At 43.0% G+C, this 127,152-nt stretch overlaps 1 protein-coding gene across 1 annotated transcript; it reads left to right on the top strand.

The window, feature by feature from the left end:
* The first annotated feature begins 34,443 nt into the window (after positions 1-34,443).
* On the top strand, positions 34,444-115,892 carry BMP5 (bone morphogenetic protein 5). Its single transcript, XM_053284491.1, has 7 exons — positions 34,444-35,608; positions 69,131-69,323; positions 80,157-80,305; positions 97,298-97,495; positions 101,920-101,996; positions 107,942-108,052; positions 113,489-115,892. The coding sequence occupies exons 1-7, from the start codon at positions 35,125-35,127 to the stop codon at positions 113,636-113,638; spliced, it is 1,362 nt and encodes a 453-aa protein (XP_053140466.1). The 5' UTR covers positions 34,444-35,124; the 3' UTR covers positions 113,639-115,892.
* Positions 115,893-127,152: the final 11,260 nt, after the last annotated feature.

Raw genomic sequence — 127,152 nt, 5'->3', positions numbered from 1 at the left:
TATAGATGTTACTGTTGAATATCTGTGTTCTGCATAGATTCATGCAAATTTGGTAAGAATCTTGCAGGAAGATATTCATTTCATTTTTAGCCTGTGTCAGTGCTAGTTAGACATTTTTGTGTCTCGATATATTATATTTTCAATTCTGATAGAAAAAGCAAATTTAAATTTTCTTATCTATGGGGAGAGGGGGAGAGGGAGAGAGAGAATGTTGGCAAAGCAATCAATTTGCGGTGACCCCTCTGTTTCTATTTTCTGCTATCAGCTAAGGCTCAGATCTGTTGCCTTACTCCACTGGTTGCCTGATAATGCATTTTTATTTAATCCCTGAATCAGAAAAGCTGCTCCCTAAAGTTGAGGAGCTCTCCAAAGCAGCCCCCAACACAGCATGAGAGGCTATGGTCAGAAGAGGAAAGCAGATAGGTTGGATGCACAAGGTTCTCTGGATCCCAATAGGTAAGACCTTTGTAGCCTGTATCTAAAAGTTCCATTGGCCTGAAACTAGCTGTTGTGTCCATTAGAAATGCAGTTAATTCCTACAGTGAATCTCAGCAGCATGCCACCGCCCCCCCCCTCCACCTGCTTTCAAGGCATCTAGGAATCTAGGAGTTAGTGAGAGGCTAGTCTGGCTACTGAAAAAAGGCCTTTACTCATTTGGCTGTGTCACTGCCTGCCTGGCTTGACTCTTCTGCTTTCTGAGAAGAGCTCTAGCTGTGCTCCAGCTGCTTTGGATTGCTTGCTTGCTTGCTTGCTGCTGCTAGTCTCAGTCTCTGTGCCTAGCGGCTGTGGGGTATAGTCTCTCTGCAGGTGGAATCTTCCTGAGCCTGCCTTCTAGAACAACCTCATCCTGCCAGTACTCCTCAAGTACCCTGGTCGCTCAAGTAAATTCTATACCTTGCTGCTCCTCTCAGAGGACGACCCCACCATCACACACAATACTGCCAAGTTCTGTGCCAAAGTGTGAAGAATCTGCAGGGCCATGACAGCTCCCACCAAGAGGGACTATGGGCTGAGCCTACAAAATCCAGTCTTAGCCTCAGCATTCATTTAAGCTATTGTAACCGAAATAAAGACCGAAATAAAGGTGATTGATTGAGGGGGCTGCTCCTCCTGGGCAGTGGAGATGGGGAGCGTGAGGAGGAGGGCTGGGGGGCCAAACCCCACTTCTGTGGAAAAAAACCTTTCTATTGAATCTGAATACATTACACTGTAAACAAACCACAATCAAACCATCAATATCTTTGATTGCTAAACCATAACAATTGATCCGTTGCTCATTATCCCATGATAATTATATTACACTCTTCCTGGCTCTTTCAGTATCCACATTGATATATAACTCCTCTGCATCAAAACTTTCCATATACAAATACGAATACAACAAATATTTATATACCACTTTTCAACAGAAGTTCTCAAAGCAGTTTACACAGATATATACAATCAAACAAATAAATAGCATCCTCCTTATTATCAATATTTTGTAAAGCCTCCAACACTGTTTAGTATTTTGTAAATGTGTTGGGACGTAATTTAATAAAAGAGACAATATTTTAGTTAACTAATTAAATATCTGAGGTATTAATTTTATGTACAGACATGGAATGCCTATCAGTTCTGAATTTTGTTAACCCTTCAGTGTCCTGGAAAGTAAGGAGAAGTAGAGAGGTTTAGCACATGAGTGACCAAGCCACAAGCACATCCTTGGGAATTATGTTTCCCAATATCAGAAGAAATTTTAGCAGAATTATTTCAGATGGCCTTGGACCTGATTATCAGGTCAATGCAATGCACAGTCCTAACAAAAAGTGGCATTTAAGTCAGACTAAATATGTCATATTGTTTTACAAACGGTTCAGTAAATTTTTCAGAACAGTCCATTGTTGGGCCTGGATTGTCTGAGGACAGGGGAGGATATAATAATCCATGTACCATCCTGAGAAAGACAGTCTCTCAGGTTACCCGCACCTAATCCATTTAGGGCTTTAAATGTAATAACCAACATTTTGTTCTTTGCCGGGAAACATATTGGCAACCTGTGCAATTGTTTAAGGACAGGGATACCCCAGAAACTAATCTGGCTGCCACATTTTGAACTAACTGAAGTTTCCGAACTATGTACAAAGGCAGCCTGACATAGAGCGCATTGCAGTAGTCCAAACTGGAAGTTACCAGCTGGTGCACCAGTGTTTTCAGGTCGTTCTCCTCAAGGAACAGGCAAAGTTGTTGAATCAATCGCAGCTGGTAAAAAATGCTCCTGGCCATAGCCAGGGTGAGACCCTGATTCAAGAGCAGTCCCAAGCTACAAATCTGTTCTTTCTGGGGGAGTATAATCATGTCCAGAACAGGAAATTCTAACCCATCTTGCAGATTATGATCCCCAACAATGAGCACCTCCATCTTGCTTCAGTTTATTATCATATCTGTGAATATTTGTGAATTCAGCTTCAGTTTATTATCCCTCATCCAGCCTATTACTTCCGGTAGGCAGGCATTTAAGGGGCTAATGCCATTTCCTGATATCAATGACAAGGAGAAATAGATTTGAGTGTTATCAGGATATTGATAACACCCAGCACCAAATCACCTGATTTGATGAAACCCAGCTGTTTCATGTAGATATGACAGAATGAAGCCCCGAGGGACTCCATATAGCAACTCCCATTCTGAAGAGCAACTGTTACCAAGCACCATCATCTGAAATCTATCTGAGATATAGGAGCTAAACCACTGTAATACTGTGCCTCTTTATACCAAAATTCCTCAGGTGATCCAGAAGGATATCATGGTCAATGGTATCAAAAGCTAATGAGAGATCCAAAGGAACCAGCTGAGTCACTCTCTCTCAATTATCTGGCAAAGGTCATCTAGCAGGTCGGCCAAGGCTGTCTCAACCCCATAGCCTGCACTAAGGCCCGTTTGAAATGGGTCTAGATAATCAGTTTCCTCTGAGACTAATTGGAGCTGGTCAGCCACCATCCTCTCAACCATCTTATTCAACCAGGGGAGGTTGGAGGCTGGTCTATAATCACCCATTATCAGGGGATCAAGAGTGGGCTTTTAAATAAGAGGTCTAACCACTGCCTCTTTCAAACAAGGTGGCATCCTGCCCTCCCTCAGTGAGGTATTATTGATAACAACTAGGCCAGCACTAACAACCTCCCTGCAAGATGAAATCAGCCATGTTGGGCAAGGATCCAAAGACCAGGTGGTAGGCCATACTGCTCCAAGCAGCTTGCCCACATCCTCAGGAGTCACAAACTGAAACTGATCCAATCGAATCTTGTAAGAGGGATTGTTGGACACCTCCCTAACTGGCCCTGCAGAAACATTGGAATCCAGATCAGCCCAAATGTGAGATATTTTATCTGCAAAGAACTCCTTAAAGGTGTCACAGTGAGACATTGTTTCCGGAAACAAATTTGAAACAAAGGGCTTGATTTAAACCCGTAATAATCCGGAAAAGCTCTGCTGGATGAGAACTTGCAGATGCAAAATGCACAGAATAAAATCGCTGCCATGATTGCTTGACTATTTGGATTTAAAGCACAACAGATGGCTACAATTACATACCTCCAGCATTGTTGGGTCTAGAATAAACAACAAAGAGCACAGTAAAAAGAACTTATTCCAGCTAAATTGCTCCTAGTTTTCCGAGTTTTAGAAGAAATATACAGAGACATATAAGGTGGATATTTCAAGTAAGTTTTGAATGAAGCACAAGTAAAATACCAATTTTTGAAACATGCTATAGATAACCAGCAAACTGACTGTTCATCCAGTTTGGCCATTAACAATGTTAGAACTTGTTGCAAGAGCTAAGTCTCATTAGTAGAGTGGACCACAAGATGTGTTGCAATACACCTCCATAATGCTGCACCCTGGGGTACCCTGACAGTGCTCTGAAGAAACGGTTGTATAAGCAGCACTGCCCATTGTTGCAACTGGGGGAATCGTGGCAGCACTCATGATCCAGCCACACAGATGTGCACGGCAGCCTCCAAAATGGCCACCGCCAGCACAGAGCGGACCAAAAAAGGTCAGTAACAGGCAGAAATGGGCCATTTGAGACTGGGCAGAGGCTGGCAGGGGGAGGGGGAACCACTGGAGACCCCCTGTGGCTGCAGCAGCACCCCCAAGGCTCTGCAATGGTGGTAAGTCCACCATTTTTATTTTAATTTTAATAAATATAACCCAGAACCGACCCTGGCCCGGCCTGGGGATTTGGCTTGAGGGCAAGCCCTTGAGTCGGCCTGGTTCAAGTGTAAGCTCAACCTTGAGCTGGCTTGCACATCCCTACCCTGGGGTGCCCTGGCAGTGTGCTGAACAAGTGGTTGCATAAGCAGCCAGGGGCATAGCTAGGGGAGAGGGGGGCCTATGTTCACCCCTTGGAGGTAGGGAGATAATGAAGAAAATAGGGAGGGATGGAGCTGAGGGTCCCTCAGGAGCTGGAGGGCCCGGGTTCTTTGAACCCATAGCTACACCCCTGTAAGCAGCACTACCTATTGTTGCAACTAGGGAAACAGTGGCAGTGCTCCTTGTACAACTGCTTGTTCGCAGCACTGTCAACTCCGCATAGAAAGCAACAGCATTACATGGTCGCAACAATGTGCATCATGAGGGCCAGTTTCTTCTGTTCTCTAAAGGAACGATTTAATCCATAAATCGTTTTCAAATTTGGATCAGTCTAGGGTATGTAAAAGTCATTCTCTTGATTGGGAAAAAGATGGAGCAAAATACCCTTTACAAGGGAACATTTCTCATGCCCGCGTGATTTACTTCAAAGCACAGACAGCATCCGACAACAAACAGGCCACCATATTTCATGGCAACAGAGACTGAGCCTAGGCAGACCACACTAGAGTATGAAACCTCTTCCCTGAGTCCTAATGAATTTACCTCAGCTTGTTCAAGCACTTTGGGGAAAGGGGATTAGTTTGGTTTTAATTCAGCCAGCTACATTGAGCGTTATTACTGGAAACAACTCTAAGCTTTTCAGTTTTCCTAATAAAGTCTCACCGTCTATGGATGCTATCACCTGAGATGACTGTAATGTTTTGTTTGGATTAAACCTTCTAGCTTGGCAGTGTTGTGGTGTCTCTACAGACACCATTCATTTTAGTTTTATATTCTCCCAGGTGGTTGATTACTTATTAGCAAGAGGAGACCCTTTCTTATTAAAGAAGGTTCTGAACTTGTTCCCAGCATTATCATGAGATGTTAGCAGACAAGGGCTATTGTTTCAGCTCCCTTCCTTCTGCTATCAGCTCAAATCCAATAAGTACACCTGATTTATTGGATAAGCTTTTCTCAAAACACACTAATTTGCTAAACTTCTTTAGTTCCAGCTAAAGCAGAGAAATAATCTCTTTTGCTAACACAGAGGAGAAAATGAGAAGCCAATACATAGAGCATCAAGTAACATGTTTGAAAGGCATGTTGTCACGGCATGTTATGAAAAGGAGGAGATTTTGGCGCTGAAATGTCTCAAGTTGCTTTCAAGATCAGGTAATGTTTAGGAAGGTTCAAGGAAGTGGTTTCCCTCTATTCCAAACCTCACCATCACTTGTACTTCTAACCAGCTCATTGGTTTTACATACATTATGAATAATACCTATAAAGAATTGCATGGGCCTCTGGTGACTTACAAAACAGATAGTTACAGTTTGACTTTTGTCGATTACATTGCTATCATGTTGATTATCCAGAATCCCCATTCCCATACGCAGGTACCAGCACCTTCTGTGAAAACTAAATGCATGGCCATTGGAAGGCCAATAGGTACATCAGGGGATAGAGGGCCTAGGTCTTTCTCAGAGGATTTTCTGGGGGGAAAGGCTTCTGTTTTGCATTGTGGTGGTCTGTGAAGGTGGCAGCGGCAGCACAATAGGGCATAAGGAAACCAGAGCAATGGCAGTGACAGCACTTGGCTCTGGCTAAGAATAATCCATCATCTGAATGTTCCAAGTGAATTTGGTTTCAGCTCAGTTCAGGCTTATATGCACAGTCCTGGCCTCAGATGGTCTTGATCTTTCTGATATTAAGACTTCAGTACTAAAGACTTTATGTATGTGCTATTTTTTTCACTAGCATGTGTAATTTTATTCTGCTTAAGCTCCAACTGATGTCAGTGGAAAAATTAAGTTCAGCACTTGCTCAAACTTCTTTCATACCCATACTTTTATTATTACAACTATTTCAGTATTGCTAAGTATAGATTTCAGTCCAGGTGCTCTGGTTGGGAATGAAGAGGATTATAATAAATGTAATAATCAATGATTATTAGGAAATCTGCTGGTGTCCCCCCCCCCTTTCTCTTCTGCTCTGGTCCACATGTTGGTCATTCATCTCCTCCAGTTTCTCTCTCTCTATAGTTTGGGTATAGCAGTGACCAAAAATAGGTACATCATCCCAAGTCTGTTAGCATCATTGCCATACAGAAGGGAAATAGCACCGCCAGGTCTGTGACATGATGTCTCAGACATCCATACTGGAATTTTGCCTCCTCATTACATGGTAGAAAAATAACTGCCTGGCGTTTAATTTTCCCATCAGGCTCTTCTAAGGTGCTAGTACCACTTCAAAGGTGCTACCTTTCTCTGCATTTCTAATCATTTGCTCGTAAGTGTGTTCTTCTCTTCTCACAAAGGTGGTGTTATATCCTGCTCAACTCTCCTATCTTCTAATGATTCATAAACTAAATGGACTGTTTCAGAAAGCAACATCAACAGAGTGAGATATGTTTGGACAAACCAAGTGAATGGGGAAATAAAATGGAGATGGACTGGTCTGTTTTTCTGGCTCTGTTTTCTTTTTATGTATTTCAAAACATTTACAATTCAGTAAATGATGATTGCCCACTTAGTATGCTGAAAATTGCAGTTGCATTATGAAACATCCTCATGCTTACCTTCTCCTTGGCATTCTTTATAACCATAACCATTCATTTTTTCAATGCACCTCCTATATATACAGCATCAATTTGATACAAAGCCACAGTATTGTATTGTATTGGTATCAGGGTGAGGTGAGACTTAAAGAAGATCTGTGGTGTAATCGGCCATCAGCAGTGGAGGCATTTAGAATTGTTGCCTTTTATTTCCTGGTCTCACCCTAGGATGCACCAGGAAAGCAAACAACCTCATAACATTGCTTTTCTTTGTTTGTTGCAAGGGGGAAACATGATCACACACTGTAACTATATGGTGGGGCCATTTCCTTCCCAGTAATGCACCAGGAAAAGGTTGCAACTTCATGCTTCCTTTCTTGGTAAATTATAGGTCTAGATCAGGAAGGAAAGGCAAATTTTAAATGTTATTGCTGCAGACTGTCAATTTTATCACAGAAGCTGGACTTTTGATAAACGTGGGGTTTTGATAAACTTTTTGGTAAGTCCCCCCACCCCCATCCTGATGCATCAAGCTGAAACTGATTACTGGCTTCATATACTCCAGGCCACCTTCTGCATTGTTAGCATGATGTGACAATGGTCTGGACTGGGATCGGCCCAATAATCCAGGCTGTAAACAACCCTACTATTTATGCAAAGCTAACAGAGATATCTGAGGGATCTGATTCTTAAATATTTTGAAATCAGTTTTAACAATTGGGTCCTGATGACATGGACAAAATCTTAGAGGACTGTGTCTGACCACTTGCTTGCTAGAGCTCAGCCCTGCTGAACTTCTTAGTCACATCTGCGGTGGCCCAGGGAGAGATGCTGGTAGCACTGAAGGAAGCTATTATTCATCCCATTTTGAAAAAGCCCTCAATGGATGCAGCTGATTTGGTGAATTGTAGGCCTCCTTCAGGGAAAAAAAATCCATTTGCCAGAAGCAGTTATACCACTCAAGGACCCGGTTTGATGAAAGGAAGGTCCATTTTAATGAAAGAAAGGTGGGGGACTTTAATGTTCATTTTGGGACCAGGTTGTCAGGGGCAGCTCAAGAGTTCATAGCAACCATGACAACTGTGGTCCAATTTGTCTCTGATCCGACACATGATGCTGGTCATACACTCAATTTGGTCTTTTGCTCTGATCGGGATGGTGTTCCATGGGTGGGGACTCCTTTCATCTCCCCAATGCTATGGATGGATCACCATCTGATTAAGGTAGAACTTACAGCCACAACCCACCTCTGCAGAGGTGAAGGGACTATTAGATTGGTCTGCCCAAGGAGGTTATTGGATGCAATAGGATTCCAAGAAGCTTTGGAAGGGTTAAGGGTTGGCTCTGCTAATTATTCTATTGATGCTCTGATACAAAGATAGAATAATGAACTCAGTAGAGCAGTAGACACAATAGCTCCTAAGCATCCTCTCTGACTTGCTTAAAGACAGCCCCATAGTACTCAGATGAGTTACGGAAGCTGAAGCGGTGAGGTAGATTATTAGAGTGCAAGTGGAGGAAGAATCAGTGTGAGTCTGATTGGGCACATTTGAAGACCTATGCTCTGGCAGTGCAGGTGGCAAAGAAGCAGTTTTTTTTCTGCTCGCATTGCTTCAGCAAATTCATGTCCAGCTGTCCAGCTTCTGCAAATTCATGTCTTAGGTTGTGAGGGGGCTGGTATGTAGCCCCTCCCCCTTGAATTTAACTTGGAACCATCGGTCACTCGCTGTGACATTTTAAATGACTTTTTTGTGGATAAAATATCTTATATTCGTGTCAAGCTGGATTCCACAGTTACTACAGAGTCTATTATGGAGGTGCCCAGCAACTCCTCTTATGGAATTAGATTGGATCATTTTTAGTTTGTGACTCCTGAGGAAGGGGACAAACTGCTTCGAGCTGTGTGTCCTACAAGCTGTTCTCTTGACCCTTGCCCAACTTGGTTTATCGCATCTGATAGTCATATTATCAGAGAGCGTCTGGTAAATATTATCAATGCTTCTCTGAGGGAGGGCAGGATGCCCCCTTGTCTTAAGGAGACTATTATTGGACCACTTTTGAAGAAAGCTACACTGGATTAGTCAGCTAATTACAGACCATGGTTGCGCAATTAGTCAGCTAATTACAGACCATGGTTGGGCAAGGTGGTTGAGTGGGTGGTGGCCTCTCAGCTCCAGGCAATTTTAGATGATGCAGGTTATCTAGACCCATTTCAAACTGGCTTTTGTGTGAGCTATGGGGTCGAGACTGCCTTGGTCGGCCTGATGGATGATCTCCAACTGGCTAGCGACAAAGGGAGTGTGACTCTGCTGAACTTTTTGAATTTCTTGGAGGCTTTCAGTACCATCGACCATGGTATCCTTCTGGACCGCCTGAGGGAGGTGGGGTTGGGTGGCACTGTTTTACAGTGGTTCTGCTCCTACCTCTCTGGAAGATTCCAGATGGTGTTGCTTGGAGACTGTTGTTCTGCTAAGTGAGAACTGAAGAGTGGAGTTGCACAAGGCTCCATACTATCTCCAATACATTTTAACCTCTACATGAAACCACTGGAAGAGATCATCAGGAGGTTTGATGCTGATGGCACCCAGATTTACTTCTCTATGCTGACCTCATCAGGAGATTGCATATCTTCCCTAAATGCCTGCCTGCAGGCAGTAATGGGATGGATGAGGGATAACAAACTGAAGTTGAATCCAGATAAGATGGAGGTACTGACCCGAGATCTGCCTGTTCTGGATGGGGTTACACTCCCCCTGAAAGATCAGGTACATAGCTTGGGAGTGCTCCTGAACTCAAATCTCTCCCTGGTTTCTCAGGTTGAGGCGATGGCCAGGAGTGCTTTTTATCAGTTTTGACTGATATGTCAGCTATGTCCATTTCTAGAGGCAAATGACCTTAAACCATGGTATACATGCTCGTAACCCTCAGGCTTGACTACTGTACTGTATTCTGTATTGGTACAGAATGCAACATGAAGGGACCACATAAGATTGGTTTTGAAAAACTGAACTGGCTGCCAATATGTTTCTGGGTAAAATAAAAACTGGTTCTTACCTATAAGAACCGCCCAGAGACACAAGTTTGGGGCGGTATAAAAGTGGAATAAATAAATAAAATATAAAGCCCTTAATGGCTTAGGTCCAGACTATCTAAGAAAGTGCCTCCTTTGTCATAAACCCTGCCACCTGTTATGATCTTCTGGAGAGGTCTGGTTACGAATGCCACCGGCTTGTTTGGTAGCGAGCTGCTCCCTACTGAAATAAGAGCATCTCCTTCTCTGTTTGTTTTCAGGAAGAATTCAAGACTCTCCTGTTTTTTCAGGCTTTTAATTATAATTAATTTTTAATAATTTTAAATTTTTGTTTTTAATAACTGTTTTATTGTATTGTTTTTATTGTCATGTATTTTAATCTGTGACTTTTAATTTTTGTACACCACCTAGAGATATACATATCAGGTGGCATAGAAATATGATAAACAAACAAACAAACAATTTTAAACTCAAGCCGTAGAAAGCACATGTGTGTTCTGTCCAGAACAAAGCTAAATCAGCATTCAACTTGGAACTGCCCTGCCCCTATCCAGGGAAAGGTGAGGAGGAGGAGGATATGATGGCTGTGGGGAGGGAGAGGTATAGACATGTTGGATCTCTGACAGAGTTCTACAAGAACAGCAGGCAGCTTCTCAACAATTGTGATGGTTGGAGGCTGCCTGCAGTCTTTGTAGAACTCACTCTGGCAATTCTCAGCAAAGGGCATGCCAGACCTCGTGTGTCAGACCGAGATGATGCACAGCCCTAGCATGAGCAGATAGGCCATGCAGTGGCCCACAGGCAACTCACTTCTGCACATATGTGTTTCTGGATGAGGACCTTTAATGTCACAACTCAAAAAACTTATTCAGAACTTGATGGCTGTTCTGTGACAGAAATACACTAGCATAAATCTCGAGTTATTTTCATTTGGATTCCCTAGAGCTCGTCTTGATGTTGATTCTCTAGAGCTGCATTTAAATGACACCCTGCTACCACTGAGACAGTCATCACAACTACCAATTGATCAATGACAGTAGATTGCCTGTGGAATCACATGAGTGCTACCTTGCTACTTTACCACAGTATTTGGCAGAGATGCAACAGCTTACTGAAGGACTAACAAAGCTCTGCTTTCTACAAGAGGATGTTCATGAAGGCCATCCTTTGTGAGAGTGTAATTCTTCAAATGTATTCCATCCCCTGTCTAATGGCTTAGTGATGAAACATTACTTGAGGAACAGTTTTTGTGGATAGCCTGCAATAAGTCTTTATTAAACTGAGCCCACAGTCCTTGTTGTGTCATTATAGATCTTCATTGCCAGTCTCCAAAACAGCTGCCTCATTGTAGTCCTGGCTCACAAAAATCTCCATGGGTTTACTCCACCCTCTCTTTCTGACTTTAAATTTTACTTCCTTATTAACTAGCTTGCTCTGTTCTTCCAATCTTGATTTCTCTTCCCCAATTCCTCCCCTTGGTTGGTTGTGCTCTTTCACTTACATTGCATCATCCACCAGGAACTGTCTTGAGTGAGTCACTTCCACATTTGATAGCTCACCTCAAAATGCCTTTCCTCTTGGGTAAAGCATCTGAGAAGGGGTTTCAATGTGTTTTTCGGAAGGCCTCTCCTAAGCATATTAACTTGGAATTAAGACTACTGAGTTGAATAGAGCTTCCTTCCCAGCATGGCTCCAAAACTGTAATTAGTTTATGACTGCCATTTTTTTAATTCAGCAAGAACAGTAATATTAGTATATGGCAGCTTCCTATGTTCCTAGGGTTAAGCTGGTCGTGAGAAGTGGCAGGATCCCGTGCATGCTGCATATCGCACTGAGGGATGCCCGGAGGCTAGAACAACAAGTTCCGGCCCTGGATCCTTCCTCTCTGCTCCCTGCTTCATGTAGCTTCACGGAGCAGAGCTGTCTCTGTGGGCACATGGGAGACACACTGAAGAAGGAAAGTTTGGTCATTTGGGGGGAAGGTAGGTTAAATGTAGCATTCCGCTCGCCGTGTCCTCCCAGCTCGCCCGGTAAGATCGTGTGAATCGCCCCAGGATGTTATTTGGTCATCCACATTTTTATCTTCCGTTTTGACTGCAAGTACTTATGTTTCTAATAAATTGATCTATGGCCAAGTTACTCAGTGTGAACATTTGGACTCCTTCATGCATTACTTTTTTAGATGTACCCAACAAGCTTATTTTTTCTATATAAATTCATGGTGAATGTGACCAATACAACTAAGAACATGCATCAAAGAATTATGCTTATCAGCTAGGATTGGCTAAGAAGTATGGCTCTCTGCCAAGTTTATTCTGCTACTGCTATGCATATTTTATATACTGCTTTTCAACCAAAGTTTTCAAAGTGGTTTACACAGTTTTCAAAGTGGTTTACACAGAAAAATAAACATATAAATTGGCTCCCTGTCCCCAAAGGCCTCAAAATCTTAAAAACAAAAACATAAGGTAGACACCAGCAACATCCACAGGAGGGGTGCTGTGCTGAAGCTGGATAGGATCAGTTGATCTCCCCTTGCTAAATATAAGAGAATCACCACTTGGAAATGATGCCTCTTTGCTCGGTTAGCATGGTAGTTAGCTTGGTAGCAAATGTGAGTTTGCAGCTGCATAACACATGAAGTCCTGTGCAAGTCAATAGACCTGTAGAAGCAAGAAGTTGCCTTAAGGCCACACTGCACAGCTGCCAACTTAGATATGACATCAAGTATACTCTCAGCAGGGAGTTACAGAGCTCCTGAGATGCACACCAAGCTATTCAAGAAATAAGCAGTGACATTCACCAGCATAGCATAGTGGTTAGAGTGTTGGACTAGGACCAGGAAGACCTGAGTTCAAATCCCCATTTGACCATGAAACGCACTGGGTGACTCTGGGCCAGTCATGTATCTCTCTCAGCCTAACCTACCTCACAGGTTGTTGTGAGGATAAAAATAAGCATGTACACTGCTCCTAGTTCCTCGGAGGAAGAGTGGGATATAAATGCAAATAAATAAATTCAAAATAAAAAATATGGATGCCGATATATAATACTGAGCTAGGTCTATCTAGCTCAGTATTGTCTTCACAGACCGGCAGTGGCTTCTCCAAGGTTGCAGGCAGGAATCTCTCAGCCCTATCTTGGAGAAGCCAGGGAGGGAACTTGAAACGTTCTGCTCTTCCCAGAGCAGCTTCATCCCCTGAGGGGAATATCTTGCAGTGCTCACACATCAAGTCTCCCATTCAGATGCAACCAGGGCAGACCCTGCTTAGCTATGGGGACAAGTCATCCTTGCTACCACAAGACCAGCTCTCCTGCTTGAGGCAGCCCAGGCAGGGTTAGGCTAGTTGTGAGAACAGCCTCCTTATGTACTTGCTACGTGGAAATCAGGGTTGAAATTTCTCTAAAGTGAAAATCAAGTAAGAATGTCAGATTTCTTCCCAAAGAGAAACTGAAACTGAGAGAATTTCAGGCTTTCTCCCAAGGAGAAACCTTGGAGAATTTTCTCAGATGGTTTCTCAACATCTGTAGAAACCAATAAACTGTACCTGCTACATTTAAGAGAAAGACTTGGGCCACAATCTAATGCAGAGTTGGGTGCATTTAAACTATACTGAAAGAGCCTCTTATTCTGTGCAGGATAATGACCAAGATTTTCTGTGAATATATTGTGATGGAAAGAAATGCTGTTCTTGAAATTAGTCAGTGAAGGAATCACAATATAGTGTAAATTCCATGCAAATAATCTGTGAAACCAAAAGATGGCAGCATTCCATGCAGTATTGCCAAATGATCCCACGTTTCTCTAAACTCATTCTTTTAAACGTAAGGAATTTTCATTAAATGTGAATGTGAGGCATAATTGTTTTTGAATTCTGCAGTACTGAATATGCATTCAATCATAACGAAAAGAAGAAATAATTTTGGATGGATATAATAAAGTGTATATATTTCCAAAAAACTACATATAAGAACTCCATGAATAACACTGAACTAGCGAGCAACATTTCTGCATATACCTATAATAAAGGTTAGTTTACTTTTTGACACATCATAAATTTTTATGCAAATTCATATTTGCATGGAATTAATTTCATGTTATTGTACTTAAAGATGGTTGGCCCAATATTTCATAGATATTGCCATCTGGCACTCCTGCTGACCGATCCAAGCAATATTCTCAGGTTATATATTTCTAAAGCAGGGTGTCCATGTGAGGATGTGATGGCAGAATGGCAGGATAAAAGATGATCTCTTCTAAGTATTACTACCACCTGTCCAGAAAGATAGCTGTGATCCCCCACCATCTCCCCAACCCCTTGAACAGCTCGGCCTTGGCCCAAACAACTTCCTTTTGCTGCTGGGGAAATTACCCAGCAGCAGGCGGCAGCTTGCAAGCACTAGGCCTGAGCAAGGGTGATCGTGTGAATTGTGTTGTGTGAGGGAGCATAGCTCACTTTCCCTCAGTTGCCACAACTCTGCCAGTCCTCCAGCAGTTCTTTTGGAGACCACCCTTCCCCTCTGAAGTGAGCATAGCGTGTATGTGCATGTGCTCAATTTGCCTCAGAGACAGCAAGCCACAGAGTGCACTATTTTGGAGCGCTAATCCCTCCCACCACAACTCCTTTGGGGATAGAGGGCTGGATGAAAGGGGTCTGGGGACTGCCATGGAAAGGAAAGAGGCAAAGGATTCTTACGCTCCCCCCCCCCCCCGTCCTGCAAGGGAACTGTCATTGCAAAGAGAGTGGAAATGGAGCAAAATAATAAATAGTGCTCTTTGCCACCTTCCTACCTTCCATGTATCATCCCCTTGTGAATTTTGGAGGCTCTCCACTTCTCTGTTTGGAATCCTTATCCCAGAGCAACAAAATGTTTGGTTGTAAGATGTTATCAGACAGCCTCTCCTCCATCTTGGAATGTAGCTTTCACATTGAGTGAGACTGTACACAGGCAAGTGTTTGTTGCCAAAAGGGAAGCTTGCCTCCATTTGGACCAAAATTCAAGCCCATGCAAACCTCAGCTGTTGTAAACAGCCTGGAGAGGGAACACACTTACTCTAAATCTTTGCATACCTAATTAAGTTACGGTTTTGGATGGAGTAAGAGTCTAAGTTTTAGTTTTGTCTAAGGGTCTTAGACAAAAGACAAACCATGAGCAACTGGGCAACAACACACCCTAAAATGCTATTAAGACAAGCTCCAAGACAGTTAATTAGATCTGGTATAGTAGTACCCTTTTGTCTGACAACCCATCTGAATAGCACTTTCTCTACCCATGCATTTTCCCCTCCCTCAACAATAGACATTCCTAATTATTATCTTCTCTACTTCTACAACTTTCATGCCTTTGGAACCTCTGCTAGGAGACCCCAGAAGGAAAACCTTATACAGTAGTTTTAGCTTTTATACATGTCTGTGTGTGCGCGCACGTGCACATGGCTTCCTTTGGTGGAACCATAGTGGAACCATAATGGCATGATCTGTCCTGTCCTATTCCTGGTCTACTGCCCATTTGCGCACTTGGTCAGTGGCCTCCTTCTCTCCTTGAGGCTCCTTCTCTGAAGCCCAAGAACATGTCTCACCTGGTTCTATGGGAACTACACCACTGTTCTCTCTAATAGGGATTCCCAGACGTTGTTCACTACAACTCCCAGCATCCCCAGCTGCAATGGCCTTTGGCTGGGGATTATGGGAGTTGTAGTCAACAACATCTGGGAGAATCCCTGTTAGAAGGAACACTGAACTACGCCCCTAATTAGGAGCTGTTTGACCTCTCCACAGGATTTAGGATGGGCTTCAATGGATTATCTTTGCCCTGCTCCCCTTTCTGCTCCTTGAAATAACACCTTGCATGTGATCCTGTGCCACGTAAGTGACAGCTACCATGGCTTTTGCAGCGGAGGGGCTGCAGCTCTGGGGCAGAGCACATTCTTTGAACCAGATTCAGTTCTGGAAAATACCTCTTCCCAAAAGAGGTCTTCCAGCTGGAGCAGCCAACATATTGGATCAGACAGATTGTATGTTCTCATAGGGGTAGGGGCAGAGACACAGCAAGGGGACCCTTCTGCCACGGCTTGAAGTTCTGAGCCCGATCTCATACTCTCTGCAACCCCTTAATCTTCTAATGCCAAATGAGTAGAATGTTAAACTTCACTGAGAAAAATATTGATCTGGTTGCATACCTGGAAAGACAGCTGATAATGAGCTCCCACAATGCATTCAAAATGCTTCATTTGCTTACAATTTTTAAACAGGAGTGATTGACCACTTAAGGCAAGATTTGCTTTTACAAGAGTGTCCTGGCAAAAAGGGGCAGCATAATAGTCAATTATGACAAACAAAATCCAGGTTTCTGAATTAAAATACCAAGTAACCCAGTTCTGCTGTGGAGCCTGTAGTAAGTTACATCCTGAAAAGACTGTAATTATACTGGCGCCTGCTGGTGCTGCCATAGTAAAGTCTGTCACCATTTCCATTATAAAGCCAATTTTTAAGCCATTTATAACATAGCCATTCTTTTTAAAAAAATTATACTGGATTGAAATTTATCAGCAAAGGTCTTAAACCAAGAAGACAAATTGTTTATTTAAATTGCTCTCCCATCCTGTTCCTAGGGCAGAGAGCATATTAAAGAAACTGGTGTAGCTTAGTGACTAAATGACTAGTCAGGATGCCCTCCGTTTGAAATTCACTTCTGTCACCTCTGTCAACATACTTAAGAATACGAAAGAGAGAGCCAAATGATTGTTCTCCTCTGCCACAAATTCACCAAGTATTGTTAGGCAAACCACTCTGCCCCAGTCTCCCCATTTGCAATATTTGGGAGTAATAATACTCAACAGAGAGTTGTTGTATAGTCCTTATCCCACTTTTAGTAGTATGCCATTAGGATGTCAGCCTTTATCTTGGATACCTCATAGACAATTTAATAACAAGCAATAACAGAAATGCCCAAAGGGAAAATCTTGCATGAGGCATTCTAGTTCTAACCATGCACAAAAGCAGAGTCGGGATCCACTCCCCATCTGACATACACTCCGGGTTACACTATGACCCTTTAGCAAATGCCAGAGCTGTTGCACTCACATAATAGCAAATTAGGAATCAATCCATGGTTATTTACTTACATATATGAATAGCTTTTATATATATATATATATATATATATATATATATATATTTACATATACAAATCACTTTTCCATAATGAACAATGAACCTACCCTATTGTCTGGTATACAAAGATAAAACCCAGATAGACCTAGGAAACCCGAGTGTGACTCCTTGAGAGAGAAATAAGGACAGGGCTGGAGCAAAACAGATGTGCCTGAGGAAATGGTATAGCCAAAGAACAATGACTTTAACAGGTACTCGTTTGCAGCTGGAGCTCAAGAAGTGGTTAGGCCAAATATCAACATTTTTTGCTGCTACTTACAAATGCTTCCTCCAGCCAAATGCCTTACATTTTGCCACTGTGCAATTCCTGTGCTAATCGAAGCCTTAGAATAAACCAAAGAGGATTACTGGAGTCTCTTCAGTTAGCAAAGCTTGCAAATCACAGCAGCATGATGATGTTGTTGATTGAGTGAATCATTAATTGTGAGCAATTGAAGGTCAACATAAGAACACGAAAGAGAGAGCCTAATGATTTTCCCCATGAATCATCCTATTTCAGGAAACCATTGTAAACAAATTAGAGGTCCCCCTCCCGCCCGTCTAGTTTTCCATATTTAAAGCAATCCTGCTTTATTGCATCATAGGGGTGAGTGAGTGAGTACCGGATGTGCTAGTGATAGTTCTATGACCTTTACGATGCTGCTAGTTGCAAATGACTGGGCAGCTCACCCAGAAAAGAGCCTTTGCAGTTCTTTCAGCAGAAAGAGCAGTTGACTTTGCTGCAGCTGCAGTTAAAGCTGTGTCCAGCAGGCCAACTGACTCTGCTTTCCCCTCTGCTATGGAAAACCAAACCTGAGCACTTATGCTGCTCAGAGGAGAGTTTTTTAATATAGTTGAAGGTGATATAATAGGGGCTCTTTGTTCATGTCCATAGCAGTTTCTTTCACCCCATTCTCATCTCTCCTTTTCATACTGAGCCTCTTGGTCTCTCACCCCCACACCCGCCACACACCTTTTTTCTTATCTCCCCACCCCAGATTTCTCTTCCCCCTGTCCCCTTTTAGTAATGTTTCCAGAGTTGCACATATCAAACATCCTTGCTTAGGTCTCTGACTTATGCATGCTATTTTGAAATATTATAGTGATTTGGGGTATGTGGCTGCTTATGAATCATATGGTTTTTGTGAATTCTGCAGCTAATTAATTAATTAATTAATTAAATGATTGATTGATTGATTGATTGATTAGTACTTTCAATCAAGAAGTACCTCAGGATATTTGACAAAACACACACATACACACGTTATATGTTGATTTTTGTGGGAAACATCTAATAGCATGTTAATAAGAAAACTCCCAGATTTTGATGGGTTTGGGCGTACTACCAAAAACCTGTGATGACAGTGGGTTGAATGTGCTTGATACCTCTCTATCATCACAAGCAGTGATGCATCCATCATACCAGTTTCAGCCCTGTGGGGGCGGGTGGTGGTGGTGGAAATTGCCATCTGCCTCTGGCCCTACAGTTAACGAAATTCACATGCTGTGTTGTTTCACCTTTTCTGATATATTAAAAGGTCAGAGTCAACATCAGGGTTTGGCATTGTTGCACAGCTGCTGAGGCCCCTCAGAAGGGCTCACACCTGATCCCAGGGACCACCTCTGTGTTTTTAGCCTTTGGGTAGTGGTGGGCTCTTGGGGCCCACACAGGTAAGAGGAAGCCCATGGTGGGTGGTTTGCCAGGGATGCCTGAAACCTGGAGTCAGCCCTGCTAAAGTTTGAAACAATATGAGGTGCCATGTGATGCACCTGTGAGGATCCCTGCTTTCTTGCTGCAACCCTCCACCCCAAGCACCACAACGTAAATACTTTTATGTGACTATGTTCAAGACCCAGATGCTGTGTCACTGCTAGGACTCTAAGCTACATCCTTGGTGCTGCAATGAAACAGATAAACCATGTCTCTGGTCAGCAGAGAAACAGTTAAAACAAACAGGTTGCCATTTTTGACTGATGGTCTGAAAGTAAAAGCAGCAGTGAAGTAACCTTGAACATGTTTTCCAGGAAATGTTATGATCTTGTCAGGTCTCTCAGGATTTGGATATTACGCCATGATGGAACTACAGTGTCATCTAGGACAGTGATTACAGGTTTTTTTAACTGTAGGTTGTGTTTTGCTATGGCCACCTTTGGACATATTGTGAAACCGTGAGTTGACTACCGAAACCGAGAATTGCACCACAGATGATTGTCCAACTGCGGTCCAGGAACCTCTGGTTTCTGGGCAGAAGAGCCCATCCCTCTTCCTGGTCTGCCAAGGATGAATCCCAGCAAACCACAGGCCACTCCCGTCACCATACTGCTGGCAGGGCATCAGGACATCATTACAGTGGCTGCCATTGGCCCAGATCTCTGAAGGGGCATGCCCAGCATGATTGTGCCTTTTCAGCCTTGATAGCCACCTTCAGCAGGGCGAAGTCATCTTCACCCTTTCCTCTCTGGACTGGCAGCAATGCCCTTGCATTAACTTCAAGGCCACACAGTCATGCAGAAGCACAATCAATTATACCCAAGAATGGAAAGGGGCACTTCCAGATGGCAGTTAGGTCTGTGGGGATAAACACAGAATGGCAGCAGATAATTTTGGAGTGGCGAACTGTTTACTGGCGTGGGGGTGGGTGGGTGGATGGGTGGTGGGGTGCAAGTTTGGGAGCAACAGTGAAAGTTATCCCATGACAACTGCACAGCTGCTCCTTCAGCCCAGGGAGGATCTAATGAAAATTAACTTGTGATGGTCTTTCTGGGAGATGTTAGCTGCCTGTAGAAGAGGGACCAACAATGGCATGTGGCCCCTGCCTTTGCTCGGGAGGATAGGCTGCTGTTCAATGCATCCGGAGCTTAGTGAGGGTCCCACCAGTTCTGAACCAGTTGAGCGGTTTTAGGGGGGCATGTTTGTAAAGGGGAATCCAATAAGGATTCTTTTAAGCAAAGGGAGGAGCCCTGCCTACCTTTAAAAAAGCCCTAATAGGGGAGGTGAGAAGGCACCTGTACTGGAGCTGGCAGCAGCACGACTCCTCCAAATTCTCTGGGCCGGGTCCGGGGTGGCCTGGTTCCATCCTCTGTGCATGCATAGAGGACATTTGTGAGACTTCTGTGCATGTATGGAGACCATGTGCATGACGATGGATAAATGACTGATTCAAATATAAATTATGGCCTCAGTGAATTATATTTTGAAAATGTAGTTAAAATACATTTCTTTTGATTAAATGTCACACATACCCAATTTAATCCCTAAATGAAGATATCTTTATACTTGTTTATAACACAGCAAGATAAGTTCAGGTGAAAGAATGCATTAAAACCCATTGTTTAAATCCACTTTTTAAAGCAATCAAGTGAAGTATCCTATTCGATCCATCCAAGGGTGTTGCTAGGTCCTTAAAAGATCTGGACGCCTGGTCCATGCCCCGCTTTTGATAATTAAATTCAATCATAACCCCCCACCCCAATAATTACATATGTCTCTTTTAAAAAAAGTTTATAATATTATAATACCTGGACAGGTGCCTCCACTACTAGACTTCCTTTCTGCAAGAGGAGATGTAGGAGGGAGGGGGCTGATGAGATTTGGGGCTCTGTGCACTGGGGCTCTGTGCTCTGTTAGTGTTTCACTGAAATCAGTAATCAGTGTGTTTGTTTTTTCAAAAGCCACTGGGGCTTATCTACCTGAAAGGCACCCTGCACAGTCTCAGATTCCAGAAGAGGACCCATGTCTAAACACAACAAAGTCTTGTGGCACCTTAAAGGCTAACAGATTTAACGTAGCAGAAGCTTCCATGGGTGAAAGTCCTCTTTATTTGATGAATCTGACAAAACAGGATCTAGTCTACAAAGGCTTATATTTGCCTTTGAGGTGCCACAGGGCTTTGCTACTTTTGTTGCAAATTCTCAGAGGCACTCTTCTTTATTTGCCTGCTTTTGGAGCTGCTTCCTGAACTAAATGTTGTTGATCCCTCACTTAGATTAACCCTTCTCCATGCTGCTTCTAGTGCTGGAAATATTTACTGGCGCTATTCACATGACCTACTGGGCAGGAGGGTAGGGGGGAGGCGATGCAGACCTGACCTTCCCCCGAGAAGAACAGTAAAAGTGCGCTGGGAGCATGGAACACAGTCCCAGATGATTGAGCTCTGGAGGGCTAGGATGACACATCCCAGTCTCCAGGAATCCCACCATGCTGAGTGTGCTGCATTGGGGGATTCTCCCAGGAGATGGGTGTTCTAGGTAATGTTCTCCCCATCACAAACAGGAGAGTCAGTGACATAGAGCTAAGGGTGTACCCATTGAAATTATTGATAGGGTTACTGGAGAGCCCATCCATGCACTTTTGTGTACCTGCATACTCTGATTTTCATCACAATCAGCCTTGTACACAAAAGGCGATCCCCACATTGTTACACCCAGGAAGAATGATCAGACACATTGCATTCCGCCCAGGCCCACCCTGGACCCGCTAATCAGCAAAGCACGACAGTAGGAATGTGTTGTCAAGGCACGTTTTGGGATACAAGTACCCCCAGTTCCATGACCCAGTGTGTTCCCTCATTCCTTTTACTTTGGACTCCATCTTGCCACCTTGGACTCCAACAAGCAATGTTCTTGCTCCCTCGTAGGCTATACTTGGGATTCCATTGGGCACTGCTTTTGCTCTCCTACAACCTACAAAGAGCTTGAAATCACTATCTGGATTGGTCCTTGTGCCAATCCATCCAGCTTGCCTCACACCCATAGGAAGCTGGACCCACGGAGAAACCTTTCTCGTGGGCACCTCTCCCTCTATTAATAATTTCTATACCCCTCCTGCTTTCTATCATGCTGAGGAGCAAGACTCTGCATTCCTCCCAGGAGCCCCCGAGCCTCATTGCCCAGATCAGGTGAATATGAGCCTTCACCCCTCCTTGGACCCCAAAACTATCTCTGCTCCCCTTTCTTAAAATTCAACCCCCTTTGCATTCATCTCTCAAGCCTCTTTTCTCTTGCTTGTCTGGGATCTCATACAAACCAGACTTTATGCTAAAACAGCTCATTCCAGTTGGTTTACCTGGAAACGTATTTTTATTAGACTTTAAGCTAAAACGCCTCATAGTGGTAGACTTACCTAAAAATGTATTTTTAATTGCTTTAACCACACAATTCTCCTTTATCAAATAAATTATTCTTTTGATTCTGGAACCATATTCTTCTGCCTCAATCCAGTTGTTTCTTGAGTCCAAATGCAAGATTCAATGACACAAATTAAAACTGGTGGAAATGACCACCTTAAGAGCTAATTCCCCACAAAGCTATTGGGGTAGTGACCAAACAGCCCAGGGCCAGTTCCATTAACAGGGATAACAGATTCAGTAATAAAAAACTGAACTTTCTGCTTTCACATGACATAGTTGCTCTTACAGGCATTCATTATTTGGTAGTTGTTTGCTCTGATAGGACAGAAATTACAGAAATTACAGAACCGCTGACTTGTCTTCTTGATATTGTCTACTTTAGGGCAGAAACACCATCAATTCCTCTGCTTCATACAGGGATGACTCAAGAATAACTAGCCTGAGGGAGTAAAGAGGTTGCAAAGAACATTTTTATAGAAGTGGGACTTTTGCTATAAATTAAATACTTAGAGGTAAGAAAATTAATGTTGTTAATTACCTTATTACCTTTCATTTACTTTATTAACAAAGCTTCCTTGCTGTTTTCAAACTTATTCAGAAAATTAACCAAACTCCTTTTAGAAAATATTGTCTTTTTGGATGAGGCCAAACTTTCCAGTTTGGTTTTCAGTTTCGTTTTCTCTTCCTGTTTGTGGCAGGCAAGACTTGGGTGTGAAGTGAGGTTAGTAGCAGCCCAGCTGAAATCTGCAGATGAGGTGACCCTGCACCTCTCCACACATATGCTCTCACCTAGCCCAGATCCGGGGCAGGAAGGCAGCTAAGCAGTTGACTTGGCTTCTGGAAGGCTGGAAGTGTCTCCTACCTACCTGACTGCCCTGGCTTCTGCTGCTGAAACAATGGAAGCCTTTTAAAATAATTAATTCAAGCTATAGAAACATAATATACTACAGCTGTATTAACTGACACTTGGCTATAAAGTTCCAGTCAAGTGGATAGGGGAGTGAAAGGGGGGGGAGTACCCGCTACCCCTTGCTACCCCTAGTAGTCATCCCTGGCCTTGTACAGTGGAATGCTACAAATACATCCGATAATTGATACACCTGAGTCCTGACCAAGAGCACCTCCATTGTAAGGCAAGTCGAAGTGATTGCCCCAGGCAGTGAATGTGCCATGAAGTGGAAAGTGCAAGTGCCCAACCCTGGCCCCTGCTGTGGTTGTCACCTCATCGAACTGCTGTCGATCCACTGCCCCTCCTTCTCTCTGCTGCCACTGCCTTGGCTCCCCGCCCCCTCAGAACCCAGGGCACGTTCTGTTTGCCTTACCAGCCCTGCCCTATAGGCCAGAGCTTGCAGATTCTGCTCTGCTTCCATCCTCTTTCCCCAACCCCCTGGGCCACAGATGCGGCCCATCTCCTCCCATCTTCCCCCTCAACTCCCACTCTTGCGGCATATTCTGCCAATCTCCCTACCCACCACCTCTGCTCTTACTGTACCAGAGTGCATCGGCCCCTTTGGAGTCTGCCTCTTGTCACCACTGCTCCAGCAGCACTGGCTAACTAGCTCACTGACTTGCTTGCCCATCCCTCCATTGCTTGCTGCACTGGCTTCCCAGAACCACACTTGCCCACTGTCTCCTTCATGCCAACATCCCATAGAAGAGTTGGAGTTTGCTAAGCTTGCTTTAAGGAAAGGGACCTTTGGTGGATGCTTGAAAGGAAGATGCAAAGTGGACATGTGTGGTCCTGAGGAGACAGTGTATGAGCCGTTTGGGAGGGATGAGCAAGTGAATCAGTGAGCTGGTCAGTGCTGCTGCAGCAGCAGTGATAACAGACAGACCCACTTCAAGTGGATGAAGCACTCAGATGCTAGAATAAGAGCAGTGGCAGTGAGTGGGGGACAGGCAAAGTGTGCCCAGGGAAGCAGAGGCTGATGAGGGGAAAGAGGAAAGAAGAGGGGTGGCAAGGGGAAAAGATGAGGAAGGGATCATGCAGCATGAGAGAGGGGTGTGAGGCAGCACGTCGTGATTTGTTTCAAGCAGCTAAAGGCCTTGAGCTGATACTAGCCTCGAGCATGTTTGGTCCTAAGCATGTTTAAGTCATGCTAAATGACTGTGCCTTAGAACACAGATGTGTTGGACTTCAGAACTTGAGGAAAATTCTAAAAAAAATAAATGAGAGGACTGCTGAAAAGGAAGCTGAAAGGGAACATCAGGAGGGTCAAATCACTCCAGAAAGCATGGAACCTATTAAAAGTTACAATAATAGAAGCTCAGTTGGGATGTAGCGGTGTGCCCGAACCGGTCCGGCGGCCATTCCAAAGAATGGCCGAACTGCCGGACCGGTCCGGCCCTGCCTGGTCCGGGTCCGGGTGGGGGGTATGCCTTTAAGGGCGGGAGGGCTTGCTTAGCCCTCCCGCCTCCTTGCCCCCGCCAGCACCCGTATTTAACAGTATAGGGGCGCTGGAAACCAGCCGCCCCCCCCCGCCGCCGCCGTGGCGAAATAACCCCCAAAGCCAGCCAGCCAGCCCTCCCTCCCTCCCAGCTAGCTGCCCGCCCGCACACCCACCCACCCGCTCGCTCACCCGCTCACTGGATAAGAAACGAGAGGAGCTCCGGCACAGAGCTCCTCTCGTTCGGAAGGCCTCCTGCAGAATGGCGGCTTGCGCGTGCGCGCATGCGCGCGCCGCAAAGCACGCCGTTCTCCGGAGGCCCGGTCTACCCGCCGGGAAAGGGCCGGGTAGACCGGGCCTCCGATCGCTGAGTAGACCGGGCCTCCGATCGCCGGAGGCCCGGTCTACTCAGCGATCGGAGGCCCGGTCTACCCGGCCCTTTCCCAGCGGGTAGACCGGGCCTCCGGAGAACGGCGTGCTTTGCGGCGCGCGCATGCGCGCGCGCGCAAGCCGCCATTCTGCAGGAGGCCTTCCGAACGAGAGGAGCTCTGTGCCGGAGCTCCTCTCATTTCTTATCCAGTGAGCGGGTGAGCGAGCGGGTGGGTGGGTGGGTGGGCGGGCAGCTAGCTGGGAGGGAGGGAGGGCTGGCTGGCTGGCTTTGGGGGTTATTTCGCCGCGGCGGGGGGGGCGGCTGGTTTCCAGAGCCCCTATACTGTTAAATACGGGTGTTGGCGGGGGCAAGGAGGCGGGAGGGCTAAGCAAGCCCTCCCCGCCCTAAAAACAAGGCCCCCCTTCGGTGCCGGTCCGGACTTCTCCGGACCGTGCACATCACTATTGGGATGTATACCAAGAAGGAGGAAAGGTACCACCAAGTTCAGGAGGCTGCCAGCATGGCTAACAAGTAGAGTCAGGGGAGCTATAAAAGAGAAGAAGACTTCCTTCAGAAAATGCAAGTCCTGCCCAAATGAAGATAACAGAAAGGAATGTAAACTCTAGCAAAAGAAATGCAAGGCGTCAATAGGATGCAAAAAGAGAGGTTGAGAAGCATATAGCTAGAAGTGTCAAGGGGAATAACAACAACTTCTTTATCAAAAGCAGAAACCCTGCAGTTGGACCCTTGGAGTGTGAGGGCGTGAAAGGGATTATTAAGGATGGAGTGGGGCGGAGCCACCATTGTGTGAACAGGTTCAAAGAACCCAGGCTGCCGCCTCTCAGGGGCCACGCCTCATGCTCCAGCCACACCCCCAGTGTCCGATGTGGGCTGTGGTTTAACTCGCAAACAGGGCTGCGTGGTCCCATTTGTGAAAGTGCCGTGCTTGCAGCGCAGCCGAAGCGGCTCTCTCTGCCTTTTAAAGGCTCTCCCTACTTTTTGTGAATCTGGTGCTGGCCGATCTTGCTCGCAAATGGGGCCACACGGCCTCATTTGCGAGCTAAATCTAGCCAGTGCTGCTTTTGCAGCGTGGCCGGGAGCAGCTCTCCCTGCCTCAAGGCAGGGAGAGCCACTCTGGCAATGCTGCGAATGCAGTACTGGCCAATTCTATGCTGGTCGCTGACCGAAATAAAGATATTTGATTTGTACTGGCCAATTTTGCTCACAAACGGGGCCTCGTGGCCTCGATTGCAAGCTAAATTACACCCCCTGCATCTGATGTCAGATGCAGGAGGCATGATTAACCTTCACCCCCTGCGTCTGATGTCAGACGCTGACGTCTGATGCAGGGGGCAGGGCTAAGGGGGCCGTAGTGGTAGGCTGAACCCAATCCACCACTGGCCTCCCTCCGCCACTGTTAAGGAGGATGAGGAGATTGTAGAGAAGCCAAATGAGTTCTTTGCATCTATCTTCATCGTGGAGGATACTGATCATATACTCACTCCAGAACTTAGCTTCTCAGGCTTGGAGGCTGAAGAACTGGGCCAGTTTGAAGTGATGAGAGAGGATGCCCTCACTTCTCGCCTGTGGGCTTCTCAGAGGCATCTGTTGGGCCACTGTGTCCCAGATCCTTTAAGATGTAGCAGCAATATGATTTGGGTCCAAAATAGGGTTGGCACTGAAATTTCACACTAAGTGAAATCTGAAGTGTATTTCAGGATTCTTCCCAAGGAGAAACATCTGAAAATAAATTTCTATACCATAACAATATCTCCGGTCATTTCTTACAGGATGGGACTATGGCTTTGCATGCCAAAGGTCCTGTCTGCAGGTAGGGCTGGGAAAGACTCCTGCCTGGAACCTTGGAGAGCAGCTGCCGGTCAGTGTAGACAGTACTCAGCTAGATGGACCAATGGTCTGACTCTGCATAAAACAGCTTCCTATGTTTTTATGCATATCCCTAATATCGAGATCAGAATACAGGTTGAGACTTCAGTTTAAAGTACTTTTTTGTTTTCTTTTTTCACACACTTTAAATAGTGCCTATAAAACAAGCTTATGCTGGAATAATCTTACCCAGTTTAATTAACTCTGATTTACATAAAACAGACTGAAGAAGTTATTTCTTCTCAGCATTAATTCAAATACTGTTAACATAGATAAACATATCCACATCTGTTGGTCTGTATAGCAGGACCATAAATCCAAAATAAAAGTTAGTGCAAGAAGATGTAATAAATCTGAAGGAAACAAATCCAAAATACACTGTGAAAGACAAGTTTCCACATTTAGATACCATACAGAGGGTTGGGCTATATATCAATGGCGAAGGACCTACTTTGCTTGCAAAATGTTCCCGATTCAGGGGCTGGCATTTATGATTTCCAGCTAACAACCAGGGCAGTGTAGTGATGTCATTCTAAGGATACCCAGGTTACATTTCCATACAGATATGAAGCTCACAGGAGGTCAGTCACTCTTCCCACCTTACAGGGTTATTGCAAAGTTAAAATGGGGGGAGAACTATGTATACTACCCTGAGCACTAGGAGGAAAACTCTAAAAACGGCAGAAAAGTTAGGAGCAGGGGAGGAGCCGCCATTGAGTGGATGGGTTAAAAGAACCCAGGCCGCCACCCCGCAGAGGCCACACCCCAGACCTGCCCTCTGCATCTGATGTCAGATGCGGGGGGGGGCATGATTTAGCTCCCAAACAAGGCCGCACGGTCCTGTTTTTGAGCTAAACCGGCCAGTGCTGCATTCACAGGGAAAGCCACTCCTGGCTGTGCTGCAAATGCTGCGCTGGCTGATCTAACTCCCAAACAGGGTTGTGGGGCCCCATTTGGGAGCTAAACCATGCTGCCATGTCTGATGTCAGACGTGGAGGTGGGGCTAAGGGGGCTGCAGCAGCAGCAGCAGAACCCAGACTGCCGCTGGCCTCCCTCCATGGCTAGTAATGAGGCTATGAAATCTCTCAGCCTGAGACCTCAGAGAGTTGCTGTTGGTTAGAGGAAACATTACTGGACTAGATGGACAAGTGGTTTGACACTGGTGGCTTCATAAACGTTGCATAGCTGTAAGGACTATGGCTTCATATGTACAATGCATATATCCATGTCCCTGTGAAGTAGATCTGAAGAATCTGATTGGAATTTATAAGAATTCCTTTGGGCCTCAAAGGCAAAATATGGATGGGAATGTTCAATTTAAGTAAACAGTGTATCAGATAGATTGCTCAAGATTAGTTCACCGTCTTATTTTCCCCTCTGTCTGAAAGGACAGTAAATACTACATAGACTAGTTATGTAAGTATTCATCTTCTGGACCTGAAGGCAACATATGAAACTAATTTTCTCTAGACAGCAGATAGTTCATAAGCTTCCAGAGAGCTCCAATTCCTTTCTTTTGCATTATTTCATTTTATTATTTTATCAATATTTTCTTTATTAACCATGATAGTTAAATGAAACCTCAATATTCAAAGGCAGTATACCAGTTGCTAGGAAAGCAACAGGAGATCATGGCCAGGAAATCAGAGCAGTAACAACTGGTTGGGCCTTCGTGCCTTTCTTGTGGCCTTCTCACTGGCATTCTGGTTGGTCACTGTTGGAAACAGGATGCGAGAGCTTTGTGTTGAAAACAGCAGGGTTATTCTTATCTATAGCCAAACAAGCTTTGCTTGAAATTAACTGATCTTAAAGTGATAGCTCTGTTTATTAGGATTAGGGGATGAAATAAATATCTCAGCTTTTAACTTGTAAGAAGAAATGAAGTTTAATTATACTAGTTGACCTGGTGCAGAGCATCTGTGCCCCTAGTTCTCCCTGTTTCCCCCGTCTTCATTTTGTGTCCCCCTCTTCAGCCCCAGTTTGTTCTCCCCTAGCATTTAGCCCCATTTTGTGCTCTCTTGGCGGCCGGGCGGCCACTTCACCTCCCTTGTGGCCAGCCGGCTGGGCTGCTGCTTCTCCTTCCTTGGTGGCCAGCCAGCGGCGTGCAGTGACACATGAGTAGACTTCTGACCGGGGTCTCTCCAGGATGCCCCGTGCACTCGTGCAGGGCATCCTGGAACTTCCAGGGACCATGGGGCCCCCGATCCCCACAGCCCCACTGGCTCTGTGACGGAGCCGGCAGTCATGTGGGCAGCCACATTGGCTGCCCAGGGCTGCTTTTTGATCATCTGTGGGGAGAGAGGTGTAAGCCCGCTCTCCCCACAGACCCAGAAGAAGCTCTTCTCACTGACTGCGAGAAGAGCTTCAGTATGTATTTTAAACAAGTTACCATTACCAATTAGAAAACAAGCTAGTTAGCTCTTGAAATAAGATTTCAATAAGATTTTTTTTTTAAAAAAAAATCCTATTGATATTGTTAACTGAGGCCAGAAGCCTTAGTTCCTTTACATGTATCTAGGCTTCTATGTCCTTAGTGTCAGGATTTCTAAGTAGCTTACTAAGTAGCTAAACTGTTTGGGCCCTGCATAACTAAGGGGACATCTGCTTCCACATGAAGGTCTGCTCCCATATGAATCTCTTTACCACTTTGATTCTCTTTTAACGTCCTGATTCACAAGAACAATAGAAGAACCCTGTTGGATCAGACCACAGATTCATCAAGTCCACCATTTTGTTGGTTAACAGTGGCTAAACAGACATGAAGGCAATAGCCCTCTCCCACTGCTGCTTCTGAGCAACTGGTATCCTGACTCTCACATTTCCATTATAGCCTTAATGACTAGTAGTCACTGATAGACTCTGAGGCTATTCACACAATTGTAGAAAATCGGGCTAGCCTCCACTAGCCCGATTTTCTACAATCTTGAGAAATCGGCTGCGAGCCTGGTGGTTCTTGAGTGGGTAACCTGCTCAAGTAGCCCGCCCCTTAAACCGGGTTAGCGGAGTGAGCACTCCGCAAATCCGGTTTTTGGGATCGTGAGTCGCTGCAGTGCGGCTCCGCGCCACAGCTATTCACAAGTAGACCCCCGGAGGGAGGCTGAAAAGCAGCGTCTCGGCTTGGGAGTCTCTCCAGTATGCCCTGCACGCCCACGCAGGGCATACTGGAGCTTCCGGGGGCCATGAGGTCCCCAAACTCCTCAGCCCCCGCCAGCTCCATCATGGAGCTGGGAGTCGTGTGAGTGGCCGATCCAGCTGCCCAGGGATCCCGCCCTGCTCGTCTTCGGGGAGAGCGGGCTTAGCACATTCTGCTCAGCCTGCTCTCCCCGCTAACCTGGCAAAAGTGGGTCTCACTGATCGTGAGACCCGTCTCTTTGAGTGCTTTTTCTTTCAGAGATTAGGTCAGCAGCAATGATTATGACAGAACCTTTTAGATGCGGCATTGACAGCATTGACATTTCCTTCCAACAGAAGGCCTCCACTAAGCCTACTTTTGATAGTTTCTTTCTCACCTAGGAAGCAGTGCCTCTTTTAAGATGTGCCTGTTGCAACACACTGCTGTACCATCTAAAAACAAAGAAAATATGTTTTTAACTATTGTTTTATGGTCGGTTTAGATGAACACAGCCCCCACTTCCCCATTTGTTTTCTAGGGGTTTCTAACACATGTAGCGGGTTTTCTAGTGCATGTAGAAGAGTGATTTATGTTAATCCAGTGCATGTATCAGGGTGTTTCAACACCAGAATGTGTCGGCACATCCTTTAATGACATCATGGTGAGCGTGTTCTCGGTGCATCCCCAACTTAATTGCATGTAGTGTGAATCTAAAATGGCCCTTAATAATATGCAGATGTATGCAGCTCTAATTGGTTAATAGCCATTCATAAATTGAAACTAATTTGATTAACCAACTTTTAAAATCAGGTGACAGACCAAGAGGCTATTCACACAAGCGTGCAAAACCGGGCTAAGGAAGCCCAGCCCAGTTTTGCACACTCGTGTGAACCACCAGGATTACACCTGATCCCGGTGGCCACATGGCAGCAAACCTGCCTCTTCATTCAATGAGGTTACGTGAGTGAGCACTCCCTTAACTGCATTTTGTTGATCTTGTGTCTGCCACAGCTGATTGCAGCTGCAGTGGGCACACTTGGGGAGGGGTACCTCCCAGGAATGCACCGTGCCCTTGCACAATGCATTTTTGGGGCTCTGGGGGGTGAGGTGCTGCATGGTGGCACTTCCCTGTGCCTGACCCCCGGAGCTGCTGGGCAAGCTGCAGGCAGGCCACAGGCAAGCCGCTGCTCATCTGGGCTATACTAATTGAGATTGATTTTAACTGCTCTGGCTGTACTGGGGAGTACTTTATATTTGATTATTTAGGATGTTGGTTTTATTGTTTTATAATCTTAATGATAGCAGTTCTCTTGATGGCTGTCTTTGGTTGATTGTGGAGTAGGGTAGAATGTAAATTTGTATTAATATGTATCAATATGTATAAGGAGCTTGCCATGTTGTGGTCAAAGCCCTGATGGCTGTGATGAGTCAGTTTCCTGGATATCTTGATTCTGGATTTGAGTTTCAGTTTCCAAATTTAAGTGGGCCATGCCACCTTCATTTCAATGCACACTGAAGGCAAGTCATTTCTAGATCAGTCTGTTAGACTCCATTTATTTCTGACAGAGAGGTCTTCATGCACAATTACTTCCCTGCTTAGCATAAACTGTGGTGGTTGTGTGAAAGCTGCCACCATGAGCTGAATTCAGAATTTATTTATTTTTGAAGGTCCAACAACAAGCAAAACTTAAAAATTCAATATTTTGTGTAATAGTGGCTCTCTGAGTTTTGCTAAAATCCCCAAAATTAGTTCCATAGCTGAATCAATAATTCTTATTTTACCATTTAAAATGAGTTTTGAGTAAAAAATAATATTCACATGCTTGAAAAAAATGTTCAACCAAGGAAGGGTGCAAACCACTAAATTAAACACTATTAAGTCCCATTGGTTGACTTCCAAAGCAAGGGAGTGCTTGAGGGAGAATGTTGGACCTAGTGCAAAATGATTGCACTAAATCGGGAGTAGGGATGTGCAAGATGTCTTGATGTCAAAATGTTTCGACTCAAAACAGGCTGTTTCAAGTGTTTCAAGCCTGAAACAAAATGCCCTTTAAATGAAGAGCCTGTTCTGAGCTCGGAACAAAACAACCCCATTGTGATTTGAAACAATTTGACATTTTGAGAGCTATTTTGGAGGCCTGTTTTTTCCTGGCTGGTTGTTTTTCTGGTACTGGTATCTGATAGGCTTGCGATCTCCCTGGTTGTTGGTTGGCTTGTTATCATACAAATCAAGTGTTGTCATGGGCAACTGTGCCCCCATTGGCTAGGGGGAGGAAGGGGAAATACAAAAGGAGGGAGTTTCAAAATATATTCAAAAGGACTGGGAGGCAGAGAAAGCCCTTATAATGTACCTCTCTTGAAGAGGATACATTAGGAGAGGAGGAAGAAATCAATGGAGATTTGATTTTGTGGTTTTCTCAGCACTGAGTGTAATATGCTGTGTTATTGCTGCTATAATTATCTGGTTTTGCTGGATCTCAGATTCACAAAGGCAGAACTTGGGTGTCTGCCTTCCTTGAGTTGTGGTTTGCTTCGGTTGTGAGATAGTGTTGTGGTGAGAAATGCACACTGACATCTCTCTCTCACTCTCTCTCTCTCTCTCTCTCTCTCTCTCTCTCTCTCTCTCTCTCTCTCTGTGCAATATTTCCTGGTGATTGCTGTGATGAGCTCCATGTCTGGCCTTGAGACTAACTTGTGCTTCAGTCACTGCTCTGTTCTGTTCTGCAATCTGCGTTTCAAGGTGTACTCAGTCAAAAAATGTGACTGAAGTTGCTCTACTTGAGTTTATGGCTATGCACTGCTGAGGGTACTGCTGTGGCATCTGTTGCAATGCTAGGAAGTAAGGAGTCATAATTTTGTGTGAGAGAGGCACCTTTTAGTGCTACCCCAGCTAACTGGACAAAGAGGCACCTTTTTAATGTGGTGACCCTCTTTATTTAGCAGGGGGAGAGTAACTGGCCCTATCGAGCCCCAGCACAGTACCTCCAGTGACTGTTGCTGGTGTCTATCATATTTCTTTTTAGATCCTTTCAGGGACAGGGATCCATCTTATTTATTTATTATTTCTCTCTGTAAACCACTTTTGAAACTTTTGTTGAAAAGCAGTATATAAATATTTGTTGTTGTTGTTGTTGTTGCTGAGAACCAACTTGTGCCAATGATATTACTGCCGTGCAGCCTCTGTGGCTGGCAGTAGACTCTGGTACAGTGATCTTTTTTTTGCCATTGTTGGACTGTGTTTGAAATGTGTGTTCTGTGTTGGGAGGGACAGATTTTCTTTTACTGTGTGCTTCTGCAGTGTTTTTCAAGGCAGGGTTGCAAAATACATTGCAAATTGCAATGCAAAACTTGTGTGCACTCTGTGCCTACCACCCAACCCACAAAAGAAATGGCCAAGTGGGTGATTTTAAACAAATTCTTAACCTTTCCCACAGGATCCTTTCCCCTAGGATCCTATGTGGGTTTTGGGGAAAGGTTAAAAATCTGTTTAAAACCACTCACTTGCCCATTTCCTTTGTGGTCTGGGTGGTAGGTAGCACCTATCATGCCCTACCAGAAAACCCGCTGGTGTCCCTAGGTGCTTCCCCATTGTTCCCTATGGCCAAAACACTTGAAACATTTTGAGTTTTGTTTCGTTGAAACACCCGGTTCAGCCGCTGTTTCGATGAAATATTTGAGCCGTCTGCATTTTGTTTTGAGTTCGAAATGAGATGCAAAATCCGTGTTGTGCAAATCCCTAGTTGGGAGTTTGTGCTCCAGTTGTGCTTGTGCAATACATCTCATTTGCTTTAGTGCACAAGAACGCTATGGCGCTATAGTACTCATGCACAGTTCCCCCCGCCTTTTAATGCAACTAAGATAACTGTTTGCACTTCTGCAAGTGTGCTCATTTTGCAAGTGCTCTGTTGCTCTTGATGTCAACCACTGATTTCAACTGGATAATTAAACATGCTTCTAAATCCCCACTGGAAATCAGTGTGACTTAACAGTGCTTAGTTTTAATTGGATTGTGCCTTTCTGTGTTAGGAAAGTGAAATCAATCGGACATTAAAATACTTAATTTTGGTTGGAACATGCTTTAATTGTTTAAACTGTATAAAGAGAGGAGCTTTTAAAAATAATTAAATATTATACACATCAAATATTATATACATCAACATTAAATATTATACACTATGGGCTATGGATTTTGAAACCATTTGCATCTGTTATATACATATATTAAGTTATATATATATACTGCCACAATTGTTTTGAAGGGGTCATTATTTCACCCTATTAGAACGGTAAACTGAAGGGGGGAAACAGCTTTGTCTGGCAGCAGAAGGGTTAAGCCATTTCCCCCCTCACTTTGCCAGTTTCAAATTACAATGAGAAGCCTCTTCTTTCCCAGCAGGGTTGTGCTTACATTAGCTTTTAGATCTCTCTTGAAGGGAGCTGTTATGTTTTTGCCTGCTAGAGGTGGAAATAACAGTTAAGGAACTGAAAGAGGTTGGGTGGATTTACAGAAGGGCTCTTTTTTTCCTCCTCTTAGTGCATTCAGGGAAAGGCCTTGAAGTGTTTGGTACATGTTTCAGATCTGCTGGACATTAAGGCGAGTCTAAAGATGTTAAAGCTCTCAGCTGGTTACTGGGAAATATAGATGTTACACTACCAAGTTGCAGATCAAGGCAGAGAGCTGTGATTCAGGAAAGAGTGCAAGGTGGGAGAAGAGTGTTAGGCAATTAATTAGGAACCAGAGCAGGAGAAGATAACTCTGAGAATGCCAGTGTGCCTGAAGATTATCTCTTGCTAATACAGCCACAACCCAAACTCTGGTTTTAAGGTTTGATACAGGAATGCCTACATCAACTGACCAAAATCTGGTCTTCTGCTCCATCAATGCAGAAAAAGCAATAGCAACAGTGGAAAACTGGAAGTCTGAATTTCAGCTTTCTTAGAAAGAACTTCAGCCCGACACACTCTATCATATTAAATAAGGGGAGAAATAAAATCATCAAGATGTTATGTGCGGAGATGACAACGTTGACATGAAGACTAGGTAATAATCCACAGTTCAACTTTTTTTCCAGTCACTGGGAAAGCAGACCTCATAGGAGATAGAACAAACAGGGTGGGGAAATATTTTTTTATTTTGATTTATTGTGTCTTTTATTTTTTTTAAAATGGACAAAACTGTGCTAAAAGCTCTAGTAAGCTTGCTCTGGAATTACTGGATTTTCATGGGTTCTGCTAAGGGAGGCATAGGGGACAATCATGTCCATTCCAGTTTTATTTACAGGAGGTTGCGGAACCATGAGAGAAGAGAGATCCAGAGGGAAATCCTCTCTATATTGGGTTTGCCTCACAGACCCAGGCCATTTTCACCTGGAAAACAAGCTTCCTCTGCACCCCTTTTCATGCTGGATCTCTACAATGCTATGACAAATGAAGAGGATACTGAAGAACTGGAATATTCGCTGAGGGGATCACTGGAAGGAGAGAGCAGAGGGCTAAGGAAGGGATACCCTGCATCTCCAAATGGATTCTCTCGGAGAATACAATTATCACGCACAACTCCGTTGACCACGCAAAGCCCTCCCTTAGCTAGTCTGCATGATACCAACTTTCTGAATGATGCAGATATGGTCATGAGCTTTGTCAATTTAGGTACGTTTCCCTTCTTTTTAAAAATTTCTGTGCTATGTTTGACAAACTACTTGCCAGAACCTATAATCTGGCCTGAAATTGCAGGATTGGTCCCTGGAAGGTGTTTTAACAAGACAAGGTGAAGTTGTCCTAATGGTAAACTAGCTACTTTGTAGGTGGCCATGAAAAAAAGGTTTCTCTCACTGTTTATATAAAGTCAGTTTCTATAACTCCCCGCTCCTGGCTTCTGTTTTCTTTCTTTCGTTGATGTAATGAAAGTTGTAGCCTTAGGCAAACTGCATTTTGGGGGGGCAGGGGGGATCTTTTTTAAAAAAAAACCAGGCACTTATGTGTATTGGTAGGTTATTCACTTTTCAAGTTTTAAACAAAAATGCAAGAGATAAATAGTCAGTTTATGGTTTAAAGGTCATAGAGTATGAGGAACAAAGACAAAGTTGGGAGATGATTTTTTAGTTTGCAGATGGTTTCTTCTCATATGTAATAGATGTGCAGTCCAATTTAGAGTTTTGTGGTCTTTCCTATCTGGGATGAAATTCTAGGATGGATTTTCTGGGATGCCCTGTTTCCCCTTTATTTTATAGCCGCAGATATATTCGTAAAGTTTTGTCATAGAGTTTGCTCGGTATCATAGATCTAGTTTTTAAAAACCCAAAAGATTTTGCTGGATCCACATAGTTGGAGAAAATGAATACCAAGATATTTATTTAGCATCAGAAACACAATCAACTGGGGTCTTTTAGAGACTTAGTACAGTTTTGAAACCTATGTAATGGTTCAGTGAGGAATATCGTTACACAATCCATTCCATAATGAAAGGATGAACGACATGCCCACCTTTTAATAGGAAAGGTCGTTTAAAGGATGTTGGTAATAAGCAATCCCATACGTATGGGTATCCAGTTTAAGTTCAAATGAAATAATATGCCTTGTGTATGCTGCCCTGCTTTAAGCAACGTCTGTTCACCTTTTAAAATTATTGTTACAAAGAAACTCATAAGTTTCATACAACCGCCATACCAGGTATAATGAATTCTTGATTTCCATGAGAATACTTTCCATGAGAACTTTTTAACCATCAGCATGCATTTTGAAATACCTTTTAGGATGCATATCTTCCAAATTCCTGTTCACTATAGCAGTTTGCTACTTAGTTGCTAATGCTTTATCTTCTTGAAGCACCAAACCACAGAAATTAGCTTCAAAAAGCATAAAAGTATCTGTTTTCAAATTGAATTGAAAAGCATGTACAAATGTTTATTTTTTAAGCCTATTTCAGAACAGCAGGTTGGAGCAAGTACATATGTTCCCTAGGAGTTTCATTTTTCATATTTCCTCCAAATATCACCCTAACGTTATCTTTCCTTTTTTTGTTATCTGTGGACTGTTTTAGCCTCTCTCACTTCCAAAGTGAAGTCAAAATGTTAATATTATATATTAATAAAACGTACCCGCATTCTTTAAAAAGACTAGGATCCTAACAAGTGTTGAATAGGTGCTAAGCTTTACACAGTGAAATGGAGATCCTTGATGAATGCAAACTGATACAGGACATAGTACTAATTTGCTCCAACTCAGCTCAGGACTGGTCCCCATTTGTTTAAACAGGATCAGTCAGTGAGTGTGCTATGAAGCAAATACCTACCACTTTTCTAGAATCCTTCAAAAGGTCTTTGATCCTGGAGTATCGACACAGGCAAAACTCCCATTCAAATGGATTCAGGTTTTGCCTTAGTGACTGTTCTATGTTCTGGATCAGTCGACATTTTATTCCTTCTCCCAATCCTTATTGCCGGTATTATCCCATGTACAGCAAAAACACCTGAGGAACTGCAGGATGCATTCCAGTCTGTATAGAATTCACAGAGAGTTTCTCTGGTGGTTGCAATTTTCAGACATTATTGAAATTTCAAGCATGTTATGTAAAATGCTAAGCTTTATTTGGTTTATATGAACTATTAAATGTATGTTTTAGCACTCAAGTTACATTCTAAATCAGTTCAAATGCCTTTCTGTAGTTGTGCCTTATGCATCGTTGTGGCTTAAAACATCCTCTATTTTGTAATGCCAGTTGCAAATATAGGTGCTTCACATAGCCTAGTTTTACATTTTCATTGAAATAATCATATTTTAGTCCGATTCCCATACTTCTAAATTAATAGCAAATGCAGGTGATCTATGTTACTTATTTTGACAAGCAAAAGGTAATCTGGTAAAACATATAAAACATATAAACATATACAGTGATAAGTGAAAATCTTTTTTTAACTGTAAAAGATTTGGTTTATTAAATCTTTGATAAGATCTCCACAGTTGTTTAAATCTGAAACATCAAGTCACTTGCAATCAAATTATTCTGTTCTCGAAGTAACACTGGTTGTGTTAAAGTGGAGAGCCATTATCAAATTACAATACATTAATCCCCCATGAGGTGATAAAGTATTTGCATAAATCATAGCATTGCCAACTGTAACTGCTTTAAAATTCATACGCTAAAAATAACACACCAAGTGTTAAGTCCTAGAAATGCTATTTGCTGTGGGCTTGAGGTAATATAATTGTTCTTGAGGGACATGTGAATTATATGGGGAAAATATCCTCTTAAAGAACAAAAAGATATTTCGCTCATAATAATTATTCTGGTAGATCAATTTTGATAATGTTTGCTTGCTTTGCCCATAAAAATGCCTGAGAGGCTATTGCAAGGGCAATTTTAAAAACAAATCTACAGGTAACAGGGAAAATGAGCTCATCTGAAATTAGGACTTGGCTTCTTCCTCATCCCAGACTTCTGAAAGGGTTCTTCCTGAAAAGAGCATGCATATACTTTTCTCTGCCTTTTCTCATGTTCTGGTAGCAACGAATTCATGTTTAGGATAACATAGCCACTGCATCTCTTCCTCTTCTTTCCTTTCAAGTGAAATTGTCCTGAATAATCTTTAAAATGTATGCAAAAAGAATTAATTAAGAAAAGAATTAATTAAGAAATGTTCTGCAGCTCAGAGAATGAACACCTACTGAATTCCTATTGTGTGTCCCCCCCAGACATCATATGCATTGTGAAAGTATTTCAGATTTCTCATCCGTCTTCCCTAAAACTATAATTTTACAGTAGTGCAAGTGAATGGCCTCAGCTTAATTTATGAAAGCTTCAAGACTGCACCACCTTTATGTAATGTAAAATTACATAATGTAAAACTGTATGTTAAACTACATACGTGCCTTTAAAATATGAACTGCGAAATTGGTATGCTATTTTGACATTTTGTTTGTTTTGTAGTACAAATCTGTTATGGAGCAAAAGCAGCTTTTGGGAAGGAATTTTAATCTGTACTATGGTATACTTCAGTTCTGGCATGAAATATAGTAATAATTTTACTTAAGGACCATGCCATTTTGGAACAACTTTGCTAAAGTTGAAACAATCCACTTGAAGAAAAATCTATAGTGATCATCTGGGGGTGGATTTGAATTAGACTAAGTTTTGTTTTACAAATAAGTCATTGAATGCCATAAAACTTTACAGCTGTTTGGTGTTTAGGAATGACTAATTGTTTCTTCTGTTAATATTGTCAGTGTGAGATCAAGGCACCAAGAACAGCTTCTGTAGAGATAACCTGTATTAATTTCAGTTGAGCCTAAACAGGCCTCCTACAAGAGCCATGTTGAAATAGGTTGCCGAATAGACTCTTGGATGTTGTGGTTGCAGACACATTCTGTAGAGAGATAATTATATGATCTCTCTTAAGCACACCCTAATTTTTAGTTTTGGTTTGCTCACATACTCAAGGGGTATAAGTGAAGATAAAATAAATTAAAAATGAGGAAGTAATTTATTAGATGCAAAAGCCACTTTTCTGCTTCAGATTATTGGGGGTTTTCATGACTGAAAAATAAGTGGAGCAGCTGAATCATAGGTTCCATCTTGTATAAACTGAGGACCAGTTGTATTCTATCTAGTAGTCCTTTATATTTTGTCCTTATATTCTATTCTATCTTAAATTAGTCCTTAGTAGTCCTTATATTCTATTCTACCTAGTAGTCCTTTATATCTTCCCCAGAGGGCATCCTATAGAGAGTGCGGGAGCGTGTTGTCAAAAAGAAAAAGGAGAGAAAGGAGAAGGAGAAAATAAAGTTGTTTCTGAATAAAGTCCTAGTTAAACATAAGATTGCTTTGTATTTATTAGGGAAACAGCTATATTGATGAGATTTTGAACCAGCTATGCATGTGAGCCTGCAAAGCTTGTGAAGATTCCTGGATCTTCATTTAATCACTTGGTATACATTCCTGAACTGCTTTCTCCTATCACTGCTGCTGCTGATTGTTTTTCCAGCTTCCTGACCTGTACAAGCCCTGAAGGTACTTTTCCCTTCTAAATCCTGGACTCTGTTGTTCATTGGATGCCCACTGCAGCATGGCTCAGATCCCACCACACTTTTTCTTGTCCACCCCAGGAAAACCTGCTCTTCCCAGGAAACAATGGAGGCCCTATTTCTGCAATTAACTCCTCACTATACAGACCCCTGATTTTACTCCAGCAAAGCAGACGGCTATATTGCTTCTTTGCCAGGGCCCTGGAGGGTAGAGAATATATACTCATTTTCCCTTTCCTGCCAATTTGGAAGGGGATGCCAAACCTTATGAAGCTGCTCTTCAAGCCTTAGATGATCATTTCAACCCTACTTTGAATGTAATTGCTGAACGTTACTCGTTTTGTTCTAGATCCCAACTGCCTGGCAAATCTATCGATCAGCATGTCACGACACTGAATGCCTTAAGTGTAACCTGTGGGTTTGCCAACTTTACTGATGAAATGATCAGGGTTCAGGTTGTTATGAAAACAAACTGCTCCAAACTGTATGAAAATCTGCTACTGGAGCGGATACTTACCTTGGATAAAGTTATAGAGATGGCTAAGAGGGTGGAAAATGTTCTTCACTGTGCCAAATTGCTCTCTTTGTTACCACAAACCCAACCTTTGAAACAAACCCAACCTTCTGTTCAGTCTAAATCCTTTCAATGCCAATCTTCTCATATGGCACTGCCCCAGAATGTGATAGCATTGGAAAGGAAGAGTTACCAATGCTACTAATGTGGAGACTCTGCCCACAAAGCCAGTTTTGCTCACTGTCCTGCACAGAAGGTTACTTGCAGCAGGTGCAAAAAAAGAAAAAAGAGTAGACTTTTCAGCTGTCTGCTCCATTACTGATTCACTATATGAAAAAGATGAGGCAGATGAACCACTTCCTGACAACATTTTCAGGGTGATAGACTCACAGCCTGCTTCTCCACATTGTCAAGTAAAATTCAATGGCCATGAAGTGCAGATGTTGGCTGATTTTGGTTCTCTGTGCACTATCATTTCCCATATACTTTACAAAAACCTCCTTACTACATCAGACCCGCACAAGCAGCCTTCAGACATCCACGCATGGGGATATGGAGGTTCTGCTCTTGCCATAAATGGATATTTCATGGTTGTCCCAGAATACAAAGGACATACTGAAAAAGGGAAAGTGTACAAGTCCCTAAAAGGAATCTCAATATTGGGCTGGAAACATCAGAAAAATCTATGTATAGTCTTAAACCCAAATGGCATAGAGCTAGTATTACAGATGATGGAGCATCCATATGCAGATATGATTGCTGACTTCTACTGGCACTGCCATACATTGCACCAACCACTTAGAGGAGTTCTAAAGACTACAGCATGGTGACATCATAGAACCTGTTGATTCATCAGCATGGGTCTTTCTCATTGTTTTTGTATGAAAATCAAATGGTACACGTCAAATGTGCATAGGTTTAAGAGATGTGAACTCCAACATGGTAGTGGATTGTCATCCATTACCCAATATCAATGAAATGCTGCTTACTCTAAAAGAGGCCTCTGTGTTCGCAACTGTGGGCTTGTCTTCGGCTTATCATCAAATTCCTCTGTTCAAAAGTTCTCGCAGATACACAGCCTTCATTACCCCAGAGGGTCTTTTGCAATTAAAAAGACTGCCCTTTGGATTAGCCTCTGCAGCTTCGGTATTTCAACAAACAACGCATGCAATTTTTGGGACTACAGATAGCATAACTTACTTTCAGGATGACATTTTAGTGCATGGCAAAACCATTGAGGAGCATGATGCTAAAGTGACAGAAGTCTAAGAAAACTCCAACAACATGGACTTATTATCGCTGCAGAGATATGCCACTTTTGCACACACTTGGGACACACAGTATCTCAGAATGGCATACATCTCAAAATACACTTGGTGAAAGCTGTTCGTGAAGCACTAGAGCCACACAACAAGGATGCACTTTGATAATTGTTAGGACTAATTTTTAGGACTCTGTGAGTCTATTTACACAATGAGACAAAATCGGGCTAGCCTCTGCTAGCCCGATTTCATCCCACCGTGGGAACCACCAGGCTCAACTGCGAACCCGGTGGTTCCTGAGCGGGTAACCCGCTCAAGTAGCCCGCCCCTTAAACCGGGTTTGCAGAGCAAGTGTTCCGCAAACCCAGTTTTTGGGATCGTGAATAGCTGCAGCGCGGCTCATGAGTAGACTCCCAGCTGGGAGGCTGAAAAGCAGCCTCCTGGCTCGGGATCTTTCCAGTATGCCCTGCGCGCTCGCGCAAGGCATACTGGAGCTTCCGGGGGCCGTGCAGCCCCTGAACTCCCCAGCCTGTGCCGGCTCCATCACGGAGCCGGCAGTTGTGTGGGAGGCCTATCCAGCCACCCAGGCAGGTCTGCCAAATCATCTGCAGGGAGATGCAAACCTGGACAAAGTGGGTCTCACTGATTGTGAGACCCGCCTCTGTGAGTATTACTCTAAATTTGTTAGACAATTTGCCTCAAAAGTTGCTCCATTGCATCTTCTTTTTAAAAAGAATGTAGCATTTAACTGGGATGCATCCTGCAAGGCTAGTTTTTAGACTATAAAATTGGTCATTGCTGAAAGCCCTGCTCTCACTTCTTTTGACACCAACAGGCACACTATTGTAACCACTGATGTGTCTGAATATGATTTGGGTGCTGTGTTGACCCAGTGAACTGTGTTGACAGGGAAGTTACAGTTGCCTTTGCTTCCAAAGTGCTTACTGCATCAGATGAGATCTATTTTGTCATTGAAAAACAAAACTCTCGCATGTTTCTGGGTAGTGAGGCACTTCAGGACTTACTTGTGGGGTAGAAAATTAACTTTACAGTCAGACCATAATTTCCTATCTGCTTTATTTATTAATCAGGTGTTGAGTCAAGCGACCCCAAGAATAGCCAAAGGGATCACCAGATTTATGGACTTTGATTTCCAGGTGAAATATCTGCCAGGTATTCAGAATAGAACTGCAGATCATTTATCTTGACTTCCACATCCAGGCCAAGAGAAGATCACAGAAGAAAGAATGAAGGAGTAGTGATTCTACAAATAGCTTCATCTATTCATGATGAAACTTCATCCATTCGTGAAGTGATCGCATCTTATGAATGGAAAGTGACCCTCAGTGCTAATCAAATGCTTACTGAACTTAAATCTTACATAACTAATGGATGGCCATGCAAAACAAGGTACCTGAATATCTTCAACCATACATTCATGTAGCAAGTGAGCTGTCCCTTTTCAATGAGCTGGTGCTGAGGACTGATCGTTTGGTGGTGCCAACCTCCTTACAAGCAAAAGTGATCAAAATTGCCCACAAAGGTCTCCTGTGCATGTGCTTGACTAAAGGGTGAAAAAACACACCCTTTCACCTGCAGAGAAAGTTTCTGTTGGCCAGGTGTGGACAAACACATTGAAGATGTAATCAGGCACTGTATGGCTTGTGTTGTATGTGAAAAATCACATGACATTTACCACCCGCTTGATTCCAGCAGATTATCCCCATGGTCCCTATAATGGAGGATTTTGATAACCAACCCACAAAACAAAGGTTTGTTATAGTGATGGTGGATTACTATTCCAGGTGGCAAGAAGTTTCATTTGCTGACAACATTACTACAAACAAGGTGATCCAATTCATGGCTGCAGTTTTTCCAAAAGAAGATCTTCCTAAAGAACTAGTGACTGACAATGGTCACACCTTATCTCATTTAAAATGAAGCAATAGCTGCATAACCATGGGATAAAACACAGACTCTTTCTTTGTACTATCCTTGAGAGAATGGCTTAGTGGAAAGAATGAACTGATTAGTGAAAGAAAGTTTACAACTGGCTACTGCACAACAACAACCCTGGAAAGAGGCAATCTGTGAAACTTTATTTGCTTATTGAACAACTCCTCATTCAAGTACAGGAAAATCACCTTTTGAACTCCTCAGAGGACTCAAAGCTACCACCAAATTGCCCAATGGCAACAACTGAAAGGGCTTTCCATGCCATCTCACTCTGAGGATGCAGAGGTTTGTGATCGAGTAAGGGAGAAACAACAAAAATATGAATTGTATGTGGATCAGAAACGGCATGTGAAACAGTCAACATTTCAAGTGGGGGACTTTGTTCAAATACACCTGCCTTATAAAGTGAGAAAGTGATGTTCCCAATATTCTGGATAGGAATATGCATGGATCGCTCCAGAGGCCATTCTAAAGGCCTCCAGACCAGTCCAAACCTGGGGCCGGTTCGCCGGTTCGACGCCAGGGTGGAGGTGGACCTTTAAGGGCGGGGGAGGGTGTACTTACCCCTCCCACCACTTTCCCCCCTCCAGCGCTCCCATTTTATAAAGCATTTGGGGCAGCGGGGTACGCACACATGCAGGGTATGCACGCAGGGTACGGAGGGCAGGGTACGCACACGTGTGCATGCACAGTCAGGCTTTTGAAGCCTTTTGCTGAGGAACAGGGGAAGGGGTGGCAGGGAGGTACCCTGCCACCCCAAATGCTTTATAAAATGGGAGTGCTGGAGGGGGGAAGTGGTGGGAGGGGTAAGTACACCCTCCCCCACCCTTAAGGAGCCCGCCTCCCCGGTGCTGGACTGCGGAGGTACAGTTCCGTGCACACCACTAATTCTGGACCAAAACAACTGAAATCCAAGCAGATTCTATCATATTAGATGATGGAAAGAATGGAACAGTTCGAGATTTTCAAGCATGCATATTATGAGAAAAGAGGGGAAAGAGTCTGATCTCAAGAGAGGAACTGGAAAGGAATTTGATCCTGCCTCCAGTTTTGACCTCGCAGATGAGGTTGATGAAAGTGGTGGACAATCATCTGTACCAGAAAACAAATCACTAACAGCTCCTGTCCCAGAGACCCCCCAGATTAGGAGAAATGTGCATGACCAGAGACCACCTAAAAGACTTCAAGATGGTGTTAATAAATTTTAATCAATTCAATTATGTTTGTTATAAAGGGGAGGGATGTGTTGTATTCTATCTAGCAGTCTTTTATGTTTTGCTGATTAGAAGTTTGTCCCAGAGGGGAATGGATCCTATCGAGAGCGTGGGGACTGGAGTCAGAAAGAAAAAGGAGGGAAAGGAGGAGAAAATGGAGCTGTTTCTGAAATAAAGTCTTAGCTTAAATAATACACACCATGCTTTGCATTTACAAGGGAAGAAGCTATAAAACAGCCAGTTCACAAGACTTCTGTGGTTGTGGGGTCCAAATTTTTTCTTCAATCTGACATGGTTCCCTCCTCTTAATGAGAACATTGTTTGACTCATTTCATTTGCTGTGAACAGAAACAGCAATGTTTGCAAGGTATTGCAAGCATGCAAAACTGGAAATATTCTGCTAGGTGTGAATAATTCATTATCTGCTTGGCTTAAATGGGGCCAACCCAGCTTGTAGGGGAAAACCCATCATCTGCAGAATATTTGTGGTTTTGTGAAAATTGTTCTCAGTTCATCTAAAATGAAACCAAGATAAAAAGCAAGCTCATCTTATCTGGCAGCACTTCCTCATTTTTACATCAGATTTAGGCTTTGTTTAGAAATAAAGTGGTACGGTATATTTAGTTCAGAAGTTTTGAATAAAGATTTTTTTTTTACAAAAATGGTTTTTACAAAACAAACCATACACATCTAATAAATTCATTGCTTCAAGTTCCTTCTACTCATGTCTTATGTGTACAGACAGTTCTCCCTCAGAATAGGGTTTATGAAGAATATGTGTGTGAGTGTATGTATATATATTCCTTCCTTTTTACTATTCTGAGGTAATATTCAAAAATGTTTGGATAATGAGTATTTTATTTAGTTTTCCTCATGTATTTGAAAGAGGCTAGCATCTTTCCCCAATATGTCTGAAAGAAATCACCAATAACCAAAGAGAAACTTATGTAGCAGATGGTTAGGAGTGTATGGGGAAGAGACATACATATGTGTGTAAAAATATGTACTGTTATTAATAGTTTTGCCATTAGGAAGGAGACTGATATAGTTCTGCTTGTTTCTTCAGTATCAATTACTTTTTCAGACTAAACACAGACTTTGGGTGGGAAGCTTCAGCTTATGTACAATACGTGTTTTACTAGGGAAACAAAAAGCTCATAGCAACCATGGATGGCAATTAAAGTAATCCATAATAACACCCTTCGGTTGACGCAACATTTTGTTTCCTGGAAAACTATGCAGTGTGCATGCAATATTTATAACCAGAATGTTCCCACACAAAGACTTCTGACAGCCATCCTTGGTTCTTATGAATAAGAAGGTAGACTGCTAGGTATTTGCTGTGTGGGGAAATCTGTTAAGTCAGAAAAGGCTCTGCAAGATGAAGTGGGGAATCCCTACCTCTTTTCCTAGCTGGATTTGACTGAAACTCTCAGCTGCTTGATACATATGCAGTGCTCTTACATATGTGGAGTTAGTCTGGTATAGCTATACTTTCTGCTGTGTTGTTGTTTGTTTGGGGAGGAGAACTGGTCTTGAGGTTGTAAGCATGAATTTCCGATATGCTAAGTAGGGTCTGACCTGGTTTGCATTTGGATGGCTGACGACATGTGAGTGCTTTCTGCTGTAAGATATTCCCCTTAGGGGATGGGGCCATAGCTCCGTGGTAGAGCAGAAGATCCCAGGTTCAATCCTGGCATCTCCAGGTAGGCCTGGGCAAGACTCCTGCCTGTAACTTTGGAGAGCCACTGCCAGTCAGTGTAGATAATACTGACTTAGTTGGACCAATGGTCTTACTCCGTATAAGGCAGCTTCCTATGTCCCTATGGTATTTATATCCAGCTTTTCAACAAGAAGAAGTCCAGTGCTTTACATAGCAAAAGAAATGTCCCCAAAGGGCTCACAATCTAAAAAAAGCTTCATTCATCTCATAGTGGGATATTGCATAAAGAGTCTGTAACTCTTCACCCTGTCACAACTGTGACATCAGCAGTCTTCATAATCCTTGTTCATATGACATATGAAGGGAGGTGATAAACTCAGAGGGGTAGGTGGAATCTGCTAGCAACACATTCCATGCCTGCCTGCCCCTGAAGTTTTGAACAGAACGGATATATGTACAAGCTGCAGGGCTCCTTGATCATATGCAAAGGAGCCTATAGGAGGCCACATGATTCCAGGTATTCATATCCACAAATGGATGTGCTTCATAAGTTGCTAGTGTGAGACTCCCAGGGGACGAGGTGGGCTCCTAGCCCTTCTTGAACTCCAGAATGACTGGAGCACCCAGCAAGAGGTCAGCCTCAGGAACAGCCAGGGGAGGAGGTTAGCTTGTCACCTGAGTCCTCCTCCTGGCTTGCTGCATCCAGCCAGTTCCCTCTCCTGGAGAACTCCTGGCTCCTATGCTCAGAAGCAGCCCCTCATCTTCAGCTGCCTTGTCTTTAAATATCCCAGTGCAGAGCTGACAGGGCTTCAAGCCTACTTGCAGCCCTGCCCCCTTCTTGACCTTGCTTCCTGTTTCCTGCCACACCCAACCCAGCTGTCGCCCTAGAGCTGTTTCCTGCAGCTCTCCCTGCCTTGCCCTCTCAACCCCATGGGGATCCAACCAGCCTGGGCCCTTCTTATCCCCACTGCCCCCTAAAGGGAACGAAAGTCCCAGAGGAGGAATGCCACACCCTTCTGCAGATGCCACAGGTAACATGGCATCCTGACAGCTAGTGCACAAAACAAACAAACAAAAACCCACAACAAGAAACTAATGTAATAATAGGCTGCCAAAAATTCGGAATGTACCTGAAAATGGGTATATTAATGTAATTTACAAGTTCTACAAAGAACAACTACAAACATTTAAAAGCATACCATAAAAACATTCTTGTGCAGATAACAATATATAACAAAATCACATAAAGGAATATATAAAGATGTCCCTGAATAGTCAAAGTAGGCTCACAGTGAGTGAAAATCCTTTTGGAGACCGGAAGTCTTTCCACCAAACAATAAGAAGTCTTTTCAAAGTGTAAGAGTCCTTTTCAGTGGGTCATTTCCAATGGGTCAGTCACATTTCGCTGTATGTCTTCCTCAGTGACCTCAGTGGTGGAAAGGTATTTGGTCTTCAGTTTGACCCCTGATAATGTGGCAAAGAGCCTGCTTTTAATGTGGTGATTCCCTTTATTTAGCAGGGGGAGAGTAACTGGCCCTCTCCACCCCCAGCATAGTACCTCCAGTGACTGTTGCTGGTGTGTATCTCATGTTTCTTTTTAGATTGTGAGCCCTTTGGGGACAGGGATCTGTCTTATCTATTTATTATTTCTCTGTGTAAACCTCCCTGAGCCATTTCTAGAGGGGTGGTATAGAAATCCAATCCAATCCAATCCAATCCAATCCATCAATCAATAAAATCTAAGTCATTGCCATCGCTTGTAGTCAGTCTCATGAGTTCTACAAGGTACTTAACGTGTTGTGTGGAGAAGTACTTTCTTTTGTCTGTTCACCCTGCAGCAAATCAATTTTATTGGGTGGCCCTATTCTGAAATGATGAGAACAGAAAATGTTTCTCTCTCCATCTTTTCCATACTAGTACATAATCGTATTAGTTCACAATAGAACAACACTCTGTCCCACTCTTCTCTGTACTTTTTCAGAGAAAGCCCTGTGCACTTTTGCTTTTCTGCTCCTTGATTGCGTCTTGACCCCTTGACCAATTCTATTTGTCTGGTATTGTGGGGAAAATTCTCTGGGCATATATGTCTGAAGCACCAAGGGTGGGTGCTGCCACTCAGCCTCCTGTCTCATTCCTCTTTGAGTCCTCCCTTTGCCTACGCTCCTCTCTTATCTGCTGTGGGGTAAAGCTGCAGCAGGCAGGAGACACAACCTCTAGCTTTAAGATCTGGCAGCCTGAAGACAATTGGTTGGTTATGATTTGATTATTGCAGTGCAGTCCTGGTGCTTTGGCGTAGCTGAGATTAACAGTTTATGAAGTGCCAAACACCAGTTCCTGCTCATGAGAGGCTCCCCAGGGTTTTGAGAGATTTCTGCTACTAGACTTTGCTGTGATTCTTCCTGCCTGCCCCCGCCCCCTTTCTCTCCTTTCAGAGCTAGTCAATCGTGCCAAGAACTGGTGGGCTCCCTGAATTACTGCTTTAACCCTTGTCCAGAGACATAATTTCCTTACACATGAGTAGGACTTCCTACTGCCAAGTAGCCCCATTGGTTGCATAGGATGCCCCTTGACTTTCCCACATCACAGAACCTACAATGATTTAACATTTCACTTCAGGGGGATCCATCACTGACCCCCACATCCCAAGCATGGCACCCTGCATGACTGCACAACTCACTGAGAAAGCAAGTCCTTATAGCTAAGAAAAATGAACATTCCCCATCTCCAGACATCAACAGCTCAACATTTCAGCTGAAAGGACACATTATGACTGACCTAAAGGCAACCATCACTGGTCTGAGAGCTGTTCAGGTGCCTTCTACCGGCCAGTCTTCCACAATCATCACATCTTTTGCTTAGTTTCTTGCCAGCTGTCCTTCAACACACACTTCTTGGGTACACACAATACCAAAGCCTTTTATCTATCCATGCCAAACACAGATGACAGTGGTTTCCTTTGTGAATGTGGTTGCATCTCTCGGGGTATGACTAGCTTGTTGTGTCTTATAGTGGCAGCTATATACTGGGAAATAAATTACCGCCTACCACAGTCTGCTGAGTAGGGGTGTGCAAGGCTCCGAACCAGTCCGGACGGGCACGGGGGGGTTGTAGCTTTAAGGCGGGGGGTACTTACCCCCCCCCCGCCGCTCTTCCCCCTCCGGCGCTGTGGTTTTAGACAAAGATTCTGGGGTGGCAGTGTTCCTCCCTGCCGCCCGTGGCCCCGTCGTTAGCCTGCAAGTGCCGAAGTAAAGATCACGCATGTGTGACGTCAGCGGAGTGCCTGCGCAGCGGCGGCGGGTGCGCACGCGCGGCAGAACGGGAACACTGCCGCCCCAGAATTTTTGTCTAAAACCACTGCGCCGGAGGGGGAAGAGCGATGGGGGGGGGGGTAAGTACCACCCCCGCCCTTAAAGCTACAACCCCCCTCCATGCCGAACTGCTGGACCGGCTCGGAACCGGACCGGTTCGGAGGCCTCCAGCATGGCCTCCGAACCGGTTTGGGCACATCCCTACTCCTTAGGGCAGGTTCAGATGAACACAGCCCTGCACGTGATCACATCAGGGCTGAGGCAAAAAGCTCACTTGTCCTGATGTCACTGGGGGATGTTCCAGTGCACTCTGGGTGCATCCTTTAATACCATGAGAGGGATGTGTGTGAGTGTGTGAAAGAATGAGGTCTTGAGTGTGTGAAGGAATGAGGTCTGAACCGCCTCTTTTTTGTGTTACAGATTTCTATAGTGCATAGTAATTGCTTGCTCCCTATGTTCTATGTTAGAAAGCTGGGCAGGGGTCAGAAGTTCACAGCTCCTGTTCTACAGTTCATTTGGGAGGGGAAAGATTTTTACTGGTTAACCTTCTGGAGGGAAGAGAGGGTTTGATTTGATTGGGTATGTTTTAGAATAATGGAGGGAACTTGAGAGTTGTCCTGATTAGTTTGTTTAGAAAAATTTGGAGGGGGGAAAGAGAATAAAAGGAGGCTTGCCTACAGCAGAGAGTTAGTTCAAGTTGGAGTCAGTGTCTTGGAGAGAAGCGCTGCTGAAATTAAGAGCTGAGAAATCACTGCGTGGGTTGATCTGAAAACTCTTTTGAGATCTGAATCACTCTAAAAGCAGCTAAAGGAACAGTCTGGAATTGAATCTCCAGTACTGGAAAGGAAGAGCTGGAAGTGAATTTGAGCAAGGGAAAAATCCAGGTTTGCTGCAGAAGCTGATTAGAGGTAATTATAAGAAAATTCCTGGTAAGGACTCTGGATTAAGGCACAGTATTGGGTACAGGTTATATTGGATGTGTTTTCCTGCTGTTTTATTTTATGCTCATTTCGTTTATGCTCATTTCCTTTCTCCTTATGCTCATTTCGTTTATGCTCATTTCCTTTTTCCTTATGCTCATTTCCTTCATGTTGCTTTATTGTACTAGGTTTTCCAAAAGGACGACTGTTTTTCCTTGAACTGTTTTAGAGTAAAAATTCTTTTTTGAATGCAGTCTGTAGCTTCTGACTGTTTTCCCCACCCCATGTTTGGAAGCCTTTCCACATTACCTAACTTTGAATGAAACAGAGGTTTGTTAGGTTTGGAAACAGAGGTTTGTTCCAGTAGATTCAGTCAGAGAAAATATAGAAGTCGCCTTGGTGGCAGTGGTGAAGCTTAAAATCATGGGATTGGTTGAGACCGGGCCATGACAGAGGGTTATTGGAGAAAACTTGAAAATAAAATGGCCTCTTTTTGAAAGTTCTTTATTGACTGGCAATACTTTGTGCATGGTTTCTGGTTCTCAAAATGCTGAAGCTCTTCTCACAATTGGTGAGAAGAGCTTCTTCCGGGTCTGCTGGGAGAGTGGGCTAAGCCTCTGTCACATGATCAAAAGGCAGCCCTGGGTGGCTGGATCGGCTGCCCACACGACTGCTGGCTCCGTCATGGAGCCAGCGGGGGCTGTGGGGATTGGGCCGCACATGAAATGCGCGGGGCATCCTGGAGAGACCCCCGAGCCCGGGAGGCTACTTGCAGCCTTCTGGTAGGGGTCTACTTGTGTGTTGCCACGCGCCATGGCGACACATGAGCAATCAAATGAGGTTTACAGAGCACTCGCTCTGTTAACTTCATTTAAGGGGAGGGGGAATTAGTTGGGCTAGCCGCCTTGGGAGCACCGGTTTCGCCTGTGAGCCCGGTGGGTCCCACGATCCCTGGAAAGCAGGCTAAGCCCCTGGTGGTGCAGTGGTAAAAGGTTACAAGTTCGATCCTGACCAGGGGCTCAAGGTTGACTCAGCCTTCCAACCTTCCGAGGTCGGTAAAATGAGTACCCAGAATGTTGGGGGGTAATATGCTAAATCATTGTAAACCGCTTAGAGAGCTTCCAGCTATAGAGCGGTATATAAATGTAAGTGCTATTGCTATTGCTAAGCCCCCTTAGCCCGCTTTCCTGTGATTGTGGGAATAGCCTGGCTGCTTGAGAAATGTCATGTGAGTAAAGGCAGCACTTTGCCTAGGCCAGAGTTCCCAGGCTTGGGTCCCCAGATGTTGTTGGACTACAGCTTCCATAATCTCTAGCTATAGTGGCTGGAGGCCAAAGGCCATTGTGGCTTGGAATGTTGGGAGTCAATAGTCCAACATCTGGGGATCCAAGGTTGGAAATCTCTGGCCTAGGCAGTCAGGATAATTCAGCACCAACGTCCCAAACTGTGAGGCTTCCTCTCATATATAAGTGAAGAAAGCCAGCAAGAATCCATGAAGCCAGTACAAAAAACCAATAGCGCAAGAGGTGCTTTGAACTTGCTCCCTTGTGCCCGGCAGCTAGCAGCTATGTTTGCCATAGAGTTTTGCAGCTAGAGGGGCCAAGCAGAGAGCAGCTGTTGTACTGAGCTCTGACTCTCTACTGTGAGTGCAATGCTTTCAGGGATCCTTTGCTTCATCCTGGAAGGACCCAGCTCTGTTTTTAAAGAATGGATCCTGCAGCTGCCTGCATCATGTGTGGGGTGAGTTAGGAGAGCCAGACAGAGCCTCTGTTTGTCTGTGGGGATCAGGGCAAGAGTTCTTTCCTCTCACACACCAACCCCAGCTGAGCATGTGATAGATCTTATAGTCTATTGTACGTGAAAAAATTGAGAGCAGTGATAAAATAGAAAAATAATCTTTTGAAAGTGGGAGATGAAATAAATGGGGGGCTGTGTGTGTGGAAAATGTGCAATGAAGTGGGTGAGTGGGTGGGTGGTGTGGGTGTGGGTGTGGGGGAGATCTGTTTCATTGCTTTTGCAGCTCTGCAAGTAGAGGGAGAGTTCTGAAAGGCCCAGACCTGTTCACAGTACAGCAACCACCTCAGTTCCAGAGGCAAATGCTTTCATCCCTGCAAAGTAAAACACACAAAAAGACCCCATCCCTCCTCAGTGTGTGTGTGCGTAGGGAGTACACAGAGTGGCTACTAATGCTTCTGGCCATAAATAACATAGTAGCTGGCTTTCAAAAAACCACAGGTTAAAGGATCAGGGCTGCCATGACGCACACAGAGAAGCTGAGATCAGAAGAGAAGCAAAAAAGAGGTCATGAGGAACAATGCATCCCCTTGTTCAGAGTCATATTTATGAGGGTTTCATTGCACCTAAAGTTCATATTTTATTGGTTAGGCCATGGGGTTTCCCCATTTGCTCATCCCTTAAAATAACACCCCTGGCTAAAGATTCCTATAAAACTCATGAGTGCTATAGCAGGCAAAACCTGTCAATCCTGACAACGGGCGACTTTGTTTTGGTGGGGTGATGGCAGAGGTGCTTTCAGTTTTGCTTTGAAGATTGAGATGTTTTCTGTGCAAAGCTGACAGGAGGACATGTTCAGTTCATTTTAACTCTTTGTGTTTAGGTTGAAGTTTCTTAAATGTTGAGGTGTTGTTTTTTTAAATAGCTATATTGGTTTTTGTCAGTTCTGTTACCCACTGCAAGCTTTGGAGAAGATGTGATGTCTGCCTGCCTGCCAATAAATAAATAAATAAATAAATAAATAAGAAGGCTATGCTTCCATCAGAAACTAAAAGGTGTTATAGAGTGGGGGGATACTCTCCTTACTACAGGAGAGTATGACAATAAAACTCCTAAAAAAGACTCCCTTGCACCCTGAGGATTTTAACAATTATTGGCCAATTTCAAAATATCCTCTTCCTGGGCAAGGTGCTAGAGCAGGTGATTGCTGCTCAACTCCAGTCTCTCTTGGCTAAAACTAAGATAGCATGAAACTGCAGATAAATGGGGAAGAGGTTTGAATTTGTGAACTTCTGAATGCATGTAATTGCAGTGTCATGGCAAAAGAGGCCTAGGGTTTGCCTTTTCAAACTCCAATTTGAACCTTCCATTTGTAATTAGTTTTGCTGCTGCAACCTCGGGTTTTTTGGTGGCAGTGTTATGCCTGAATCCTGATGTCACCATTACTGTAGTTTCATGCAGTTTCTGGAACTGTTACCATAAAGAGGGCAGTCCAAACCCGCCCAGGATTGGGCTTGTTCCATGCCTGCAGCATTTCTTAATGGCTGCCTGTCTGAACATTTGCCCCACTCCTTTCTCCAATTCAGTAAAGCAGATGCCCAGCAACAGAGATGCTTCCCCACCCCATCCCATCCCAAGCTTCCAAGCCTGTCAAATGGGAAAGTCACATTGGGACATGCCCTATTTCCATTCTATCCCTTGTTCCCTGCCTTCTGGCAGTCAGGAAAGAAAGGGGACGGAATGGCAATATGGGCACTATGTGCTCAGCTCTCCAAAAATAGCCAAAGGCCATTGTGGTTTGAAATGATGGGAGTCGTAGTCCACCAGACTGTGGACAAGGCATAAGCATGCAAGCGAAGATGAAACCATTGGCCACAATGTTAGAGGGGGCGTGCTTAGCGCAATGGGCAGTGTTTGGCAGTGTTCACAGTTTTCGGCAGTGTTTGCCCATCCTTGGCAGGGCAAAGACATTTTAATCCTTTCCTCACACCACTCTCACCATTGCCTTCCACAGTTGGGAAGGAAGGGTCTTGTGGCACCCCCCTCGCCTCCCCTGGGAAGAGAGGATTGGGACCCTCTCGTCCCATTTGTACTGGTTAAAAATAAACTGCACAAGCATTCCCTCTACTTTTTATCATATGTTTGCAGCATGAGTTTGTTACTGGCAATGGCCATTTGTAACACACCCACACCAGCCCATTCTTCAGCAGATATATCAGGAGACACATGGCCCCCCTCCCCATTTCTCTGAGGCTTTCTATTTTTTCCTTCCCCCTAGACCCCTATTCCTATCCTGTGTATGAGTGCTTATGGATGGATGGATAGGATGAGACTTCTAGGAATAGGTTGAGATTACTTAGGATTTGACCCTTCGATTTTTTGTACAAGTTTGTAGGGGAATGCAGGCCCCTTCCCTTCCCTGGGTGCAAGCATGCTTGGTCGTGGCCAAGCCTGATGAGAAGAACCATCCATCTAGAGCAGGATTAAATCACACAAGAGATTCTTCTTTGTGATGAAGACGGATCCTGCTCCAGAGTGGGCCACTCTCTCAAGAGTGTGCCTGGCCATAGAGACATGCATGCGGGCTGGAGGGCTTTTACTGCCCAACCTAGTTGACGGTACCATCAAAGCCCCAAGTACCACCCTAACCCTTGGTAACATCCCTCCTGGTCCCAACAACTGCCAGGAACCGAGAATATAAGTGCCCTTTAACATAGTCTGGTCTTCCCACAATATATCTCCATGCTTGGTTTAGCTTTTCATGGTCACCTGGCTAGCCAGGGAGCATTCGAATCTACTGGTGTCCCATCCCAAAGTGGCCCATGGTGGTTGTTTAGCATTCGCCACAACATTGGGCCCAGCTGGTACTGCTTGGCCTGGGACATAGGATTAATCCCTGGTTTCTCCTTGTCTGCCCACCCAACCTGAAACCACTCGAACACCAGAAGTGGCCTGGACTACTTTGAAGTTTGGAGTGCAGTCAAACGGAGAGCTGAGACACACTGGTGTTTCTGTTTCCTCTGGTGGACTGGCCCTCTCATGAGAAGGCTAACCCCCTGGCTGGCAAGCCAGCATGAGGACGAGAGTGTGTTGGGTCTTTCTCACTGCTTTACCCGGGTCTGCTAGCCTAGTGGTAAACCTAGTTCACCCTTGGTTACAGTGAAGCTTAATAGACATATCTCCTCCAGGAAGTCAATAAGATACGTTCCTGGAGTACCAGTTGACTAGCTCCAGATCTTCTCTGGTCCAGCAACCAGCGTCTTCCCCTGGGAATCTTGGGCTTGTTCCTTGGTCTGTGCCCCCCACCCCTTTGTGTATACTAAGACCAAAGAAACTAGACTCCATTGAGAGCATCTGAGAGCCCCGGGAATGGGGCTAGACCAGGTTTTAGGTCAATGAAAGGGCTCCTTGCACTGTGTCTGTTTGCCTTCTTTTATTTAAAGTGTGCTTTCTCCAATGTCATTTTGTCTCTTTAAATGCAGGAACTGCAGGGACATGACATCTCTATTGCAAAGCAGAGGCAGAAGGAGCAAGGAGATGGCAGAGAGGAGGGCATCAGCTCCAAGTGGTGGCCAATGAGAAACATGGCCACCCTAGAACTGATGCATTACTAGGCTGCTCTGAGCCAATGTCTCTACGGTGGCAGGAGAAGCTTGTGCGCAAAACCCAGCTTATAGTGGGCAGCAGAGTTTGGATGACACAATGCTGCCTTCTAAACAGCAGTGAAACTAATTACAAACTGAGGGTTTGAATTCAGGTTTGGGAATGAAAATGGGTGAAAAAACCTCAGCTTCACACCATCTCCGACCTCTGGTTTACCTCTGCTTTGGCATTATGTCCGAACGGGGCCAATGTATTCTCTTTCTCAGCAGCTTTTGCTTTCCACAGCACTCAGAGACAAGTGCTCTGCTTACTGGAGGATCCAGAATGTTTGGATCCAAAACATTTTCCAGCCCCAGTTCCCCAAGCAGAAAGAGGCTCAGTTCAGCTCCTATACACCCTTTGCTGCCAAATTCCCTCTGCTGGGCCAATAGTTGTTTATATGCACTTGAAGTGGGATTTGGCCCTTAGATTCAGTTAAGCTTGCTGTGCTTCAGTGGCACACTCTTCCGGGGTATCTTTAAAAGGGAGAGGCGTTAATGGGTTGCTGTGAGTCATTAGATCAGTTCTGATCTTCCAAATCATAGCTGAGATAATTTGGAGCAAGTCTCAGGTCCGTGTGCTTCCTCTTCACCTCCCCCCCTCTTGTGCATGGTTTTCCTCTCACTAGCACTAAATATAGAGGCTATTCACACAGCTGCTCGGAAGAAGGCTAAGGGAGTCCAGCCCGCTTTTGAGTGGTCATGAGAACCGCTGGGAGCCGCATGGCCAAGCAATACAGCTTAATGTCATAATACAGGAAATTCAACCCTGAGATTCCTAAGCATTGTGAAAGTCAGCCATATGTTTGTAAAGCACAAAATTATTACAAGTGGATGCACAGAACAATATAGCAATGTAGCTATCTTACAGCACAGCCCTATTTATTAAGAAGCAAATTTATTATATAATAAAAAGCAAACACAAGCAAACGTGTTCAGGATTATAAGCTTTGAAGGGCAAAATTTGATATATTTATTTCTCTCTTGTTAACAACATGATCCTAAATATATTTACACAGAAGTCCGGCCAACTGTTCAATAGGACTTACTTCCCAGATGTGCATTGGATTCCCACCTACATTTTCTAGGTTGTTGTATATTGATTGCAGTCATGACCTTTATGTGATGCCTTGTTTGGTTGGGCAATTTTTATCTCCTATCTGACCCCTGTTGTTAGTTTTACTTAATTGCATCCTGTTCTAAGAATTCTCATCCTCATTTCTAGTTTTGAAGTTTTGAAGAGATATGAAGATCATTGTCATCATCCTCACAGCAGTCACTTATGAGATGAGCATTTATTTCTTGACTAGGGGGGCGGGGTGACTATAGCATAAAGATCTTGTAATGGGATGAAGCCTTTGATCAAGTGCTTTTGAAAAGAGGCAGATGTGTGATAAAGGGCATTTGTCTTTGCTTTTGGGGTGGGATGCTTTCCAAAAGCATTACTCAGGATGTTGATCCTTCATGTAATCAAGATCAGCACTTGAGTGTAGAGAGTGTAATTTGACCCTCGTGGTCCTCTTCTCACACACAAGAGCGATATGATCCCTAGTATTTCTTGTTCTCCTGTATCTCCAAATGGGGATAAGGACCATGGTTTTTTATACCTTCTAGAAACCCATAATGGCCTTTCCAGAAGGAACCCTTGTCTCCATTCTCCATGTTGAAAGCTTCTTAGGTTTGAGGTAAGTCAGTGCTAACTTTCAAATCACATGAATAAACAGCAGTGTTGTGCACCTCTAGTAATCTGATCCTTAATACATTTACTTATAAGCAAGTCCCATACATTTCAAGAGAAACTACTTCTTACCAAGATACCTTTGTATGCACCTAAAGTGATGTGGATGGCCGCCCGCATTGCTCTGGGAAGATTTAAAAATGTCCATCCATGTGTTTTCGCTTTACAGTGTGTTTATATAATGTGTAAGGGACACATCTCTCAAGGGGGCAAATGTCACTTGCATGTTATATAAACACAATGTAAAGTGAAACCACGTGGGTGTAAGTTGTTAAACCTCCCTGGAACAATCTAGGAATAACTATGGAGGAAGCAGCAACCACTTCAGGTATGTGTAAAGGGGGTCTTAAGTAGGATCAGAATGTTTGAAAACAGTTCTTCATGTTCTTATGTAACAAAAAGGCATCCATAATAAAGCTTGTATGTGAATGCATCATTGTTGTTTTGTATTAGCTGAGCAATTAATGGAATAATAGTCTTTTCATAGATCAATAATAATAAAAATCCTTAGCTGATAAATAGTCCATCCTCTGAACAGTGATTAACTTATCCACTATAGATTAATTAGTTCATCCAACAATGTATAATCAATCCATCTAATAATCAGTTCTTTCCAGTACCATAGTCAGTATATTCAAAACTAGCAATTTTAAAAATTCAGATTTTATTTGAAATCTGGCAGCTTTCTCTCTTCATTTTAAAAACATTTTGTATCAACATGAGCAAGAGAGAGAAGCAATATATGACAAGCACAGCTATGCAAAGCTTTCAGATTACTCATTAGAATGAATGAGTTAATTTGCGTTAGATTGCAAGTATGTGGAAGGAATGCCCCTGCTGTTTTTTGACAATCAAGGGACCATGTTTCCACCACTAGATGACTAAAATTGTGCCTTTCCATTCCATTTCTGGAATGAGATCTTCCTTAAAATGAGTGGGGTATACCAGGCTTTGCCTAACTTGTTGAGCGTGGCTGGCTCCATAGTAGCCTCCTTACCATGCCCTCTCATCCCCATTAGCTTCAAAACCAGTCATTGTTTAGGCCAGGGATTCTCCACCTTGGGTCCCCGGCTCCCATCAGCCCCAGCCACAGAGGTCAAAGGCCATTGATATGAGTTGCAGTCCAACACCACCTGGGAACCCAAGATTGAGAACCCCTGATATAGGCCAGTTTCCAAGCTGATTCATACCTGGTGCATACCTTACAGCTAGCTACTTTCCCCCTAGCTAAACAGAAACCAGGGACCTTGACTCTGGAAAGCTCAAGGGAAAGGAGTTATGAGTATTATTTGATTCAGTATTCCTATATAATCTGACACAATCAATAGCAGTGAATATTTCTAAGTATCCAAGGGCTTTTCAACCAGTCTTTTGTTGGGAGGGGTGGGGTGGCTCACTAATCTTCAGACTAACGTGGACTGACATACTCACTTGTAGCTTTTAGAGGAACTGGGCTGTTAACCATTACCTTTTCATTTCTAACATTTGCTACTGAACAGAACTAAAGTTGAATAGAACACAGTAGACTGTAACCAAAGCATCATAATGTGAACTTGATTTTCCTCTTATTTTTCAACCTTAGAAGGCAGAACAATTTATTTGACTTATAGGCAATTATAGACTCACCTTACCCTCTTACTAATCAGGTACTATATAGCAGAAACTGGCTTCCTAACAGGACATGAAGTAAATGTGGAAATTTTGACTTCCCAACTTGAAACAGGAGCCTTACTGTATTCTGATATATACCTGCATGATATTAATTTCCCAAAGCTTTCCGTACTGAAAAGGCAGTGTGAGCTCCATTCTTTAGAGAGCTTTCTGTTTCGAGGGAGGGAATTGGAATTAGTATTACAGTCTGTGTGTGCCATACATCTTTGAGTATTTATGACCAAAGGAACTAGAAAACAAAGGGCTTTTATTTAATTACATTGAAATGTAAAATTGACCCAGATTTCATAGTTTCGCTCATGTCTTGTCTATGGCCTTGCAAGGTCCGGTTGCAAGATGGTAAACCTCAAATTTCTAGCAACTAAGCAATGCTCTTTTCATCTGAACCAAACTGAAGTCTTGCAAAGCAGTGAGAGGAGCTGAGCTATCTTAACTGTTTTTCCATGATCTAGTAATTCAGCTCCTCAAGAGTTACAATAACCAGTAGCATTTACCTTTGTGAAGGTGAAACTAATTCAAAGCATATCTGCAGAATCAGATCCCAATGCACATTTCCCCAGTGGGGAAAATGAACACACAAAAATCAATATCTTCTGCTAAGACCAGAGGATTCAGTAGGTCTGAGTTTTACAGATTGTGGCTGTCATCGCTGTCTAAACCTGTTCCCATACAAACAAATACAACATATGCACAGTGGTACTGTCCCCACTTCTGACACACATGTGCTCATGGTGGGGGTGATTTTCATCAATCTCCCCTCTGGAAGAGCTCCAAGCAATGCACAATATGTCCCTGAGGTCTGCGTGACCCTCAGGGACATAATTGTACATTGCTGAGAGTGCTTCCAGGGAAAGGGAAGATCAGTGAAAATCAGCTCACCATGTGAGCACACACACTTCAGAAGTGCTGGTGTTGTGCATGTACTTTCTTTGTTACCACTGGCACAGTCTTAGTCAGGATGTAGGCCTGTGATCCAAAGTGAAACCCTCATGAGGCATAAAGGGTAAAGTGTGCCCTCAACTCCTGGTGATGACTCCTGGCAATCACAGAGCCCTGTGGTTTTTCTTTGGTAGACTACAGGAAGAATTAACCATTGCTGTCTCTCGAGTGTGCGATGATCCCTTTCAGCATCTTCTGATATCACTGCTGCCCGATATAGGTGCTTCCCAGAGTCTGGGAAACATACCAGCAGGGATTCAAATTGGCAACTTCATGCTTGCTAGGCAAGTCCTTTCCTCGCTGTGCCATTAGGTGGCTGTCTTGTGAGGCTGTCTCGTGGTTCTTAAATGCATTTTTGCTATAGGAACACTCCAACAGAATATGATGTTGCTGAAAAACTATGGTTAAGGGGTTGAACTATATATTATCTTTAATGTGTCATTGGAGCTGGTGTGCTGTCTCCCCTGCTCCACGGCCACAAATAGGTAGGGGTGTGCACAAAACTGGCTGGCTTGGTTTGGTTTGAGGTGAACTGGCCTCAAACCCAATTGGGTCAGTTTAGTCTGGTACCCCTTCGGAACCCCAACCCCTGGTTGGGTTCCGGTTTGGAGGGTTCACGGACGGAAAATTGTTTTAATTTTTTTTTACACCTTCTACTCCCCTCAGGGGATTTCCTGGAGGTGGCAGGGAGGGGGGTCCACGGAGGTTCCCCCTCCTCTGGCTGGCCTTCTAAATCACCTCCTCGCTCCATTCAGGTGCTCTTTGTTCACCTCCTTGCCCCATTCGGGTGCTCTTCGGCCAGTTTTCAGCCTTTACCCTGCGGCTTGGTGGCCATGTTGGGGGCAGGCACCCAGCCCCCAACATGGCCGCCAGGCCGCCGGATGAAGGCCAAAAACCAGCCGAAGTGCTCCTGAACAGGGTGAGGGGGTGATTTAGAAAGCCGGTAGGGAGGAGGTTGAACCTCCATGGACCCCCCCCCCCGCCACCTCCAGGAACTCCCCCGAGGGGAGTAGAAGGTTGTTATTATTATTTTTTAAACAGTTTTTGGTCTGCAAACCCCCAAACTTCAGGGGAGGTTTTGGTCCGGACTGAACTAGGGGACAGGGTTTGGTTAAATGCTCAAACTATCTAACCCCTGAACCAAAACCATGAACCGCGAACCCCCAAACCTGTTTGCACATCCCTACAAACAGGAGCCATACCACAGTTTGGTGACTTTAGCCCTTTGCGTACACCATGCTTCTGAACCCCTATAGCTTCTATTGGCCCTGGTAAGAAAGCTCCCATTGGCTCCAAGGCAGCTTTCCTTTTAGGAAAATTGCATTTGGGAGGGGGTTCAGATCTGGAATGAGATCATGGCAAAGGCAAAGAGTTCTAGCCCCATTCTCCATATCATGGCCCTACCATATATCTTTAAGGATGGGTGGAAGGTGCTCTTACACCCTCATTTCCCCCACTGGTACTGCCTTTTAAAACAGTCCAGTGGGGCAGCAGCATACCTCCTTACCACCGCAGTGCCTCCTTGGACCAGAGAGGAGAGCTGGTCTTATTTATTTATTATTAATTTATTACATTTATAAACCGCCCCATCTAGAGGCTCTGCTCTTGTAGTAGCAAACATGACTTGTCCCCTTAGCTAAGCAGGGTCTGCCCTGGTTGCATATGAATGGCAGACTAGAAGTGTGAGCAGTGCAAGATATTCCCCTCAGGGGATGGAGCTGCTCTGGGAAGAGCAGAAGGTTCCAAGTTCCCTCCCTGGCAGCCTCTCCAAGATAGGGCTGAGAGAGATTCCTGCCTGCAACCTTGGAGAAGCCGCTGCCAGTCTGTGTAGACAATACTGAGCTAGATGATCCTGTGGTCTGACTCAGTATATAGCAGCTTCCTATGTTCCTAGGTGTCCAGACGTGCCCGGTGCGTATGCGCACATCATGGCGGGGCAAATGTGGCAGGAGGGATAAGAGCACCCCCCCGTCCTTTGAACCAGCCAAACTTTTGGACTTTCGAACCACTTTGGAGGCCCGTGAATGGGACAATCCCTAATCAGCACTTAATGTAACATGTGTTTTGCCCTCAGATTATTGACATAAGGAAGGCTACTATAGTGTTCTAGCTGGGAGAGACGAAGGATGAGTCATACTTGCTTCCTGGCCTGCCGTTGGACCTAGTGGGGCGTGGGCGTTCCATTGGTCAGTTGAGCAGCAGTATACAAAATTCAAGTAAATAAATACCTGGAAATTAGACAAGTTCTGTCAATGGCTGCTACTCATGATGGTTTTATAGTACCTCCAGGTTCAGAGGCAGAATGTCTCAGAATATCTCTTCAGAACAACAGTGGGAGAGTGTGATTGTTTTCCTGCCTGCTTGGAGACCTCCTAGAGGCATCTGATTGGCCACTGTGGGAAGCAGGATGCTCGATTAGATGGACCTGTGATCTGATCCAGCAGGTCTCTTCTTATGTTCAGGACAGTATAAAAAATAAAATAAAATAAATACATTAAGAAACTAGTAGCTTTTGTTCTGCCAAATTATATGGGACAAGTGATTTTTGGCCCATTAAATAACGGCTGCTAGTAAGCGCTCCGGGCCCCCTGCCGCCATTCCCCCTCCCGCCGCCGCCAGCCTCCATGCTGCGGCCGGTCTCCCCGGCTGGGCAAGGGCCCCAAAGTCTCCCCCCCGCCCGGCTTCGGCGGTGCCACCAGGCCTCGGCGGCGGCTCCGCCACCACCTCGGCCGGCTTCCCCCACTGCCTCTTCCCCCCGCCTGGCTTCGGCGGCGCGGCCAGGCTTCAGCCATGGCTCCACCGCCACCTTGGCCGCGCCTTGGCCACTTCCCCCCACCGCCTCTTCCCCGGCTTCGCGGCAGCCGCTTCTGGCCTTTCCGTGGCCGGGGAATCAACCCCCAAACATGGCCGCCTGGTGTTGGCGGTTGTGTCTACCTCGGCGAGTTCTGGGCATGCGCTCTGCGCATGCCCAGAACAGCCGAGGGAGACACGGACGCATGCCAGGAATTTGACACGGGTGCACACTTAGCCTTTTATTATAGAGGATGAAGGTACTCTGGTATAAAGAGCAACTGTGGTTTCCTATGTGTTTGTAATGTTCTAGAATAACATCCTGAAACTGGGGAACATTTGAATTCCCTTGCAATTATTTACCATCTAGCCCACATGATTTAGTGACAAGGACTTTTTCTTTCAAATGCATGGAGCATGGAGCACTTTCACATGATGGCTGACGGCAAGCTAGTAAGTAGGGAATGTTTAAGCAAAATTTCAGGAGCTGGGAGTACGTGCTCCCAATGGGCCTGACATTTGCAGCTGCCCAAGTCTGGTTCCCAGGTTGTTTTACTGAGTCCTGCCCAACACATGTTTCTCTACCCACTGATCACCAAGAGTTGAGTTTAGGCAGAGAATCTCAGGCAAAAGGTGGATGGAACTCAGTAGCTGGTGAGAGAACTGAACTTGGGTGGATCCAGACATCACAGCTGTTTGGAATGTGTGCTTCTAGTTCCCAAAATGTTATCTAAATATTCTCTACTTACTGGCTTGCTGGCCTCTGGTCATGTGAAGCCGCCCATTATCTCCTTAGATAGTGGCCATATAGATCCATAAAGGAACAGACAGAGCTCAGCAGGCTCTGAGTAAGGAAATAGCTTTATCTATGGTCTCTGTAGTACAGTAATAGCATTTCAATTGTTGGGGGTATATTTGACACCTTAGCTAACATGGTAGACCAAGTCAGGTATCCATCCATCCATTCATCTATTTAGATTTTCTGATCTGATTCATTGTAAGGATCAAACTGTCATCAAGAAAGACAAGGTGTCATTTTCCTACTTACAATATCAACCACTGAAATAGTATGCAGAATTTAATAATTAGGGAGGCAGCTGCAATGTAGCACTTGCTTTGATGTGTAACACAACTACATATGACTTGGGAACATAGGAAACTGCCATATACTACAATGGTCTGCCATTGGTCTATCTAGCTCAGTATTGTCTTCACAGGGAACTTGAAACCTTCTGCTCTTCCCAGAGCGGCTTCATCCCCTGAGGGGAATATCTTGCAGTGCTCACACATCAAGTCTCCCATTCACATGCAACCAGGGCAGACCCTGCTTAAGGGGACAAGTCACGCTTGCTACCACAAGACTAGCTCTCAAATGAAATGAATAACACATGTTTACAAATCCACTTTTCATCGAATCATTACTTTATGGAGTTATATGGTTTCTTTATTTGGATTATGTTGGCTTTTCTTACATGGAGGGTTTTAATAAAGTTTTAAAAGCCTCAGTGAACACCAAACGGATGGTACTGATAGCACTTAAAGGCAAGTCATACTGTGAGGGTATCTGTTGAAGAACATGGTTACTCTGGCCACTAGTTGGAATCTTTGGATAAGCCAGACCTCCGTCAAGAACTAGCATTCTTAGGACTAACTAAAGAGTTCAGGGGTTTATTTTATTTTTGTAGATCCTTCTCTAAAATGTGTTTGGATGCTTTAAAACCCTGTTAACCACCCTGAACCTTAAGTTCTTACAGAAATCTAGCCTCTTGCCTAATCAACAGAAATATATCAAATGTTTTAGCTCTTCAGTTTTCAAAACAGATGGATGTGCAAGACGGCCTGTTTCCCCTCAGCCACAATACTTTTAGAAACTGAACAGCTAAAGTGTTTAGTATCTTGCTTTGTATTAGGTAGTAGTTTGGATTTGTGTAAAAATGCAAGGCTCAGTGTGGTCTATTTCATATATAGATAATAATGGGCTCAGCTTATCCTTTAACGTACACAAAGGTCGTTCACATGATCAAAATGGGGAGGGCTGGGGGGAAGGCAGGAGCCTACCTGCCCTCCCCCATATGACCAGAGCCCAAATAGGACTCCGCCATCCACGTGTCCAGATGAGTGGCATGATGGCGAGAAGTGCGGTGATCATGAGGCGGGGGAAGGAAGCCGGCCCACCAGATAACACACAATGCATTGTGTGAGTAGCGTGGTGCATTGGGAAATTTCCCTGCTGCTGGACTGCTCCTTCCCATGGCCTCTATGGTCAAGATGGTTGCTGGCACCTCAGGAGCAGCTGCCGGCAGCACAAGAATTCACATGCTCAGGCAGTGAGGTAGGAGGCACACATTCATCCACCCACATGACCAGCCCTATCTGGGATAGTCCTCTCCTACCCCGTAGGGCTAGTCATGTGAACAACCTTACCGTGTGTTCAGGTGTTATGTATCCATATACACTGTACACACTGGGTGCACACCAGCAATCTTTACCCCTAGCACTCTCAGTCACAGGGAGAGTCTCTGGTACAGACAAGCATGGTACTCATGGACAGCGAGAGTAGGGCTGCCAACTCTGACTGAAGCTAATCCTAGAGATTCATTCCTCCATCTCCCCCCCACCCCGCCCCAATAAAATTACCTGGAGTACTTTCAGTAATCATATTTTATTTCATTCATTCATTCATTCATTCATTCATAGACTGCCCCATCCAAAGGCTCTGGGTGGTGCACAGCAATCTAGAGATTGATGCCAGTTCCTAGGGACTTCAGGCCAGTCCTCAAGGGGTGGCAACCTCTGCGTTAGGATCAAAGCTACAGAACTCATTGGTGTAGGGGTAAGGCTGGATACATTGTACATGGTTATATAATGCCTGAACAGAGTTTAAGACTTGCTTTAAAGATAGATTCAGTCTGAGCCCATCTCTGAGCCCACTGAGTTTGATGCGGCTTACTTCTAAGTAAAGGCATAACTACACATTATGCATGACTGCTACCAACATATGTATCATTCTCTTATCTCACAGCTGTAGTGTGTGTGTGTGTGTGTGTGTGTGTGTGTGTGTGTGTGTGTGTGTAAGCCAAAAAAAAGGTCATCATATTTAGCGTTACCTACACCTGGTCCAATCCCACCCTGTTCTTAGGTAATGAACTTTCAGAGCACTTTGCAAATGGCTTCTAAAACATAAAGTTTGTCAGACCCAAGCTACTATTGAGTTTAAATGCTTTGTTTGGAAGTTAGGGTTAGGATAGGCCAAGCTGACCAGTAAAACACTGCCTCCTCTCTCTGTTTGTTTTAGAAGTTGCTGCTGAATCATGCCCAGGGAGAATCAAACTTTTACCACATCCTCATGACTGTATTTACTGTTATGATTCAACATATATGTAGGACTTGGTATTGCATTTCTGAAACCAAGATCCCTTGCAACAAGCTCAGATGTATATACCGAACCAGGTTGCAGCCAGATTGTTTCACTGGCAGACAGTGGACCATATAATCAGAACCTCCCCCATGGCAGGTCAGGAAACTGATCCTTATGGACTCTGGCTGACCCATACTGGCGGGTCAGCTAGAGAACCACCTGCAGCTGGAGAAAATGTTATTATGGGATTATGGCATAAGCACAGCTCTGATTTTATGTCCTGGATGATGTGGGTAATTCTTAAGGGACTGACCTGTGAATGTGTGAATGATTCTTTCTTGGACAGGGACTAGTTTTGGTGGCCCTTTGCTCCTTTCTAGTTTTGTCATCCAGTGAACTAAAATATTTGTAGCATAGCAGATCAATATCCAAGGATTCATAGTTCATTTTAAGATGTTGAAAGAAAAATATACGTGTAATCTTTCATTCTGATCTAGTTTGAAACAACTCTACAGTTTACGTTGCAGAAGTTCCTTTTTTCTCATGTATCATGCTTGTATTCTATCTAGTAATTTTTTATGTTGTGTTGTTGAGAAGTCTGTCCCAGAAGGGATCCTGTAGAGAATGTTTGTGGGGCGGGGAGTCTGAAGGGAAAAGGGCGGGAAAGAAGAAGGATAAAATGGAGTTATTTCTGAATAAACCTGTAGTTAAATGTACATCAGATTTCTTTGTGTCTATGAGGGAAGCAGCCATAAAACAATCACTTTGCATTCCCAAAGAGAAACCAAAGGATGTGTGATAGCAGGTTTCTGACATTTGGCTGGTTGAAGGTGGAAGATAGCGAAGTGGATAGATATCCGTTTGATGTCTCTGTCTGTTCCCAGTAACACAATAGCTAATTCCTGGGGCCTCTACCCTTTGAGTGTGTAAGAACCAGAGTCCTTGCATTTATCTGTGGCTTATCTGTCACCTACCACATTTGATATTTCCAGCCTCTGCTTTCAATTATCAGTCATCAGAAAGAGCACTCAGTAATTTCAAGAGGAAACTCCTGGAACCTTTGACCTGCTCTTGTCAGATAACCAAAAGTATTTACTGAAGATAAACTACCTTTTCATTGGGTTCAAGATGTAAACATGTGCACTTTGTTCTGTGTCAGCTTACAGTAACCTCTGTCACCCAGAGGTGGTTGGTACTGACTGATTTATTTTCCTGCTTCTTCAAAGTATATAGAGATTCACGTAAGCCACGTCCTTCTGTCAAATCATATGTAAAATTAATACGTATATACAATTGTCTTAAGAGGAGATTGTGACATTTGTGAGGTATTCAATGTCATATTCAGATTTTTATTTAAACGTAACAGATAGATCAGTACTGTGGCTTTACAAATATGACCAATATTTATTTACTGCTTTTCAACAAAAGTCCCCAAAGTGGTTTGCGTACATACATACATAAAATGGCTCCCCATCCCAAAGGGCTCACAATCTTAAAAAGAAACATAAAACACCAGAAACATAAGACACCAGCAAGAGCCACTGGGGGAATGCTGTGCAAGGGATGGATAGGGCAAATTGTTCTCCCCCCCTGCTAAATAAACAGAACCATCACTTTAAAAAGGTGCATCTTTTTTTCTTTGCACAGTTAGCAAGGAATAAAAGTAATAAAAGATGCAAGTGAGCACATATGAAGAATTCATGGGGGAGAGGTTTATGGCCAGGATGATGTGGCACAAGGGAAACGTTCTGGGACCAAACCCTGGATGCTGATGGATTGAAACCATTCCCTGCTCGGCTACAGCCATCTCTCTTGATTCGGGGATGGGGCCATAGCTCAGAGGTGGAGCATATGTTTGATATGCACAAAATCCTAGGTTCAGTCCTATGCACAAAAATCCTATGGTTTGATATGCACAAAATCCTAGGTTCAGAACAAGCAGTAATGTTGCAGTATACGCTATTTTGTCCTGAGGGCTGACAAAATATTACTTCAGTCAAGAAGTAATTCAAGTAATTACTTCAGTCAAGGAGGAAGTTTCTCTTCCTTGTCTTTCTCAGATGCCATCTTTGGTAATACATTTCAAGTTCAGCTGTAAATAATTCCAGCTTGTAAAACATAGCTAACCCAATTTCTTAATTATTTTGCAATGTATATTTTGCCAGATTGTTATTACTTTAAAATATGCATTCTTCTACTTTTCTGGATCTTCCTTCCATGCTCTGCCTTCTGAGAGGTTGGATGCAACTGCGAAGGGCTTCTCCTTTGGCCTCACGGCACTTGGCTTGTTGAGTGGTGTTTTACTGGAAGCGTGTTGTTGCTTTGACTGTTTGCCTAGTTCTCTGTTGTCTTCATTGTTTGTTTGTTTCGAAGCATATAGCGAATGCTGAATTAGCCACAGGATATGTATTTTTAACCCTTTGTTTTTGTTTTGTTTTCACAGTGGAAAGAGACAAAGATTTTTCCCCTCAACGACGACATTACAAAGAATTTAGATTTGACTTGACTCAGATTCCCCATGGAGAGGCTGTGACAGCAGCTGAATTCCGGATTTACAAGGATCGAAGTTACAGCCGATTTGAGAATGAAACCATTAAGATTAGCATTTATCAGATAATCAAGGAGTATCCAAACAGGTGCTTTTTTCCGCCCCTTACAGCCTTTCAAATTTTATCTTCATTTCCAGGGGAGAGAGTTTCTGAGCTCTTTCTAAGGGACACGATAGGTGTGAACATAATTTGTGAGATTGTATGTAAGATGTTGTTTCAACCCCACCACCGCACCCCCAATTTTCATGCAGAATGGGAAAGGCATGATTGAGAATCTAAATTTAGGATGGTGCAATAGAATTAGGAATTAGTGCACTCCAGCAAAACTGGGTCCTTAAAGTCAGAGCCCAAAGTATAACAGAGTAGAACATGTCAAAGCATCATAGGGATCAACCAACAATGATCAGAAAGAGGGCCCGCTCATGGCGGCGGGCAGGCAGGGAGTGCAAATGTACAAAAAAGGATGCAAGCGTACTTAATTTCCAAATGGCAATATGCTAAAATTGTCCTGATACACTCTGAACAACAAAGTGATTCTTCCATTAGGGTAGGATCTTATGTACCCCTTCAAAGGCTACAGTGCAAAATACTTGCTGACAGTTCAAAGATTGCTTTTAGATATCTTTATCCCACCCTTCCAGAACACTGCTGCTTGCGGAAGCTTACAGTAAAACAGAACAAGATACAAAACCCATAATAAAAATAATAAAACACAAACAAACATGATAAACATGGTAAAACCCAACACAACATGCTAGCAAGATTATAATTACAAGGAACTGGACAGTTGCATGGCACTATTTCCATTGGAAACAATGGAAGTGAAAGAAAGAGAAGGAAGTCAGAGAAGGAAGACCAAAGATAGGAAAGAAAACACAAACACATCTTTTTATCTTTTTCTCCCTCCCCCACTTTGAGCGTGGTGGTGTGGGTGGGGGAGAGAGAGAATGCCATTTTGGGACAGGAAGGGCTGGCTCAGGGTGGGGAAGATGGAAATGGGGAGGGGTGGTCATGGCCAAATGGTAAATCATATAATTTACAGAGATGCAAGTTTTGGGCAGTATAGAAACACTAAATGAATGAATGAATGAATGAATGAATGAATAAATGAATAAATGAATAAATAAATAAATAAAGCCTTGCCATACAGGTTGTTAATGGAAGTAGCACTGCATGACTGCCCAGAATCAGTTTTAAGTTGTTCTGCAGCTGCCCCATCACAAGGCACCAGGCACTCCCAACCTGTGGTACTCCAGAGGTTGCTGAACTACAACTCTCATCACCCCCAAGTGGTGATGATGGGAGTTGTAGTTCAGCAGCCTCTGGAGTGCCACAGGTTGGGAATGCCTGCACTATATTCCATGGGGGCTGTCTTTCTAGTTGTGCATTAGCTCCCTAATGCTGACATTCCGCTGTGCAGAATGTCAACCAGCTTCTCCTTGGACCAGCTTCCAGCTGAAAACCAACCCAACGTAACTATTTACCCCCCAAAGCAGCCATTTTGTTGGAACTCCACGTAGCTACTCTTTGTGGGGGTAAAGTACACCTCTTATTTTAAGGCCATCTCTTAATGACAGACTTGAAAGAACGTGTAGTTTGGCCTGCAGTTGAATGTGTGCAATTTGCCATAGCCATCTCACCAATTTCATTTTTGGAAGGCTAGTTTCTGACTTTGCAGAGCAAGGGCTGATTCACTTTTTGATCACAAAGGCTCCCTTTATTTAGGGGGCATGCCTCATCAGATTATTGGAGAATTATCCAGGAAGATTTTCACACGGGGCTTTTAAAGCCCTTTAACTGGCATCTCCTCTGGAATGGAGGGGCTGCCCTTACATATCAGCCAGGTTTACCCCGAAGTCTCTGCGAGTTATCAGGGAGCACTTCACACACAATTTGAGTTTTTCATTGTGCGTTAAGAGTATATCCCAATTTATTTCCGAGGGGGGGGGGAAATAACTTTTTGCAGATTTGTTTTTTAGGGACAACTTTGAGTTTACAGTAAAGCCTCCCAGTAAACACATGGTAAAGCCTGCTGTGTGTAAAAGTCCCAGATGCATGGGTGCAGTTATGCAAATATCTGGTTGAAGAAAGTCACAATTCACACTCATGAGAAGAGAAAGCATGCATGTAACAGAAACATGCAAAGAATGTGCATGTTGGAACCGTGTGGGGCAACCTGAAATGAAATGAAATGCAACAAGAAAAACTGGTACAGACATGCCCTCAGATAATAGGTGATGGCTATTCCAACAGGGTCAGTAAGTCAGCAGGAAGTCTGCATTAATTCAATCCCAGAAGTCTTAGCTCTGAGCCTTGTCTGACGAAGGGTCGATGCCATGCATGTCTGACTGATTTAGCAAGGGTGCTGAAGAATGAAAAATTGGTCTTACCTGTGAATTTTCCTTTAGGACCCCCTAGCTGGACAGATGTCCATTTTGCCCATCTTTGAGATTACATGGATCATATGGAACTTTGTTTTTATTCTTTAAGAAGAATTTTATTTTATTTTATTTTATTTTATTATTTTATTTTATTTTATTTTAGCAAATGGCATATGTGGGAACAGAACTAGTGACAAGCTGCCTCAGTGAGTGAGGGCTGAGTGAGACCTGAGGCCCATCACCACTTGCTTGCTTCTCAAACTGGCTCTCTTGGAAGATTAGTTGCTGACCAGGCTAATACAAAATGAGACAGTCTGCACAACTCCATCTTCTTATAAATGGACACACATAAAGAGTAATGAAGAATATTGGGGGGTAGAGGCTCTTCTATTGGAGGAGAACCAACTGTCCCTAGGCCAACAGGACACCTGCTATGATTGCTACAGCTTCTATAATCCTTTCCAATGTCTATCTGAGACAGTAGTAAAGCTACCTAGAAAACAAATTACGTTTATTATTACATTGATCTCCCACTCTTTAAGGAGGTCAAGAAGTACATGGATTCTTTTTAACATAGACCTTCCCTTCTGTGCCCCTCCAATACTTCCTGAGGGGCCTCATGTCATCCTCTTGTAAAGTGCTGGGTCCTGAAGTGTCTTCTCCGTTTCAGGTCACCCTGCTTTTTTCTCTGTGCTATTGTCCAGTGCCATTAGTTTCTCCTTGTCAGTTGGGTTTGTATCCTGCCTGCATTAACTGCTCTTTCCAGTCACCTGAGTTGTGGGACTGAGCACCTGATAATGGACTGCACAAAATATTTTTCCCGTTTCATGTGCTTTGATGATTTTTTTCTCCCTCAGTGATTTTTTTCTCCCTTTCTGGGAGAAGTTTTATTGTTTCTCCCTTCTAGGAGCCAACTGACATTCCTAACTGTAGGTTTCCTGGAGACTAATCAGGGCTCAAATGCCTCATATGGGGCCAGTTCAAACAATACCGGAGGCAGCACACGTGAAGAAGGAGGGGATGTGCCAAGAACGCATCCATCAGGACATCCTCCATGAACATCCTGACACCTAGTCCCTTGATCACTTTTCAGGGCAGTTCACTCGAATCCTCCTATACACATGCTCCAAGTACTTGATTAAACAAGTATTTGGAGTGCATGTTTTAGGGGCCATTTGGATGAACAGCTCCCACATGAGAACTAGGTACATGGCTAGGAGGGCATTTGGATGTCTGTGAAGGATCTTCCAAAGGATGCAGTCTCGGCATGCCCCTCCTTCTCCATGTGCGCTTTTTCTGGTATTGTTTGGACTGGCCTTGTGTTGAGAGATCCATGGTTGATCTCCAGGCTTATAAAAAGTTTTATGCAGACTAAGGTGGGTGTGGGCATGCAGATTTGATTACAGAAGTGGCACTGGGAAAAGAGGTGCTCAGTTCTTTCTTGGTGCCATTTTGGTGGGATCAAAATCACCTCAAGCTGCCTTCCCAGCTATGTGTGTGTGTGTGGGGGGGGGGGGGGGAATCTGGGGTCTTTTCTCTTGGAGCTAGGACCCTGGCAGCATCAGCTTTCAGCTGCAGTGTCTCATAGTGACTGGGGGGGTTGGGTCATGAAAAAAGTGCTAGACTCCTCCCCTCTTTATTCTTCCAGTGTTAGTCTCCATTTTATATCTCCAGAGATGTCTGTTTGTTTTGGTCTCCCTCTTCAGCCATGAGCTACAGCTGAAATTAAGCTGCAGGCTTTTTCACATTTGTTTGTAACCTTTTCTTTAAATAAATCTTTGTAATTCTTCAGTACTAAAGAACAGTCTCAAGACCTCTTGCTTTGCTGCTTTCCCACCAAACTAGTTTTGCTTTGCTATTTGGGGACTGAATTGCCATTCTTCCCCTACAAAAGGGTTATGAGGCACAGAAGCCAGTAAATAAAAGAGAAAAGCCATTGAAAATGGAGAGAGCACAAAGATTGCAGATCATTGAAAAGTTGCAAGGTCCCTAGTATGAGCTCTGGTCTTTCAAGATGGAGATGCTCCTCAAGAGTCATGGACGTGGCAGTGTTCTGCACACCCAACATCCTGCAGATGCAGGAAAGGAGCAGAAAGAATGGGACAGAGCAGACAAAAAGGAATCAGGAATGATTATGTGGGAAAACTCTGAAGGGATTATATAAAAAGAAGTCTTTGTGGTTTCCAAACTGTATATAGTAAGAAAACTGAGCAATAAAAGACTTAGAGAGGGAGAAAGTCTGTCTGGGCACATAAATGAAATTTAGGAATTTTTAGGCAACTGCAAGCTCAAGAAGTACATAAGAACATAAGAAAAGCCCTGTTGGATCAGGTTCAAGGCCCATCTAGTCCAGCATCCTATTTCACACAGTGGTCCACCAGATGCCGCTGGAAGCCTACAGGCAGGAGTTGAGGACATGCACTTTCCTGCTGTTACTCCCCTGCGATTGGTACAGAGGCATCCTGCCTTTGAGGCTGGAGGTGGCCTATAGCCCTCCGACTAGTAGCCGTTGAGAGACCTCTCCTCCATAAAGTTATCCAAACCCCTCTTAAAGCCATCCAGGTTGTTGGCTGTCACCACATCTTGTAGCAGAGAATTCCACAAGTTGATTATGCATTGTGTAAAAAAAATACTTCCATTTGCTGGTCCTAAATTTTGTGGCAATCAATTTCATGGGATGACCCCTGGTTCTAGTGTTATTGGAAAGAGAGGAGAATTTCTCTCTCTCCACTTTCTCCACACCATGCATGATTTTATAGACCTCTATCATGTCTCCCCGCAGTTCTCTTTTTTCTAAACTAAATAGTCCCAGGTGTTGTAGCCTTGCCTCATAAGAAAGGTGCTCTAGGCCCCTGATCATCTTGGATTTTAGATCTTGCTACAGAACCAATTCAAATATGCAGTGTAGCATACTTCAGTGAAAATGAAAAACCAACCACTAGTGAACTGTCAAACTTAGAGCCCAATTTTCAGTTGGAGAAAGAATCAAGGCAATATGACCAAAAGGAAGGATCCACTGTAAGTCTTACACCTGGCAGCAATTCAGCAGAAGAGAATACTGATGATGAACAAAGGGCGCAGCATTCAACATGACAAAATAAAGGAGTTCCACCTAAGAAACATTCCTACATTGCAAAGGGAGAAAGGTTTCCAGAACCAAGCACATAGAAAGAAACTTACCTGCAACTGAAGCATAAAACTGGAAGGAAGCTGTGAAAGAAGAAATTGAATCATAACAAAAATAACACAAAAATAGCACAAAAATAACACATTGCACAAAAATAACATAGAGCTATCTGAGGGAAGAAAGACTGTGGGGTGCAAGTGGATTTTTAAAATTAAGCAAAATGCAGGAAATGTCCAGCATTACAAAGCGAGACGAAGAATACAAAGGGATTCTTGAAAATATAAGGGGAAGATTATGACAAGGCATTTGCTCCCATTGTAAAACACACCTCAGTAAGGGCACTCCTAAGCTTTGCAGCAGCAAAGAAAACACAAGTGGATCACATAGATGTGAAAACTGCATTTCTTCATTGAGACATCAAAGAAGATATTTATATGGATTAGCCTCCAGGATTTGTGGAACCTGGTAAAGAAAAACCTGTATGTAAGCTGCAGAAAAGTATGGATGGACTAAAGCAGGATGCAAGAGCCTGGAGTATCAAATTAAACCAGTTACTAGTCAATGAGGGATTTACCCAAGGTAAAGGCTGACCCTAGCCTGTACTCAAGGCTCAAAGACAAGGTGGACCTATATACTTACTTTTGTTAATGATCTGATAATTTGTAATAAAAATAGAGAGGACTGCCTTGAAATAATAAAGCATTTGAACAGTGAGATAGAAGTAAAAGAACTTGGACCTGTTTCACACTATCTTGGGATACACACAGAGAGAGAAGAGGATGGAAGCTATTTGCTTAACTAAAAACAGGGGGGAAATAATAATTTGCTTTAGTATTTGAGACTTGCAGAGGCCAAAGAAACAAGTACACCTATGGAAACAGGTTACCTATAACAGAAGGAGGAGAGTGAACTTCTGCCAGACAACAGTGAATACAGGACAGCGACTGGAAAACTTTTATATGTAGCTATGATAACAAGACCAGATATAGCTGCATCTGTGGGAATCTTGAGTAAGCACACCCAGCAAAGATGACTGGACTGCGGTAAAGAGACTAGGCAGGTACCTAAAAAGGACAATCCATCTAAAATCAAAGTTGCCTGCTAGCAGTCATTCCAAATTAGTAGTTTATATGGATGCAGACTGGGCTGAGGATCAAACAGACCGGAAGTCAACCAGTGGCTATGTATTCTTTTATGGTGGTGGAGCAGTCAGTTGGCGTACGTAGCTGCAAGCAATCAATAGTTACTCTCATCTGCTGAGGCAGAATATGTATCTGCCACTCAAACATTTCAAGAGGTGGCATGGCTGCATAAGCTAATGTTGGATTTCAACATAGATGAACCAAAACCCATTGAGATGTTGAAGGATAATCAAAGCTGCATCCAAATCTCACAAATGGAGAAAATTAAATTGAGAACAAAACACATTGAAACAAAATATCATTATGTGCAGGATGCACAAGAAAAGGGACTTGTAAAATTGATGTATTGTCTAATTCAACAAATGATAGCAGATATGCTAATTAAGCCATTGCCCAGGGATCATTTCAAAACCTTGAGAGAGAACTTGGGACTTATAGACAGCAGTACAAGCTGATGAGAAGGAGTGTTGGAGCTAGGACTCTGGCAGCATCAGCTCTCAGCTGCAATGTCTCATAGTGACCATGGCAGGTTGGGTGGGGGTTAGGGTCATAGATAAAAATATTGGACTCCTCTCCTCTTTGTTCTTCCAGTGTTAGTCTCTATTTTGTGTCTCCAGAGATGTCCGTTTGTTTTGGTCTCTTCAGCCAAGAGCTACAGCTGAAATTAAGCTGCAGGCTTTTCCACATTCCTTTGTAACCTTTTCTTTATATAAATACTTGTCGTTCTTCAATACAAAAGAACTGTCTCAAGACCTCTTGCTTTGCTGCTTTCTCACCAAACTGGTTTTGCTCTGCTAATGGGAGCTGAACTGCCATTCTTCCCCTACATTTTCTTTATGGGTGGGAAAACAGCTTGGGGTGGGTAAATCTGATGACAAAAACTATTCATGGGGAAAGGTTTAAGCACCCCTAACCCAGGGCCACTGCTACAATCAAATTTGCAGATTCCTCAGTTTGTGTTTACTTAATTCAGGAGACAGACCACAGATTTTTTGGCATCACATATAGCTTGAACTACACTGAGATGGTAAACCTGTGTCTGGGCTGTACCAATGTAAGAGGTCTCGCAGGACAGAATGCTTCTCCATACAAAAACTCCCTGCACATAAACAACTAGTATATCAGAGAAAAGGTTAAGCTTCTTGGCATGTTTCTGCATGGGGCTTCTTTATATGCAGGGACATTCAGTGATGTGAGTTCCTACCTGCAGTGGCCAGACAGATACAGATTTTGCCTCTCAGTGAGAACTAGACATCAGACACTACAAGAGGACATGCTCAGAACTACAGCAGGTGTGCCAGCCTGTTGCAATAAATAGTGCTCTGGCGATTATTAGTGGGGAAATAACTTGCCTAGGGAGCAAGAGGTTGCTGGTTCAAATCCCCACTGGTATGTTTCCCAGACTATGGGAAACACCTATATCGGGCAGCACTGATATAGGAAGACATTGAAAGGCAACATCTCATACTGCGTGGAAGGTGGCAATGGTAAACCCTCCTGTATTCTATCAAAGACAACCACAGGACTCTGTGGTCTCCAGGAGTCGACACCGACTCAATGGCACAACTTTACCTTTACCTTTAGGGGCTGTTAGGCCTTTTGTTGACCCCGGGATGCAGTTTAAAATCAACACTTAATGCTTATTCTCCTGTACCTCTCTTCATAGTGTGCAGTTTCATTTAAGCCCTGAGACAAGTCTGTGTAACCCCAACATATCCTCACATAGCCTGGCACATTTGAAAAATAGGATATAGATTTGGATTCAAAACAGAGCAGTAGATCCTAATGCCAGCATGTCTGTTTTCAGCCTCTACCTGGAGTCTTTTTCTCCTAGTGGTTGGAAGGTTGAACAACCCATCTGTTGTACTGCTGTCCAGTGAGGGTGCCAGAAAGAAAATTCACAGGTATCCAATTTTCCAATTTCATCATGTAAATGATTAGTTAAGTTAACCATTATGGATGGGCAAATGTAGGGATTACATGCACAATTTAAATGACCAGTTTTGAAAAATACACGTTGCTCTGAAATATGACTTCGACAAGCCAAGTTTTATTTAACGACAACAAGGGATATACTATACGACTCAACTTTATTTATTTTTACAGAACCAAGAGCTACATTTACTTTCTTAATCTATGTACTGTGTAGGACTGTTGTATGTGAGTGGGATAGCTTTGGGGCATAATAAGCCATGAATGAACTTTAAGATGAGATCTGCCACATCCATGCTCCTCACCATAAGTAATCTTTAGTGCAAATATTGCATTAGTAAGAAGTGGGTAAAGTGATAATCTTGGGTATGGTGTTTCTAGAAACATCTAAACTACTGACCAAGTTTAGAAAAAAATATATATTGTGTGTGTGCCTAGATAAATTGGCTGATTTTCAATGTGGTTTTTATAGGGCCCCACAGTAAACCAAAGAAATATATAGCTTTTCTCCTAATAATTATACGGGGGAAAATCCTAAAATACCATTGGCATGTTCCATACCCTGATGTTTCCTCATTTGTTTCTATGAAAGGAAAACCTTCACATGCACACAGGAATTCTCCATTGCGTGTATGGATTTTTAAAAATATATATAGCTCATAGAAGTGAATTGGTATATGGAACTCTGAGCATATCAGAGCCACTAGAATGCAACTAATAGGCAGAACCAAGAAAATGTTTCAGGTGTTCCAACAACATGATAAAGTTGCCTCACTAAGGCCAATGTAAAATTGCCTTTGGAAGTCAAATTGAAGTACTCTGGTTAGACTGGTGTGCAGACCACAGCTTTAGAGTACTTCCAGGCTAGGCATTCACTCTGGAATTGACACTTTTTGTTCACATTTTGAATTGCCTTAATGCCCATTTCTTTTCCCCAGAAGAAAGCTTTGATTTTAAAAGGCCCACCCAGAGACCTTTTTGTATGGGGTGGTATATAAAAGAAAGAAAGAAAGGCATGCTTATTTCATCTCCTTTTGTTTTATTTTTTTTAATGATGGAAAATGTAGCACTACTTCACTGTTAAAAGCGAATATTAAAAAACATGGCAGGAATAAATAATTAAGGCCACCCCCCACCCCACCCCCCCACACAAAGCAGAGGCTACTCCTTATTCAGCGAGCAGGAGGGAAAAGTGCTGAACAGCCTCTGATGAGCCTCATGAATAAACTCGCTCAACTGGTTAAAATGTGTTTTGGTTTTTTTTGAAGGAGGGAGGCTTTCATTTCTCATTGTTTTTTCTTTTCTTTTTAAAATATGAATTCCACCCACAGTGGAATAGCACTATTCTGCTACTAAAAAAGAAAAGATGATGATGATGAAGAAGAAGATGAAGATGATGATCATGATCATCCTTTCCCCTGGGAAAGAAGTAGCCTTCCCCCTGGGGGAAAAGGAGATATTAGAGTGATGACATTAGAGTGATGGCTATAGCTCAATGGAATAATACCTGCTCTACATAGAGAAGGTGCCAGTTTTGATCCCCATCATCTCCAGCTATTCAGCACAAAACCGCCCCGGTGGGAACCCCCCCCCCGCCCATTGCTGATTAAGGAAGCAAACAAATTGGCTGAATCTTAAAAGAAAATTGTAGTTGACCTTGGATTCTTGACATTTACTTCTGAGTAAACATCATAGGAGGATCTTGATCATGGGGTAGGACCAGTATTCCCTCAAATAGGGATTCCCATATGTTGTTCACTACAATGCCCCCAATCCCCAAGCAAAACCCAATGCAGCTGGGGAATCTGGGAATTGTAATCAATAACATTTGGGAATCCCTGTTAGAGGGAAGGCTGGGTAGGACATTAGTGGGCAATAAAGCACTAAACTGAGTGCTGTGTGGAACCACCATTTTGATTCATCTGAATGCAAAAAAGCCATGCCTCAGCACCAAGGGTGTAACTAGGGGAGAGGGGGCCTGTGTTCATCCCTCTCTCTGGAAGCCCCCCAGAGTGAGGGAGATAATGAAGAAAATAGGGAGGGGTGGAGCTGGAGGGCCCTCAAGAGCTGGGGGCCCAGGTTCTTTGAACCCTTTTGCTCAACTATAGCTACACCCCTGCTCAGCACTACTAGGAGGTTCTAGTGCAGAAGCATTTGGCACACTCAGTTACCAAAAGAAATATCAGGGATGCCTGCACCCATTTTCTGCATTACTGCTGCAAAACGAGCACAAGTGGTTTAACTGTCAGGTCACTGTCAGAAGCCAAGTTACATTCAGGACGTAATAATGGCAGTTAATTCCTGCTTAATTGTGTCTTCTTTCTATTCTTTAAACTAGGGATGCAGACCTGTTCCTCTTAGACACGAGAAGGGCTCGTGCATTGGATATTGGCTGGCTTGTGTTTGACATCACTGTGACCAGCAATCACTGGGTGATTAATCCACAGAATAATTTAGGATTGCAGCTTTGTGCGGAGATGGCAGATGGTAAGCAACCTATGCATTGCACTTTAAAAATAGATGCTTTTGCTGATGATGTCATACCATTGAGACACTGAGTGCTGAATGACATGCTACATTCCCAAATACAAAGACCTTCATTCATTCATTCATTCATTCATTCTTATATACCGCCCTTCCTAACATGGCTCAGGGCAGTTTACATTAAAAATAAATAAAAACACATAACAAAATTTAAAAAACCCATGTAAAAGCAGATTAAAATTAAAATTAAAACCAGATATCATGAAAAGCCAGGCTAAAAAGATGGGTCTTTAAGGCTCTCCTGAAGGCCTCCAAGGAAGATAATCCTCCCCTATCCATGGTGAGCATGTTCCATATCCTAGGAGGCGACAACTGAGAAGGCCTGATCCCAGGTCTATCAACAGGACCACAATGGCTCCACAAGGCATCTGTAACATATGTGGCACCACTTGTTGTGCACTGTATCCCTTGTCTTTGTGCCAGAGCAGAACATTCTTGACAGTGGCTGACAATGGTATTATGAAGCCACTTCAGATTGTGACATAATTTAGATCCCAAGTTGGTAGTTTGGTTGGAGGGCCATTCTGAGGAAGTGAAATGCCCCAACCTGCATCTAATGCTATTGCATTATTTTTACTCGCATTTATTTCTTAATTAAAATAGCCAAGGGAGGGAGTGATCAGAATTGAGACCATGGTTATTGGGGAAGGGAAATTTAACCCTTTCCTCCTGTGCTCAGCAAAACAAAACAAACCTCTGGAACTCCCATAAACTCCAGAGGGGGCGTTTACTTCCAGACTGCAGAGCAAGGAGAAAGAATTGGATGCCCCTTCCCATGTGCTGATCCTGATCAGCCCCCCTTTTAAACTACTCTTTTAATAAAATGCAGGCAAAAATGATGTGTTCAACATTATTTCCGGCTTGACCTATGATCACCTGCTAGCCTTTAATGAGATGGTAACAAAACCAGGTGATTACTTACACCACATCCACACAACCTAAATTTTGACATAAAATCAAAATCACCACCATTTGATTGTGAGAACTGGGCCTTCAGTCTTGTTGAATTAAAATGAATTCCTCATGGATTTCATTGACTATAAATCTTTGGCTTTTAATGTGTGGCTCTTAACTATAAATCCTTTGTTATACTAGCAGTGGGGGGGAAATAACTGGTATAAAATAACAATATATTGAAAACAACTATGGGAAAATGTCTGGTTGATATAGTTCATGTTTCCCCCCTTGATAATGCTGAAAAAGTACAAAAGGCCACATGATGTTGGAGTCTATTCCCCCCACCCCCGAAAATGATATTTGGTATCATAGGCATCATTTTTGTATGAAATGTAGCTGATTTTTCTGCTAAAACCACATTTTATATTGAATTGTAGGTCTAAAGAGCAACATAGCACATATGGAAGCTGTCAACATATAATTTACAGTTTCCCTGGGGCTGCAGTAAATTAAGAAAGGCTCATGTTTTTAAATTCTCTTTTCTAATATCTGCATATATCTTTGCAATGCTCCACTGGGCCCCCTTGCAGTATACAGTTTACATTCTAGACCTTTGATGGCTGAAAGCATTTGTGGTGTTATAGGAGAGATGATCATTTTCACACTAATGCAATAGGTGAATAGATTAATTCCAATAAGATATATGCAGATGCAGAAACCATCTGAAAAACAGCATCTTCTGTTTCCCCCCCACATGTACATAGTACATCCCTTAAGACTTTAGAAATATTTCCATTATATCAACACCTCTGTTTTTTAACACATCCAATTTTTAAAAAATTGAAGTCTGCTCTGATGGCACATATTTTGGTGTGTGGGTGTGTGTGACGTGCATGTAAGGTGGGGGGGGAACCCTCAGCATGTTTCCTCCTAAATGGCATATGTAGAAGGAACTGTATTTAAATAGTATATTGCTTATTAATACTAGGGCTACATGCTTTAAGTGGTAAATCAGTTAACTAGAGGAAGCTGTCTTATGTGGAGTTGACCATTGGTCACAGTACAGTATTCTCTTCAATGATTGGCAGTGAGTTCTCCAAGGTTTCAGGCACGAGACTTTCCCAGTCCTACTTGGAAATGTCAGGGACTGAACCCAGACCTTCTGCATGCAAAGCACATGCTCTATCACCAAGCTGTGGTCCTGTCTCTTAAAACGTTGCTCGATTGGTGGCATCCAAGTTTCGTTGGTGGTGGTAAGGGCCAAACTAGACAAGATAACAAAGATCTGTGCTGTCGCTTTAAGTATTTGTAAAAAGCCATGGAAAGGGATCAGATTCAGATCTGAACTATGGTGTTTTTTGTGGGGGTGCCCCCCCCGCTGTTATCTCAATGAGCCTTGTTAGATATGTTTGAATAGTTTTTCTGTGAAAATACCACACAAGGAGGCTGTTCTCACAAGCAGCCTAGCCTAGGGCAGACTCACCTGGGCTGGGCTGCTCGCGTGGAGTGCCGGGATCCGCGTGGATCCCTACAATCCCACCTAGCCTAACCCCACTCCCAAGCCCGGCTCCCTTAATCCAGCTGCCTAGCTGTGTTCCTCCTCAGCTCTATAGAGACACAGAGACGGGTGTCTAGAGTGCCCGTCTGACGCGGGAATCCCCCAAGGCACCATGATCACTGTGTGATACCTGGTGGGATATGCGGAAGCCAGGAAAACGAGTCTTCTGCCTCTGTCGCTCCACTCTGCTCCTGACAGCATGGGCCTTTTGGTGCATGGCTAGCATGCAAAAAGGATCCAGAGCACTCATCTGGGGGGAAGGTGAGTTCAACCAGCTTCTCCCCCCGCCCACACACACACCTACCGCCCCACCCGTCCAGTCATGTGAACAATCTCAAGATTTTACAAGCCTCCTGCCTGCTTTTGTCCTGTTATGGAAAACATCCATATGTTTGTTGGAGATGAACTTCCAGTGCATGGACCTTTTGCACCAACTGTCCTAATGACCACTAGGGGCATTGGGAGTAGAGACAGTGAGTCAGGGTCTCCCTATCTGTCCCTACTCTAAGACCCTTGAACTGACTCTGCAGCACTTCCTGTGCTGAGCCACAATCCTTCCTTTCCTCCTAGAGAGCAGATGGAAACATCTCTCTCTCTCCTTACCTATCCACTATGTAGTCCTTTAGATTAGAGATAGGTCTTTCCTATCCAAGTGTATTTAACCAATAAATATTTAGTGTTTAGTCATACAAGGATCTCCATGTGTTTTCTTTAAATAGCTGTAATATCCAAACCATCCTCTGCTACCTACTCTGTAACTGGAGTGTGTGCTCATTCCTTAGCGCTCTGCTGTTTTACCTATTGTGGGTAAGAATCAACAACCTCTAACAATGTTTGATAGCTTGGGGGTGGTATTGGTGGTATTGGTCCCAGTCCTAATTCCACACAACCAGTGGTTGTTTTCTTACAAAATATTTAAAAGAGGGTAGATCACAGTGATTTCGTGAAGTAAATATGAGAGATTCACAGTGCAAATTGTCCACAAATCATGATAATTGCCAGAGGGAATACTGTTATAATGACATTTATTTATCTCTTATATTTTGATGTCTTTGTCTTAAACTTAGTGTGTGAACTCACCCTGCAGTGATTTAAAAACAAAGTACCACCTTAAGGTATTTGTGAATGGTCCTGTCTGGCGTCTATGCCTTGTTCTGTTTGTTTTATTTTGTTTCCACATTGACTATTTATGTTAGCCATATCTTCCATCTTCCTGCGCTTGAGTCATTAATCTTCCATTTGCAATAGGTATTAAAATGCTGGTGTGTTTCCCGCCACCCACCCTTTGGAGCCTATTAACAGTAGCCCACCAAGTTTGCATAGTATATTTCCCATTTATTATAAATAGCAATTTCTCTCTCCAGCTTTGCTGAACTAATGTCTGTATATAAAACAGATTGTAAACTTTTTGGGACATGGCCCAGATGCTGGTCACTCTTGATGTACAGCACAGAACACAACTCCAATACTTCAATAGAACAAAATAATAACAACAACAGACTGACTACAAACAAAGGCATGACAAGGTAGCAGGGATGATACACTGGAACATCTGCAAAAAATACAAGCTACCTGTAGCCAAAAATTGGGGACCATAAAATTGAAAAAGTTGTAGAAAATGAAGATGCAAAAATATTATGGGACTTCCGACTACAAACAGACAAACATCTGCCACACAATACACCAGATATAACTGTAGTTGAGAAGAAAGAAAAGCAAGTTAAAATAATCGACATAGCAATACCAGGGGATAGCAGAATAGAAGAAAAAGAAATAGAAAAAATCACCAAATACAAAGATCTACAAATTGAAATTGAAAGGCTGTGGCAGAAAAAGACCCAAATTAATCCCAGTGGTAATTGGCGCCCTGGGTGCAGTTCCAAAAGACCTTGAAGAGCCCCTCACATACCGTAGGGGCCACAGAAATCACCATCAGCCAATTACAAAAAGCAGCTTTACTGGGAACAGCCTATATTCTGCAACAATATCTATAATGACAGCAACAACATTGATAATAAAATTCAGCCATCCCAGGTCCTTGGGAAGGACTTGATGTCTGGATAAAACAAACCAGTCAATAACACCTGTCTGACTGTGTAAATAAATAAATAAAAATAAAAATAATAGAAATTCCTGGCCTAATCATTAAATGTGAATGTTTCAGTGTGGTCAGTGGAAGGTTGCACTAGAAGTATTTCAGATATGAAAACGGGTACATTTGTTTGAAAAATTACTGCCCTTTTTGCTCCTTTAATGAGTGCATTTGTTATGAAACCCATTTCCTTTTTATACTATCATCTTTTTGAAACTATTCAAATTGAGCCAAATTGGAATTAAAAAAATAAGACTCCTACACACTATTCACAGTTGAAGTGTATTAAATCTGAATGGTAGGTCAAAGTATTTCAAGAGCACATTTTCTAGAAGGATTACAACATTTTTCTCTTTTAAAGAACATATCATGCTGTACTGAAAGAATGTGTAAACCATTCTTCTGAAATATTCATAAATCTTTCAAGGGGCCTGCCTTAAAGTGCTTTCCAGATATCATTTTCAACATGTACTGATAAACCACAAAGCAACTCTGTCAAATTAATTCTACTAATTCTGACTTCAGCCACGAGAGGGGAAAATATTAAAAATATGGCTAAAGCTTTAGCAATGAATATCTCAAGTCTTCCAGTTTAGTGCAAATCGGGTGAATTCTAAAGGCAAATTCATACACAAACTACATTCCATGGGTAGTAGTCATGGTAGCTCCCCTCCCATATAGAATGCACATTGTAAAGAGGTGCACATGCACATACCCCTCACCCACATGACCTGGGAGTTATTTGCACATGGCTACATGTTTTGGGGTAAATTTTGAGTGAAGTCACTTCAAACTACACTCGCAGCATTGAGGGAAGCAGCCCCTTCCCTCTGCTCTTGGGTTTTGTTTTGAAACAAGTTCACATGGCATGCGTCGGTGTTTTCCTTCTAGCCAATGGGGGTGGGGAAGAGAGCGAGCTTCCTAAAGAGCGATATCTGCATTTCTAAAGAGAGCATCACTCTTATCATGCTAATGAATCTATGCCAGTGCCTCTCCCTATTTGCTCTGGCTTTTTCAGATGCTGCTGGAAGCCTACAGGCAGGAGTTGCAAGTTGTCCTCATCACTCCAGAGGTAGCATGCTGAAATTGGACCCATGGCCCTGACAGCTTAGTTCAGGGGCTCTGTTTCTGGAGTTGTCCTCCAGAAGCAGCCAACTCAAAGGAGGGAGGGGGAAGAGAGAGAGTTGCTTATGACCCCCTTTCCAGGATCATGCCAGCCACCAGAGCAACGCCTGATCCCTTTGATGGGCATAAACCTTTGTCTCTGTTTTCTGTCAGAACTAGAAAATTAGGGCCTGCTTTATTTAGGATGCTGCTTTAGCTGCAGTGCAAATGTGTCATTAAATATAACATGGCTCCTTAAGAGTGCCTGCTTGGCTGGGGCATGCAAACAGCCATATTGCTCAAGCCCTGTTAATTTCTGTGAGAACCTGTGTTAATGCATCAATGAAAACTGTACTTGGAGCAACCACAGAATTATGAAGGTTTGAACAGCATGTCAGTTGAGCTATTTTATAATCCCTGAAGAAAGCTTTAGAGGTTGATGTGGGGAGTTTTCATTGCACATTCCTGAACTGTATTTTCTCTATGCATCAATGGAAAAAAATTAAATCTTGTGCTATAACAAGATTAAATTAAAGAAATTGGTTTCAGAGTGAAATTAAATCAGTAGTGGCAGCTTGACCATTTCTTGGTTAGCTAAATATTTTGAAAAGCTAAAGCTACCTTAAGCTATAACAAATATGGGTGAAAAATGAAAAGTAGTTTCCTTCCATGCATATGCTTATACTTGCAAAAGAAGATGCTATGATTTCTGTAGAACCAAATGAATGACAAAAATTAAAATGTGTTTGCTTATCAAGTCAAAAAGAAACCAACCAAATGCTTTAAACATTGTGAATAAATGAGTAAGACAATCAGGAGCTAATAAACACATAAAACTACACAATATATCTACAGTATATACATTTCCTTATTAAACAAAATAAGATCATATGGTTATTATTATTAGTTGAAGTGTGCAAAGCATGAATACTCTGGGGGACTGGGAGGATGCGAAGGGAGCCCTTGTGCATGAATGCTTTTGCACCGGAGCCATTAGACTTCTGAGCAAGAAGGGCAAGACTGGGAAAACATTGACATTGATGTAAACATGCTGACACCAGAGCCCTTCCAGAGTGTGAGGAGCAATCCCTCAAAGTGCACATTCTTCATTAGTCAGGATGTCAGTCCTTCTTCCTCTTCCTCCTCTTCTTCTTCTTCCTCCTCCTCCTCTATCAGTCAATATCCTGACATGCATACTTCTAACAAAAGCATGCACACAGTGCTGGCCCTCGTACTTCAAAAGCAAGGTTAATTATTTTTGCCACACTCCCTTACTCACAACCCCCCTTTTAACACCGGAAACACAACTCTGAGGGTCGCAGCTTTCAGGGATGTGTTTCCGTGGGTCAAAATGTGCTTCCAGAACAAGGGTGGCGTGGTAAAAATCATACTAGTGACTTCCCTAGTTCTGGTGGACTTATAGAATGTAGACACTTATCACCAGCCTACTATTCCTCTCCACAAAGGTCATAGCAGGTAAATATATATGGGGTCCTGGGACCACCAAATATTTCAGGCTTGAGGGACATAATGCAAACGTACACAAGTTAGCTATCAGTGCAGAAGCCAGTTCATTAAATATATTTGGCTACCATCTGTTATCACCTGCCACTCTCAAATCTCATGTGATTGGAATACATTCATTTTAACATTCCCCCTAATCACTGGTAGTTTGGGGATGTGGATGTTTGTTTGTTTTTAACAGAGATATTATAATTAGGATTGATTTTGGGAAATGGCTTGGACCTTTCTAACAAGAGCTTATCTTTGAGATTTCTGTATCAAAAAGCACACTGAGTTGTGCATTGCATGCATATACATACTCAGTCTTTGTTACCTGGAGGACTCGACATGCATGGAATGCATAGTTCATAGCAACCATTTCTCTGCTTTTTAACTTAAATTGTTATGTATTTATCCTGCCCTTCTTCAAAGCAGTTCAGGACAACGTATGTGGTTCTCTCTCCCCCTTTCATCTTCACAACAGCCCTATGAGGGAGGTGGGAGGTGGCTATTATTAATTAATTATTAATTATTAATTATTCAATTTCTATACTGCCCTTCCAAAAATGGCTCAGGCTGAAAGACAGTGGCTAACATCTTGACCAATCTATGGTGCGGCCACATGTGGAGTACTGTGTACAGTTCTGGTCACCATGCCTCAGAAAGGGCATTATAGAACTGGAAAAGGTGCAGAAGAGGGCAAGCAAGATGATCAGGGGCCTAGAGAACCTTCCTTACAAGGCAAGGCTACAACACCTGGGGCTTTTTAGGTTTTGGGGTGGCTTTTTAGTTTTTTTTTGGGGGGATGACTGAGGAGGCCACATGATAGAGGTGTATATAATCATGGTGTGGACAGAGTGGATAGATAGACATCTTGTTCCCTTTCTCATAACACTAGAACCCAGGGTTATCCCATGAAATTGATTGCCAAAATGTTTAGGACTGACAAAAGGAAGTTTGTTTTTACACAACACACAATTAACCTATGGAATTCTCTGCCACAAGATTTGGTGACAGCCACCAGCATGGATGGCTTTAAGAAAGTCTTAGATAAATTCATGGAGGACAAGTCTATTCATGGCTACTAGTCTGAGGGCTATAGGCCACCACCAGTTCAGAGGCAAGATGCCTCTAAATACCAGTTGCAGGGGAGCAACAGCAGGAGAGAGGGCATGCCCTCAGCTCTTGCCTGTGGGCCTTCCAGAGGCACCTGGTGGGCCACAGTGTGAAACAGGATGCTGGGCTAGATAGGCCTTGGGCCTAATCCAGCAGGACTGCTCATGTTCTTATGACTTCCAAAGTGTTTGTAGAAGGACATCGTACTCGCACAAAGCTTTGTGCTAGGTATTGGGAGCTTGCAGTCCACACTTGTGCTACTGCAAGAATGCTTGCACTTGCTAACTGTAGCACATCTGATTTGTTTTATTGGGAACTTTTGCACAATTGTGCAAATCCCTTCTTTTAATGTATTTATGTGATCTTTTTGCTCTAGTGCAACTTTGCTTCAGTAGGATGTCAGCCAGTGATTGGCCCAAGAACACCCAGTGAGTTTCATAGCTGAGTGGGGATTTGAACCTGGGCCTTCCCAGGTTTTGGGGATTTGAACCTGGGCCTTGGGGATTTGGTTGAATCAAAGTGGGGATTTGAATCTGGGCCTTGAACCTGGGCCTTTCTAGCACTCTAACCACTGCACCATCTGGTGGAAACCTGCAAATGAACTGTGTTGGGGTTTTGTCAGTTCTCCCTAAAGGAGAACCCCAAATAAGAGACAGTATGGTTATCGTCTGCTTGACTCCAATTCTCTTGTTCTCTGGGTTCACACAGTCACAAGGATCCTGTTTAAAATGTTAATCAGGATTAGTGAGCCCAGCAGAGCTGATTGTGTGAACCCAGAATCTCAGGGCAATCCTGGTCAAGACACTCTGGTTAACCAGCATAGATAACCAGGATTATCTAACTAGGATATATAACCAGGTGAATGCAGTTAAAATTATTAATCAACACTGCATAATCAGATGCAAATATTTGATTGAATTATACAGGCTGAGATCCAAAGAGCTATTTATGGTGTGCCCAAGGGCTGAGACATGCCACATGGGATTTTTAGCCCACTTCCCAGTAGGCTTATTAGATCACCCGGCATTCTGTGTATGTGTCCATGAGTGTGTGTGTGTGTCCATCCATGTGTGTGTGTCCCCCTATCAACTTCGCAATGCCTGGACCAATGTGTACCAAATCGGGGACAGTTGTAGGGACACATAGGGAACCTCAATGGCGTAGTTTGTGATGATGTCATCCACCCTGATCCAAGATGGTGGACGTGTAAACTTTTGAGCTACAAGTGGGCTAACTTGTGAACTACCTAATCGATTTGAACCAAATTTGCTACAGCTGTAGGGACACGTAGGGATGCCAAAATGGTGTGGTGTGTGATGATGTAATCCACTCCAATTCAAGATGTGAACATTGGAGGTGCAAGCGGGCTAATTTGTGGACTGTCTAACTGATTTAAACCAAATTAGGTACAGTTACAGTGACACACAGGGACACTTCAGCGGCATAGTGTGTGATGATGTCATCCACATCGATTCAAGATGGTGGATGCATAAACTTTTGCAGCACAAGTGGGCTAACTTGTGAACCACTTAACCAATTTGAACCAAAATTGCTGCAGCTGTAGGGACAAATAGGGATACCTCAATGGCATAGTTTGTGATTATGTCATCCACCTCAGTTCAAGATGGCAGACATGTAAACTTTTGAGGCGCAAGTGGGCTACTTTGTAAACCACTTAACCGATCTGAACCAAATTTACTAAAGCTGTAAGGAAACATAGGGATGCCCCAATAGTGTAGTTTTTGATGATGTCATTCAGCCTGATCCAGGATGGTGGATATGTGAACTTTTGACATCCAAGTGGACTGACTTGAGGACACACAGGGACACCTCAGTGGTTTAGTCTATTGATGTCATCCACCCCAATCCAATATGGCGGACGCATGAACATTTGAGGTGCAAGAGATCTAACTTGTGGACCTCAATTTGAACCATATTTAATCCAGTTGTAGAGACAGTGAAGGGAAAGCAGGCTGATTCATTCTTATTAGAACAACTGGTGTTATTTTTTTACTGCTTTTCTTTGAATAGCAGGCTTCCATGTCATTTCACACACTGTTTTTGAAAGGCCCCTCAGGTTCAAAAGAGGCTTCCTCGCTGACTTGTGGGGCTGCTATTAAGGAAACGCAAGCCCAGAGTAGTGTTCCTGTAACAGGGATTCCCAGGTATTGTTGAGTACAACACCCATAATCCCTAGTGGCAATGGCCTTTGGCTGGCAATTATGGGAATTGTATTCAACAACATCTGGGAATCCCTGTTACAGGGAACACTAGCCCAGAGTGCTCTCGGGTGCTTGGAACTAGTCACACAGTTCTTCGTATCTTGGCCATCACGAATACACAAAACCTTCTGTTATGAAAGTACTAATTTTTTGAGCTGTTCTAAGATAAATGGGACAATTCTGTACTAAGTGCTTTGATAAATGCAGCAAAAATGCAATTTACACAATTAATTTACCAGCTCTTAGATTTTCATGTCAATCCTATGTCAACTTACTTGGAAGTAAATTCTACAGTAGTCATTGGGATTTACTTCCAGGTACATATTTTTAAAATTAAATCATGATTATTTGTTTGTTTTTCACTAGAAGCACTGAGTCATAGTTCTACAGCTAAGGGTAAAAGAAAATCTGTTCTAACAGCTTACCTTGGCTGTTCAAAAGATCAAGTCAACAGAAGATAGAGAGCCACATAAACTGCTCCAGTGTTTAAAGGGTGTTTGGACTTAGACTAATTTTTAAGAGTATCTCTGAATACCTTGAGGACTTAAGTAAACCTTGACTTGTGGGATCTTAATAGTCATCTCATTGCTGAAGTCAAAAGGAAACCAAGAGGAAACTTAATAATATTAAACATTATTTTAAAGGGAGTTAACGTTGGTTTGAAGCTTTTTTTTTTTTTTGCTTCTCACACAATATACACCTTTATAACTTCAGAGAACCTAGATTTGTATCCTACACACATCTTTATAGGCTTTAATACACACGTTGAATAGTGCCTGCCAGTAAGATGTGAGTCTTCCACAGATAAAATTAAATGACCAAAAAAACCCCAACAATCCAGAAGGACAAGCTTTCTAGAAAGTGGCTTACATTTTGCACATTGCCCCAGTGATCCAAGAGTGGGATGCATGCATTGAGTCTGTGTGACTTATTAGCCCCTCCGAACTTCTAGTGAAGCCAAAAAGGGCTTGGTGGCTACCATGGATTACATCATTGCTGTAGCAATGCTTCTCCCATTGGGAATTATGGGAGAAGAATCATCACTACAGTGAGGATGCAATCCTTAGTAGCCATGGAGTCTCTCCACCTTCACTAACAGTGAGGATGGGCTGTAGAGTTGTACATAACCAGCATTCGTGCAGGGGTAGAAGGAGACCAGTGGCAACCAGGGTTCAGCCCACCACCTCAGCCCTAGCCCTGCCCCTTATGTCAGACATGTTTGACGTAAGATGCAGGACATGTGGTTAAGCCACACACCCTACATCTGAAGCCAGACACAAGGGGGCATGGCTTAGCTTGCAAACGGGGCTGTGCAGCCCTGCTTGCAAGTGAAATAATGCCCCTGCATCTGACCACACAGGGGTGTGGCTGGGACGCGACGCACAGCCCCTGATGGGCGGAGGCCCGAGTTCTTCAAACCCGTTCACACTATGGTGGCTCCGCCCCTGCATGCATGCCACTCTTGCAGAATTTAAGCCAGTATTTCTAGAAGTTCATGAGAAAGCTTGAAATGTTGTGGCTAGGTCCAGGCTGTCATTCTGTATACATTCCAAATCCAATGTGCGATAAAAGACTTTCACGTTCAGTAATGATGTATGATTTCACAGTCATTTATACTATGCATGTAAAGAAACTTTAGATAAATCCAATAGGCAGCAACCAAATTCGTTAGTCATGACTAAGCATCATTGAAATCAATGAGAGAAGTTAGGCATGACTAACTTAAGTCCCATTAATTTCAGTGGGCCATAGTTGTAACTAACTTAGTCTGATTGCTGCCCAATTTTTTTTTTTAAAACAGCACATTAAAATGAAATTAGAAGCTGTAAGAGACCTTTCCAGATCAACAACAATAAAAAAGCAGCAATTATCACAGGGTTTTTTCAGACTATGTGACTACTTCTGCTCCTGAACTGCTTAACATTCTCAGTTCTTCCTTCTTGCCTTTGCTGGGTTCTCTGTCACTGGAAACATCTTAAACCAATTTAAAGTGCTACACCTGAATAAACATGTTGTAAAAGTGTTTATGTATTGAAGTGGGTCAGTTCAAGGTACGGTATTTGGCTGCGACTTCTAATTTCTCTTTTTTACTGCAAAAAGGCTGCCAGGAGGAGGAAGTCTGAGCTGAATTAATACATTTGTTACAGTGGAAGTAGAATGGAAACTACTTTAACCACAAATCAAACTGCCTCTTTCATTTACGCCAATGATAGAAGTTTTTCTAAGAAATATAGACCCTGGCAGAGAGCCACTGTAAGTTTGCCTTTAAAAGGGAAGCCTATATGCTTATTTGTTTAAGGCTTACTCCTATGATTATTAGTAAGTTCTTTCTTTGGTGAGATTGAGTTTAATGGCAAGATGCATTTGAAAGGCAGAGGTTTCTTTGGCATAGCCCTTTAACCATTTCCCTGCTTCTGGTTGGTGGCAGAACAATGGATCAGACAAACGCCGCTGCCTCCCAGACTGGCACCATTCAATATTTCTTTTCCAACACTTGACCATGTAAAGGACCTTCAGATACACTCCTGTGTGCTGCCCCTTGTACAGCAGTGCACAGCTTCACAGGACACTGTCTCCGTTTCTAGCAGAACGAAGGGCTCTGCATAAGACACAGAGAAACAAAAGTGTCAGAGCTGCCCAAATAAAATTGTTTAAATCAAAATGAAATCAAATCAAATCAGTCCTGTTAAGAGCTGGGGGCTTAGTTGCTCAAGACTCATGGATGCCACTTCAATGACTTGTTTTTGGTTTTGCTTTTCAAGCCCTTCCTATGACACCTCCCCTACCGCTGCCCCCACTGCCCTGGAGGGTCAGAGGCTTTAATCTAGTGAAGTTGCTGCTCAGTCCTGACTGAACAAATATTATAAAGAAATATGTACATCATGCTGGTCGCTGACCGAAAGAGAGAGATTGATTGATTGAATATGTACATCCCTCAGGAGCAAAACCAGAGTCACTCACTGTACATATTTCAACTGCTATTATGTATTGTTCCGGGGAAGTCTGAAGCCTCAGCTATACCTGTACTTCAGGCTTCTGGTGAAATTTGAGTTATGCTTTGAAATTATTTATGACTTGAAATACAACTGCCTCCATTTCTCATTCTTGTTGATTTGTGTTGGGTAGATAGGATTCTCAGTTTATCCTTCTCATTTTTTTCTAAAAATAAGTGCAAAACAGATAAAGCTATCTATCTGTCTATCTATCTACCTCCATTATTTCATCTTTTCATATTAAATTACACAAGCTTAATATTTCTTATTAGACAGGATCCAAATTAGCCATGACTGAGTCTCACTGAAATTCAGAGACTTTAGTCATGATTAACTGAATGATTGTCTCATGTATTTCAATGATTTACTTATTTATTTTTATTTTACATTTTATATCCTGCTCTTCCTCCAAGGAGCCCAGAGCGGTGTACTACATACTTAAGTTTCTCTTTCACAACAACCCTGTGAAGTAGGCTAGGCTGAGAGAGAAGTGACTGGCCCAGAGTCACCCAGCTAGTTTCATGGCTGAATGGGGATTTGAACTCAGGTCTCCCCAGTCCTAGTCCAGCACTCTAACCACTACACCACGCTGGCTCTTTTATTTCAATTAATTCTGTGGTCCTTAGTCATGACTAACATACTCTGGATGCTGCCCATTGTAACTTAAATTTCTTCCATACTTAGCACTTTAGTTGGAATTGCCATCCTTTCTTTACTCACTTTGAGGCTTAAAAAAAAATTAAAATGTAATTGTTCAGTGGAGAGTGGCAAAGCTTCTGGATTAGTAAAACAGCCATTTCACTCTGATACATATTGTCTATATCACAACTGTACATTCATTAATTGGAATTAATAACATTAAAGCTGATCACAGCCTTGTAAAATACTATGATTATCTGTGAATATCTATTCATACTATGAATATATAGCCTGGGGGTGCTTCTGGGCCCAACACTGTCCTTGGTGTGCAGAAGTGCCTTTCACCAACTACGGCTGGTATGCCAGCTGTGATCCTGCTTGGAGAAGTTGGACCTGACCTCAGTCACTCATGCGTTGGTCATCCATATTGGGCTACTGCAATGCGGTCTTCGTGGGGCTGCCCTTGAAGACTGTTTGGAAGCTTCAGCTGGTTCAGAATGCTGCCGCAAGGATGCTCATGGGTGCAAGTCACTTCACGGGTATTACACACATCCTGCGTCAGCTTCTTTGGCTACTGGTCCATTTCTGGGCTAGATTCAAGGTGCTGGTATTGACCTTTAAAGCCCTACACAGTTTGGGGCCAGGGTACCTGTCAGACCGCATTCACCCATATGAATCTGCCAAGGCCCTCCGATCATCATCTCAGGCCCTGCTCATGACCCCACCACTAACAGAGATCCGGTTGGTGGGGACTAGAGACAGGGCCTTTTCGGTTGTGGCCCTTCGGCTTTGGAATGCCCTCCCTGAAGAGCTAGGCCATGCTTCCTCCCTCAGTGTTTTTTTAAAAAAAACATCTTAAAACACACCCTTTAAAGGAGGCTTTTAAATATTATTATTTTGTTATATCTGTTAGGTTCTTTACCTTCTTCAGCTTTTTATAATTTTCAGTTTAAATTTGAACATAATAATTGTGTTTAATCTGACTTTTTAAATCTTAATTTTATTACTTGTATCTGTGTCTATGTTATTGTTGTAAGCCTCCCCGAGCACTATTTCACTGGAGGGGCGGGGTGTAAATATTTTAAATAAATAAAATAAAAAATAAAAGCCCTAGTGAGGGTTTTCAAAGCTATGATGCCTTTAATTAAAAGATTCTGTTAATGATACTGCTCCTGGGGAATTGGCAAATACCACTGGCTATGTTTGGAGGCTTGTGTGGGGAACTAGCAATCTTGAATTCAGCAGCCCAACTCAGAATAAATTTGTGCAAAGCTTCTGTCTCGGAAAGAACTGACAGAGATGAAGTTCAAAAATAGAATGAGGTTTATTTTAGGGTATTAGGAGTACAGAAAAGGAATATGATTAATAGACAATACAATATTAACTAGCAAACCAACAGGTCAATGAGACTAAGTTATGGCTCACAAAGAGGCAATTTGACTTGAGTTCTTAATTAGGTTCACTCAAGGCTGACCAGAGAAACGGTCTTCAGAGAGAACAGATTTGGATTTTAGAAGAAGTAGGAAGAAAGGGAGTGAGAGGTTTGAGAGCAGGGGGTAGCTACTACCTAGATCCGTCCTGTGGGGTGTTTGGACCCTTCTAGCATGGTCAGTACCAAGGGAACTCTTCTCTATGGGGAAAGCATACTTGCTGAGTGTACTTCCTTTCAGTTTGAAGGGTGAATATGTATGAGAGAGCTGTGTGTAGCAAAACGTAATGGGTGCATCAGGGCTTATCTCGTGTCTTTTTAGAATACCTGGGAGCGACTAAGTATGTTAACAAGCTCGCTTCCTGTGCCCTGAACCAGCCATTAACATGCTCATTAGCAAAGGACATGACCTTCTACCTCTTGTTGCTCCTTCCTGGAGAGGTGATATCTTGACCTGATCTGCTGTGCCAACATAGGGAGAGTATTTGGCTAATTCTTGAAAAGAATAGCACTTGATTAAATCACGTCTACTCTGGCTTCCCCTCCTGAAAGTAATCAAGGGGGCGAGTGCAGGGAGATCCTCCTACAGTCCTGTAATTAAGCTTGACCTGAGAGCCACCATTTTCCAGCTTGCATGCCAAGTGATTTGCCCTATGAGTTAGCTCATGTGAACCTATTAGAGATCTAATGGTCCTGTGGGATCTGAACATGTGGGAACTACAAACCTGTAGCCCCAAACCAGGTAAGGGGGACTCCTGGGAGCCCCCAAACAGGCTCTCTTGGTAATATTTCCTGCTTGTACCTTCTGTCCTTTTAAACTTTCTTTGCTGCAAGTTGGCGGTAGCAGTTTGCTACATTGATTACCAGTTAATTGCCCCTTAATGCCAATTTCTGTTCTTGCAAGGGGTGTGTGTGTGGGGGGGGGGGCTTTAATTACTAACTTCCACTCAATATTTTTACTTTTTTTCTTAAGTAATATTTATTGATATTAACAGGCAATTTAGAGAGTTTGTTCTTGGGGCAACTGACTGGTAATTGATCAGTAATCATCAGCTGTACTCCAGAGGAAGTAATGCAAGAAGTATTGCTTGTATATTAGGAGTAGAAAATCCCAGTATGAAGTTCTAATTAATGTTGCAGAGGGCCTTTACAGAATGAGACTGACTTCTGAGTAAACATTGTGGAAGGCCATAGATCCTGACATTGCTGGATAAAACTTTATGTGCTGTGTAGTAGTACTGTTGTAACTCTGCTTCCAGCAGATTGTGGAAAAACCAATGCCATGGCAAGGCTAAAAAGCCTTGTGTAGATACAACCTTCATCAACTGACTTAACTAATCTTGTCTTGAGATACATATGGTTTTGCATTCCTTATTTTGCAGGTCGCAGTATCAATGTAAAATCAGCTGGCCTTATTGGGAGGCATGGTCCCCAGTCAAAACAGCCATTCATGGTTGCTTTCTTCAAAGCAAGTGAAGTTCTTTTTCGATCTGTCCGAGCTGCCAATAATAAAAAGAAAAACCAGAACCGCAATAAATCCAGCAGTCCTCAGGATTCCTCAAGAATATCAAGTGTTGGAGGTAAGGCTAAAAAGAGATCATAGCATCTGTTTAATGGTTGCTGATGCAGAGTATTATAGGATGACACAACTCAAAAAGAGCAACTGTTAATCAAACTGCCTGCTTGGTTCATCTATTTGAGACTTTATTTATTTGATTGATTGATTGATTGATTGATTTCTATACTGCCCTTCTAAAAATGGCTCAGGGCGGTTTACACAGAGAAATAACAAATAAATAAGATGGATCCCTGTGCCCAAAGGGCTCACAATCTAAAAAGCAACATCAGATAGACACCAGCAACGGTCACTGGAGGTACTGTGCTGGGGGTGGATAGGGCCAGTTACTCTCCCCCTGTTAAATAAAGAGAATCACCATGTTAAAAGGTGCCTCTTTGCCAAGTTAGCAGATGTGAGATGTAATCCCACAGCTTCAGTTTGTTTCATTTGCAGGCAGTTCAACAACCAGTTTGGAACAATTTGTGTATGGAATGAATTGAGATTGCTAAGTTTGAAAGGCACTGAAGTGATCTTGTGATTGTTTCTGTACGTGAATGGCTTAACCCAGATTTATCATGAACTGCCAATGCAACATGGATAATTTAGACATGTGGCAACTATCCTAAAATTACATCCCCATGTATGACACTTAAGACAGATCCAGCCAACCCACATGCTCTCTACACAGATTTGACAGTATGGATTCGCCCCTTTTATACTGGACAAGATTGGGAGATCTGCTTTGTATCAATGCCAGTGACACGTCGCCATCATCGTCATCATCATCATCTATCACTTTTCAACAAAAAAAAAGTTCTCAGTGGAAATAAAATAATAGTTCCTGTCCCAAAAGGGCTCACAATCTAAAAATAAGAAGACATAAGGAAGATACCAATAGACTGCCACTGGAAAAGACACTGTGCTGGAATGAATAAGGACAATTATTCTCCTTCTGCTAAACATAAAAGAGCCATCTCTTAAGAGGTGCCTCTTGGCCCTGTTATAAGGGGTAACAAACCAGCATTCTAACGAAACTAGAACTGAAGCATATATCACATAATGAAATGGATTAGAATACACATGAACCACTTAAGGCCTACTGAAGGTCATTTTGAATGCTGTGCTTTTCCCAGAGGCAGTGTTGCAATGCATAATTCCTGAGTAGCACTAGTCTGGATATCGGCCATTAACTTATCAACTTAGTCTGGATATCAGCCATTATTGTTATTTATTATTATCATTATGATCAGCAGCAGCAGCAGCAGCAGCATTATCATCATTATTGTTGATTTTCATTTTTAAAAGTTCTCAGCATGGTTTGCAAAAGAAAAGAGAAAACAATCTATTGCATCTCTTGCTGGAAATAAAAATAGACACATCTCTTTGTCCTTTAAATATGTGTGCCGTTATTCCATCTGACAATATTTAAATAGGAAGCCAGGTTGTGACATGTATCAAAGGCCTAGTTCTCTCATGTGGTCTTGGATGTACCATCAGATAGGGCACTGTCACATGACTTTTACCACAGTGCTATACTGGACATTAGCAAGATTGCAGCCATGCTCTTGAAATGATCGAAAAGTAGCTCATTCACGAAAACATTGAGTCAAATCTCATTCATGAAATAAACCAGTGTAAATTTCAACCTGAAAACAGATGTCCTAGAAATTCAAGACTAACCTGTTCTTTTCTCATTGGTGTGGGATAACAATGGGGGAAAAACCATGTTCAAATGTGTAATTAATAAGTTAAAGCACATAATATCCTGTAATATTACACAGTCTGTCTATATAGGCAGACTTTTAAAAAAAATTCAAAAAAACTCAAATATTATTTGCCTATGGATGTTTTTAGGCGCTTCAAATCTGATTTCCTTGTCTTCCCTTCAAAGCTTTTTCTGCTAAATAACTATTTTTAAAAACCTAACTCAAGTTCCTAAATTATGTGGGTACACAGTGTATTCAGCCACAAAATTTCATGCTTTTGCTTCCTAGCAGAAAAAGCATATGGACCTTGACGCTCCAGTAAGTGAAATTGGATCGTTGGCACTAGACTTCGTGTAGTAAATGTTCCCCTAGCCACTTCCATGGAATGCAGTATTAAATCCCACATTTGCCTTGTCTGAGACGAAGAAATATAAGGAAGGAATATGGATTTAGTTTAGCATTTTTGCATTCTGAATAGGTGTGTGGTCAAATAGTTTTTCTGAGATTTGGTATTGAATGCCCAGTTCTGCATCTAATATACTGGAACATCCCCCACCCCCCATCTAGTCAGCACTCATCTGTTTTCACATTGTTTTCAGGATTTTCATGACTTTAGAGAGAGGCAAACAGATTCTTGTACTTGTTTCTAGAGGACCTTTCTGGGGTGTGTGTGTGTGTGTGAGAGAGAGAGAGAGAGAGAGAGAGAGAATGAATGGGAAGACAGGGACTTCCAAAGAGCCTGTGGGGAAGCAGAGTATGCAGGATATTTCTGCTTCTCTGCTGTGAGCTCCTTTTCATACTGTTCTCCAAAACTTGCCTAGTATATCCCTTCCCATCCTTTGGGCAAGATTAGCAAGCAGGCTTGACCTAGAAATTTATCTAGCAGCAATCAAGAAAGAAAAGCCACCAAAAAAAGAGAGATGTACTTATAAAGCTAGAAAGAAAGAAATGTAATGGCTGGCAATCAGACATCAAAAGAGAACCATTAACCAAAAGAGAATTGGTCACCCAATCTGATTACAAGAGACTCATTGTAATCAGATTGGGCACAAATCCATAATTCAGTAGAACAGGTCTATAGAAAGCTGTCTTCCACTGAGTCAGTCCATTAGTCTTTCTAGCTCACCAGAGTTGCTGAATTTTGTTGGACTACAACTCCCATCATCTGAAGGCTACAGTGGTCAGTAGTGCACACTGACTGGCAGCAGCTTTCCAGTGTTTCAGACGGAAGACTTTCCCAGCCCTATCTGGAGATGCAGGGATTGAACCCGAAGCTTTCTGCATGCAAAGAGATACTTTACCATTGAGCTATGATCCCATCACCAAGGATGGAGATGCTCCATATTACTTGATTTTCCTTCTTATTATAGAGCAATTTGGAAAACATGCAACGGTCTTCTGATAAGAGCCGCCACCGCTTTTGTGCCCCAGTGAACCTGGGTTGCAGGAGAGAGAAAGTCTTTCCGCTCCCAGCATCTGCCTTCGCTGCACAACCGCTCATGTTGGTGTGTGGCTAGGTGGAGGGGAGGTTGGCGACCACAGCGGAGGGAGGGCAGGATGGCGACCGCTCATCTATTGGGGAAGGCAGGCAAGGTCCTGCCTTCCCTGCAGCCCACCCGCCCTCCTATGTGCACAACCTCACGGTGTTGAAGAAGAGTGCACAGTGCTTTTGCCTTCTGTTTTCCTATATAAAAATGTCATATCACTGCAATTAGCACTGTCTCTGTGCTCTTCGGGTACAGTAATCAGTAACCTTTTTGCTAGTTCAACACATACTTAGGATGGTAAGTGAGAATTCACATCACTGCTTCCTTGTTTGGTAATGGAAGATTATTAGCTAACGTCTCTCTTTAAATAGAGAGAAACTGCAGATGGTCCGGAATGCGGCAGCCAGGCTGGTCTCTGGGTCATCTTGGAGACACCATATCACTCCTATCTTAAACTATCTACACTGGTTGCTGATAGGTTTCCAGGCAAAATACAAGATCTTGGTTATAACCTATAAAGCCCTAAAAAGCTTGGGACCTGGGTATTTAAGAGAACGCCTTCTTTGCTATGAACCACACTTCCAATTGAGATCATCAGGAGAGGTTTGTCTGCTGTTGCCACCGGCTTATCTGGTGCCTACTCGGGGAAGTGCCTTCTCCATTGCTGCCCCGAGGCTTTGGAACACATTTCCCACTGAAATAAGAGCCTTTTAAAAAGGCAGTCAAGACACATCTGTTCACCCAGGCTTTTAATTAGATATTGTTTTAATTGTGTTTTAATAGTTTTAACGTTTTAAATTTTAATTGTTGAAATGTTTTAATCTTTTTATTGGTTGTTTTTATTGTCTTCTTGTAAGCTGCCCAGAGAACTTGCATTTTGGGCAGTATAAAAATGCATTAGTGTGTTAGTTAGTTAGTTAGTTAGTTAGTTAGTTAGATAAATATAGCAAAAAGGTATTAGAAAAGATTTAAATATCTGACATACTTTACTGATGAGTGTGTTCCAGATGCATTTGGACCTTTCTAATCTGTCATGTGCAACTGAGCTCCTTTTCTGCCTCAGACAGGCTTTGATGGGCACTAGATATTATTCCTGAAAAGCTGTTCTTCTAATATTGCTAGAACTGCCAGTCAGCATGATATGCAATTATATATATGTTGCATTACTTCTATCAAGATACTTGTCATATCAAAATAATGAATATTTATCACTATGGAAGTATTCATAAAACTAACTTTTTTTCTTTTTGCAGATTATAGCACAAGTGAGCAGAAACAAGCCTGTAAAAAACACGAACTCTACGTGAGCTTCCGAGACCTGGGGTGGCAGGTAGAGACAAATAAACAATACTAATCTTGATGCCGTAACCATTATTCTGTGTGCGTGACCATATTTTGCCTAATGGTGACTAGGCACTTGAAATTTGAAAACATTCTTAGAGAATACTCACAGCAAATCTTCAATCAGTTTGTCAGCTTAATCCAAAATTAGATCTCTAGTTTAGATCTCCAACCATAATATACAGTTACACAGATGGGTGAACTTTCCAGAACTTGCCTCAGATTAATGTGGAATTGTGTTGAATTGAATCTTTTAAAATTTCTCTTGAAAACTTGAAAAATTCCCAGCTGTTTTCTACTTCTGAGGTAACCTTAGGCCCACTCACACTTATACAACAAGTGTACATACAGTGTACCCAGGAAAAGTCATTCACATGTTATGCTGTATAGAAGCACACTTCCTATCTGTACCTGTATCCAGGTTCACTTTTAAAATGAACACAGGTATAGTGATTCACACAAACTCGTCTACAAGCGTACAGACATCTGTACACTTGTATAGTATAAAGTCTGAATTGGGCTCTTGTCTATCCACTTCTGCTACTCTAGTGCTGATTTCAAATGCTTTATAAGTTCACATGACCACTGGTGCCTGTGCTCATGGTAGCTTTCTTGTGCTTCCCAGTTTGGTGTTTTTGTGCAGAACTGAACCTGTGAGTAGCAGTAACCTCTTCAATGTGCTTTATTTTGCTTAATCTCTACTATGTAGCCTGTACTACCTACACTGACCTCATGTTTTTGCAATGACATTCCTGGTTGTTGTGACTGCCACCACATGATTGTCATGGACTGTGCATGACTGTCACACAGTTGTGGCTTGTCTGGCTTAAATGTGTTGAATCAATGCATCAGAGATGTTTCCTAGAACTAGCTCATACATGCCAGAAAGTGAAGATCAAAGTGTTGTGAAACTGTTTGAAGCAGCTGCAAATCCAGGAGGATTGCTTGCTTGTATAAATGGTGATATAAGCTATTTATGACCCAATTCTTAACACTTTTAGGATGATGCATGCCAAATCTTACACCAGAACAATATGACAAATATGATATTCCCTGGCTTTGAACAGAGTTGCAGAGAGATGTAACACTGCAAATGATTTGGATTTGGGTGTCAAAGTGCTATAAGAGCAGATGACATACTTTGCCAGAACAATTATAGCACTTTCCAGAACTATAGCACTATCATGCGCAGTGATGAAAAACATTTTATTCGACTTCTAGAGCTTGGCAGTGCATTGCTAGTATTCCACAGTAATCAATATCGGCCCATTTTTATAGCCCTGGTACTTATGACCACTGTGTTAATCCTGTACACCTGCATTGGAGGCAACCAAACGGTTGTGTAGCATTGAAATCAATGAGATGCCCCTATGCTGAACAGTGAGCCAGTGCTGGGTGATGCATTCGACAGCAGGCTAATGTGCTGTAGGCTGAACTAGGGTTTCCACCAAGGCAGGGATCTATGAGACAAAGACCTCAGATGGCTCTGAGAGCAAAGGGGTCAGGACTTCACAAAAGCTGGACATAGCAATATAGGAAGGATGTTGCTCCAGTGACTACTTGGAGCAGACTGCCAGTTTTTGTGGCTGCTGCCCAGGCATAGTGAATTGGCTCCTTCAGTGGTGTATTGACACTGAAAACAGCCCATGTTCAAAGTTTGGCAGCCACAGCAACTGCTGACACAGCCATGCCCCCAGCTCATCTACTCTCTTACTCCCAGACCCCATGGCCAGTTCTTCACCAGTTGCCTCTACAGTGGATCACCTACTGCCTTTTGTCTCCTCTGCGCCCCCCCCCTCACCTGGACCACCTCCTCTGCTCCTAAGCCTCCAGGAGCTGTGGTGGCTCACTAACGGATGCCTAGTAACTGCGCAGTATAATGAGTCATGGCCTGGCACTGGGCCATGACATCTTTATACACGCAGTAGCCGGGCAAAATTGAGCTGCTGTGGCTCCTGGAGGCTTAGGAGCCATTGTGGAGGTGGAGGCAATGGTGGCCCCTGGCGGCAAGTGGCCCATATTCAAGGAACATATCCATTATAGTTCTGCCATTGGCCCTTTCTCTTCTCTAGGGAAGGCTCTGTTGCTTAAATTGGCTTTGCCTGATTCTCAAAGCGTTGGCTCCAGCATCACTGGGGAACCCATAGGGCTGGCAGGTCATCAGGGGACTCTTCTGAAGATGAAGTCAGAGCTGTGTCCTTGAGTTGCAATGGAGGTGCTGGTTCAGTTTCCTCTGATTCTCCTGGTGTGAGAGATCTGCACTGTAGGGTCTTCCCGCCCTGTGTAATCCCCAATTGGGGATGTGTGTCCCAGTACTGGGGTCATGAGACTGACATTGGGCTAGGAATGTGGATTGTTTGTCAACACTTGCAAAATGTGAGGGACTGGGGAGTGGAGAAGAGATGCAGTTGCTGAGGGAAACTGGCTCTTAAGTCAGTTCTTGTCATAGCCAGCATGGTGTAGTGGCTAGAGTGCTGGACTAGGACCGGGGAGACCCGAGTTCAAAATCCCCATTCAGCCATGAAACTAGCTGGGTGACTCTGGGCCAGTCACTTCTCTCTCAGCCTCACCTACTTCACAGGGTTGTTGTGAGGAGAAACCTAAGTATGTAGTACACCGCTCTGGGTTCCTTGGAGGAAGAGCGGGATATAAAAATGTAAAATAAATAAATAAATAAAATAAAAATGCCGGCCTACTACCTATTCATTACAACTAGGGATGTGCCTGAATCGGTTTTTTCTATTCGATTTGTACCCGAACCCCAATTTGTTTTGGATCCAAATCTGGCCAGCTAGCACAGGGTAGATTTGTTTTGTCTACAAATCTTCTGAAACAGGTAGATTTGGGTACAAATTGTTTTGTACCCAAATTGATTCGCACAGACAGCAGGTGCAGGTAGCGATTCTCTCAGCAGCATGAAGAGGGTGAACAAAATTATCTTCTCTTTTCCTCAGTCAGGAAAGCAGGAACAAAAATCAGAGAATCCACTCCAGGAAGCAGGCAGGCAAGACGAAGCAAAGCTCTTCTGGTGCTCTCTCTCTCTCTCTCTTCTCCCATGAGGCAAAAGGCAGAATGGTGGCTGGCTGCCTCTTTAGGTACATTTGAAAATCCCTCCTTTGAACTCTCCCCACTCTTGACCCATCTTTAACCCTTCCCTTAGCCAATGCGGGGTCAGTCACCCCTGGCAACACAAGATTTTAATGGAAATGAGCCAATCTGGAACCAGGGAGGAATCACCAGCCAATCGTTGCACACTGTAAAACACCAATCTGAAGCCTGGGAGGGTGGGATTAAAAAAAAATTCCTGACACAAAATGGAGACAGCAAGAGTGATCGCCACAAAATTGAGAATCTGCAAATTTTTCAGGCCAAAAATCTGGGTGATTTGTTTTATCTACAAATCGCCCAAAACGTTTTGTACCTGAATCGATTCGCACATCCCTAATTACAACCATGCCACCCCTTGTAGCCACTTTTCCACACCACATTGCAAACGTGAATGTGAGAACTCTGGCTGGAGGTGAGGGGGAGGTAGCCAGAGCTGAGTTTGCAGAGGAAAAGCAGCAGGCACGTGTGAGGACAGTTTAGCACCTTTCCCCACCCACTGCTTCTTCCCAGCAAATCATGTGCTCCTGCTACTTCACAGCTGTTTGGTGGTGACCAAGTCATACCAAGTCAAGTCTTCTTATTCTAATTGTTTGGTGGTAAGTCTTGTTCAATCCCCGGTTTGCAGTCCATTGATCAGATGTAGCCCTAAAAGAATGTAGGGCTGTTATTAAAAGAGAAGAGCTGTAGAAGATGGCAAAGAATTTCAGTCCAAGGAGAAAAGATTAATCAAGTTCAATTTACACACATTTTAACACAGAGTCAGGTTGAGTTGATACTTGTGAGAATGAGCCAAAGTCAAATGAAAGCCAAATTCCACCTAGAAAGATATACAGTAGATATTTCTAAATGGAATTGTTCTCACATTCCCTTGGGAAATTGGCTTTAAGATACAGTATTTCTCCTACCCACAAATTATTATTATTATTATTATTTGTTTACATAGTCAGACAGGTATTATTGACTGGTTTGTTTTATCCAGACATCGAGTCCTTCCCAAAGACCTAGGATGGCTGAATTTTATTATCAATATTGTTGTTGTTGTTGTTATAGATATCGTCGCAGAATATAGGTTGTTCCCAGTAAAGTTGCTTTTTGTAATTGGCTGATCGTGATTCCTGTGGCCCCTGTGGTGTTGAGGTGCTCTTCAAGGTGTTTTAGAATTGCACCTAGGGCACCAATTACTACTGGGATTATTTTGGTCTTCTTCTGCCACAGCCTTTCAATTTCAATTTGTAGATCTTTGTATTTGGTGATTTTTTTCTATTTCTTTTTCTTCTATTCTGCTATCCCCTGGTATTGCTATGTTGATTATTTTAACTTGTTTTTCTTTCTTCTCAACTACAGTTATATATGGTGTATTGTGTGGCAGATGTTTGTCTGTTTGTAGTCGGAAGCCCCATAATATTTTTACATCTTCATTTTCTACCACTTTTTCAATTTTATGGTCCCACCAATCTTTGGCTACAGGTAGCTTGTATTTTTTGCAGATGTTCCAGTGTATCATCCCTGCTACCTTGTGCCTTTGTTTGTAGTCAGTCTGTGTGATCTTTTACAACAGCTGATTAGGTAGTCCACTGTTTCATCTGCTTCTTTAAAACGCGGCACTTGCTGTTTGTTGTTGATTTTTCTACTTCTGCTCTTATTACATTTGTTCTTCGTGCCTGTTCTTGTGCAGCCAGTATTAAACCCTCTGTTTCTTTCTTCAAGTTGCCATTCTTAAGCCATTGCCAGGTCTTGGTGATGTCTGATTTTCCACTTATATTGTGCAAATATTGGCCATGCAGGGGCTTCTTTTTCCATTTTTCTGCTCGGTTCTTGATTGTTCTTTCTTGTAGGCCTGCTTTCTTTCATTGGTGTTGAATAGTTTCCCATTATTGACCATTTGAAGTGCATCTTCTTCACTGTCCTTGATATATTCTTCAAGGTCTCTTTTCTCCTCCCCTACTGTTTGATGCACTTGCAGCATTCCTCTTCCACCTGAGCTTTGAGGGAGGTATAGCCTATCTACGCCATTGATTGTTATCTGTGTACGCCACATGCTCATTGCTTTTTTAAAATAAATATTTGAATGTTTTTGCTGACACCAGTTGTTTCTAAACATTTTAATATCCCTGTATGAGGCAATGAGTCAAAGGCCTTCTTGTAGTCCATCCATGCAACACTTAAATTTGTTTTTCTTCTCCTGCAATTTTCTAAAATCATTATGTCAATCAGCAGCTGATCTTTTGTGCCTCTGGTGTTTGGGCAGTTTCCTTTCTGTTCAGCTGGAAGCTGCTTATTAGTTAATAAGTGTTGCATTACTTCATCTGCTATTATTCCAGTTAATAATTTGAACATGGTTGGCAGGCAGGTTATCGGTCTATAATTACTTGGAACTGCACCTTTTGCTGGGACTTTCATTATGAGATGAATTTTCCCAGTTGTTAGCCATTGTTCAATATCACCTCCTTGCAAAATGTGATTGAACTGTTTTGATAGTTGTTTATGAAGGTTTGTTAGGTGTTTATGCCAAAAGCCATGCAGTTGTTGTTGTTGTTGTTATTTATTCTATTTCTATACCGCCCTTCCAAAAATGGCTCAGGGCAGTTTACACAGAGAAACAATAAATAAATAAGATGGATCCCTGTCCCCACAGGGCTCACAATCTAAAAGAAACCTAAGATAGACACCAGCAACAGTCACTAGAGGTACTGTGCTGCGGGTGAATAGGGCCAGTTACTCTCCCCCTGCTAAATAAAGAGAATCACTATGTTAAAAGGTGCCTCTTGACCAAGTTAGCGGGAAGTATTGCATTTGTATCTAAATAGTCTTTCTTTCTTTTTTAAGGATTGGATTATAGCTCCAGAAGGTTATGCCGCATTTTACTGTGATGGAGAATGTTCCTTTCCCCTCAATGCCCATATGAATGCTACAAATCATGCCATCGTGCAGACTCTGGTATGTATGTGGGTCTAAAGGTAATGTTGAGTTAGTTTTCTCCAGTTGAATCAATGGATATAAACACATAGTGCCATAGTTTTCAATGTGCTGTAAGTGGGTCCAGGTTTGGGGAGATTGCCCCCTAGTGCACCCTAAATACATTTAAGTTGGGTTATTCTTATTTTCTACATGTATTTCTCCCTCTCTCTTTTTAAAGGAGCAATTGCAGAGGTTTTACAATACAAAGATAAGAAAGCACCCAGAAGCATGCCGACACTATGCCTGGCTCCATGTGTAATGTGGCAGTTGAGGATGTTGCAAGGTGCCTCGGCCCCAGAAATGTATGTGAGCCCTACTTCTGGTCGCGGTAATAATATGCCAAGACTGGGCATGTCATGCAAACCCACCAATTTCAGCATGTCCTGCCCTACTTGCAATATGGAACCCGGAATCTGTAACTTAGATTTGAACAGATATCCAGTTCCATGCTCCAAGTAGGGCAGAATAGACTGAGATTGGTGGGATCGTATGACTCACCGAGTCTCAGCATATCATTACCAAGACTGGGCGTAGGGTTCACATGTTTCTGGCGCTGCGGCAGCCTTAGGTGCCATGTAACTGTGAAGTTGACCAATATTTAAAGCAGATTTATACCTCAATAAGCATGGAATTTTTATTTCTAGACCAAAGTCCTTTAGCAATATTGCGTTGTTCAGTAACCATGAATATTGTTTCATTTGTTTTTCCTTTTGACCAGATACTTCCCTTTCCCCCCTCAGTTCTATGCATCTTTTCTAGGGTCATGCATATACTTGTATTTTTCTGCTGCAGGGCTATTTGGGGGAAAGGGCTATTGAGATCTAAATGATAACACAGAGGGAAAGGAGTTATGCCCTTCTACCATTCCAGTTGAATTCAGAGCCCCCTGCATCTGCTTTAAAGTAAAAACAAATACTTCAGGAGAGGCAATCAAATTGCCAATCGCTAACATTGCAGGTAGTTTGGCCCGTAGTCTGGTGTATCCTCTGGGTACTGTGCAGGCATTTGAACATGTTCCCAGAAATCCTTGAGATTAATTAAATAGTAGCATGTCATCAATTACAGCAGGAGCCTTACACGTTCTGTTTCTAATTATGAATATTGGAATTATTCAAAGTGAGTTGGTGGTGAGGGTAGTTGCTGAGGCACAACTAAGATTCAAAAGTAATCAAGTCCTTTCCATGGTGACCAAGCTACTCAAAAAGGCCCAGTTGCTTTGATTTTCACCACAACTGATCCATGGGATATCTCCAGGCTAGACTGGCTCATTATAGTAAGATTGTCCTAACATGCCTGGTGCATGAAAGATTAGATCAGCGTTTCTAGGAACTGGATGTATCTATATGGCATCAACTTGTTGAGAACTGAGACAAGCTTGTTTTCCGAGTAGAACACGCAGGACAAAAGGAAGAACTCCTTTAATTAATCTATAGAATTTGCTGCCATAAGATGTATTCATGTCTACTAGCTTGGATGACTTTAATATATCTATTCATGGAGAGTAAATCCAGCTGTAGCTACTAGTCATAAGGTATGTATTATCTCCATGTTCAAAGGCAGTATGCCTCTGAACACCAGTTTGTGGTGAGCAATAGTGGAAGAAGAGGTATGCCTTTATCTCCTACTGGTGGGCTTCCGAGAGGCATCTGGCTGGCCATTCTGGGAAACAGGATGCTGAATTAGATAGGGCTTGGCCCTTGATCCAGCAGGGCTCTCCTTATGTTTTTATGTAACACTCATTAAAAATAAATGCAGTGGGCTGCATCCTAAGAAAGTTAGTCATGAGATAAGCTAGTTTCAATGTGATTTAGGAATCCTAACTTTATTCAGATACAACCCCATAAAACAAAGGGTATTATGATAAACATTTTAAATATATTTTGGACTTGTATTGTTTACTTTTCCAGAGTACATACAATAAAAAATTTCAGTCTAGCCCAATGCTCTCTTTTCCTCTCTAATACATTGTTTGTTCATTCTAGTTTTGTAATATTTTCACATTTTATGAATACCATTGGACCTGTATTTTCATTTTAATTATCCTTCCTTTCTGTCATACCTATTTGCAGAACCAAACTGGAGTGATGAGATGTGAGTTCAATGAACTTGTGCAGGGTTCGGCATGTGCCAGAGCTATCTTGTGAGAGCTTTGTCCCATGATGAGCTCATGTCTCTGTCGGCATTTGCCACGCCTCCCCAACACTGCTGAAAAGGTGTTGATGGTAAATTAATGAAGATAACTGCACTTATGGGGCAAGTTAAGCACATGCTGAAACCAGCATATATCACTAGTTACCAAAATGATAACCATAGGAACACAAGAAGTTGCCTTATACTAAGTCAGACCATTGGTCCATTTAACTCAATATTTACTTCATGGATCCATTCCACTCACATTCTCAAGGCCAAAAAACATGTTACGTTGAATGTATTACTGTATTTACCTGAATCCAAGACTAGTTTTTTTCCATGGTCTTTGATGTTAGAAATGCCGGGGGGGCAGGGGTGTTCTAAATTCAGAGGTCTCTTCCTTTTAGGTAAATAGAGGTATATGTAATCTGCATTTTTAAAGAGGTTGTCTAAAATTCAGAGTCGCCTTGTATTCAGGTAAATATGGTAATCATTAAGGGTTGCACTTAAAACAGGAAGCTTCTTTTGTTTAACAAAAAGCAGCCACAAATTGGCCTGAACCAGATTAGGATTATAGCTCATGGGGAGGGTGGGTTAAGTCTCCTTAATCATTTTCTCCACCACATGTTGAGGTGTGTAGAGCCTAATAGGGTATTGCAAGGAGAGCGGGTCAAGCCAGGGGGCTAGCCCTGGGTGGCCAGAACAGCCGCCCACACAATTACCGGCTCCATCATGGAGCCTGTTGGGGCTGTGGGAATCGCCCTCGGTTGTGAGAATACCCTTGCTATTGTTCAGATCTGGATCAGGCCCCTTTTTTGTTAAACAAAAGAAGCTTCCAGGTTTAAGATGTATTCATTGGAACACATAGTATGGCCCTCAGGTGACAAATTTAATTCTGTGTCTTGGCCATTTCATATCACTTTATATAAGAATATAAGCAGAGCCCTGCTGGATCAGACCAAGGCCTCTCTAGGCCAGGATTCTGTTTCCCACAGTGAGCCATCAGAGACCTCTGGGAAGCCTACAAGCAGGAGATGAAGTCATGCCCCTGCTCCAACCATTGCTCCTCTGCAACCGGTATTTAGAGGCATACTGCCTCTTAACCTGGTGGTAGCATTTAGCCATCGAAACTAATAGCCTTTGATAGAAGATGTTCCATGAAGCGTTTGTAGCTTCTGTGTGTCTTCTACCTGGGAACGGTGTCCACAGTTTTAATAATGCCTCTTCCCACTGGAGTGGATGGCTTTGAGCTCTCCTTACGCTCATGCCCCCGGGGGGACTTCTATTCAGTTTCTGGGCATAGAATTAAGTAGACTAGGGTCCAATCAACAACCCCATTCAAGTGCCAGATTGGACCAAATGTGTACATTTTGGGGTGTATTTTTCTTGAATTGGGAGATTTCTTGGTCACTTGGTTGCGCTTGAACCAAGGAACAGTTTCATCAAGGGTAAGAGGTTAAAGTAATCACATTCTGAGCTTGTCTGAACACCTAATGTCATGATTGCACAGGTACAAAATTGGGTTATAATAATCTCTGTTTAAATTAGGAGCAGAGCAAGAATTTTAGGGCAAATGAACTATAAAGGGGGCTTTCTGAGCTGGGCAACTTTAGTTACAGAGCCCATAGTTTCTGGACTTCAACAGTATCACTAGTGACGGGAAGAGCTGCGGAATTATAAGATGACAGATGAAAATGAAATCAGCAGCTCTTTCAGGGTTTCAGACAGGGGTTTTTCCAGGCCATACGAGGAGATGCTAAGGACTGAACCTAGGACCTTGTGCATGCAAAGTCTACCACTGAGCTACAGCACCATCCAAGTTGAGGTTCCTGTTCTTTGCTCTGGGAAACCTATGGTAGTCCCACAGACCCCACAACTTAACACTGGCACGTGTGTTCCCAACATGTTCTTTTTGCTTATTGCAAAATCTTTGAAAATGAATGTGTTTTAACTTTTACTAAGCTTCTTTTGTGGGGGGGAGGGGAGGATTTATGCTGGTTCAAAAGGATCTCTTCATGGTAAATGATCTCTTCGTGGTAACAGTTATATAAAAGCTGTTTCCCAATTTGCCAGTTCTGTGTTTTCTGGCAAGGACTACAGGCTTATATCACTGCTGGGCAGATGGCTATAACAGATTTTCACAGTCTTACCAAACAAATGAAACCTATTACCGCTGAAGTTTTTATCCAGGCTTTAATAATCTTTTGTCCTCTCTGTTACAACTCCCTCCTCCAACTTACCCAACATGTGCAGAATATTATTCCTAACCTGCCTTTAAGTACCCAAACTCTGTATTTCTCCATATGTTTCCACTACCTTTCCCATTCACTTCAGGAAACCATTCAACACTGCCTCCCTTATGGATACCCAAGCCCACTTCACAAATTGTCCTCTTCCTCCTCTAGCTCTTCCTTGTTTCTTCCAAGAAACAAACACACCTACTATGGATTTTACCCCGAAAGAGTTTGATATCATCTGCAAATTTGGCCACCTCACTGCTTACCCCTACTTCTAGGAGCAGAGCAGAAGTCCAACATCTGGGGGCCCAAGTTTGAGAACCTCTGGCTTGGGTCAAAACCATGTTGGGGTATTCCATTTTGCCCACACAGTAACTGTGAAGTAAAGGTAAAGTGTGCCGTTGAGTTGGTGTCGACTCCTAGCAACTACAGAGTCCTGTGGTTGTCTTTGGTAGAATACAGGAGGGGTTTACCATTGCCATCTCCTGCACAGTGTGAAATGATGCCTTTCAGCTTCTTCCTATATCACTGCTGCCCAATATAGGTGTTTCCCATAGTCTGGGAAACATACTAGTGGGGATTCGAACCAGCAACCTCTGGCTTGCTAATCAAGTCATTTCCCCACTGTGCCATTTGGTGGCTTAGTAGGTCCAGGCTAAAAGGGAAAAACTTGCCCCAGGCCATACAACAGGTTTCATAGCTGAAGGAGATTTTGAACCCAGGTCTCCCTATCCAGTGTCACCATTATCTTGCCTATTTTGTGGGATGCCTAAAATTGCAGAAACCCAGAAACTATAAATTTTCATTCATTATTTGTTTGTAAAACTTAAAATATAAACAGTGGTGTTTAAAATTGTGATGCAGAGTGAAGGGAGATCTGTGAAAATTGGAACTTTTTCCATTCAGGGGATACTAGCTGGGATCCAGTTCAATATGCTTATGTGAATGTGGATAGAATGGAGATGGGGTGAGGGGAAAGTATTCGTGCTGGTGGAAAGGACTTTGTGAACAAGGCCTTAACTTGTCTACCTGTCTCTTTATCATCCAGGTCCATTTGATGTTTCCTGATCATGTCCCTAAACCTTGCTGTGCCCCAACAAAACTGAATGCAATATCTGTGCTTTACTTTGATGACAGTTCAAATGTCATTTTGAAAAAATACAGAAATATGGTGGTGCGTTCATGTGGTTGCCACTGAATCCTTTCATAAAACAGGAGACATTCAAGACCAGGGATTTTCTGCTTAATAATACAGGCAAAAGATTCCTTTCCTTTCGGAAAAAGGGACCCTAAGCAACTTATTCTAGTTTATGTCACTACTCATTTGTTGTACAGTATTATGTACATAGTAGCTTTTATTTATTTAAAGGTATATTGTTTCTTTTGTATGGATGGCATTTCAAACACTTTATTATATGGGGGTACCTTAGTATGTAGTAGAACATTGAAGGCAAATTTTCAGTTAATCAGGCTGAGATTTATTTCATTTTTAAAAATAAAGCCTTTGTATAGTGTTCTCTCTCTCTCTCTCTCTCCCCCCCGCCCTAGCTCAGAAACTCCAGAACTCCTGTTACTGTTTTATATTGTTAAAGGAAATTGAATACATTTGGCTACACTGTGCCAATGAAAACTCTGGCGGGCTATTTATTTAGAAAAGGCACTGAGAAAGGGCTAAAAAAAAGAGCTTAGCTAAACACAATCCACCTTTTAGAAGTTCTACTCCATTAGATAAAGTAAAACGTTGAACTGTGTTTAAATAAATAAATGGTAGTTTAAACGTAGAGGCTGAAAGATTGCACATAATTGTTAAGGGCTATTTTCTTTAGCAGAATCAGTGTAACCATAGGAGCCATGTTACTTCTCTTTGCTTGTGGTTGCAAATTTTGCTGGAGGCTCAAAGCTTTGAGAGTTCTGTGGAAACAGCTAGTTGCCTGTGCCCATGACTTTCTAAGATAATAGTTTTTTGGGGGAAATGTAGTACAACCTTCTTACCTCAAGTAAATACTATTGGTCCATTATCTGTAACACTACTGCAATGGATTTATTTGTCTTTATAGACATGAGCCAGCCTCCTTTCTAAGTAAGAGTGAGTGAATGGAGAATAATAAGCAGTGCAAAATATCTCAGATACCCTCAAACAATTCTCACAGAATTTTATCTATATTACCAGTGTTCGTTCACTCTTCCTTGGATCATTTCATGTCTCACGGAAACATTATTTAATTGGATTTGTGTGTGTTTAATGGGGAGTGGGAATGCAGACTGTAGCAGAATAATGTGGTCAGCTGTATGTAATTTCAGAAAAAAACAATTTCTCTCACTTCTGAATAACATCTGTATTTTTAATCTTTGGTAAATCTCTTGAAGTACTTTTCTGTTGAGCCACCTTAAGTGGCGCAGCGGGGAAATGCTTGACTAACAAGCAGAAGGTTGCCAGTTCTAATCCCCACTGGTATGTTTCCCAGACTATGGGGAAACACCTATATCGGGAAGCAGCAATATAAGAAGATGCTGAAAGGCATCATCTCATACTGCGTGGGAGATGGCAATGGTAAATCCCTCCTGTTTTCTATCAAAGAAAACCACAGGGCTCTGTGGGCGCCAGGAGACGAAATTGATTTGACGGCACACTTTACTTTACATTTCTGTTACAGCACAATCTTATCCATGCTTACTCAGGAGTAATCCCACTGGCCAACATTCGTCGTGCCAGCACTCCACAAGATGTGCTGGTGCCACGGACAAGATCCTGATTAACACAGCACCAGCGCTTGCATGGGGGAGGGTAGTTTTCAATGACCTTTACTTCCTCTGGAAGTCCTCTGTCACCCAAAAATATTTTTCGGAGGGCTGGGTGACACCGAGGGCTTCTGAGGAAAGGGGAGGTCATTGAAAACCACTCCCCATGCAAGTATCGGTGCTGAATTATTCTTTCGCATCCACAACACCGGGCCATCTCACAGAGCACAGGCACTTTGTAAGACTCCCAGCCGCTCTGTTTAAGGGCTTATTCCATAGTAAGTGTGTTTAGTTGCAGTTTTGACCAAAAAAAAAGGCATTTCAGTTACTTTTACCTATATTTAATTTACCACAAAACCTTAGTTAATATACTGTAATGTATATTAATATAGATATCTCCTATGAATTGCTGTTTTGGGGAACAGAATAATGAACGTAATTTTGAGTGAAATAATGAAAGAAAATTAATTTGGGAAACAAATAAAATTGATTTGTTTGTGATTTAGATAGTTGGAAGGGTACGGTGTTTGGAACTGAATTTATTTTAAATAAAGTTTGAAAAATGTATTTTGGGTACATTAAATAATATATTTTTAAATAAAGGTGTACCATTTTGTGTGTATGAAAATGAAAAATATATTATTCTTTGAAATGTTATGTTGAAATATAATTCTATATTTGAAGATGTAATAAACCTATAATATTAACTTGTTCTTTCATGGTTTTCTTTCTCGACTGTATTACATGGCAACATTGTGTTCACATTCATTTCAATATGAATAGCCCATTGCTGAAATTATAGTGACCTAGGCTTCTGGATTTTTCAAGCTGATCAAGAGAATCACATGAATATTGACCTACATGTTGTTTGGCATTAGGGGTGTGGAGCTGTGGGCGCTTAGTAAATCCACTGGAACTGCTGTAAGCTTGTAGTAAAGCTCCAGCAGTGTCCTTTTAATTTCAGTGGGACTACTCTGAGTAAATTTCCTCATCACGTCTGCCATTGAAGCTGTTTTCATGTGTAGCCTAATCCAGCCCAAGGACGCCCAGCCTGAGTTAGGTTGCCTGTGAGAACCGCCAGGAGCCGGCTTGATCCCGGTGGGCCAGCTCTGCCTAGCCCGGCTTTTTATCCAAGGCTAGGGGGGCAAACACTCCCTTAACCCTGGCTACTTCTTTGTGTGTGAGCCAGGCTGCTTCCAGCCCAGCCTCATACAGAACTAGGTGCCTAGAGCACCCATTTCTTGGGGGGATCCCCCAATTGTGCATGTCAAACGGTGCACTGTGGGATCTCCGGAGGCTGGAACAAGAAGTCCCAGCCAATCACGTGCAAACAGCCCCATTGTCTTACCATGGAAAATGAGCAAGGCTTTCAAAAGTAATTGTCCTCCTGTGCATTCCAGATATTTGACTGCTTTATGTGTCTCCAGCCTTATTCATTTCTTTCTATAATTTATATCCCACCTTCCTATCTTGAACTTATGGTGACTTATGGTTAAATATAATAATAAACAACAACAAAATAATACCCTATAAATAAAACAGGGACAAACAATGACCGCCCAGAGACATACGTTTGGGGTGGTATACAAATATGATTAAATAAATAAACTTTGTAAAACAGGAGCAGAATAAAGACAACTTCAGAGGCAAATAGCCAGTTAAGAGGATATTTTTATTGGGTAAACCGTGTGAGGGAAAGGATTAAAGTCCCATTTCACTCGAGCCACAGTCCTGACCCCTGAAATGGGTGTGTGTGTGTGTCCATGTCCGCTATTTAAAAAGAAAACACAAACACATAAAACACCCAATGATGTATTTAAGGTCCCATCTAGTACAGCTCTTGTAAAGAACATGTTATAAAAGTGCCGTCTCAAAGTGTACTGTATTGCTTGTCTAAAGGCAGTCAGTGAAGATCCAGGTGACTCTTTGGGGGCCATCTTATGTTCTGTACACCACCACCAAAAAGACCCTTGCTGCCATCCTGACTAATACTGCATGTGTGCTCTAAACACCAGCATGCATGTAGCAGTAGCCTCTTTGCTAGTCTCTGAGCTTCCAAAGCGCAGGGCCTAGGATGGGGGTTGTGCTGTGTGCACCCTGGTGTGTGGAGCACACATGCAGTTTTAGTCAGGATGCCAGTCCCTGACCCTTATGTCCATCTGTTACTTACCCAGTGGTGGAACAAGGGGGAAGGCCTCAGAAGGGCCCTTAAAACCTCTTTGGCTATTGAATTCATACTGTTATTCAAAACTATTATTATTAGTAGTAGTAATTTATTCGATTTCTTTACCGCCCTTCCAAAAATGGCTCAGGGTGGTTTACACGGAGAAATAACAAACAAATGAGATGGATCGCTGTCCCCAAAGGGCTCACAATCTAAAAAGAAACATAAGATAGACACTAGCAACAGTCCCTGGAGGGATGCTGTGCTGGGGGTGGATAGGGCCAGTTACTCTCCCCCTGCTAAATAAAGAGAATCACCACGTTAAAAGGTGCCTCTTTGCCAAGTTAGCAGGGGTTAGCAAAATACAAATGTAACATAAATTTATGATGCTTATTTATATATTTTATACAATTTTTTAAAAGCACGCGAAAACCCACCTCTTCACCCAAGCTTTCTAAGCTTTTAAAAAATAAATTAGATTTTAATCTCTGGTTTATTTTTAAATTGTTAAATTGTTTTAAGTTTTTGTATATGTTTTTAACTTGTTTCATGCTATTGTTAACTGCCCAGAGATGAGAGTTTGGGATGGTATACAAATTTGATAAATAAAAATAAATAAATAATTAATTAATTATCAATCGATGCATATAGTACTTCACAGAGTAGCATTAGCAAGAGGGGTGTAAGTGGTGGTGGGGGGATGTATTCCTGCTCCAAGGAGCACAACTCATGTAAAAATATATACAGGGGAAGAATCACCATAATCAGCATTCGTGCAGTACTTTTGAGAGTTTAAGTACTTTGTATGCATTAACTACTTTTAATCCTTACAAAACCCTGTGAGTGAGTATTATTACCAGGCAAAGCATCAGCATACGGCATTCACAGGCAGCTGGTGCCAAGGTCCCAAGGCCTCTAAGGTGTGTGGCTGTACGCATGCACACACCCTCCAGGCCCCCCCATGCAGCAATCCCTAAGGGCTGCTCACTCGCCCTCTTGCCACTGGCTGCTGATGATCTCCTCCTCTAAGAAAGTGCTGCTCCCAGTTGCTTCCTTCCCTTCCCACCCACCCACTCCACTTCTCCCCACCGCTTGAGCTCTTGTGCGGGGAATCACTTGGCTCCCTCCTCCCTTTGCTGCCACTGCCGCCACATGGACTCTCGCCCTGGCAAGAGCCCATGCCTCTGCTTCTCCTCTGACTAAAGGAGAGTGATATGCCTAAGGCTAGTGAGTATATAGCAGAGGCTAGATTCAAACTAGGGACTTCATCATTTGTAGATCAGTCACTTAGTCACTATGCTATACCAACTTTCTGACTGGTGTTGGACACAAAAGGTTGCATTAGCCACGGGTGATTCAATTTTGAAACTAATCTATTTGTCTTCCAAATAATCTATTAGTTGGAAGTTGGCCTTTATTTTTTATTTTTTCAGTGAGAAGATTGATAATTTGACACGGGTAATTTGATCACATTTAATGAGGTTACCATGGAGCCACTGAAAGCTTATGAAAACTTATTTGGACTTTTCAAGCATCCCACTTCAAGTGTGTCAAATACAGATTTTGTTCTAAATGGACAAATCTGTAGCGTTCATACTGGCTGAAAAATGGTGGAATCCAAATTAAATTGAGTCAAACAGATTAGGGTTTGCTCCTTAATGTATAATTAGCTCTATAATAGCAAGTTCTAGCTTCCTGTAGCTTGTTGCATATTTAGTTAGCTGCTTCGGGAATGTGATTAACAATCCATGGTGGTCTCCAAGGAGCCAGAAAGTTTAAACTAATTAAAACTGGACCAAGAAAATTGACTTAAGAACCTTGAATGGAAATGTAATGACTTTGGCCATTGACTTGCAAGAGAAATGTTATACAAGTGCTTTTCATATTGACAGAAACATGGAAAGTATTTTATTAGCTACTTTGAGAAAGAAAAAGTGGTATGCTTGTATGTGTGTGCAGCTAAAACTCCAGTGTTATATTGTGAAACAAGCGTTTGTAACAGGTGAAAGTAGCTGTGTCGAGTTTTCTTTCCTTCCCAAGAGAAACAGTGGTGACAATGAATTTGAATCCCACTCCATCTTTCTACATTTACACTTGATGTTCACTGAGTGATTTTAATAGTGTGGTTTTAAATGGTAGAACTTGTATTCACTTTTGCATTTTAGTCATCCATATGCACACATAACATCAGGGGGCCACATGTGGTGCAGCGTTAGGAGGGCAGAGCTGATCTGCTCATGCTACTGCAGACTCTTCATGGAACCACCTGCACTGCTGCAGGCTCACAGTAAAGCCCCAGCAGTTTTGTCCCCCTAGTAAAGGCCTGGTAGCCCACCTTTACTCCGAAGCTGCTAATTAGATCGGAAACACATCACTTGACCAACAGTGATATGTTTCCAGTTTAATGTGTGCTTCTGGAGCACAGGTAAGTCTTGTGGTCTTGTGCAAATACCTTTGGCACAATAACTTGTCCTTTTAATTTCAGTGGGGCAACTCTGAATAATTGTTCTCATCCTGTCAGCCCAGTAGGCCCATATCCCCTTTTCTCATTCTTGTCCCCCAATCTGAAGAGTCTTAAGGCTGAATCACAAGAAGGTTAGTTCACAACCCCATCACACAGAATGACAGGAATTGGGCATACATTATGCCATATTATCTTATTTGCCTAGTACAGAATACCCATGTCACCTTAAGTGGCGCAGCGGGGAAATGCTTGACTAACAAGCAGAAGGTTGCTGGTTCAAATCCCCACTGGTACTATATCAGGCAGCAGTGATATAGGAAGATGCTGAAAGGGAGGAGACAGTGGTAAACCCCTCCTGTATTCTACCAAAGAAAACCACAGGACTCTGTGGTCGCCAGGGGTCGAAATCGACTTGACGGCACACTTTACTTTACAGGGTAAGCATGGAAGTCTCGTGTCCCACTAGAAACAGAATTACTAAAAGGTAAATGTGTGAATTGGCCCGAAAATCCATCACTGTATCCCACTAGCACTTGCTAAGTCAGACTGAGAACTTTTACCCATAGGCTTGGGAACTGTTGCCCATAGGACTACCAAAGCAGGTAATACTTCAAAGAAAAATGCTAGAGCATACCCTTATACGACAAATACAAAGAATATTTATATACAGCTTTACAACAAAAGTTGTTTTTAAAAGGCCCCCTAAATGCCTGCCTACAGGCAGTAATGGACTAGATGAGGGATAATAAATTGAAGCTGAATCCAAGCAAGATGAAGGTACTCATGGTAAGGGGGTCACACTTCAAGGGACATGATAGATCTTCCTGTTCTAGATGGGATTGCACTCCCCCCGAAGGAAGAGGTACGTAGCTTGGGAGTGCTTCCTGACCCAGGCCTTACTCTGGTTTCTCAGGTTGAGGCCACGGCCAGGAATGCTTTCTATCAACTTTGGATGATACAACAGTTATGCATGTTCCTTGAAGATAATGATCTCAGAACTGTGGTGCACTCTTTGGTAACCTCTAGGCTTGACTACTGCAATGTGCTCTATGTGAGGCTGCTTTTGTACTTTTTTGAAAACTTCTTGTTTCAAAATGCAGTGGCTAGATTGGTCTCCGGGGTTTCTCGGAGAGACCATATTATGCCTGTTTTAAAGCAACTGCATTGGCTGCCAATAGGTTTCCGGGCAAAATACAAAGTGCTATTTTAAAGGCTGGTAAAGATGTTAAGCCACAGATGTCTATAGGGAGCACATCCCACAGCCTAGGAGCAATTACAGAGAAGGCCCACTCCCAAGTCACCGCCAGACGAACTGGCAGCATATGGAGACAGCAAAATACAATATGGCAAGATACAAAATATGGCAAAATACAAAGTGCTGGTAATTACCTTTAAAGCCCCAAATGGCTTAGGACTGGGTTACCTGGGAGAGCAACTTCTTCTGCATGATCCACACCACACATTAAAATCCTCGAGAAAGGTACGTCTCCATCTAGCTCAGCTCGTCTGGCGGTGACTCAGAAGCAGGCCTTCTCTGTAGTTGCTCCTGGGCTGTGAAATGCGCTCCTACAGACATTTGTGGTTTAATATCATTACCAGCCTTTAAAAGAACCCTTAAGATATACTTTTTTAAAGCCAGGCTTTTAATAATCTCTGAATGTTTTGCTATTTAAATGTTCTGTGGTAATCTTTGAATGTTTAAAATTTGAATTGTTTAATAGTTGGTTTTATTCTGTTTTTATTGTGTTTATTTCCCTAGAGCCCTTGGAATCAGGTGGTATATAAATTACATAAATAAATAGTAATAAAAATTCCCAAAGCGGTTTACATAGATATAAACAAACAAACAAAATGCCTTCCTGTCCCCAAAGGGCTCACAATCTAAAAAAGAAACATAGGCTAGACACCAGCAACAGCCACTGGAGGGATGCTGTGCTGGGGATGGATAGGGCCAGTTGCTCTCCCTCTGCTAAATAAAGAGAGGCACTTTTAAAAGGTGTCTCTTTGCTCAGTTAGCTGGGGATATCTCATCATGTCAGCCAATAACGTCTGACAATAAAGGGGATTGCTCAATTAGCAGGGGATACCTTCTGAAGGAAGTTTCCCTCCATCGTTTACTTCTCTTACGGAAAGGAGACATTTGGAACCTCTAAAAACCTTGCTGCACATCTGAAACATTGCCACAAGATGTTCTCTTGAATGTGACATTGAAAGGAGATATAGTGGGCAAGAATTATTTGCCACGAAGTAGGACTTATCCCTCAGAACTGTTGCATTCTATCCTTACAGAGCGTTGCACATTAAGACAATTGATTTCACGGAGTGTAGGCCTGCCTAATTGGGCAGGATTAGGCTGTTCAGCATTTGATGTCAGGTGTTTTTGTAACCATTTTGACATAAGCACAGGCACTCCTTTCAATGTAGGTTTTCTGTTAACCCTTTTGTATGTCTGTGCATTTCAGCCACTGTGCTGCATTATTACAGACGGAAAAGGTGCTTACCAGCCCTCCACCATTAGTCTTCAGAGGCTGACCCAGCTTTCTTGTAGCCCACTGTGCATGTTATCTGTTTCATTATTCAAGGCTAACAGCTCTCCTAAGGACAGCTCTTGCCCAGATTCTACTCAAGAAACAGAACCAAGGCAGTGCCTGCCAAATCAGTCACTTTTTTGTGTTTTACTGTTCAGGTACTGCTGAAATAAGTCTGTTTTCATACTTTCTCCTCCCTCCCTTTGGACTTATTAGGGAAGTTTGTTTCATTTGCCATCCCTATATGCATCAGCTTCTAGGGGTTAGGCTGGAGAAGTGCTGATGTGCACAGTGTGTTATATTTGCTAGTAAAAACTGAAGCTTTAAGTGGTTGTAATGTAAGAAGTCTGAACTTGAAATGAGGCTGCAGAAAGGCTAACCAATGACAACTGACATTTGTGTATTTGTTTTATTGTATACTTCCAAACATACATATCTCTAGGCAGTTTACAGAAGATTAAAATACAACATAAACATTTAAAAATGAATATTTAAACCAATTTAAAATTTAAACCAATTTATTTTATTTTATTTATATCTCGTTTTTCTTCTGAGAATCCCAGATATATACATGGTTATGTTTATCCTCACAACAAACCTGTGAGGTAAGTTAGGCTGAGAGATAAGCAACTGGCCCAGAGTCACCCAGTGAGTTTCATGACTGAATGGGGATTTGAACTCGGGTCTCCCTGGTCCTAGTCCAATACTCTAACCACTATGCCACACTGTGGCGTTAATTTGAAATTTTATTAATTTTAATTTTAATAAAAGTTTAATAAAAGTTTAATAAAAGTTTAGATAAAATTACAGGCATTGTTCAGAGAAGAGCGCTCCATGGTAGATCAGTGCTTGATTCTGCAACATCTTATCGACAAATATTGTGCCCGGTCAAAGGCACAATCGTGTTTGCTCCAACTGTAGCATTTGTGTATTTTAAAGTGGTGTTTGATTCGATAGCTAGGGACAGACAATGGAGGAAATTGGAGGTCTCTTCCATAGACAGTTGCCTCTTGGCCCTTATACGTATGCTATGGTGAGATACAGTACCCAGGGCCATTTAATGCAGAGGATACCTGTTCAGCGGGGAGTGAGACAGGGTTGCATTTTGGCCCCTCTCTTCTTCATTTTCTATATAAACTCATTGATGCACTCACTATTAGATCTTCATCCTCTGAAATTAGGCCAGCAACCAGTTCCAGTGCTGCTGTATGCAGATGATACAGCAGTTCTCTCCTTTACAGAGATAGGCTTCTGTAGAGCCTTTCAAAAATTTGCTACATACTGCTGAGAGGAAGAACTGGAAATTAACTATCAGAAGACTAAGATCATGGTGTTTCAGAAGAAATTCGTACAGCCTAAGTGGCAAATTGATGCCCAAGATATAGAACAAGTCAAGTTATATAAGTATTTAGGCATGGTTTTCTAATTTGATGGTTACTGGAGAGCACATCTGCTCCACGTTACAAGAGGCACAGAAGAGTGCAATGGTGCTCATTAGATTTTTTTTTTAGGGGTCGGGAGGTGGTTATGTCCCTACTGCAATTCAGGTATTCAAAGGGGATTTTTTTAGCCTGATTACTATATGGGGCCCAGCTGAATAATTTCAAGGATTTTTGTCCCCTCGAGTTGGTACAAATCAAATTCATAAGAACAATCCTTGGGGTAACGAGAGGAACGCATTAAGGCTGGAACTGGGGGTATTACCAATTGAAGTTTGGTAATGTTTGAGTTGCAAAGATTTCTTATTATCTAAATCTTGGCCTCGCACTTTTGGCCTGAATGACAACTTTGCATCTGCATGGAAAAAGGGAGCTGAGAGGAAATTAGAAAGTTATGGGTCATGTATTCCAGTGTTGGTCCCCTTAAGGATTTTAAAAACCAAGGAAATAATTAAGGAGCGAATTTTGGATATTGCTACTCAGAAGACAGAGCCCGAGTCAGACACCTACCTTTCTTAGGTAATGTAGCTCTCACCCCATAGACCAGCTAAATATTTACATGAACTTGTTCTTGCCTAATTGGGAGGGGCATTTGCCTTGGTATGCTTGAATGTGCTGTCCTCAGCTCTTTTAGAGGGCCGCTATCTTGGTATTCCTTTTTCTCAACAGTTATGCCTGTGTCAGTCAGGAGACGATTGAACACATGTTGCTTCACTGTCTGTTTTATAGGGATATTTGGCTAGCACTTTTGTTGCCTATTCTGTCTAAATTCCCAGGTAGGTCATTGGCCTTTTATGTGTCTCTTCCTTTATCCAACAGTGATATTAATGTTTCCACCAAGATGGCAAAATGTTGCCACATTGTAAGCTGTGTAAGGAAGCATTTGGTAAAATAATGAGTGTTGATTGTAAATTAATGAGCATTGGTTTAGAATATTGTGATATTCTTGTTGGGAATTCTCTCTGGTAAGAGATACCGTTCTGTTACAGCAGAGTGCACAGAGGCCAAATACAGCAGAGTCTGCCTAGGCATGCGTGTATGCTGAGAGTAAATGAAACTTGGAGCCAGTTTGTTTCAAATCAATATAAGGAGTCTTTATTAGTGAACTCCATTCTAGATAGTAAAGTGGAGAGATAGGATCTCTAATCTATCTATGTAGCTGGATGCAGAGGGATGGTTTCTATATCTCTGCACACATGGTTCAGGGAGAGAGGAGCATGGGTGTTGCAAGGGAGAAGAAAGGGAAGAGGAAGTGGAAGTGGCAAGGCAGGCAAGAAGGAAGGAAGTCCCTGAGAGAAGCAATCTACATATCAAAGGGATAGTGTCAGAGCATGAGACAGCGCAGAGTCCTTCACTTCCAACAGTTCTAAACTGTGTTTTGTAAGAAAGTACTGGCTAAATCATGATTGCTGGAGGTCACTACTTATCTATTGTGTTATTGTTTTATCTGGTTGATGACTGTAATACAATTTCCATTCCATTCCAGCTAAACATTTGGTTGAACAGGTGTCTTAAGGTGCTTTTTAACAAAGCTACCAGAGATGGCAAAGGCTCTTATTCTAACAGGGAGCATATTCCAAAGTCTTGGGGCAGCTATAAAGAAGGCTTGTCCCTGATCTGCCACCCGACAAGCCAGTGGTAAATGTAGACAGACCTCTCCAGAGACTATCTCAATAGGTGGAGCATGGATGATGAAGAGGGTGGGTGGGTTCCATCTGTTTTCAGCAGTGAGAATCTCACCTTGTGTCAGTAGCATTAAATGCTTGAGGAGGAATAAGTGAACAGGGCTTATGTGTACTTCCAAATTATTAAGATACTTCCATACCTCTGAGGAAGCTGAAATTTGGAGCATGCATGCATGACACAAGGCCAATACATAATAGCTGCATTCAGATCTAATGGCTAGCCTGGTCGAGGCTGTAACTCCATTATGCCCGAACATGCAAAACTATGGTTACAGCCCGAAAGCTAACTCCAGTTTGCCTTCTCAAAATCCAGTTGGAAACTTTGGTTATCTCTAAGGTTCGCCACCAACAACTGAGGTTTTGCTGCCAAGGTGTAACGTCCAATTGCTGATGCAGCTATAACTATGGTTACACACAAATTTCTGAACCAAAATCATAATGGTGGCAGCACAGACCCACCCAAGGACTCGGCTGTTCCATGTTTTTGGTGCGTCATGCTGGTAGCTTCTCAGAAAATCAGCCACACCCTTCCTGTAACCTATGCGGCTATGGAGTTTGGCAGGCAACAGGGATCCTGCCACACCCCCATCCCAGACTGGCTGGCCTGTCAAGCTGCACAGTTGTGTGGGGCAGCCCCAAGTCCCACTCTGTCCCTTGCTCCCTGCACCCGGCCCTAACCCCACACCTGGCAAGTGGGACGGTGGGGGCACGGGAATACGGTCATGAAGTGCCTTGCTGCCCAAGAAGGGAGCAACAGTCATGTATGCTTACAAGCACAAATGCTCAAAGTGCCAACATAAGCAGGGCACCCCATCACGGTGCTGGGAGGGGAGCAAATGTGTGTGGGGGGTCAGGATCTCCGGGGTCAGGTATAAATGGCAGAGCTGCACAGTTCTACTGTTTTTACATATAGGTTGGGGAAGGGGCGGCCAGCCCCTTCCCTGGGTGGGGGTGTTTGCTCCCTAAATCTTGCTCATGAGAAGGGCCACCTGTGAAGTCCCATCTCCAACATCATCACGCTGGAGACCTAGCCCATCAGCACACTGAATGCTCTCTCATGAGAATGGCAGACTAAGGAGAGCGAGGGAGGATGCTCTGTGCAGGAAAGCTGTGGGGATGGGCAGCTGGGCAAGTGCTGATCCATTCCTGGTCACTGCCACCAAGCCGCTATCAAACCCTGTGCCCTGCCAGCCTGTACACCCTTGTGGGGATGTGCGCCACTGCCCATGGCCCCAAAGGGCAAGCCCACTGTCCCCAGCCACCTGGAAACTGGGGCTCTCCCCTCCCGGGAAGCCATACACCAGATCATCTGCATATGATGCCACTTTGGACCCAGCCTGGCAGCTTTGAAGGGGTTTAAATGTTCAACACCCAAACTCGATGCCCACACTGTCCTTGCAAGAGGGTATGCCCTGGCAAATGGACCCTTTATGGCAAGGATACTCAGTATGCACAAGACAAACCATCTCCATCCAGGGAGCAAATTTTTTTGGGGTGGGGGTTGCTCCTGTCCGCCACAAGCAGGGATTCAGGAGCAGCAAAATTCAACCTTTTTTAACATATAGGTTGGGGGAGGGGGCACCAGCCCCTTCCCCTTTTGGGGGTTTGTGCCCCCTAGGCTTACTCATGAGCAGGGGTGGGCGGCTGGATTGGTAATGCACTTCCATCAAAGCCTGCACCCAAAATCACGGCC

This window comes from Hemicordylus capensis, chromosome 1, assembly GCF_027244095.1.
Source record: "Hemicordylus capensis ecotype Gifberg chromosome 1, rHemCap1.1.pri, whole genome shotgun sequence".
Classification (NCBI taxonomy): domain Eukaryota; kingdom Metazoa; phylum Chordata; class Lepidosauria; order Squamata; family Cordylidae; genus Hemicordylus; species Hemicordylus capensis.
Note: the sequence above shows the minus strand (reverse complement) of the source record. Positions and strands in the feature narration are given on the sequence as shown.

What these genes read in the sequence shown, in the direction of transcription:
- BMP5 (XM_053284491.1), top strand. Translation starts at nt 35,125, where the DNA reads ATGGACAAAACTGTGCTAAAAGCTCTAGTAAGCTTGCTCTGGAATTAC. An exon ending in TTGTGCGGAGATGGCAGATG is followed by an intron (nt 80,306 to 97,297) that starts GTAAGCAACCTA and finishes CTTATTTTGCAG; the next exon opens with GTCGCAGTATCAATGTAAAA. An exon ending in ATGCCATCGTGCAGACTCTG is followed by an intron (nt 108,053 to 113,488) that starts GTATGTATGTGG and finishes TTTATCATCCAG; the next exon opens with GTCCATTTGATGTTTCCTGA.